The following is a 144,179-nucleotide window of genomic DNA, read 5'->3' as shown; positions in this document are numbered from 1 at the left end:
AATCAAATCTAGTTGACAGCAACATTAAGATGATTATGTATGTTGATGCTGTTTACTTTTAGATTCATGAAATGAGCATTTTTGACAATTCTAGTACTCAATGATGTGCTACTTCTAGATATATGGAAAAGTAAACATTCTGTAGGTTGTTATAGAGCTATATATACTATGATGATTAATAGATTTTTACATGCTGTACACCACTTGTCTTAGATTTGAAAGCATAAATTATCATTCATTTACAAATTCTTTTTCAGTCAACTGCTTTATATTCTTTTATATTATATATATATTCCTAGTATCAAGCCTAAACTTTGATACTTGTGCATAGTTGATTCGGCGGGTAAATAGCGGAAGTTCTGATGATGGAGTCACTTCTTTGCATGCCAGTCCTGTTTATTCCCTGGAGCTTAAGCCTTATATGGAGGAACCAACATTACTCATAGCATGTTCAAATTTTGGATCTCTTGATCTTTGCCCAGACAGACATGTTATGGATGAGATGATCAGACATGAGTTTGTTCTCTCAAACAGAGATGCCATTGATGAATACTGGCAATTTTTGGAATATACTTATGCTGGGATTGATTTAAAAGATGCTTCACATGCATTCCCTGGATCTACTGTTCATGAGGTTTGCATACATTTTATTCTTGCACTTATATGACTGATGAATCTCAGGAATTTTTAAATGAGAAATGTTCATATAGACCCTCATCAATAGGGAAATAGAAATCTTCTATATGTTTTTCCCTTTTATCCTTGACTTTATGATTTCCTTGCTTTAGTTTACATCCCAGATATGGAAGTTAATTGTTAATAATTGTTTTACAGATTTTTGGTTACAGTTCATGGGCCTCAGTTCGAAGAATGACTGTTGGTCAGAAGGCAGCAGTACTGAAACTTCTAGCCAAGGTCAAATTCAATGAAAAACTTCCTTACAAAAAATGTAAGGAGATTTCAAAGAACCTAAATCTCCCCATGGAGCAGGTTAGTTGATGTCTTACTTTCCATTGCTCAATGGTTTTTATTAATTTGATAAAACTAATCTTCATTTTTATTGAGAAAAAAAAAGAAAAAAACACTTCCCTGTTTTATTGTTTGAAGAATTTCTCCCTTGAAATTGTTGCAGGTGCTTCGTGTGTATTATTCTAAGCTCCGGCGTCGTCAAAGAGCTAAAAAATTAAATGCACAGGGGCAGAATGCCAACCCCTGATCATTAGTTCCTTTTCTCGAAAAAGGAAAAGATCTGCAAAAGGTAGAGCTTTGAAGCATAGAAAAGTTGACAATGAAACTGAACCATTTTCTCAGCAAAACCTTCCTAGATCAGCCGGCAGTGATGAAGATTTCATAGGAGAAGAAAATTCTACATTAGCCTCTCCTCGAGAGCATGAAAGTCAGTTGCAAGAACAGCAAGAAGAAGATCATTCAAAGGATTCTGAAAGGCCTGGAGCAAATATTGACAAGTATCATTCCCCTAATAATGATTCGGCATTTTCCAAGTTGAAGTCGGCACATCAAAGAAGTTTTAAGTGGACAAAAAACGCTGATAGGTAAGGAAAATGAATTAATTAATGCCAGTTCCATGTTTCCAATGAAGTTTCTGTAAAATATTCTAGGAGCCTGATTGCATTTTGCCCCTTCACTCAAATAATGAGAAAATTAGTCTCTGTACATTAGATCAAAGAGCAAGCTAGCCCTTTCTGTAAAAAAATTCATCAATTTCTACTGTTAAAAACTAGCGTGATTAACAGAATAACCAAACAGTTACATGTGGCGCGTCAAGTGTATTTCATGCAAACATATATGGACCAGTTAATAACGGTAAAAATGGATGGAAATTTTAATAGGACTGATTTGCTCTTTGATCTAATGTATGGGGACTAATTTGTCCATTTTTTGAGTAGAGGGGGCAAAATGCAATCCAACTCCTAATAAAGGGCCTCCATGGTATAACGGAATTTTCTTTTGGATGAAGTTTGCATTTAATTATTGCATGCGAATAATAAGTGTATCTACCTTAGCTGAAAAATGTTTTACTAATTTAAAAAATGGAAAAATAGTAGCCTTTTTTGCCTTTTGAAATTTTCTTTCCACTTTGTATATTTACTAATTGCTTCATTTTTGCATGAATATTTGTCTTTCTTTAAGGCAATTGGTGATCCAATATGTAAAACAAACTGTGGGGCTTGGAGCAAAACTATATGATGAAGACAGGGTCTCATTTGGTAACCTTCCCACACATCTAGGAGCTTGTAGAAGAAGAATGCGTTTCCTGAAGCAGAATAAAAGATTCAGGGAATCTTTAAACAGCCTTTGTAATATGCTTAGCAAACAACCTGAGGGTACAGCAATGGAAAAAATTAAATTTGCTTTGGAAGAAGTTCTTCAGAGCAGGCAGGAGCCTATAGAGGAGGCCACAAAAACTGCACCAAAAACTGCAAATGTTTGTGGCTCTCAATTTCCGCCACACACAGGAAGTAGCGCTGCTAGATTTTCTAGGTGGCTTGATGAACATGAAAAAGATTTTATGAGAGGAGGGCTTGATCTCACAGTAGATTTACATTGTGGAGGAACTTTTCATTTGTTTGCCTTAGTTTCTTCGGGTGAACTGTTCATTTTTCCTTCTGTTCCAGTTGAAGGTGTTGGAGAAGCTGAATTTATCAAAGGTTTATCCACTCCTTTTGTTGATGACTCCTTTGATAATCGCCGTGAAAAGGGTTTTCCAGGTATCAAGTTATTTGTGCATCGAGCACCAACGCCGAGAGCTGTTTCTCTTGGATCATCATTCAAGAACGGGGAACATTTTGGTAATAAAAATCATCTAGGAAATAATTCTGGAATTCTTGAAGTTGAAAGCGATTCATCACATTCTGAAACTATTAAGGAAAACCTCAATTTCGAACACACAGTTCCTACACTCAAGGATTCTTGCAAGTCACCTTCGGAACTGATGGTCGATCATGCTGCACATCTGAAAATGCTTAAGAAGATCATTAGTAAAGTTCTTCGTATTGTCTTGCAAAATCCAGGAATACGGGAGGTACACAATCTTTTATCTTATATTATGTATGTTTGCATTGGGAAAATCAGGTATATAGCCAGTTAAGCGATTGTTTTATACATGTTAACATACCTTTCGCTTTCTGTTTTAATGAGTGTGAAATGGAAAATTGAAGTGACTGATAAATGATAACTTATTTTTGGTTGGTATCTAAAGGCAAGTTAGATAGGTTTGGACATTTGTTACCTAAACTCGGAGGTGAGTGTCAAATAAGTGTACTTATCTGTCATAAGTAGGTCAATATTTTTCCTTTTTTTATAATATCTTTGAAAAATCATACTGTTAAGTTTAGTTCCCATGCAAAGGTGGCCATGCACGATATGCAAAGGTGGTCATGCTCGAAGAAATAGCAGCAAGCAGTGGTGCCATGGTGTGCAGCAACTGAAGTTTGAAGCTGCCAATCCACTTGCTGTTTTTTAGTTCTATTTTGACTGTTTTGTAATCTAGTTCATGTTGAACTAAGTAGGTAAATGTTTTGATATTGATTGACTGAAAAGTCAGCAATGCAAGTTGTACAAGCTAATCTTGTAAGTTTCAATGCAAATTAGTGGAGTTAGGTAGTTGATTAGGTGATTACTTGTTTGTTTTACTTGTTGACTGAAATATGTAATGGCTTAATGCCTTGTTGGTGTGTTAATGAAAAATATCAGCTCATTTTTCATTCAATCTTCTTCTCTCTTTTCTGTTATTCACTAGCTAGTTTCATTTTCTGTTTTTGCTTCTGAGTTTGTTTCTTCACCAAGGCTCGAGGCTTGCTATTCAAGCAAGATACAAAACAGCCTGTTATTGTCGCTTTGTTCCAACAATTGGTATCTAGAGCCGTTGTCTTAGTGGACCTGTTGCTTCAAACTAAGGAACCTGATGGCTTCTTCAGGATTTTCACCAGCAGCCCCACCAGTCTTCAATGGAGAAAGCTTTCACATATGGCTGGTAAAGATGAAGACTTACCTGCAGGCCTTTGATCTGTGGGAAGTTGTTAACACAGATGCTGAGCCAGCACCACTGAGGGCTAATCCCACAGTAGCTCAGATCAGACAACATGCTAATGAGAGGACCAAAAGGCACAAAGCCATGTCCTGCATTCAGAACTGTGTATCAGATGTCATCTTTACCAGAATTATGGCCTGTGAGACTCCAAAACAGGCCTGTGACAAGCTTAAGGAGGAGTTTCAAGGCACTGAGAGAACAAGGCAACATCAGCTGTTGAATTTGAGAAGGGATTTCGAGAATTTGAAGATGAAGGAAGAAGAAACAGTGAAGCAGTATTCAGATAGAATTATGGCAGTGGTTAACAGTATAAGGCTCCTAGGTGAGCACTTTGATGAGGCAAGAATTGTGGAGAAAGTCCTCTCCACTTTGCCTGAGAAATATGAAGCAAAGATATCCTCCCTAGAGGACTCAAGAGACCTTGCTAGCATTTCTTTGACTGAGTTAATCAACACCTTCTATGCTCAGGAACAAAGGAGAGCTAGCAGAGCTGAAGATCACCAAGAAGGTGCATTTCAGGCCAAGGCCAGAGAAGCCTCGAGCACCAATGCTCAAAGAGGCAAAAAGCCTTGGAAAAGCAGGCCTAAGCCTGATGCTGCAAGGAGCAATGACCAGCCCTGCAGATATTGTAAGAAGCTAGGCCATCCAAAAGACAGATGTTGGTTCAGGCCAGAAGCAGTATGCCAGCACTGCAAGAAGAAGGGCCATGTTGAAAGGGTCTGTAAAAACAGGAGTAAGCCAAGGCAGAATCAATTTCAGCAGTCAAAGGTTGAAGCTCGAGTAGCTGAGGACAGTAGTGACCAAGAAGAACAGGTCTTTGCTGTTTCCTGCTTAGCTGCTGAGAAGAAATGCTCAAAAGGCTGGTTGTTGGACAGTGGTTGCACTAACCACATGTCACCAGATGCCTCCTTGTTTAAAACCTTGGATAGAAGTTATAAAACCAAGGTCAAGGTTGGAAATGGTCAGTTTATAAGGGCTGAAGGAAGAGGAGAAGTGCTGATATGTACTCCCACAGGCAACAAGATCATTCCAAATGTGCTGTTGGTGCCAGAGATTGATAGAAACCTTCTCAGCATAGCTCAACTACTCGAGAAAGGTTATTCTGTTGTGTTCAAGGACAAACAATGCCACATTACTGATCCAAGTGGATCAAGCCTTATGACAGTCACAATGACTGATAAATGCTTTGAGATTCACTGGGCAAATGACTCAAACTCAGCATACACAGCCTCTGTTGATGACTCCAAGCTTTGGCATCAAAGGCTTGGACATGCCAACTTCAGATCAATGGCTCGAATGGCCAAAGAGGGCTTGGCAGAGAACTTCACCAGCTCAGTGGAGCATGATGATGTGTGTGAAGTTTTCCAGATGGGGAAACAGGCAAGACTGCCATTTCCTACAAATTCAGCTTGGAGAGCTACTGAAAGACTGCAGCTGGTGCACTCTGATGTATGTGGTCCGATGAGGACTGAATCACTCAGCAAAAACAGGTATTTCATCCTCTTCATTAATGATTTTACAAGGTTTTGCTGGATTTTCTTCTTAAAACACAAGTCTGAGGTAGCTCAAGTGTTTGTGAAGTTTAAAACTGCTGTAGAGACAGAAACAGGTTGCAAGCTGAAATCGATAAGGTCAGACAATGGCACTGAGTACACTTCAGCTCAGTTTCAAGCCATTTGCAATGATGCTGGTATCAAACACCAGCTTACAAATGTCTACACACCTCAGCAGAATGGGGTATCAGAAAGAAAGAACAGAAGCTTGATGGATATGGCCAGGTGCCTGCTGTTTGAGAAGAAACTGCCCAAGACCATGTGGGCTGAGGCAGTAAACACTGCTGTCTACCTTCAAAATAGGCTTCCTACTAAAGCTCTTGCATCCAAAACACCTTTCGAGGCTTGGTCTGGTTTCAAGCCTTCCTTGGCACATCTGAAGGTGTTTGATTGCCTGTGTTATGCACAAATACCAGCAGCAAAGAGAGACAAGCTCTCTAAAAGGGCTAAAACAGGTGTTCTAGTAGGCTACAGCTCAGTCAAGAAGGGCTACAGGGTTCTGGATCCCTTGACAAACAAAGTCCAGGTGAGCAGAGATGTCATCTTTGATGAAAAAGCCTGCTGGAATTGGGAGAAAAATGAGCCAGAAGCAGTTTCAGAAGACCTAATGCCTAATCATGTTGAACTTGAGCAGCTAGGACCTGAAATGGATGTTGATGATGTACCTGTGAGAGGCACAAGGCCCCTAGATGATATTTATGAAAGGGCACAGGTTGCAATAGCAGAACCTAGCAGTTTTGAAGAGGCTGAGGCAGATGAAGGCTGGAAACTAGCTATGGTCAATGAAATCAACATGATTGAGAAGAACCAGACATGGGAGCTAGTTGATAAACCTGCTGGAAAGAAGACCATTAGAGTAAAATGGGTCTATCGAGTAAAACAGAATGCAGATGGTAGTCTGAACAAGCTAAAAGCCAGGCTTGTTGTCAAAGGATTTAGCCAAAAGTATGGTCTGGACTACCTGGAGACATTTGCACCAGTAGCCAGGCTTGACACAGTTAGAATGATAGTTGCCTTGGCTGCTCAACATCAGTGGACCATTCATCAGCTTGATGTTAAGTCTGCATTTCTCAATGGTTTCTTGGAAGAAGAGATCTACATCGAGCAGCCTCAAGGATTTGTGATCACTGGCAAAGAACACATGGTGTACAGACTGAAAAAGGCTTTATATGGCCTGAAACAGGCTCCTCGAGCCTGGTATGCTCGAATTGACTCTTACTTGCTCAGTTTGGAATTTGAGAGAAGTCCCAGTGAACCAACACTGTATGTGAAGAAGAACCAAGCTGAAACTCAGCTTATCCTGTCACTCTATGTTGATGATTTATTGGTAACTGGAGGAGATAGAAGAATGCTGGAAGATTTCAAAAGAAAAATGATGGAAATGTTTGAAATGTCTGATTTAGGCAGAATGAACTACTTCCTTGGAATGGAAGTGAAGCAAACAGAAAAGGGAATCTTTCTTAGTCAGAGTTATTTTACTATGAAGATCCTGGATAAGTTCTCTATGAAGAACTGCAAGCCAACAAGCACACCAATGGCTGTTGGAGTGAAGCTTTCGAGGCAAGGGAGTGGTGAACCAATTTGCGAGACTATGTACAAGAGTCTCATTGGTAGTCTATTGTATTTGACTGCAACAAGACCCGATATCATGTTTGCTGTTAGTGTGCTATCGAGATACATGAATTGCTGCAATGATCAGCACTTTCAAGCAGCTAAAAGAGTGCTAAGATACATCAAAGGCACCATTGATCATGGTGTATTGTTCAAAAGGGCTGAAAACATGAAGCTGATAGGCTATGTTGATAGTGACTGGGCTGGATCGAGTGATGACATGAGGAGCACATCCGGATATGCATTTAGTCTTGGCTCAGGCATGTTTTGCTGGAGTTCTAAGAAACAAAGTCAGGTGGCACAATCAACAGCAGAAGCTGAATATGTTGCTGCTGCATCTGCTGTGAATCAAGCCATATGGCTTAGAAAAATCTTGGCTGATTTAAACCAAAACCAAAAGGAGGCAATAGAGATTTATTGTGACAACAAATCTACTGTTGCAATTGCAAAAAATCCCATTTTTCATGGCAGAACCAAACACTTCAATATTAAGTTGCATGTTATAAGGGAGATGGAACAAGCTCATGAAATCGAGCTGATTCATTGCAATTCAGAAGTGCAAATTGCTGATATCTTCACAAAAGCACTCAATGTGTCTAAATTTGTTAAATTCAAAAGGGAATTAGGTGTTACTAGTATGGAAACTAAGGAGGAGTGTTAAGTTTAGTTCCCATGCAAAGGTGGCCATGCACGATATGCAAAGGTGGTCATGCTCGAAGAAATAGCAGCAAACAGTGGTGCCATGGTGTGCAGCAACTGAAGTTTGAAGCTGCCAATCCACTTGCTATTTTTTAGTTCTATTTTGACTGTTTTGTAATCTAGTTCATGTTGAACTAAGTAGGTAAATGTTTTGATATTGATTGACTGAAAAGTCAGCAATGCAAGTTGTACAAGCTAATCTTGTAAGTTTCAATGCAAATTAGTGGAGTTAGGTAGTTGATTAGGTGATTACTTGTTTGTTTTACTTGTTGACTGAAATATGTAATGGCTTAATGCCTTGTTGGTGTGTTAATGAAAAATATCAGCTCATTTTTCATTCAATCTTCTTCTCTCTTTTCTGTTATTCACTAGCTAGTTTCATTTTCTGTTTTTGCTTCTGAGTTTGTTTCTTCACCAAGGCTCGAGGCTTGCTATTCAAGCAAGATACAAAACAGCCTGTTATTGTCTCTTTGTTCCAACACATACTCTCGTACTCATGTCCAAATATGAATGGTCTGGGTAACATAGGTTCGAACACTTCATGTCCATCTGGAGAGTTTGGTAGTGAACAGAATTTCTCATTATTTCTCTTCTCGTTGTTCATGCAGGATGATATTATTCATAAAATGGACTTGCCAATGTCAAACTCCCAAGTAAGGTGCTATTCAATTTATAATCAAGAGATCCATTAACCTCTTCTTATTTTGTTTTATTTAACTAAGGCCATAAATATATAATAAGTTTATACAAATCTGTAGCTCATAATTCTTGTTTCTATAGATGCGAACGTATAATGTTATGAGTATTTAGACACGAGTGTTGGACAAGTATTTTCAAGGTTTCTATGTATTTAGAGAGTCGGTCCTAGATCATATTCCATATTTGTTAATAGCAAATAGAAAATCATAGATATTTATTCTCTCCTTTTTTTTTGCATTGATTGGTTGAGGCTTTAATTTTTCCCATTACTAAATTTTCAAGCTAAAAATTTATGTGATTTAGATTCGAGTTTGAGTGTTAGATACAAGAATGTATCTGAGATGGAAATATGTAATTTTTTCTAAATTTTTCTATGTATTTAAAGGATCTTTTGAAACTCATTTCGACACTCTTATATAGGTATCTATTTGATATTGTTATGGTGTACCCCCTTTAGACCCGCTATCCAGCTGCCCGGTTGGGTCGGTTGGGTCCCGACCCGTGACTTGCGTAGTTCGCATCCTGGTTTGCACGTGGGGTGTTCGCATCTCCTCACTAGTTCGCACTACCATGTAGGTGTACCCACATCCAGAAAACACATGTTAATTCTAGAATAGGGTATGTATTGGTATGCATGGGGATCTACCTACGAAATTATATCCATAAACAATAACCGTATCATATAAATAGAAAAATAAACCCCATTTGAAGGACACAGACACAACAACACTCAACAGAAACAATATAGTTAAAAATCATAATTATGCTTGCTTTTTCTTGTAATAACCTCCTACTCCTAAGTTTATATAACTAATGCATTTACCTTTTATGTTTCTTAAACAGAAACAGCACTGCAAGAAACTCTTAAAGTTGATGGTTCGGAATAAATGCCTTATTGTGAAGAAAAAACTTCAAACTAAATCTACCGGAGTTCCAGCATTTTTAGGAACACTAATCGGAGGCAACTTAACAAAATCCGAACTAACATACTGTGAGCATTTCTTCGCCAACCCTAAGAGTATATTTTTGTTGTAAGAAAGCTCTTCAGTATATTGCAGTGCTGAATAACATTATTTGGTATTCAGTCTAGTCTATGTCGTCGTCTGCTGAACTTGTTCATTGATATGATATGTATATGAGATGGTAGGTTAAGCTTTTTAATATTCGACTATGTGTTTGGATATAAATATTTTAGGGAATTAAAGTCTATTATTCGGATTAGATTGTAAGTTAGTGTTCGATCGAATTGAGTGAAAAAATTTCGAGTTAGTCGAGTTGACGAGTCTTATTTTATTATCTAACTCGATTTTAAATTTTTAGTGTGTTCATCATTAATTAACTTATTTAGATCCCTAAATTATTATTTTAGATTTTTTTTAAAAAATTTCTTATAAAATTTTAAAAAGTATAAATTTTGGAACTTTTATAAGTATTTTTAAATTTAAAAATTATTTTGAATTTTTAAAAATTATTTTATTTTTGTTGAGAGAGAGAGATCAATGGGGTATTTACATTAATATGTTATTTAAATTATTCGAGTTGTAAAATTCAACTCGATTAGAACTCGAAACTCAAATTATTTATTCAAATTAAATTTTCTTTTAATCGAATCGAGTTTTGCTCACCCCTATATTTAATATAATATTTTTTTCTTACAATATGTAAAATACAAATTAGAGATAAACGTTTTAAAAGAAAATAAGGTTTTGGTTGCATAATTTACAACCGTAAAATGGAAAATCATTTATCACCATGAATGAAGAGGTTGATTAATGTTTCAATTTGTCAGCTGGATTAAGCATTTAGTGTTGTGGTATTGTCAAGATTTAACCTTCTGAAAGTGGGAAGTTCTAGGATTAGTTTTTCTAAGTTTCAATTACACAAAGTATTATTTAATTATATAAATTATTAAAACATTTGTAATATTTTGTGTAATTACACAATTACCTAAAATATTATCTAATTCTTTAAGACATTATCCAATTACATAAATTATTTTCATTTTTGTAATTTTTGTGTAATACTAATTTCACGACATTATGCACTCACACAAATTATTACAACTTTTGTAAAGTTTGTTTGATCACATAATTACATAAATTATTTCAATATTAGTAATATTTTATTTACTTACACCAAACATGATCTAATTATACAAATTATTGCAAATCTTTTAGTGTTTTGTGTAATTATTTATCCGAAAAAAGTGTAAATCACACAAAACATTATCAAATTAACTAAATTATTATAAAATTCATAACATTTATATAATTACACGAATATTATCTTATCGCACAAATTATTATAAATCTTGTACTATTTTATATGACTCTTATTACACAAAATATTAACACTTTTGTAATATTTATATGTAACATCGAAGATTGAAGTCTATTCTAAATGACTTTCCTTATAATTTTCTTTTAAAAAATTTCCATACGATATGAATCATTATTTAAACCCTAAGCACAAGCTGAGATGACAACACCCTTTATATTTGTTTGATTTTAGAGGAAAAAAGTAAATGTGAAAACACAGATATATCACTCGTTAAAATGGTAATAAATATAAAGTAAAATTTAAACTATTAACATCCATCATAATCATTAAAAAAAATTAAATTAGATATAAAAGCATATTAAAAATCATGGAAAATATTTAAAGTCATTGAAAACCTTTAGTCTTGTAAGGTTTTAGCAGACGTGTAATTAAAATTCATTGAAAATATTTAAATGCGGTTGCCTCTGTAGAAAAGTAGATTTCGGATGGGGTCGCCCACCTCGTACGGGGCCGGCAAATGACGGGAGTTTGACTGTGCCACAACCGCCTACCATCCACCTCAATCTGTTGAAACCCCAACTTCTCTAACTTCATTTAATGTGCATCCTCTTCATAACCTCAATCTGTTGACACCCCATCTCCTTTAACTTCATTTTTCTTTGACTTTTCCACTTTACCTAACTTTATTTTTAACACAATTCACTTTGCATCCACATCTCATTCAGTTTCCTTCGTTTCATCTTTCATTCACCAGAATCATTGGCAATTTCTGCTCAGTCCAAATTGGTTTAGAGAATTTCATCATTCGTGGCTTGGATTCCATTGCTGGCCATGCTAATTACGTGTGCAAGCTTAGTGATGGACATTTTAAAAGAAAATAAAGTTTTGGTTGCATAATTCACAACCGTAAAATGGAAAATCATTTATCATTATGAATGAAGAAGTTGATTCGTTTCAATTTGTCAGATGGATTAAGGGTTTAGTGTTGTGGTATTGTCAAGATTTAACCTTTAGAAAGTGAGGAGTTGTAGTCTAGGATTAGTTTTTCTAAGTTTCAATTACACAAATTATTATTTAATTGTATAAATTGAATTCATGTTGGGTTAATTTGTGTAGAATGAATTTAAATTTTAAAATAAACAATGTGTTCTTGGCAGCAGCTAGTTCAGGACTCCATTTGCTAGCCTCGTGGATAATTTTATTACCCTTGTGAGTAAGGTCACGTCCCTCATTACGAGCTTGTGCACATGCTTTTAAAGCTACTCGATTAGTTATGGCACCCGGTGCATTTTCTCAAGAGTGTTCTAAAGTTCCTCCACCGAATTGTAGTATGGAATCATCTCCAAAGATCTCGGTCAAAGCAGGTATATGCCAAACGCAAATTCCCTCGAAACTACGAGTAGAACACCTGACATAGAACATCGGCCATGAACAAGTCTTCTCATAAATGGTCCAACAACTTTATTTATATTAAAATAACCTTACCATTAGCTTTTCAAGTTTATCACATACAGCTTCCATTGATGGTACATAATCATTTACAAGCATACCCTCTTTGTTGTTTGTGAATGGTCCCTTCATTTTTGGTGGCCTCAAATTTCTCATTCTTTAGATTTCAATGAGTTGCCAATGGTCCCTTAATATTTGGTAACCTCAAATTTCTCTTATTGAGATCTCAATGAGAGATCCCAAATTTTCCTTCAATAATTCCAAATACTTTGCTAAGTTGGCTTTAAGTTGCATTGCTATACAAATTAGATCAGATCATGGCACGGCTTGAAGGTCTACCTAAAAAATGTGAGGGTTTAGGCAAAAATATAGGCTCAAAAATGGGCTCTTTTTTGGCCGGGCTCAACCCAAATTTGCAACAAAAAAACTTGATGGTGTTTCCACTGTTTTGGTGTTGTTTTGTCACTATTTTATTGTCATTTCGCAAGTATATTATTACTATTTTGATGTTAATGTTTGGATATTATACAACTCTTGTTAAAAAAAAGAAAGGAAACAAAAGAACTATTCAAGGGTCGGGTTATCAGCCCATGTCCAAAAGTGCCCAAAGACTCGCTTGAAATTTAAGATAGTTTAAGCAAATATATTATGCTCATTTAAAATATGGATCAAGTTCGGGCTTGAAAATTCAAGGCCCGAGCTTGACCCCACTTGTTTTAAATTTTGTAATATATTATAGTATGTTATGTTATTTTTATATATTATGTAATTTATAACATAAAAAATTTAAATCTATAGTAATATATATTACTATAATATAAACATGAAAAAAATGTTAAGTATTTCATATATAAAATTTTAAAAAACGAGCCGATTGAGTCTTCGCTCGGTTCGCATTGATATTGTTTCCAATGCAGGATGAGGTGGGTTTAAGTGTGCTGAATCGTGTTAATTCTCCTATTTGAGGGTCAGGATGGATTATGTTTAATTCTAAACATTATATGAACTTAGAAAATTTTCAGATACTTTCATAATTAAATTATATATAGATCGGGATTTAAAACCATTAATCAAGAATGGAGAAATGTCGGCAGTAGGATAGATGGCTAGAAATTGCAATTCGTGGGTCTATAAATTGATCAAGTCTCCCTTCGTCCCCTTCACAACGTTGTTCTTCCGGCACTGGTTTACACTATTTAAGGTAATCAATAGTCTAGTCTTTCTCTTTTATCTTTCAAGCATTGAGTAGAAGTAGAAGTTTATGCATGTTTTCTCATCCCATTCATTTGAAGGTGTGAGTGAGAACTACTCATTTTTTTGACATTTATATAGAGATGGAGATCAGTATAAAGGAGTCTACAATTGTTCGTCCAGCTGAAGAACACACTCCCAAAGGAAGTATATGGAACTCCAATTTAGATATACCGCTTTCAGGATACCACGTCTATACTGTATACTTTTATGAGCCAAATGGTTGTTCTGATTTCTTCGATACTGGAAGGGTTAAAGAGGGTTTGAGCAAGGTTCTTGTCCCATTTTACCCTATTGCAGGAAGGTTGGGGTATGATGAAAATGGAAGACTTGAGATAATATGCAAAGATGAAGGAGTTCTATTCGTTGAAGCTGAAACTAGTTCAGTGTTGGAAGATTTGATTGGTAATGGTGATTTTACTCACAACTTTCACCTAGTTCCTAAAGTCGACTATTCCGGTGGAATATCCTCTTATCCACTTCTTGTGGTGCAGGTAATCCCCAAGGAACCCTTAATATAACATTTCACATATGAATTTAGCAGTTGATATTTATTATGTATAATTTAGCAGGTAACTAAGTTCAAATGCGGTGGTGTTTGTCTGGGAGTTGGGTTTCAACATACTTTAGGAGATGCCACATTGGCTATTCATTTCATCAATAGTTGGGTCGACACCGCCCGAGGCGTCTCGCCTGCCATTGCACCATTCATCGATCGAACTCTTCTTCGTGCTCGAGTCCCACCAACGCCTAAATTCCACCATCTTGAATATGAGCCTTCTCCTCCATTGAAGGCTGCTGAATCTGATCTTAAGCCATCCACTGTCTCCACATTTAAGCTTACAGTTGATCAATTGAATGCCCTGAAAGCCAAAGCTGCTGCAAACAGTAGTGGTACAAAGTATAGTAGTTACAACATCTTGGCTGCACATATATGGCGCTGCGTAAGTAAAGCAAGGGGTTCTCAGATGACCAACCTACCAAGATGTACTTTCTGTTAACATTATGATTAATGGCAGACAATTTTAATGGAAAACAATCCAAGTGGTGCAAGTTTAGCACCCTAAAGTTGACTTTGAAAAAGTGGCATGGGATAATTTTTTTTTGGTCCTTGAGATAATGGGTTATTTATTGTTTGGTCCTTAAACCTCAACTATAAATAGGCCTTCTCATTTCTCATTTCAATTCATCCCAACCAATCTTTCTCTCTTAGTTTTCTCTCTTCTCCCATTTGAGAATTCTTAAGGAATTCTATTTGTTTGTAATATTTTGGAGATAGTAAAGTTATCATCTGGTTTTAGTAGCCCGAAGACGTAGGTATAATTTACCGAACCTCGTTAAAACTCTTGTGTTCTTTTTGTCCTATTTTTCTTTCAATATTTGAGGGTATAATAGTAGTATTTAATTGTGCTATTAAATTACGTTAGAAGGAATATTCTGACTAAGGAAAGACTTGGTATTTAAGAGATCCTTGTGATCCACCTCTCTTCCCTGGGAATTGAACTTTGTGTGATTTTTTAGTACAATAATTTACATGCTTCCGACCCTATTGGAACAACAAGTGGTATCAAGAGCCGAAGGTTAATCGTAGTATGCTCTGTGGTTGCAGTTTAAACTGATCTTCCACATCAGAAAAGATTTCCTTAGGTATATTGAAAGATTATGGAGAAAACGGTCGGTGTAGGAGCTTCAACATCGTCCATGTGGACAAGACCGACAATTGCAAATGCAAGATTGGCCGTGGAGATCTTTGATGGCACGGGCCATTTTGGTATGTGGCAAAGTGAGGTTCTAGATGCCCTTTTTCAGCAGGGTCTAGACATTGCCATTGATGAAGAGAAACCAGATGATGTACAGGAGAAAGATTGGAAGGTGATCAATCGGTTGGCATGTGGCACAATTCGATCATGCCTTTCTCGAGAGCAGAGGTATGCTTTTTCAAAGGAGACTTCTGCAAATAAGTTGTGGGTGGCACTTGAAGAAAAATTTTTGAAGAAAAACAGTCAAAATAAGCTCCACTTGAAGAAAAGACTGTTTCGCTTCACATACGTCCCAAGTACCACAATGAATGATCACATCACCAAATTTAATCAGTTAGTCACTGATTTGCTGAATATGGATGAGACATTCAAAGATGAATATTTAGCTTTGATGCTGTTGGGGTCACTTCCTGAGGAGTTTGAGTTCCTAGAAACTACTCTACTTCATGGTAGGAGTGATATATCTCTGAGCGAAGTCTGTGCGGCCTTATACAGTTATGAACAGAGAAAGAAGGACAAACAGAAAAACTCAATCAGAGGTACAGAAGCTTTAGTAGTCCGAGGTCGTTCATACACTCGGAAGAAAACTCAAAAGGGGAGATCAAAGTCAAAGTCCAGACTCGAGAAAGATGAATGTGCTTTTTGTCATGAGAAAGGCCACTGGAAGAAAAATTGTCCAAAGCTGAAGAATAAGGGAAAAGCTGCTGTAGATGCTTGTGTTGCTAAGCATGATACTAGTGACTCTGAACTATCACTGATTGCATCATCATCGTCGTTCCATTCAGATGAGTGGATATTGGATTCGGGTTGTACCTATCATATGTCCCCTAACCGGGAGTGGTTCTCTGATTTAGTAGAACTAAATGAAGGAGTTGTTTATATGGGCAATGACAATGCCTGTAAAACTGTTGGGATAGGTTCAATCCAATTAAAGAATAAAGATGGATCAACCAGAGTTCTGACTGATGTTCGGTACGTGCCCAGTTTGAAGAAAAATCTCATCTCATTGGGAGCCTTGGAATCCAATGGTTCAGTTGTTACTATGAGAGATGGGGTTTTGAAAGTGACATCTGGCGCACTTGTGATATTGAAGGGCATCAGGAAAAATAACTTGTATTACTACCAAGGTAGTACAGTTATTGCAGCAGTCGCTGCAGCTTCCGGCAACAAAGAATTGGACTCAATACAGTTATGGCATATGAAGTTGGGACATGCCAGCGAAAAATCCTTGCAAATTCTGGCAAAGCAAGGATTGTTGAAAGGTGCAAAGGCTTGCAAATTAAAATTTTGCGAGCATTGTGTTCTGGGAAAGCAAAAGAGAGTGAAATTCGGTACTGCTATCCATAATACAAAAGGTATTTTGGAATATGTTCACTCAGATGTGTGGGGGCCTTCCAAGACACCTTCATTGGGAGGAAAACACTACTTTGTTACTTTTGTTGATGACTTTTCCAAAAGAGTTTGGGTGTATACCATGAGAACTAAGGATGAAGTGCTTAGAGTTTTTCTTAAATGGAAAACTATGATTGAAAACTAGACTGGCAAGAAAATCAAGCGGCTTAGGACGGACAATGGAGGGGAATATAAAAGTGATCCGTTCTTCGATGTGTGCTAAGAGTATGGTATTGTTCGACACTTCACAGTTAGGGATACACCACAGCAAAATGGATTGGCAGAGCGTATGAATCGAACATTGCTGGAGAAAGTTCGATGTATGTTGTCCAATGCTGGGTTGGGCAAGCAATTTTGGGCTGAGGCTGTGACATACGCTGGCCATCTTGTTAATCGTTTGCCATCATCTGCATTAGAAAGAAAAACTCCTATGGAGGTATGGTCTGGAAAACCGGCTACAGATTATGATTCCTTACATGTGTTTGGAACCACTGCTTATTACCATGTGAAGGAGTCAAAGTTAGATTCGAGGGCAAAGAAAGCTCTCTTTATGGGAATCACTTCTAGAGTGAAGGGATTTCGTCTTTGGTGCTTAAGCACAAAGAAAATGATATGTAGCAGAGATGTTACCTTTGATGAATCTGCCACATTGAAAAAGGTAGCAGATAAAGATATTCAGACGAGCAATACTCCACAGCAGGTGGAGTGTACTCCAAAACAGGTGGAGTTTGAGCAGATGGGGATTTGCCCAGTTAATAAGTCTAATTCTCCAGCCACAATGGAGGAATTAGAGGTTGAAGAGGTTCTGACCCAAGAACCACTAAGTACACCAGAACCAGTTGCAGTTGCAAGGCCACAGAGAGAAATTCGTAAACCTGCTCGATTTACTGATATGGTGGCCTACGCCTTTCCCGTTGTTGATGATATTCCTATCACTTATCAAGAAGCAATGCAAAGTTTAGAAAGTGATAAATGGAAAAGCGCCATGGATGAAGAAATGCAGTCTCTCCGGAAGAACAATACTTGGGAGTTGGCGCAATTACCGAAAGGTAAAAGGGCAATTGGATGCAAGTGGGTATTCGCAAAGAAAGATGGATCTCCTAGCAAGAAGGATATTCGCTACAAGGCAAGATTGGTAGCTAAAGGCTACGCTCAGAAGGAGGGAATTGACTACAATGATGTATTTTCCCCTGTTGTGAAGCATTCCTCCATTAGAATTTTGTTGGCCTTGGTAGCACAGTTGAATTTGGAGCTAGCTCAACTTGATGTTAAGACGGCTTTCTTGCATGGTGAGTTAGAAGAGGAGATCTATATGACTCAGCCCGAAGGATACACAGATGCTGGTGGTAGAAATTGGGTTTGTAAGCTGAACAAATCGCTATATGGATTGAAGCAGTCCCCGAGGCAGTGGTACAAGCGATTTGATAGCTTTATGAGAAGGCAGAAGTACACAAGAAGCAAATATGACAATTGTGTGTATTTGCAGAAGCTCCATGACGGATCTTTCATTTATCTCTCTTGTATGTTGATGATATATTAATCGCTTCGAAGAGCCAAAAAGAGATAGATAAGCTGAAGGCTCAGTTGAATCAAGAGTTCGAGATGAAAGATCTAGGTGAGGCCAAGAAGATTCTCGGCATGGAGATAAGTAGAGATAGACAGAGAGGCAAGCTTTGTTTGAATCAGAAGCAATATCTGAAAAAGGTATTACAATGTTTTGGTGTAAATGAAAACACAAAACATGTAAGTACCCCACTTGCTTCTCATTTGAAACTTAGTGCTCAATTATCTCCGAAAACTGAAGAAGAAAGAGAATATATGGCAAAAGTCCCATATGCTAATGCAGTTGAGAGTTTGATGTATGCGATGGTGTATACGCGGCCTGACATTTCATAAGTTGTTGGAGTTGTGAGCAGGTATATGCATGATCCTGGAAAAGGACATTGGCAAGCTGTGAAATGGATTCTACGGTATCTTCGAAAAACTGTAGATGTTGGTTTAATTTTTGAACAGGATGAAGCACTTGGCCAGTTTGTAGTTAGATATGTTGATTCCGACTTTGCTGGTGATTTAGATAAGCGTCGTTCAACTACGGGGTATCTGTTTACTCTTGCGAAAGCCCCAGTGAGTTGGAAGTCTACCTTACAGTCTACAGTAGCTGTGTCTACTACAGAGGCAGAATATATGGCAGTTACAGAAGCTGTTAAGGAGGCTATTTGGCTTAATGGATTGTTGAAAGACTTAGGAGTTGTTCAAAGTCACATAAGTTTATATTGTGACAGTCAGAGCGCTATTCATTTAGCGAAAAATCAAGTCTATCATTCAAGATGTGATTATCCTAATCAAATCTTCAAGGTGCAGATTGTTAACATTATGATTAATGGCAGACAATTTTAATGGAAAACAATCTAAGTGGTGCAAGTTTAGCACCCTAAAGTTGACTTTGAAAAAGTGGCATGGGATAATTTTTTTTTGTCCTTGAGATAATGGACTATTTATTGTTTGGTCCTTAAACCTCAACTATAAATAGGCCTTCTCATTTCTCATTTCAATTCATCCCAACCAATCTTTCTCTCTTAGTTTTCTCTCTTCTCCCATTTGAGAATTCTTAAGGAATTCTATTTGTTTGTAATATTTTGGAGATAGTAAAGTTATCATCTGGTTTTAGTAGCCCGAGGACGTAGGTATAATTTACCGAACCTCGTTAAAACTCTTGTGTTCTTTTTGTCCTATTTTTCTTTCAATATTTGAGGGTATAATAGTAGTATTTAATTGTGCTATTAAATTACGTTAGAAGGAATATTCTGACTAAGGAAAGACTTGGTATTTAAGAGATCCTTGTGATCCACCTCTCTTCCCTGGGAATTGAACTTTGTGTGATTTTTTAGTACAATAATTTACACTCTTCTGACCCTATTGGAACAACACTTTCCAGTTGACGCTCGATCTAAATTGAATCCTCCTCTTCCACCAGGCTATTTCGGTAATGCTATCTTTATAAATGCACTCGTTACTCAAGCTGGTGATCTCAACACTGAATCCTTTCTTGATACTATTAAGAGGATCCATGAAGGGTTAAAGAAGATTAATGATGAATATTTGAGGTCAGCTCTTGATTACATTGAAACAGTGTCTGATTTAAGCACTTTGGTTAGAGGGCCGCACACTTGCCGATGCCCAAACCTCCTTGTAAACTCTTGGTTGTGGTTGCCTATATATGAAGCAGATTTTGGATGGGATCGCCCCATTCATACGGGGCCAGCAGATGTCAATCATGAAGGCAAGGTTTTACTACTGCCAAACCCCATTAATGATGGGAGCTTGTTAGTGGCAACTCACTTGGGGATTTCTCACATGTCATGTTTTGAGAAACTCCTTTATGAGTTTTAACAAAGAACGTTTACGCATAGAGCACGGTTGTAATAAATGAAAAATGATCCCATGGTGATGGAGAACCCGTCCATGTAGTTAAAAAATAAAGGCATAATGTCAAATTTAATCCTTAATGTTTATATCTTTTGTTAATTTGATCCCTATTCTTTTATTTATATTTGGGTATTAATTTTAAAAAAAGAGTCTATGTGTGTTTTTTAAGTGAAAATGTTAGTTAAAATATTAACTTTTTAATGAAGTTGGAGATAAGGGCGAACTCATAAATTTTTTTGGGAGGGGGCCAGAATTAAATTGTATATTTCTATGATAGTAAGAATGCAATTTTACTATTTTAATAGACAATATCTTTATAAATTTTAAAGGATTATATCAATTTTTTATCATTTTGGGAGGCCAAAGTGCATTTTGCCATTTTAATAGCCTATATCTTTATAAATTTTAAAGAATTAAATTAAATTTTTATCATTTTGGGGGTCAAAGTGTAATTTTACTATTATTAATTTAAAATTATATAAATTATAAAGAGATCTAAATGAAAAAAAATTCATTTTAAGGGGGCCAGGCCCCTGCTATCCCCCTAGTTTTGCCACTGGTTGGTGTGACAATCCATGTAATAGTTCATGTTTACTTTATTTTGACATAGTACTATTTATCTTATAAACTACATCAACAAATAATTTAAAAATTATAAAAATATTCACAAAAATCTACTTCAATGAAACTACAGGAGCCGTTAACAGAAAAAAAAATTAAGGGATAATGGAATGAATGGCCTCTATACTTTAGAGTTTGTTCCAATGTGGTACCTCTACTTATAAAATATCAAGTTTGGTACCTGAATTTTAATTCCATTTATAAAAAGTGGTATTTAGCCCTAACACTGTTATTTTTTTTTGCTAACATCGCATGTTGACCAATTAAATTGTGCCATGTGGCACATTATTAAGTTTTGACTAAGAGTTTAGTAGACCTGATCATGGGTCAGATTACTCACCCAAGCTTGAAGGCTTGTTCGAAAAGTGAGAGAGTTTGAGCAAAATAATAGATCCGGAAAATGAATTTGGGCAAAAATTAAAGCTCATTTACTAAATTTTGTAGGTGGTTTGATGAATATGAAAAATATTTTATGAGAGGGGGACATGATCTCACAGTAGATTTACATTGTGGATGAACTTTTCATTTGTTTGCCTTAGCTTATTCAAGTAAGCTGTTGATTTCTTGTTCCAGTTGAAGGTGTGGAGAAGCTGGATTTATCGAAGGCATATCCACTCATTTTGTTGATGACTCCTTTGATAATCATTGTGAAAAAAGTTTTCAAGATATCAAGTTATCTATGCATCAAGCACCAATCTCGAGAGATGTTTCTCTGGGATCATCATTCAAAAATGGAGAGAATTCTAAAACTCTTGAAGTTGACCATTCATCACATTCTCTAAACCTAAATTTCAAGTATATTGTTCCTCTACTTTGAATTTAAAAAATTACATAAACTCAACTTAAATGCTATGGTTGAGTCTTGAGAAATTACATAAACTTGTTTTAAACTCAAATTTTGAATTTAAAAAAGCATGTGTTTCGACAATATTAATTTTGGTAAGTCTCTTACAAGTTTTTAAGAAAATGCTCGTTAAAATTATTTATTTCACAAAAATCACTTAATTGATTGCTTAATCTTTGCAACGGGGATTTCGGAGTTTTAGTTTTGAAAACCAAGATTCTAATTTGATAAATCATGTGCTTTTGTAGTTTAATGATAAAAATACCAAAATCTGACGTAAATAAACCAAACCGTAAAGTAAAGTCCAAAAACAGATTTACAATTCCAAAATTTCAAAATTAAATTAAAACATAAATCGTCTTATTTTATTAACCAGGAAATTAATCCGAGCTTTCACGCGCCGCCCAATCCTAAGTTTGTGGATTACCTGAGAAGTCAGAAAAATTGGGTGAGCTTACAAAGCTCAATGTGTAACTCAGCTCATACAAACAAAATAGATAGCAAAATCACACAGGAGCCAGAAATTGTACAGAATATACATCATGACATACTATGCGATGGAACATCACAAGACATCCGATCCTTGTAAACTAAATTATCACAAACCAACCCCTAATATGGGCATTCAATAACTTACCCTTTGAAGAGAAGACTGCCGATACTCAACTCAATAGCGGAAAATGCGCTGCTTGATTCTCACCTAAATAGAATCATACATTAGGAATGATTAGGCGTCCATTGTTACAACAAACCGAAAAATAACATTCTCAAAAAGTGAGCGGATAACACACATCACCGAAATGAGTTATGATTACAAATCCTATTCCCACTTACAACTTACGGGCCAACAATGAACTCCAGAAATGGACGTTAGCACAACCCATTTCAACAGCAGATAAGAAGGAAGAAAAATAAGAATAAAAAGGAAGAAGAAAGAATGAATAAGAGAATAGCAGAAAATAATGCACAAGATTCAAACAAAGGAAATCTAGGTAAGCTAAAGCTTTACCACTAAACCAACAAGCTCATTCATGCCAAAAATTACCCAAAATTTAAAGATATGTTAGATGTTCAAAGTCAAGAGTTGGAATAAAAACAACAAAATTTAAAGAGAAGAGATTTGAGCGCAGGACCTTAGGAACATAAACAAAACACTTATCCATTAAACTCAAATCAATTTACTTGACACGATTTAACAATTCAAAAATAAAAATTTTGGGTGTTACAACTCTCTCTTTCTTCAAAAAATTTTGTCCTCGAAATTTACCTAACTCAAACAGATGCAGATATTGTTGTCGAACCGAGTCCTCTGGCTCCCAAGTGGTGTGGTTAATACCTTGATTCCACCACTAAACCTTAACCAAAAGAATGTTCTTCCTTCTCAAGAACTTCTCAATCCAGAATCTGCACTAGTTCCTCTTCAAAAGTCAAATCTGGCCTCACCTCAATCTCATCAACTAGAACAATATGAGATGGATCAGACTAATATCATCCTAGCATAGAGGTATGAAACACATCGTGTATGCAGTCTAACTCCAAAGGCAACTCCAACTAATAGGCAACTTGACCCACTTGTCTTTAAATTCTATAAGACCTAATAAACTTAGGGCTTAACTTGCCTTTAGCCCAAATTTGAGGACCTCTTCCACAGAGATACCTTAAGGAAAACCTGAGGCCCATGGGCAGGTCTATTCTTGGGTTGCCTTTGTCTTTTTTTTTTTAACATTTTAGTTAGTATTTCTGTTAAAAAGATCATTTAAACTCTTTTTCAAAATATTAATGGCTAAATTTGATTCTTTTTAAAAGGTTGAAAGCCAAATTTAGCTCAAGAAAAGAATAAGTTTCAAATTGACAAAAGATGCAAATATTAATAACTAAAATTTACATTATGCCTAAAAAGAATTAAATATACTAACAACCCCTCCAACCCTTAGTTAGACCCAAGCTTAGTTGTGTTAATCAAAAATTGAAATAAGATTTGTAAATATAAGGCATAATACTTTCTTCCACCCTCCAACTTAAAAAAAAAATCATTTTAACCCTCCATTTATTTTTTTAAACGTTTTTAGCCCTAATTCTTACGGTTTTTTTTGTCAAATCACCCTAAAATGAATAGAAAAATTAATATTTTTAAACTTTACTAGCATTGCATACACGTGGCTGACACATCTGTTGGAATATTTTCAAATATTTATGGTGTTCCAATAACTATAAATGAAAGGTTGCAATTAATCAAAAGTTATATATTTTGGTTGTTGATCAAAAGTTACATCACTTGATTTTTAACAAAGATTTACAATTATTCAAGCAATATTACTTGAATAGTTATGTTTATTGAAGAGATATTAATTGAATAATTATATCTCTTTTAAAGATGTGATTATTTGAAAAAAGACGCATATTGAAAGTTATGTTTCTGTGAAGAGACATGATAATTCCTATAAATAGAGATGAAATTTATTTTGAAAACATACAAAAAAGTTCTCAGAAGTTCTTATGATCATCCCTCCATCTTCTACTATTCTTAGATTGTTCTATAAAGGATTATTGTAGAAATTCTCTATAGAAATTGATTTTCTTGTTATACTCTGCTCAATGCTTAGTGGGCTATTTTCGTCAGTGCAAAACTCAAATAGTTACCAAGATTCATTGTATCCTCGAGGTTCATTTGCTTGAAACTTATTTGCACACTGAATATAGGTGGGGACGAATAGAACCTTAAAGATAATGACTTCATATACACCTTGGCGTCTTGTCATATTGCATTTTCCCAAGAGTGTTCTAAAATTCCTCCACCGAATTGTAGTATAGAATCATCTCCAAGGATCTCGGTCAAAGCAAGTATATGCCAAACGTGAATACCTTCGAAGCTACGAGTAGAACACCTGGCATAGAACATCAGCCATGAGCAAGCCTTCTCATAAATGGTCCAACAACTTTATTTATATTAAAATAACCTTACCATTAGCTTTTCAAGTTTATCACGTTCAGCTTCCATTGATGATACATAATCATTTACAAGCATATCCTCTTTGTTGTATATGAATAGTCCCTTCATATTTGGTGGCCTCAAATTTCTCGTTCTTTAGATTTCAATGAGTTGCTAATGGTCCCTTAATATTTGGTAACCTCAAATTTCTCTTATTGAGAAATTTTCATTCAATAATTCCAAATACTTTGCTAAGTTGGCTTTAAGTTGCATTGCCATACAAATTAGACTTGATCATGGCCCGGGTTGATGATCTACTAAAAAAATGTGAAGGTTTGGGCAAAAATATAGACTCAAAAAATGAGCTCCTTTTGTGCCCGGACTTAACCCAAAATTGCAACAAAAAAACTTGCTAGTGTTTCCATTGTTTTGGTGTTGTTTTGTCACTGTTTTACTGACATTTCGCTAGTATATTGTTACTATTTTGTTGTTAATGTTTGGACATTATACAACTCTTGTTCTATTGTTAATTTTGCTATTATTTTAGAGGCATTTACTTGCTAAGTTGCACATATCTTAATATTATTTAAACATTTATTTTAATGTTTTTAGTATATTTGATGTATAATATTTTTAAATTTTTTTATATAAAAATAATAATATAAAAATTTCAATATAGACCAGTCGGATCGGGCTTGAATTTTAGCATTTTTATCCTAACCGAGTTTATGTAAAATTTTAAACCCATTTTTCGAACCAAATCTAAAAAGTAGACCTAAAATTATGTTCAAGCCATAATCACCTCTAACACAAACACACAATATAATAATAATAATAATAATAATAATAATTTCTAAAATATTTATTTCTTTCAATTATTAAAAAAAAGTTAATATAAAATTATATGTTTATTATGATTACGGAAATAAATTTATAATGAAAAATCATGCGACATTAACCTACTAAAATCATGTTTTCTACCTTCATAATGTAAATTGCATTTTTCATTTTGTTATTTAAAATATTATAGACATGTTCATGGGTCGTATTACTTATCCAGATTAAAAATTTTAGCTGAAATTTTTAAGGATTTAAGTAAAACATAATATAATTTAAACATCAAACAATATAATTGAATCAAATAAGCATCAAACAAGACAAGAAAACAATATCAAACAAAAACACCCATAAAACACACAGAATGAAAGGAAACAAAAGATGTATACTTGAAACTATGCCCAAGATTAGGATGTTTAATTGGGGTGTGGGACTAGAGGTTGTCATGGGCCGGGCCTAGAAAAAATTTCGGCCCGGCCCAAAATATGGGCTTAGAATTTTACCCAGGCCCGGCCCGAGAAAAATTCATAAGTCCGGGCCCAGCCCGGCCAGGCCCGTTTTTTAAATAAATACCAAAAAAATATTTTAAAAATTAAAACAAAAATTAAAAAAGTATTTTAAAAATATTTTAAAATTAAAAAAATTAAAAAAGTATTTTAAAAAAAATTTAAAAATAGTTTAAAATTAAAAAATTTATTTTAAAAATAAAAAATAAAAAATAAAAATATTTATTATTCGGGCCGGGTCGGGCCCGGGCCAAAAAAGTGGTGCCCGAGGCCGGCCCATTTTTTAATTGGGCCTCATTTTTTTGCCCAAGCACATATTTCGGGCCTATATTTTTACCCAAACCCTCCCATATTTCGGGTGGGCTGTCAAGCCGGGCCGGGCCGCCCGACCCATGAGCACCTCTATGTGGGACACCCTTTATATTTATTTGATTTTAGAAGAAAAAATTAATCTATTAACATCCATCATAATCATTAAAAAAATTAATTAAAAATCATCGAAAATATTTAAAGTCGTTGAAAACCTTTAGGGCTAGTTTAGAAAAGTGCGGTTTAAAATTTGAGTGTTTAGCATTGCTGTCCAAAAGTGCTTTTGAGAAATAAAATGTTCATTTTAGACATGTTATTATCAAGTAACAAATATGCATTTAAATAATATTTAAATTAGTTATTATTATTTTTTAGTAAGAATATAAAAAAATTATTATAACTTGTTTAATATTTTAATATATGAAATATAAATTTTAAATATTTTTAAGCAATAAATATTAATTATTTATAAAATTTAATTAGAATATATAAAATATATTTTAAATATTTAAATATAACTATTAAATATTTGTAATTTGTATTTTAATTTTTTTATTTTTAATTAATCATTTTAACACATTTGTAATTAAGCACCAATAAAAAAAAGGAAAATACTATGTTATTAGAGGGGTAAAAAGTAATTAAGTATCAAAAGTACTTTTGAGAGAGAAAAAGTTAAAATTTTTAGCTTCTCTTTTTCAGGAGTGCTTTTAAAAAATACTTTTAAAACACTAAAAATTTCAACAAAAAACCGTTTATTTTGCATAATTTTTCTTTTAAAAGTAATTTTAAAGCCAAAAGTAATTTTTTTTAACAATGAATAACATGCGCTTAGTCATGTAAGGTTTTAGCAGACGTAATTAAAATTCATTGAAAATATTTAAATGCGGTTGCCTCTGTAGAAAAGTAGACATTGGATGGGGTCGCCTACCTCGTACGGGGCAGCAAATGATGGGAGTTTAACTGTGCCACAGCTGCCTACCACCTCAATCTGTTGAAACCCCATCTTCTCTAACTTCATTTTAACTTTATTTTCTTTGACTTTTCCACTTTACCTAACTTTATTTTTAACACAAGTCACTTTGCATCCACATCTCATTCAGTTTCCTTCCTTTCATCTTTCATTCACCAGAATCATGGGCAATTTCTGCTCAGTCCAAATTGGTTTAGAGAATTTCATCCTTCGTGGCTCGGATTCCATTGCTGGCCATGCTAATTACGTGTGCAAGCTTAGTGATGAACATTTTAAAACAAAATAAAGTTTTGGTTGCATAATTCACAACCGTAAAATGGAAAATCATTTATCACTATGAATGAAGAAGTTGATTCGTTTCAATTTGTCAGATGGATTAAGGGTTTAGTGTTGTGGTATTGTCAAGATTTAACCTTTAGAAAGTGAGGAGTTGTAGTCTAGGGTTAGTTTTTCTAAGTTTCAATTACACACATTATTATTTAATTGTATAAATTGAATTCATGTTGGGTTAATTTGTATAGAATGAATTTAAATTTTAAAATAAACAATGTGTTCTTGGCAGCAGTTAGTTCAGGACTCCATTTGTTGGCCTCGTGGATAATTTTATTATTCTTGCGAGTAAGGTCACATCCCTCATTACAAGCTTGTACACATGCTTCTAAAGCTACTCGATTAATTATGACACCTGATGCATTTTCTCAAGAGTGTTCTAAAGTTCTTCTACCGAATTGTAATATAAAATCATCTCCAAAGATGTCGACCAAAGCAGGTATATGCCAAACGTGAATACCCTCGAAACTACGAGTAGAACACCTCGCATAGAACATCAGCCATGAAAAAGTCTTCTCATAAATGGTCTAACAACTTTATTTATATTAAAATAACCTTACCATTAGCTTTTCAAGTTTATCACATGCAGCTGTCTTTGATGGTACATAATCATTTACAACCATGTCCTCTTTGTTGTTCGTGAATGGTCCCTTCATATTTGGTGGCCTCAAAATTTTCATTCTTTAGATTTCAATGAGTTGCCAATGGTCCCTTGGTATACAAACTAGACCTGATTATGGTTCGACTTGAAGGTTTACCCAAAAAATGTGAGGGTTTGAGTAAAAATATAGGCTTAAAAAATAGACTCTTTTTTTGCCCGAACTCAACCCAAATTTGCAACAAAAAAAAAACTTGCTAGTGTTCCCACTGCTGTGGTGTTGTTTTGTCATTGTTTTATTGTCATTTCGTTAGTATATTGTTATTATTTTGTTGTTAATGTTTGGATATTATATAACTCTTATTTTATTATTAATTTTGCTACTATTTTAGAGACATTTACTTGTTAAGTTGCACCTATCTTAATATTATTCAAACATTTATTTTAATATTTTTAGTATATTTGATATATAATATTTTTTAAATTTTTTATATAAAAATTTTAATACAGACCAGTCGGGTCGAGCTTGAATTTTAATATTTTTATCCGAGTTGAGTTTATGTAAAATTTTAGGCCCATTTTCGAACCAAACCTAAAAAAATAGACCTAAAATTATGTTCAGACCATAATCACTTCTAACACAAACACACAATATAATAATAATAATAATAATAATAATAACAATAATATCTAAAATTTCTAAAATATTTATATTTTCAATTATTAAAAAAAGTTAATATAAAAATTATATGTTTATTATGATTACGGAAATAAATTTATAATGTAAAATCATGCGACATTATCCTACTAAAATCATACTTCATTTTATTATTTAAAATATTATAGACGTGTTTATAGGTCGAATTACTCATCTAGATTGAAAGATTTGTCTGAAATTCTTAAGGATTTAGGTAAAATATAATATAATGTAAACATGAAACAATATGAGGGGTAGAGGATGAGACCGTGATCCATGCGATGAAGGACTGTCCAACATCTCGGGCGCTGTTCTTTCCATCGGAGGGTATGGACTATGGAGCGATTGTACGGGACGACCATGGATTTGTTTTCGGAGGTAGGGGGGACTTTACTGATGCAAGGGTTTCGGTGCAGGAAGTAGAGTGCCTGGCGTTTGAAAAAAAGTATCCAGCTGGCGTGACAGCTGAAAAATAAAGGGGATGTGATATTTGAAACTGATCATTCGACCTACAATGGTACGGATCTCACCATTATTGGTGCGCGCATTTTAAATGTGCCACTTTGATTTGGACCAAACGGTCATGTAATAAAGTATAATGAGGTAAAAACTTGTTTCTTTGATATGGATTTCCCAGTGGATATCCATAATGCTGTAACTAGTGATGTTACTTAAAAAATTGAGGTGACCCTGGTTGGTTTTATGTTAAAAAAGAAGCAAAAGATCTATTCAAGGGTCGATTCAAGGGTCGAGTTATCAGTCCATGTTTAAAAGTGTCTAAAGACTCGCTTGAAATTTAAGATAGTTTAAGCAAATATATTATGCCCATTTAAAAATGGGTCAGGTTCGGGCTTAAAAATTTAAAGCTCGAGCTTGACCCCACTTGTTTTAAAATTTGTAATATATTATAGTATGTTATGTTATTTTTACATATTATGTAATTTATAACATAAAAAAATTTAAACTTATAGTAATATATATTACTATAATATAAACATGAAAAATGTTAAGTAGTTCATATATAAAACTTTAATAAACACCAAAAAATTATTTTAAAAATAAAAAATAAAAAAAGTATATTAACATAAAAAAATAAAAATAAAATATATTTATTAAATTTGGGCCGGGCCCGGGCTAAAAAAGTTGTGCCCGAGGCCCGACCCGTTTTCTAAACGGGCCTCTTTTTTTGCTCAAACCCATATTTCGGACTTATATTTTTATCCGAACCATTCTATATTTTAGACGGGTCATCGGGCTGGGCTGGGCCCATGGACACCTCTAGTCGGCAGTAGTATAGATGGCTAGAAATTGCAGTTTGTGGGTCTATAAATTGATCAGGTCTCCCTTCGTCCCCTTCATACAAACATTGTTCTTCCGGCACTGGTTTACACTATTTAAGGTAATCAATATTCTAGTCTCTCTCTTTTATCTTTCAAGCATTGAGTAGAAGTAGAAGTTTATGCATATTTTCTCATCCTATTCATTTGAAGATGTGAGCGAGAAGTGAGAACTACTCATTTTTTTGACATTTATATAGAGATGGAGATCAGTATAAAGGAGTCTACCATGGTTCGTCCAGCTGAAGAACACACTCCCAAAGGAAGTATATGGAACTCCAATTTAGATCTACTGGTTTCAAGATACCACGTCTCTACTGTATACTTTTATAAGCCAAATGGTTGTTCTGATTTCTTCGATACTGGAAGGGTTAAAGAGGGTTTGAGCAAGGTTCTTGTCCCATTTTACCCTATTGCAGGAAGGTTGGGGTATGATGAAAATGGAAGACTTGAGATAATATGCAACGATGAAGGAGTTCCATTCGTTGAAGCTGAAACTAGTTCAGTGTTGGAAGATTTGGTTGGTAATGGTGATTTTACTCACAACTCTCACCTAGTTCCTAAAGTTGACTATTCTGGAGGAATATCCTCTTATCCACTCCTTGTAGTGCAGGTAAACCCAATTATTATACATTAAGGGTGGGTTTGGATCAGCGATTATGTGTGGTACGGTACGTTTAGCTTACTTTTTGTCTTATGCTACAGTATCACTACAGTATCTAATCTCACCGCCACCGCTGTTTTTACACTAACCACGGGTAAACGCACCGCTCATCCAAACTCACTCTAATATTTCCTACCTGAATTTGACACAATTTTTCTATTTTTGGTACTTAAACACATTTTTCAAGTTGGTAGTTAATCTATTTTGAGGTCTAATTTGCACAAGAGTATTAATGGGTCGGGCCAAGTTAGGCTTAAGCAGGATATTAACATGCTTTATGTTTATTTAATCTCGGCTCAGCCTGAAATCTGGGTCTAAAATTTTGTCAAAATTCGTCTATATTTGTAAAAGATTAACCCAAAGCACATTTTATGTTCGTCCATATTATTTTTTAATTTTTAAAAAATATTTATATTATATTATTTTAATATTTAATAATTTTATACATTTTTTGTTTATTGAAAATTTTTATATAGTGATCTTAACAATTTTTTTTAATGTTTACATTAGAGTAATATTATATATTTAGTATAAGTTTATTTTTTTAATGTATTATAAATTACATAATATATAAAAATAACACAATATAGAATATCTCAAAAAAGAAAAAACAACATATTAGTTTATAAAATACGGATTTATAACATTTGGTACTTTAATTTAACACTTTCTTTCTAATTTGGTACCTAATTTTTTTGGTCTAATTTGGTACCTAAACTTTACAATTTTTCCTAATTTAGTACCTAAACTTGACACTTTTTCTTAAGTTGATACTTAATCTTTTTTGGTGTTCAATTTAGCACCTGAACTTAACTCTATTTGCTAATTTAGTACCTATCTTTTTTTTTGTTCGATTTGGTACTTGAACTTGTCAAGCGTTTTACAAACTATACTCAAATATACCAACAATGTTATTTTTTACGAGGTAGAAAAAATAATCAGACGGACATGTGACAGATGATATGATATATATATTATTTTATATGTTTAATTACTTTTAGTTTATTTATTTATTTATTTTATTAATTGAAAATAATGATTTTCCTCAAATATTGACAATATTTTGTTAGCATAAAAAAAACACCTTTAGTGTTTTGCGTAATTTGCATAGCATTTAATAAATTTAGGTATCAAATTGAATCTAAGCAAAAGCTTAGGTATCAAATTGGAAAAAAAATATGCCGAGTTCAAGTACCAAATTGGGCCAAACAAATTTTAGGTATCAAATTGGAAAAAATGTTAGGTTTAGGTACCCAATGTTATATTAAGTCAAATAATAATAATGGTTGATATTTATTATGTATGATTTAGCAGGTAACTAAGTTCAAATGCGGTGGTGTTTGTTTGGGACTTGGGTTTCAACATACTTTAGGAGATGGCACATCGGCTATTCATTTCATCAATAGTTGGGCTGACACCGCCCGAGGCGTCTCGCCTGCCATTGCACCATTCATCGATCGAACTCTTCTTCGTGCTCGAGTCCGACCAATGCCTAAATTCCACCATATTGAATATGAGCCTTCTCCTCCATTGAAGGCTGTTGAATCTGATCTTAAGCCATCCACTGTCTCCACTTTTAAGCTTACAGTTGATCAATTGAATGCCCTGAAAGCCAAAGCTGCTGCAAACAGTAGTGGTACAAAGTATAGTAGTTACAACATCTTGGCTGCACATATATGGCGCTGCGTAAGTAAAGCAATGGGTCTCTCAGACGACCAACCTACCAAGATGTACTTTCCAGTTGACGCTCGATCTAAATTGAATCCTCCTCTCCCACCAGGCTACTTCGGTAATGTTATCTTTATAAATGCACTCATTACTCAAGCTGGTGATCTCAACACTGAATCCTTTCTTGATACTATTAAGAGGATCCATGAAGGGTTAAAGCAGATAAGCGATGAATATTTGAGGTCAGCTCTTGATTACATTGAAACTGTGTCTGATTCAAGCACTTTGGTTAGAGGATCGCACACTTTCCGATGCCCAAACCTCATTGTAAACACTTGGATGCGATTGCCTATCTATGAAGCAGATTTCGGATGGGGTCGCCCCATTCATACGGGGCCAGCAGATGTCGTTCATGAAGGCATAGTTTATTTACTGCCAACTCCCATTAATGATGGGAGCTTGTTACTAGTAGCTCGCTTGGAGATTTCTCACATGTCATGTTTTGAGAAGCTCCTTTATGAGTTTTAGTAACCATGAGCTGTAATAGTTTTGAAAAACTCCTTTATGAGTTTTAATAATTATGTCACTGCTTATGCATAGAGCACGGTTGTGTTGAAAATGGCAACCATGCTGCTGTTATGTTATTGTTAATAAAGTGCATGCGGCTATGATGATTTTGTTGAGTTCATACAGCTTGGATGCATGCTGCAGCAATTGTGCATGTTGTAGCAACATATTTTCTGTTTTAGTTGCAATGTAATTTAGTTTGGTTGAAAACGAAGTGTTTAGGTGATGATTAAGCTAATAAGTCAGCTTATTCATATGTACAAGCAATGTTTTACTAGTCCCAATGCTGATTAGTGGGATTAGTTGAATATTTGGTGATGTATTTTGATTATAAATGTATTGTTTTCACATTGAATAAGTAAGCATATCAGTTGTATAAAGCAGATTGCTTCCTTACTGCACATTTGTGAGCAAGAAAATTGTTGAATGCCTCATTGCTGCACGTTTGTGAGCAAGTAAATTGTTCTTTGTTTCTTCTTGCTTTGTTCAATGTGCAATTTTACCATTTTAATAAATTTTAAAAAGATTAATGGTGTGTTTAACATTGCTTTTAAGAAACACTTTTGGGACAAAAAATACTTTTGAGATAAAAATATTGCTAAACAATATATTTTTGAACTTTTCAAAAGTGCTTTTAGGACAAAAAAAATCTTTGAAAAATCACTTTTTTGGCAAAAAAAAAATAGAAGCAGAAAATTTTAAATTTTGCTTAAAAGTATTTTTTGGCCAAAAGTGCTTAAAATTAATACTAAACTGACCCTAAATCAAAATTTTATCATTTTAGGGGTGAAAGTACAATTTTACCATCATTAATTTAAAATTGTATAAATTATAAAGAGATCTAAATGAAAAATTTTCCATTTTAGTGGGGTTGGGGCCCTTGCTAGTCCATGACTTAACCACTAGTTGGCGTGGCAATCCGTGTAATAGTTCATATTTACTTCATCTTGACATAGCTACATCAAAAAATAATTTAAAAATTATAAAAATATTCACAAAAGTCTACTCCAATGAAACTACTAGGAGGCGTTAACTGAAAAAAGAAATTAAGTTTTGATTAAGAGTTTAGTAGACTTGATCATGCATCAGAATATTCATCTAAGTTTAAAAGCTTGTTCGAAAAGTGAGAGAATTTGAGCAATGCAATAGATCCGAAAGATGAGTTTGAGTAAAAATTAAGCCCATTTACTAAATTTTGTAGGTGGTTTGATTAATATGAAAAATATTTTATGAGAGGGGGACATGATCTCACAGTAGATTGATATTGTGGATGAAATTTTCTTTTGTTTGCCTTAGTTTATTCAGGTGAGCTGTTGATTTCTCCTTGTTCCAGTTGAAGGTGTGGAGAAGTGGGATTTATCGAAGGCATATCCACTCATTTTGTTGACGACTCCTTTGATAATCATTGTGCAAAAAGTTTTCAAGATATCAAGTTATCTGTGCATCAAGCACCAATCTCGAGAGATGCTTCTCTGGGATCATCATTCAAAAATGGAGAGAATTCTAAAACTCTTGAACGAGGATTCATCACATTCTCAAACTATGAAAACCTAAATTTCAGGTATACTGTTCACTTAAGGATTCTTGCAAGTCACCTTTGGAATTGATGTTCGATCATGGTGCTCATGAACTGAGTCGGGTTGAATCTAAATAATGTATCTAAACTAATTTTTCAAATTCGGGCCTGATTCAATTTAAAAAATGGACGTACTTTTTTTATCTAAACCTAGTCTACTTATATTTAACTTTTTTAGATTAATTTTCATTTAATATTTTTAAAAAATATATAATATATTAAATACACTAAAAAATTACAGTAATTTTTTTAACATATAAAAAATACATTAAAAATATTTATATTAAAAACACTATTAAAAATATAAAAAATATTTATATTTTTACACTTGAATCTGCTTTCTGTATCTTTACTATTCATAGCCAAAGCTCTAATGGTTGAAACCCCATCTTCTTTAACTTGATTTGATGTGCATCCTCTTCATGACTGTGCCACAATCGCCTTCCACCTCAATCTGTCTTCGTCTTTAACTTTATTTTTCTTTGACTTTTCCACTTTACCTGACTTTATTTTTAACTCATTCACAAACAATTCACTTTGCATCCACATCTCATTCAGTTTCCTTTGTTTCATCTTTCATTCACCAAAATCATGGGCAATTGCTGCTTAGTCCAAATTGGTTTAGAGAATTTCATCATTCGTGGCTTGGATTCCATTGCTGGCCACGTTAATTATATATGCAAGCTTAAACAAACTCTTCCAACTTTATCTGCTGCTCTTCAAGAACTGACGGCACAAAGGAACGACCGGCAAAGCCAGGTTGATCTTGCAGAACGACAACTGAAGCCCTTTGAGCAAGTTCAGCTATGGCTTTCAAAAGCAGAAACTATGATAACAGAGGCGGAAAAGTTGATTGAAGATGGCCTTCAACAAATGAATAACTTGTGTCTCGGCGGCTGTGGTCTAGCTAGAAGTTTGGTAAAAAAGTGGCCGAAATGCTTCAAGAAATAAGCGATCATAAGAGTACAGGAGTTTTTGAGAAAGTAGCAGAGAATCAGCCCGCAGCTTCAGTGGTAGTTAGACCTGTAGAGCAGCCGGTTGCTCTAGAATCCACAATCCAAAAGGTATGGAGCTGCATCGCGGACAAAGATGTGGGGATCATTGGCCTCTATGGCTTGGGGGGCGTTGGCATGACAACTCTCTTGACCAAACTCAACAACAAGTTCAGTGTTGTGCGGAAGCGTGTGAAAGAGTAAAATTATTGTACTGAAAAATCACACTAAGTTCAATTCCCAGGAAAGAGAGGTGGATCGCGAGGATCGCTTACATACCAGATCTTTCCTAGCCAGAATATCCCTCTATCGTAATTTAATAGCACAATAAATCACTACAATGACACTTGCAAAATATGCAGAACAAAAAATAAAGAACACTAGAATTTTAACGAGGTTCAGCAAATTTTGCCTACGTCCTCGGGCACTACCAAATATATTTCACTCCAAAAATACAAGTGAAAGTTTACAAATAGGGAGAGAGAACAATTGCCTTAAGTAGAGAATGGCAAGTGTGGGATAAAGAAAGTAAGAGATGGTTAGGCCTATTTATAGTTGAGGTTTAAGGATCAACTTGCAATGTCCCTATACAATTAGGGACCAAAATTGCAATTATCCCATGCCAACTTTTAACCCAACTTGCCAACCAATCTTACTTTCTACTTTCGGTGCCTTTCGGTGCCAACTTTCTGCCACTATTCATCTTTGGAAAGTCAAAGATTGTAGGTATCCAATAATCTCCACCTTGAAGATTTGATTAGGATAATCTTATCTTCACACAATTCTTTCTGCCTTTGACAACAATACTTGATAGTGCCTTCTTCAACTGTTAAACTTGCAGGATATTGATCAAGTTCAAACAATGTTCGAACTTGGTTGTTGTTACCACCTTGGTCATCATATCTGCGGGATTATCTGCAGTCTTGATCTTCTGAAGACAAATTTTCCCCTCTTCAATAATTTCCCGCACAAAATGGAATCGTACGTCGATATGTTTTGTACGTGCATGATAGACTTGATTCTTTGCTAAATGAATAGCACTTTGACTATCACAATACACGTTAATATGCTCCTGAACCAACCCCAAGGTTTTAGCCATACCTTGTAACCAAATAGCCTCCTTTACAGCCTCTGTTACAGCCATGTATTCGGTTTCTGTGGTTGACAATACAACTGTAGACTGTAGTGTAGACTTCCAACTTATTGGTCCTCCAGCAAGTGTAAACACATAACCGGTGGTTGATCTTCGCTTGTCCAAATCACCGGCATAGTCAGAATCAACGTACCCAATAACACCTTTACCAAGTGTATTATCCTGCTTGAACAGTAATCCAACATCCACGGTCTTCTGAATATACCGTAGAATCCATTTCACAGCTTGCCAATGTCCTTTTCCAGGATTATGCATATACCTGCTCACTATACTAACTGCGTGTGAAATGTCGGGTCTTGTACACACCATTGCATACATCAAGCTACCCACTGCATTAGAATACGGAACTTGCAACATGTATTCTCGTTCCGTATTCGTCGAAGGAGATAGTTGTGCAGAAAGCTTGAAATGAGAAGCCAACGGGGTACTTACAGGTTTGGTCTGCTCGTTCATGCCAAACTGCTGTAGTACTTTCTTCAAATACTGCTTCTGAGACAAGCTAACTCTGCCATGAGCTCTATCTCTACATATTTCCATGCCAAGAATCTTCTTAGCTTCACCTAGATCTTTCATCTCAAACTCGAGATTGAGTTGAGTCTTCAATCTCTCAATCTCAACTTTGCTCTTAGATGCTATCAGCATATCATCAACATATAAGAGCAAGTATATGAAAGTTCCTTCTTGTAGCTTCTGAAAATATACGCAATGATCAAATTTACTTCTTGTGTACCTTTGCCCTTTCATGAACTGATCAAATCGCTTGTACCACTGCCTCGGAGATTGTTTCAATCCATAAAGCGACTTTGTCAGTTTGCAAACCCAATTTTCTTTATCAGCGACATTGAATCCATCAGGCTGAGTCATATAGATTTCCTCTTCCAAATCACCGTGTAAAAATGCTGTCTTCACATCAAGCTGAACTAGTTCAAGATCGTATTGCGCAACCAAGGCTAGCAAAATTCGAATAGACGAATGCTTCACAACTGGAGAAAACACTTCATTGTAGTCTATTCCTTCTTTCTGAGCGTAACCCTTTGCTACCAATCTAGCCTTGTATCGAATTTCATTTTTACCAGGAAATCCTTCCTTCTTTGCATATACCCATTTGCATCCAATTGCCTTCTTTCCTTTGGGCAGTCTTACCAACTCCCAAGTTCTATTTTTATGAAGAGACTGCATTTCTTCATTCATTGCTTGCTTCCACTTTACACCATCAAGGTTACTTATTACTTCTGTGTAAGTAGAAGGAACATCATCATCTGTAATTGGAAGTGCATAGGCCGCCATATCATCAAAGCGAGCAGGTTTACGAATCTCTCTTCTTGGCCTCCTATATGCAATTGAATCTTGTTGCTGTAGAAGTTCTTGGGTCGAAACTTCTTCATCATTTGTTCTTTCAATATTAGCTGGATCATCATTAACCTTTTCAAACTCCACCTGCTGCAAAGTACTACTGGTTTTGTCATCCTTTTGTGAATCCTCGTTCTTCATCATGGTTGATTCATCAAAAGTTACATCTCTACTGAAAACAATCTTCTTTGTATCAGGACACCAGAGACGGTATCCTTTTACACCACCAGTTATACCCATGAATAATGCTTTCTTTGCTCTTGGGTCTAACTTAGATTCTTTTACATGATAATATGCAGTGGAACCAAAAACATGTAAAGAATCATAATCAGTAGCAGGTTTACCAGTCCACATCTCCATAGGAGTTTTTCCATTTATTGCAGCTGATGGCAATCGGTTAATTAGATGGCACGCATATGTAACTGCCTCAGCCCAAAATTCCTTGCCCAATCCAGCATTGGACAACATACATCGAACTTTCTCCAGTATAGTCCGATTCATGCGTTCTGCCACCCCATTCTGCTGTGGTGTATCTCGAACAGTGAAGTGTCGCACAATGCCCTCATCTTGGCATACTTGTAGAAATGGATCGTTTTTGTACTCAGTACCATTATCTGATCGAAGTCGTTTGACCTTTCGACCAGTCTGAGTCTCCACCATCTTCTTCCATTTCAGAAATGCATCCAAAACTTCACTTTTTCTTTTCATTAGATACACCCATACTTTTCTTGAATAATCATCAAGAAAAGTGACAAAATAGTGCATACCTCCCAAAGAAGCCACTTTGGTAGGTCCCCACACATCACTGTGAACATAGTCCAGAATTCCTTTCGTATTGTGAATTGCTGAACCAAAATTTTCCCTCGTCTACTTGCCCAGAACACAATGTTCACAGAATTCCAATTTGCAAGAATTTGCACCTTTCAACAAGCCTTGCTTCGCCAAAGTCTGCAAAGCTTTTTCACCAGCATGTCCCAATCGCCTATGCCATAACCTGGTAGCCTCTGAATCTGCATCTTTCGCAGAAGCTGTTGATGTTGATCCAATAACTGTACTTCCATTTAAATAGTACAAGTTATTTCTTCTAGTGCCTTTCATCACCGTCAATACCCCAGCTACTACCTTTAGTAATCCATCTCTCAAAGTGATTGTGAGCCCTTTAGATTCTAGGGCCCCTAATGAGATGAGATTTTTCTTCAAGCTAGGTACGTAGCGAACATCGGTCAAGACTTGGATTGAGCCGTCGTGATTCTTCAATTGGACTGTACCCACTCCCATTGTCTTACAAGCACTATCATTGCCCATAAGAACAATTCCACCTTCTAGCTCTTTAAGACTAGAAAACCAGTCCTTATTAGGACACATATGGTAAGTACATCCTGAATCCAAAATCCACTCATCCGTTTGACATGCCATTGCCATGCCAACCAAGCTAAAGTCTGACTCCTCATCATGCTCCGCTACACATGCATTAGAAATAGCCTTGCCCTTTTGTAGCTTAGGACAATTCTTTTTCCAATGCCCTTTCTCACGACAAAAGGCACATTCATCTTTGGCGGGTCTCCCTTTGGACTTACCCCTTCTACCAGGTTTGCTGCTGTGTGAACGACCTCTTACTGTTAAGACTTCTGCAGTTGTATCTCTGTGATCTCTTTTATCTTTCTTTTGAGTCTCAGATCTATACAACGCACTACAGACTGCATCAAATGTGATTGAATCTTTCCCATGAAGCAATGTGGTGGTAAGATGATCATATTCATCAGGAAGGGAATTCAACAACAATAATGCCTTGTCTTCATCTTCAAATTTCTCATCCAAATTTAGCAAGTCTGCTAAAATTTTATTGAATGAGTTCACATGGTCATTCATCGACATACCGGGTGCATACGTGAACCGAAAAAGTTTCTTTTTCATATAAAGCCTATTTTCAAGACTTTTCGTTAGAAACTTTTCTTCCAATGTATCCCACAGCTTCTTCGCTGATGTCTCCCTCATGACGGAGTACTTCTGCTCTTTGGCCAAACATAGGCGGATTGTACCACACGCCTGTCTATTGATCTTGGCCCACTCCTTGTCATCTATCTTGTCAGGTTTTTCTTCAAGGGCTATATCCAGCTCTTGCTGACATAAGACATCCAGGATCTCACACTGCCACATACCAAAATTATTGGTACCGTCAAATTTCTCTACTTCAAATTTTGCATTTGTCACAGTAGTCCTTGCTGATGACGATGCTGCTGCCATTTTTCTCCTCAATCCCAACTACTGTATACGTGAACAGTACCGTATACGTGAATAGTACCGTATACGTGAATAGTGCCGTAAACGGTCGTATTCCCCAAGTACGAACCTAGCTCTGGTACCAATTGTTGCGCGGAAGCGTGTGAAAGAGTAAAATTACTGTACTGAAAAATCACACTAAGTTCAATTCCCAGGAAAGAGAGGTGGATCACGAGGATCGCTTACATACCAGATCTTTCCTAGCCAGAATATCCCTCTATCGTAATTTAATAGCACAATAAATCACTACAATGACACTTGCAAAATATGCAGAACAAAAAATAAAGAACACTAGAATTTTAACGAGGTTCAGCAAATTTTGCCTACGTCCTCGGGCACTACCAAATATATTTCACTCCAAAAATACAAGTGAAAGTTTACAAATAGGGAGAGAGAACAATTGCCTTAAGTAGAGAATGGCAAGTGTGGGATAAAGAAAGTAAGAGATGGTTAGGCCTATTTATAGTTGAGGTTTAAGGATCAACTTGCAATGTCCCTATACAATTAGGGACCAAAATTGCAATTATCCCATGCCAACTTTTAACCCAACTTGCCAACCAATCTTACTTTCTACTTTCGGTGCCTTTCGGTGCCAACTTTCTGCCACTATTCATCTTTGAAAAGTCAAAGATTGTAGGTATCCAATATTCAGCACCACATCGAATGTTTTTGAAGTTGTTATCTGGGCGTTGGTGTCTAAAGATACCGATGTTGGAAAGATTCAAGATAGGATTGGAGGAAATTTTGGGTTTTCAGATGACTCATGGAAGAATAAAAGTGTTGATCAGAAAGCTCCAGATATCTATGGGGTGTTGCGCAACAAGAGATTTATTGTATTATTGGATGATTTATGGGAGAGGGTGGATTTGAACCAAGTTGGGATACCAAAACCAAGCCAAGAAAATGGTTCCAAACTTATTTTTACTACTCGGTCTTTGGAGGTATGTGGTGAAATGGAAGCTCAAAAGAAAATCAAAGTGAAGTGCCTGGAAACGGAAAAGGCTTGGGAATTGTTCCGAGACAAGGTTGGAGATGAAACTCTCAACAACCATCCAGATATTCCAAATCTAGCTAAACAAGTAGCTAAAAGGTGCGGTGGACTGCCTCTTGCACTAATTACAATCGGTCATGCCATGGTTTGCAAGAAAACAATTGGGGAATGGAAATATGCAATTGAGGTGTTGAAGCGATGTGCATTGCCAAAATTAGAAAATAAGGAATTCCTGTTTTTAAAATTCAGTATGAAATGTTGCCTCCTATATTGTTGTTTGCATCCCGAAGATTATTGTATTCCCAAAAGGAGATTAATGGAGTATTGGTTTTGTGAAGGGCTATTGAACGAATTTGATAGAATTAGTGAAGCTCAAATGCCAGGAGACAACATCATCTGCTCTCTTGTTAGTGCTTGTTTATTGGAAAATGATGGTGAAATGGATGGAGAAGATTGTGTGAAGATGCATGATGTGATCCGTGATATAACTTTATGGATTACAGGCAAGTTCGAAGCAACAGAGAATAATTTTTTTGTAACAGCAGGGGCTCAATTATTTCAAGAACCAGATGTTAAGGCATGGGAAAATGTAAAAAGAATGTCTGTGATGGAAAATAAGATTGAAGTTCTCAACAAAACACCTAAATGCCCTAGCCTTTGAACCTTGTTTTTTAGTCGTAAAAGATTTACAATTCCAAAAGTTTAAAATTAAATTAAAACATAAATCGTCTCATTTTATTAACCAGGAAATTAATCCGAGCTCTTGTGCGCCGTCCAATCCTAAGTTTGTTGATTACCTGAGAAGTCAGAAAAATTGGATGGGCTTACAAAGCTCAATGTGTAACTCAACCTATACAAACAAAATATATAGCAAAATCACATAGAAGCTAGAAATCGTACAGAATACACATCAGGACATACTATGCGATGCAACATAATAATCAGATCAGATACGGATGGTATGGGATATCATGCGATGCAACCCTTAATACATAACAGATACAGATCCTACCCCCATCCGCTACGTACTATCACCATCCATCCCAACACACCATATAGGGTAATAAATACACATCCAACCCCACACACCAATAAGTGAGCATATGTCACTTTACAAAAATGTGCAGTCAAAGATGTCAAAATAATACGGTAACCCACCAAAATCAGATATGGGTGGTCAAGCCACCAAAAATGCAGTCAAAGTTCCAGAACAGATATATGTGGTAAAACCACCAGATAAGGCAGATCATTAAACTGTCAACACTTTTTCCTCACATAATTATCTCGCCCTAATGCACTGCAGTAATAGCATAACCAGATATTCAGATGCACACAGATCAAACATGCTTACATATCGGAAACATGCTAATGGCATACTCAGAATTTTTAGACCAGATACAAAACTACTACAATTAACATGCTTTCAGAAAATACTCATACAAAGGCATAACCACAGATTCATATACTAAAAATATGAATATCACTTAGAAAACCATATAGTATTGCTACACTCAAAACACACTTCGAAACACGACTCTAACTAAACTTTACAGAAAATGGGCCCATACGAGATGGCACACGGTCGTGTGGCATCGACAGTGTGGTTTTTGGCTTTATATCATTCACAGAATTTTCAAGATTGAGGTACACACCTAACTGTTTTTCGACGCCAACACAACAACAACAAATCTAGTACCTAGAACGACACCCAACTTACGGATTAGTGATAAAAACGAGAACCGACCCTTGCTTTCTAAAGCATTCAGCCCAAAAATCACAAGACATCTGATCCTTGTAAACTAAATTATCACAAACCAACATCTAATATGGGCATTCGATAACTTACCTTTTGAAGAGAAGACTGTCGATACTCAACCCCATAGCGGAAAATGCGCTGCTTGATTCTCACCTAAACAGAATCATACATTAGGAATGATTAGGCGTCCATTGTTACGACAAACCGAAAAATAACATACTCAAAAAATGAGTGGATAACACATATCACTGAAAAGAGTTATGACTGCAAATCCTATTCCCCCTTACCACTTACGGGCCAACAGTGAACTCCGAAAATGGACATTAGCACAACCCATTTCAACAACAGAGAAGAAGGAAGAAAAATAAGAATAAAACAGAAGAAGAAAGAATGAACAAGGGAATAGCAAAAAAGAATGCACAAGATTCAAACATATGACCTCTAGGTAAGCTAAAACCTTACCACTACACCAACAAGCTCACTCATGCCAACAATTACCCAAAATTTAAAGATATGTTAGATGTTCTAAGTCAAGAGTTGGAATAAGAATAACAAAAATTAAAGAGAAGAGATTTAAACACAGGACCTTAGGAACATAAACAAAACACTTATCCATTGAACTCAAATCAATTTACTTGACACGATTTAACAATTCAAAAACAAAAATTTTGGGCGCTACAACTCTACTTTCCTTCAAAAAATTTTGGCCTCGAAATTTACCTAATTCAAATAGATGCGGATATTGTTGTCGAACCGAGTCCTCTAGCTCCTAAGTGGTGTGCTTAATACCTTGATTCCACCATAGAACCTTAACCAAAAGAATGTTCTTCCTTCTCAAGACTTTAACTTCTCAATCCAGAATCTGCACTAGTTTCTCTTCAAAAGTCAAATCCGGCCTCACCTCAATCTCCTCAACTAGAATAATATGAGATGGACCAGACTGATACCATCTTAGCATAGAGGAGTGAAACACATCGTATATACGGTCTAACTGCAAAGGCAACTCCAACTAATAGGCAACTGGCCCCACTTGCCTCAAAATTCGATAAGACCCAATAAACTTAGGGCTCAACTTGCCCTTAGCCCAAATTTGAGGACCTCTTCCACAGAGATACTTAAGGAAAACCTGAGGCCCATGGATAGGTCTATTCTTGGGTTGCCTTTGTCTTTTTTTTTTTAGTTAGTATTTCTGTTAAAAAGATCATTCCAACTTTTTATTAAAATATTAATGGTTAAATTTGATTTTTTTTAAAAGGTTGAAGTTCAAATTTAGCTCAAGAAAAGAATAAATTTCAAATTGACAAAAGATGCAAATATTAAGAACCAAAATTTACATTATGCCTAAAAAGAATTAAATACACTAACAACCCCTCCAACCCTTAGACCCAAGCTTAGTTGTCTTAATCAAAAGCATCTAAAATTGAAATAAGATTTGTAAATATAAGGCATAATACTTTTTTTCCACCCTCCAACTTAAAAAAAAAATTATTTTAACCCTCCATTTAATTTTTTAAAAATCTTTTTTAGCCCTTATTCTTACATTTGTTTTTTTGTCAAATCACCCTAAAATGAATGAAAAAGTTAATATTTTTAAACTTTACTAACATTGCATACACGTGGCTGACACATCTGTTGGAACATTTTCAAATATTTATAGTGTTCTAATAACTATAAATGAAAGGTCGCAATTAATCAAAAGTTATATCTTTTGGTTATTGATCAAGAGTTATATCACTTGATTTTTGACAAAGATTTACAATTATTCAAGCAATATTACTTGAATAGTTATGTTTATTTAAGAGATATTAATTGAATAATTATATCTCTTTTAAAGATGTGATTATTCAAAAAAAGACACATATTGAAAGTTATGTTTCTGTGAAGATATATGAGAATTTCTATAAATAGGGATGAGATTTATTTGGAAAACATACCAAAAAATTCTCAAAAATTCTTTATATCATCCCTCCATCTTCTACTATTTTTAGATTGTTCTATAAAGAATTATTGTAGAAATTCTTTACAGAAATTGATTTTCTTATTATACTCTGCTCAGTGCTTAGTGGACTATTTTCGTCAGTGCAAAACTCAAATAGTTACCAAGATTCATTGTATGCTCGAGGTTCATTTGCTTGAAACTTATTTGCACACCGAATATAGGTGGGGACGAATAGAACATTAAAATAATGACTTCATATACACCTTGGCGTCTTGTCATATTGCGTCATTTTTCTATTTGAGATTTTCCACATTGAAGTTTAGTTTTAACAATCAACATTTAATTAATTTTTTAAAATTAAAAAATTAAAAAATATAAAAACTATTTTTAAAAATTAAAAATCATTAAAATTATTATAAAATTTATAAAATATTTTTTATTTTAAAAAATTAATTAAATGTTGATGTGTCATCTATGTGACAATTCACATGTATGCCACGTTAGTAAAGTTAACAAATGTTAATTTCTTCACCCATTTTAGGGTGATTTTTAAAATGAGGTGGAGGGTAAAATTATTAATATATTTTAAATTTTCCCATTAATGAAATTGTAGCTTCAAACATAAAAGTAATTCAATGAAAATTAGAAAAAAGAATTTTATTATCAAATAAATTTATTCAAGTAAAATTTGTGAAAACAAAATTAGAATTTTCACTTAAAAATGTGATAAATATTACTAAAAATATTTATTTTAATGTTTCAAAAGATTGTTCACATTTATGGTTATATTTTATATCAATTGATATAAGGTAAGCACATACGTCACCTTAACAGACCAATTAACCTAACCATAATAGACTCTGTGAATCTGCTTGCTTTATCTTTACTATTCATAATCAAAGCTCTAATGGTTGAAACCCCATCTTCTTTAGCTTTATTTCATGTGCATCCTCTTCATAACTGTTCACTTTGCATCCACATCTCATTCAGTTTCCTTTGTTTCATCTTTCATTCACCAGAATCATGGGCAATTTCTGCTCAATCCAAATTGGTTTAGAGAATTTCATCCTTCGTGGCTTGGATTCCATTGCTGGACATGCTAATTACGTGTGCAAGCTTCAACAAACCCTTCCAACTTTATCTGCTGCTCTTCAAGAACTGAGGGCACAAAGGAACGACCTGCTACGGCAGGTTGATCTTGCAGAACAACGACTATTGAAGCCATTTGAGCAAGTACAGCTATGGCTTTCAAAAACAGAAACTATGACAACAGAGGCGGAAAAGTTGATTGCAGATGGCCCTCAAGAAATGAATAACTTGTGTCCCGGCGGCTGTGCTTCCATGAATTATTTGTCTAGCGACAAGTTTGGTAAAAAGGTGGCCGAAATGCTTCAAGAAATAAGTGATCATAAGAGTAAAGGAGTTTTTGAGAAAGTAGCGGAGAATCAGCCCGCAGCTTCAGTGGTAGTTAGACCTGTAGAGCAGCCAGTTGCTCTAGAATCCACAATCCAAAAGGTATGGAGCTGCATCGTGGACAAAGATGTGGGGATCATTGGCCTCTATGGCTTGGGGGGCGTTGGCAAGACAACTCTCTTGACCAAACTCAACAACAAGTTCAGCACCACACCGAATGATTTTGAAGTTGTTATCTGGGCATTGGTGTCTAAAGAGTCCGATGTTGGAAAGATTCAAGATAGGATTGGTGGAAATCTTGGGTTTTCAGATGACTCATGGAAGAATAAAAGTGTTGACCGGAAAACTACAGATATCTATGGGGTGTTGGGCGACAAGAAATTTGTTGTATTATTGGCTGATTTATGGGAGAGGGTGGATTTGAACTAAGTTGGGATACCAAAACCAAGCCAAGAGAATGGTTCCAAACTTATTTTTACTACTAGGTCTTTGGAGGTATGTGGTGAAATGGAAGCTCAAAAGAAAATCAAAGTGGAGTGCCTGGAAACGGAAAAGGCTTGGGAATTGTTTCGATCCAAGGTTGGAGATGAAACTCTCAACAGCCATCCAGATATTCTAAATCTAGCTAAACAAGTAGCTGAAAGGTGCGGTGGACTGCCTCTTGCACTAATTACAATCGGTCGTGCCATGGCTTGCAAGAAAACACTTGGGGAATGGAAATATGCAATTGAGATGTTGAAGCGATGTGCATTGCCAAAATTAGAAAATGAGGTATTTCCGCTTTTAAAATTCAGTTATGATAATTTGCCTAATGCCACAATGAAATGTTGCCTCCTATATTGTTGTTTGCATCCCGAAGGTTATTGTATTCCCAAAAGGAGATTAGTAGAGTATTGGTTTTGTGAAGGGATACTGAACGAATTTGATAGAATTAGTGAAGCTCAAATGCAAGGAGACAACATCATCTGCTCTCTTATCAGTGCTTGTTTATTGGAAAATGATGGTGAAATAGATGGAGAAGATTGTGTGAAGATGCATGATGTGATCCGTGACATGACTTTATGGATTACACGCGAGTTCGAAGCAACAGAGAATAATTTTTTTGTAAAAGCAGGGGCTCAATTGTTTCAAGAACCAGATGTTAAGGCATGGGAAAATGTAAAAAGAATGTCTGTGATGGAAAATAAGATTGAAGTTCTCAACAAAACACCCAAATGCCCTAGCCTTCGAACCTTGTTTCTTAGCCAAAATAAATTGAAAGTGATCAGCGATGGTTTCTTCCAATTTATACCTCATTTAACTGTTTTGGATTTGTCAAGAAATGGAGGATTACGAGCATTGCCTAAGGGAATTTCAGAATTGATTTCACTGGAATGTCTTGATCTATCTTATACTAGCATATCAGAGTTGCCAATAGAGTTGAAATCGTTGACAAAGCTAAAAATGTTGGACTTGAGTTATACGGAGAATCTCAGAAAAATCCCACAACATTTAATATCTAGTTTTCTCAAGTTGCAAATATTCAGAATGTGGTGGCGGCTAAATAGAGATTATCATGGGGGTAATGAAAAGCTTATAGAGGAGTTGCAAGGTTTGAAATGCTTGAATATACTAAGGATACCGATACACAACATGTTTTGTCTAGAAAGATTACTGAGCTTTAACTTATTTCGATGTTGGACCCAAGCACTACAACTTAGAGGTTTTAGAGGACTAGAAGTGTTTAATGTTCTATGCTTAGAAAATTTAGAGCGTCTAGAGACACTAGAGTTCTCCTATTTTGAAAGCATGGAGGAGATAAAAATGGAAAAGCTATATACCTGGGTTTCTTCCAGTATTAACCATACTTCATGCTTTCACACATTGAGCAGAGTATCAACAATGGGATGTAAAAAATTGAGAGATGTAACTTGGTTGATTCTTGCTCCAAATTTAAGAGTTCTTTTTATATATTTTTGTCCAAAAATGGAAGAAATATTGAGTGAGGAAAAACTTGGTGAAGTTGCATGTGTGGATGGAATCCCATACCTTAAACCATTTCCGAAGCTTGAAACACTTTACTTAAGTTGTTTACCGAAATTGAAGAGCATATACTGGGATGCCCTACCCTTCCCATGTCTGAAACTTATTCATATAGGTGGCTGCCGAGAACTAAAGAAGCTTCCTCTCAACTCAAACAGTGCAAAAGGGAATCCACTTAGCATTGAGGGAAGCAAAGATTGGTGGGCAAGAGTAGAATGGAAAAACGAAGCCACTCGAGCTGCTTTTCTCCCTTCTTTTAAGCTTTTGTACTAAAAATTACAAGGTGGTTCATTGTTGTCTGATGTTTGAATTTTGGGAAAATAACACTACCTAATTAGCTGCTTTTTTCTGTTTTGGTATCAATATTGCATTAGTCGTAAAAGATGATGAAATATTTTCATTCCAGTCTAAATTATGATGAAAGGCTAATTGAATCAGTTCACACAGTTTTAAGATTTGAATGTTTTTCATTCTTTCAATTACCAAATTTCATCTTAAATTGAAATCTTGAATCATATATACAAAAATATATATCTTTTAAGTTTTTGTTGTCGCCTCAAATCTGGTATAATTTGAAATTTAAATTCAATTTTTGTTCAAACTCGTAAGCATTTATGAATAGTTAATCCAAATTATTTTAGGCACATATGTATATATTTTTCATTTTTTCACAAGAATGGAACTCTTCTTCGTGCTCGAGTCCCACCAACGCCTAAATTCCACCATCTTGAATGTGAGCCTTCTCCACCATTGAAGGCTAAGGTTTTCCCCTCAGTTTTAAGCTCTGAATCTGATCTTAAGCCATCGAATTTATCCACATTTAAGCTTACGATTGATCAATTAAATGCCCTGAAAGCCAAAGCTGCTGCAAACAGTAGTGGTACAAACTATAGTAGTTACAACATCTTGTCTGCACATATATGAAGCTGCGAAAGTAAAGCAAGGGGTCTCTCATACAATCAACTGGTGGTTACTAAATTAATTATAATTACGATAAAGGTAAATGCACCTATCGAACAATAGTATAGCTATGGTTAGTAGGGAATATCGTATCTACGAGGACTAAAAGTACCAGTAATTACTGGTTTTCTATTATTTAGCCGACAAATTGGAGTGACTGTTTTTAATCTAAAATTACTAGACTAATCTAACTAAGAACGTAACAGAGAATGAAATAAGAAAATAATCGAGGATAACCAATGAGATAGACAATACCCAGGAAAAAATCCACCTAGACTTCACCTATTATTATGAATTTAAATTAAACGATTTATTCACTTGTGTCTTGATCCGTAGAAATCCCTAAATTATGTTAATATCTCTTTTGAGAGTAAGAATAACTGACTCTAGGTTGATTAATTGAAATCTCTTTCTAATTAAAACCCCTATTGTAGAGGTGACCAAAACTCGATTCGACTCGAAAAAATCGAAAAAAAATTCGAATTTCGAGTTAAACGAATCGAGTTATTCGAATCAACTCGAATTTTTTTTCGAATTTCGAGTTCGAATCGAGTTGAGTTTTCGAATTCGAATAATTCGAATATCAAACTATAATATTTTACATTTTTACCCAAAACTCCCAAACTTTTTTACTTTTCCCTCAAAACTTTTACTCCTTCCCACTTTCCCCCCAAAACTTTTACTCTCCTCCCCTCCCAACCCCCCAATCTACCCAAAATTCATTTCCCACTAAAATTTTACTCTTCCATTTACTTTATCTCAAAATTTTACTCCTAAAAACCCTCGAAACCTTTTATTTTCCCCCAAAATTTTTACTCCCTCCCACTTTTCCCCTAAAACTTTTATTCTCTTTCCATCCCACCTCCCATCTACCCCAAACCCTCCCCCTTCCAATTTTTTTTAATATTTTCCTTCCAAAATTTTACTCCCCCTATTTACTTTCCCTTAAACTTTTATTCCCCAAAACTTTTTATTTTCCCCCTAAAATTTTACTTCTCACCCTTTACTCTCAAATAAAAAATCAAAATTATCCAAAAAAAATCACTAAATATAGTAATAATTTTATTTATATATACTATTTATATTATTAAATTAAATTTCACATTTTATATTATTTATATTATTGAATTGTTTAGTCATAATGAATATTTATATTACAATTGAATTCTTAATTATGCCATAAAATATTCGTGTTAAAATTTTATATTGGTATCAATTTCACATTTTATTTTTAAAATAAATTTTATTAAAAAATCATATTTTTATATTTAATATATTTTTTAATTCCAAAATACATAGTGACAAGAATCTGAAGATAATTAAAACAACTAAGCAAACAAATAAGCTAACCAGTATATAAAAAATTAATAAATAAATTATGAGGTGATGAAAGTTAATAAAAAATTTGATTAAGGTGGACAAATTTTATTACGATGGGTGACAATGGTTACAAGGACCCAAAAATATTTTTTAAAATTTAACTCGAACAAATATATTCGATTCGATTTGATTCGATTCGAATTTCATCTCACTCGACTCAATTCGAGAAAACTTCAAATAAAGTTAGGATGATAAAATGAGATTCGAAAACTCGATTAACTCGAAAATTTTCGATTCGATTCGATTCGATCGAATGTTCACCCCTACCCTATTGTTACATTAACTCAATCTATGGATTTCCCTATTAGATTTGACAGTAATCTGGTAGATTTATATCGTCCTATTTCTAGGATTGCATGCAACTCCACTCAATTATACTAGATCTACTCTTAAACAGAGACTTTTGCTCCACTAAAATAAGCACATTAAACTTGAATTAATATCTCAAAAATATTAAAACAAGAAATAATCATACAGAATTGAGAACAAGAATCAAGTATTGATCGCATAAATCAAAAATCAAATAATAAGATTTATTATAGGTTTCATCTTCCCTAGTTATCTAGGGAATTTTGTTCATAATCCTAAATGAAAATCTCTCGAAGTCAAAATAACCACAAGATATAAAGAAACTCAATAAAACTTCGAAAGAAATTAAATGGAGATCTTGATCTTAAGGGAGATCCGTTTCCGAGTTGATTCCGATGGCGTTTTTCGAGTGCTTTCTTCGATTTTCTCTGAGTGCTCCCTTAGGTCTTCTTCTAATTGATATTTAAAGACTTTAGAATTCTCAGAAAGCCTAAAAATTAGGTTTTTCCGCATATTTGGGAAGAAAGGTGCGATATCGACACGGGCTGGCACATGGGTGTGTGGCTAGCCTGTGTGGCTCACACGGGCATGTGGTCAGGCCGTGTGGATCCTAGAAACAACTCTATTTGTCCGATTTTGGCTCATTTTTCCCTCCTTTCGCTCCCAAATGCTCTCCTAAGTATAGAAACATGGATTTAAAGGATTAGGACATCAAATTCACTAATTTACATAACTAATCATCCAAAAATGCATTAAGAATGAGATTAAAATATATTACTTTTACAGCTTATCACCAACCTACCAAGATGTACTTTCCAATTGACGTTGGATCTAAATTGAATCCTTTTCTCCCAGTAGGCTACTTCGATAATGTTATCCTATAAATGCACTCATTACTCAAGCTAGTGATCTCAACACTGAATCCTTTCTTGATACTATTAAGAGGGTCCATAAAGGGTTAAAGCAGATTAATGATAAATATTTGAGGTCAACCCTTGATGTCTAATTTAAGCACTTTGGTTAGAGGACCACACACTTTTCGATGCCCAAACCTCGTTGTAAACACTTGGTTGCGGTTGCTTATATATGAAGGGTAGGTTTGGATGGGTGATTGGGTGCGATGTAGTGCGTTTAGCTTACTTTTTGTTTCACGCTACAGTATCGCTACAGTATCTAATCTCACCGCCACCGCTATTTTTACACTAACAGCAGGTAAATGCACCGCCCATCCAAACCCACCCGAAGCAAATTTCTGATGGGGTCGCCCCATTCATTTATACATGGATCATGAAGGGACATTTGGATAATTATTTCCTTATCATGAAGGGGCATTTGGATAATTATTTCCTTAGTCCCAACCAAAATATAACATCCAAAATCGTCCCAACTTTGAACAACACTCAAACAATAAGATTTGGGGTGCCAACATATATTTTACCATTTATTCCATAATTCAAATGTATGTCTTTCATGTAGATATTTTTGCATTTAATTGACTTATTGTATGAAAGTCGCACCGTAATTTCACTATTTTTCGTCCCTCTTAAATCATTATACAAGATAATGTTAACCTCCACAGTTGTACTCTATAGAATTAAAAAAAATACTAAATATCATTAAATATGTTAAATTGATTCAGTTGAATTCATGAACACTTTAGTGTAATAATTAAATAAATTAAAGTAAAACTTACATAATTCTTGCAATGTTGATGAGGAGGGCAAATTTATTGATGAATAATAATAGGTCATAATTACTTTATTAAATGATATATGTTCAAATCTTATATGTCTTGAATATTCATGTACTCACTATACACATACTATGATATGATAACTAGTTAAATATAACATAAAAATTAATCATGAAATAATTTTAATGAAAAAATTAATTACTTGTCAAGTCTTTATTCTAACACCATTATTTGTAGTATAAAAATTAACTCTCATCATGGTCATATTTAACCTTCTCATTTTTTCTATTTTTACCAAGACTTCCAACACTTCGTATAAAAGTGAAAAATAAAAGCTAAGTAAAAAACTATCATAAAAATTCAAGTAAAAAATAAAAAAATATCATAATAAATTTAAATCAAAATATATAATTCTATAAAAGTGAAGAATAAAAACAAACAAATAAATGAAAGTTTAATAATTTTTAAATTTTTAAAGGGTTTAATTGATTTTTTTTTAATTTGGTACTAAGGTTTTCTTGACCATTTAGCTTTATTAGTTTCAAAAATTTTTAATTTATTTCTAATAAAAGAGTAAGGGTCAAATTGAATAAACTTGTAAAGATTAAGAGTTAATTTTATTTTTATACCTTTTATATAAACACAAAAACACGTATTTAATAGTGAAATTTTAACTGTGTGACTGTTTTACGGGATTTTTACTAAAATATTACTAAAAAATAAAAAATACCAAAATATTACTAACTTTTTATTATTTACCAAAATAATACAAAAAAAATAGAACAGTGGAAAATCGAATGCCACGGGCGGCACCAAAGGTGCCTGTGGCAGAGGCGGCACCAAAGGTGCCTTTACCAGAGGCGGCACAGGACTAAAATGTAATGATCTAAAGTTTTAAGGACCTGATATGCAAATTTACCATTTTGAATTTTGAAAGTGAATTGGTGTCGCCTGTGGGTGTGGCGGCACTAAAGTTGAAAGTGACTAATTGCCTTCTAAGCCCTCCTTATTTATTATTTTCTTTTTATTCCCCTTCAACTCACTTTTTTATTTAATAAACAAGCCATCAACCTATTTTTGTAGTTAAATAAGCTCTTAATCTATGATTTTTACTCATAAAAACCCTTTATTTTATTATTAAAGTAAATATATTTTACCTGAAGTAAAACTATTTAAAAAAGTATAAACTAATTCGCATTTTATGTTTATTAAATAAAAAAATTTACTAAATTTGATGAGAATAAAATAGGTTTACTAAATGTTATGTTTAGTAAATTTACTAAATTTACTAAATTTTATGTTCATCAATTTCACATCGAAACCTTTTTGATCGACCTTTTTTATTTTAAAAGAAATTAAAATGGAGTCGCCACCAATCCTTTTTATGAGGTGTGATCGGATCACCTCGTAATTTGATATTTTTAATAAAAAGTTTGATTTACTAATACAACAATTTTTGGTCTACAAAATTCATTAAATGGGTTCAGGAGTTGGTTATACACGAGAAAGGATTAGCACCCTCGTGACATCAAAAATTGGTACTTAGTTGATTACTTGACGTCTTTAGTGTCGAAAATAAAAAAATTTGAAGAGAATTTAAAATACGATCCCTTATTAAGACATTACTTAACTAAATTAATTTTCACGAAAAGGGCTTATTTCAAGTTAATCGAGAAGAAAGGATCATGTCCCGTAAGTTAAGACACAATGCCTTAGATCCTCAAGAACAAGAATGAACGTCATTTGATCATCACTTAAATCTCATTTTTTTATTTTAAAGTAAATATTTGATTATCTCGGCTTTAGAAGGAAGTCATATTTCGTAAGTTAAGAATACGACTTTTCTAATTCCAAAATAATGAACATAACCTTTGTAATACCCAATTTTAGCCCGGCCCAAATAAATAAAAGTGTCCAGTCCATTTAAAAACCTAATTTACGAGGCCCAATTACATTAGCCCAAATACCTTTGGCCCAATACACTAGGCCCAAACCCTAGCCCAACTACAATGTAGCCCTTAACAGCACATGTGAAAAAAAAAACCCTAGCCTCCCTTGCATCAACAGCGCCGCAGACTTTGGGCCACTTCGTCCGTGTGTGCTAGCAGTTATCGCCTCTACGCACGATATGCACGCCTTCCTTCCAGTATGCACCTACAACGAACCACAGGATAACAAGCAGGAGATAGGATTTGTATTTATATTATTATGAGTTTTCGGTATGGGGGGTCGATGGTAAACTGTTTTAGGAAAGACTAAAAAAAGTGTAAAAGGAAAAATTTTTGTATTGAAAATTAAAAGGAATACAACAGAGAAAAGAGATTTTTTTGAAGGTGATAAATTTTGGTTCTCTTTTTCCTTTTTTTTTTACTGTTTTCATTTCATTTTGTTTTTCTTCGATTTCTTAAAACGAATAAACAAAAAGGGTAAGGTGAAGGGGACTTACCATTGCGAAGCATTGACGCCCTCTTTTCCTCTGTCGGAGACGGAGTTGAATGGGCGAAGGTCTCGAAGATGAAGCGATCGCGGATGGGAACGGCGTTCTCCCTTCTTCTGCAGATTTGAACAAAAAGCCTTTAGATTTAGGTTTTAATTTGGTTTTAAAATGTTTGCAAATAAAAGGGTTCTGTCTAATGGCCCAGTGATCTGCGAGCTTTTGCCCTTAATGGGCCATTTGTGCAATTAGTCCTCCGTTCTTTGAGGGGTGCTTAGTCAGTGTTTTTTTAATTTTGGCCATGTGTTTTAATATTGTTTCAATTTAATCCATGTTGTTGCGCAGCGTTTGGGCGTTTTGGACAAATTACCCTTTCGATCCTTCCCTTGTTGTGCGCATTTTAATTTGGTCCCTTTTTGAGTTTTCTGTCTTTAAAATTTGGCTTTAAAATTTCGTTTGTTTTCAATTTAATCATTAATGTGTTGTTTTAGCTTTTAGTTTTTTTTATATTAATTTATATTATTAATTATTCTTATATCGTATATTATTATCATACCTACATATATACACACATATGTATGTTAATATATATATGTATTTATTTTAAACGTTTTTAAATACATATATATTATATACATATTTTATTATCTTGCTTTCATAGTTTTTCTTTTTACATAAATATATACGTATATACATTTATATTTTATTATATTTTCTTTATTAATCCTAAATAATCGAGAATTTTCTTTTTCAAAACGGATCAATGGACTAATAAAACTTTCACAAGGGAAGTTTTGCATATTACTCTATGAGTTTCTAAATAATATAATGACCTGAAACAGGACTATTGTTTAGAACGCACCAAGTTTAAAGGTTGAAATATCTGGGAAGGAAAGGTCTAAATTGAGACTATCCCTTCAGATTTTGTTGTCATAACATTGATTAAACAAAGTGACAAGATGTCGTGTTGGTGACAATGCGTCAATGAACAAGCAAGCAATGATCACCTTGCAATAAGAAGAGCCTCCCTTGTATCAGCAGCGCCGCAGACATTGGGCCACTTCGTGCGTGTATGCTAGCAGTTATCGCCTCTACGCACGATATGCACGTCTTTCTTCCAGTATGCACCTACAACGAACCACAGGATAACAAGCAGGAGATAGGATTTGTATTTATATTATTATGAGTTTTCGGTATGGGGGGTCGATGGTAAACTGTTTTAGGAAAGACTAAAAAAAAGTGTAAAAGGAAAAATTTTTGTATTGAAAATTAAAAGGAATACAAGAGAGAAAAGAGATTTTTTTGAAGGTGATAAATTTTGGTTCTCTTTTTCCTCTGTTTTTTTACTGTTTTCATTTCATTTTGTTTTTCTTCGATTTCTTAAAATGAATAAACAAAAAGGGTAAGGTGAAGGGGACTTACCATTGCGAAGCATTGACGCCCTCCTTCCTCTGTCCGAGACGGAGTTGAATGGGCGAAGGTCTCGAAGATGAAGCATAAATATATTGTATATATTTATATATACATAAATATATTTATATTTATATAATTTACAAATATATTGTATTTATATTTTTTCGTAAATGCATGCATGTATTTTATAAATATTTTCTTATTGTTTTATTTTCATGACTTTTGTATTCATATATATGCGCACCAACATTTTATAATACTTATGCATTTTTTATTTCATATTCATACACATACTTGCAAAATTCACTTATATATCATATTTATATATACATATTTTGTAAACATGTATACATATAATTTAAATTAAAATATTTGTTTCATATTACGTCAACATTTTTTAACATATCTTTTAGAAATATATATTTTGATTTCGTCAAAACTTTAAAATCATTTTCTTTTGATTCAAAGGCTTTTAAAATAAAAGTGATATTCAATATTCGGGATTTTCGAGAAACCGAGCCATAACGTATTGGGTTCCGATTTCCTTTATTAATCCTAAATAATCGAGAATTTTCTTTTTCAAAACGGATAAATAAAAAATTATTTTTGGGAATTCAACATGTTATGTCCTAACACATTGGGTATGACATATTGTTTTCTCGAGATGAAGATTTTCCCTAAAATAAAAGAGATATTCAAAGTTTGGGGATTTTGAGAAATTGTACCCTAACGTCTTGGGTTTTGATTTCTTCGTTTGACTTAAACATTTGATTATTCTTTTTAGATTTCATCATTGAAGTTTTTTTTAAAAATCTTTTTAACCATCGACACTAAGACATTAAATAATCAATTTGGTACCGATTTTTGGGCGTTACGAGGGTGTTAACCCTTCCTCGTACGTAACTGACTCCCGAACTCGTTTTCTCAAATTTCGTAGACCAGAATAATTTTTAAGGTGGGCCGATCACACCTCAATAAAGGATCGGTGGCGACTCCAATTTTTATTTTTTAAAGTCGATAACTAAATTTTTATTTTCAAAAAAATGGTTTCGACAACCTTGATTTGAAAATTTTTCCTTTTTTGTACGTCGTGCAAAGACGAATGTAATACTTAAAGTAATGTGTATTTAGCCTATTCGACCAAAGTATAGAAACGGGTAAATGTATTTGAACATGATTCGTGACATGATTGTAGCCATAATAAAATCAAATTGAAGTATATAAAAAATAGAATGATGGTTTACGAAAAATAAAAATGTCGTGCTAGTAAATGACAATGCAACATCAATTTGTAGTAATAATGGCATGATAATAATACGCATGATAAAATATGAAAGTATAATAATATTATTATTAATATTAATAACAAGAACAATAAATGTGCAAGTAAAAGACGTAAATAATCTAATTTTGAAAGTATAAAAAAGGGTAATACATAAATAAATAAATAAATAAATGAAATAATAAAGATAATAAAGGCAAAATAAAAAAATAAAAAAGCGCACAATAAAAAGGAAATACAAAAACAAATTATTTTTAAATATTTAAAAAAGTAAAGGAAATAATAAATAAATAAATAAAATAATACATAAAAATAATATAAAAAATCTAGACAGGTTTGAAATTAAATAAATAAGGATTAAATCAAGATTGAAAAGAAACTAAGAGTCTAAATTATGATAAAATAAGTGCATAAATGTAAGAAGGACTAAATCGAAACTTAAGTAGAATTTTAGGGGAAAATTAGGATAAAAATAAAAATAAAGAACTAAACTGTAACACTCGAAAAAGAGGAGTGACCAAATGGGAAAATACCCCTTTTTTATGTGCATCGTTTCTCAAAAAGACCAAAATAAAAGAACTTAAAATTAAACGGTATAAATTAAAAAAAAAAATAGGACTACACTGAAACAGGCTATAAAAGCGGAAGAACCAAATGCGCAAATAGGCCCCCTCAAAAAACACGTGGATCCTAGGATCGGCTCGGGTTGGACTTCGGGTTGACCATGAAACATCGTTTTGGGCATCTGAGGTCACTCCCAAAACGGCGTCGGTTTGAAGGCCTATAAAAACCAAAAAATTTTAGAAAAAAAATTCATTTCCTCTCTACCTTAAAAAAATCATCTCTTCTTTCCCTTTTCTCTGAAATAACCCCTAGGTCCGGCAAAGGGAGCCGCCGTGCTCTGCTGTGACTGCCGCCGGTCGCGGCGACGGCTCCGCCGTCCACGGTGGCCGAAAAAGTATAAAAAACCCCTTTTTGGTCATTTCGACTCCCTGAGCTCGAACCTGGGATCAAATTTTCCAAAAACCCACCAAATCGTCAAAAATCTCGAAGAAACCTTTTGGTTTTTTAGTTTAAAAATTTCCTCGTCAGAACCACCTATCATCGGAGGTGGTGACCTCGTCTACCCACAATGGTAGAGCCCAAAGCGCCCAGTGAGTCTTCCAGACCCTTCCCTTTTTATTTTATGTTATATATATAAAAAGACTTGAAAAATGAATAAATAAATAAATAAAATAAAAATAAATCACCTTCGGATTTTGCTATTCAATTGATTTTATTACTTTGATTGCTTTTTTTTATTTCTTTTTAAAAAAACGCCTCCTACAAATTTGTTCAATGGCTTTCATAGCCATTACATATAATTTTTATATATTTTTTACTGTTTTTGTCATTGTTTCTTGCGTGTTCTTTGCTGTTCTTCGCAGGTGACGGTTGAGGAGCGGTTGATGGTGGCAGAGGCTAGGAGTGACGGCGGCACTAGGGTTTTTTTTTTCTTTTTTTCTGAAAATAGTTTAAGTTGTTGGGTCATTGGGCAATTAGAGTTTTTTTTGTTAATTTCGGCCGTTTGAGCTTGATGTAATTTGGGTATGACATTTTATAAATGGACTGAATTGTTTATTAGACTTTTATTTATTAGGTTTTGTTTATTAGAATGAATTTAAATTTTAAAATAAACAATGTGTTCTTGGCAGCAGCTAGTTCAGGACTCCATTTGCTAGCCTCGTGGATAATTTTATTACCCTTGTGAGTAACGTCACGTCCCTCATTACGAGCTTGTACACATGCTTTTAAAGCTACTCGATTAGCTATGGCACCTGGTGCATTTTCTCAAGAGTGTTCTAAAGTTCCTCCACCGAATTGTAGTATATAGAATCATCTCCAAAGATCTCGGTCAAAGCAAGTATATGCCAAACGTAAATACCCTCGAAGCTACGAGTAGAACACTTGGCATAGAACATCAGCCATAAACAAGCCTTCTCATAAATGGTCCAACAACTTTATTTATATTAAAATAACCTTACAATTAGCTTTTCAAGTTTATCACATACAGCTTCCATTGATGGTACATAATCATTTACAAGCATATCCTCTTTGTTGTTTGTAAATGGTCCCTTCATTTTTTGTGGCCTCAATTTTCTCATTCTTTAGATTTCAATGAGTTGCCAATGGTCCCTTAATATTTGCTAACCTCAAGTTTCTCTTATTGATATCTCAATGAGAGATCCCAAATTTTCCTTCAATAATTCCAAATACTTTGCTAAGTTGGCTTTAAGTTGCATTGCTATACAAATTAGATCTGATCATGGCCCAGCTTGAAGGTCTACCTAAAAAATGTGAGGGTTTAGGCAAAAATATAGGCCTAAAAAATGAGCTCTTTTTTGGCCGGGCTCAACCCAAATTTACAACAAAAAAACTTGATGGTGTTTCCACTGTTTTGGTGTTGTTTTGTCACTATTTTACTGTCATTTCGCAAGTATATTATTACTATTTTGTTGTTAATGTTTGGATATGATACAACTCTTGTTAAAAAAAAGAAAGGAAACAAAAGAACTATTCAAGGGTCGGGTTATCAGCCCATGTCCAAAATTGCCCAAAGACTCGCTTGAAATTTAAGATAGTTTAAGCAAATATATTATGCTCATTTAAAATATGGGTCAGGTTCGGGCTTGAAAATTCAAGGCCCGAGCTTGACCCCACTTGTTTTAAATTTTGTAATATATTATAGTATGTTATGTTATTTTTACATATTATGTAATTTATAACATAAAAAATTTAAATCTATAGTAATATATATTGCTATAATTTAAACATGAAAAAAATGTTAAGTATTTCATATATAAAATTTTAATAAATGAGCCAATTGAATCTTCGCTCAATTTGCATTGGCATTGTTGCCAATGCAGGATGACGTGAGTTTAAGTGTGCTGAATCGTGTTAATCCTCCTATTTGAGGGTCAGGACGGATTATGTTTAATTCTAAACACTATATGAACTTAGAAAATTTTCAGATACTTTCACAATTAAATTATATATAGATCGGAATTTAAAACCATTAATCTAGAATGGAGAAATATCGGCAGTAGTATAGATGGCTAGAAATTGCAATTCGTGGGTCTATAAATTGATCACGTCTCCCTTCGTCCCCTTCACAACGTTGTTCTTCCAGCTCTGGTTTACACTATTTAAGGTAATCAATATTCTAGTCTTTCTCTTTCATCTTTCAAGCATTGAGTAGAAGTAGAAGTTTATGCATGTTTTCTCATCCCATTTATTTGAAGATGTGAGTGAGAACTACTCATTTTTTTGACATTTATATAGAGATGGAGATCAGTATAAAGGAGTCTACCACTGTTCGTCCAGCTGAAGAACACACTCCCAAAGGAAGCATATGGAACTCCAATTTAGATCTATTGATTTCAAGATACCACGTCTCTACTGTATACTTTTATAAGCCAAATGGTTGTTCTGATTTCTTCGATACTGGAAGGGTTAAAGAGGGTTTGAGCAAGGTTCTTGTCCCATTTTACCCTATTGCAGGAAGGTTGGGGTATGATGAAAATGGAAGACTTGAGATAATATGCAACGATGAAGGAGTTCTATTCGTTGAAGCTGAAACTAGTTCAGTGTTGGAAGATTTGATTGGTAATGGTAATTTTACTCACAACTCTCACCTAGTTCCTAAAGTCGACTATTCTGGTGGAATATCCTCTTATCCACTTCTTGTGGTGCAGGTAATCCCCAAGAAACCCTTAATATAACATTTCGCATCTGAATTTAGCAGTTGATATTTATTATGTATAATTTAGCAGGTAACTAAGTTCAAATGCGGTGGTGTTTGTCTGGGAGTTGGGCTTCAACATACTTTAGGAGATGGCACATCGGCTATTCATTTCATCAATAGTTGGTCTGACACCGTCCGAGGCGTCTCGCCTGCCATTGCACCATTCATTGATCGAACTCTTCTTCGTGGTCGAGTACCACAAACGCCTAAATTCCACCATCTTGAATATGAGCCTTCTCCTCTACTGAAGGCTGCTGAATCTGATCTTAAGCCATCCATTGTCTCCACATTTAAGCTTACAGTTGATCAATTGAATGCTCTGAAAGCCAAAGCTGCTGCAAACAGTAGTGGTACAAAGTATAGTAGTTACAACATCTTGGCTGCACATATATGGCGCTGCGTAAGTAAAGCAAGGGGTCTCTCAGATGACCAACCTACCAAGATGTACTTTCCAGTTGATGCTCGATCTAAATTGAATCCTCCTCTCCCACCAGGCTACTTCGGTAATGCTATCTTTATAAATACACTCGTTACTCAAGCTGGTGATCTCAACACTGAATCCTTTCTTGATACTATTAAGAGGATCCATGAAGGGTTAAAGAAGATTAATGATGAATATTTGAGGTCAGCTCTTGATTACATTGAAACAGTGTCTGATTTAAGCACTTTGGTTAGAGGGCCGTACACTTTCCGATGCCCAAACCTCGCTGTAAACTCTTGGTTGTGGTTGCCTATGTATGAAGCAGATTTTGGATAGGGTCGCTGTTGTTCCAATAGGGTCGGAAGCGTGTAAATTATTGTACTAAAAATCACACAAAGTTCAATTCCCAGGAAAGAGAGGTGGATCACATGGATCTCTTAAATACCAAGTCTTTCCTTAGACAGAATATCCCTTCTATAGTAATTTAATAACACAATTAAATACTACTATTATACCCTCAAATATTGAAAGAAAAATAGGACAAGAAAGAACACAAGAGTTTTAACGAGGTTCGGTAAATTATACCTACGTCCTCGGGCACTAACACCAGATGATAACTTTACTATCTTCAAAGTATTACAAACAAATAGAATTCCTTAAGAATTCTCAAATGGGAGAAGAGAGAAAACTAAGAGAGAAAGATTGGTTGGGATAGTGTAAATGAGAAATGGTTAGGCCTATTTATAGTTGAGGTTCAGGGACTAACTTGCAAATGGCCTAAAAAATTAGGGACCAAAATTGCAATTATCCCATTCAACTTTAAACAGCTTGCCTACCATTTTTTTCTTTCGGTGCCACTTGCACCTCCAATTTTTTTGACTTTTCAACACCCCTTTTAATTTGTCTTTTCAACAATCTCCACCTTGAAGATTTGATTAGGATAATCACATCTTCACATACTTCCTTCAACTCCCCAAATTCGATAAAGCTATCTTTTGTAGTGCCTCCAAATGCGCTCTCGAGCGCCATACACCTAAAGGTGTTCAAATTCTCAAGATGTTAATCAAGTTCAAACAATGATTAAACTTGATTGTTGTTACCACCTTGGTCATCATATCTGCGGGATTATCTGCTGTCGGAATCTTCTGAAGTAGAATTTTTCCTTTTTCAAAGACTTCCCACACAAAGTGATATCTTACGTCGATATGCTTGGTTCTTGAATGATAGACTTGATTTTTCGCTAAATGAATAGCGCTCTGACTGTCACAATATAAACTTATGTGACTTTGAACAACTCCTAAGTCTTTCAACAATCCATTAAGCCAAATAGCCTCCTTAACAGCTTCTGTAACTGCCATATATTCTACCTCTGTAGTAGACACAGCTACTGTAGACTGTAAGGTAGACTTCCAACTCACTCGGGCTTTCGCAAGAGTAAACAGATACCCCGTAGTTGAACGACGTTTATCTAAATCACCAGCAAAGTCGGAATCAACATATCCAACTACAAACTGACCAAGTGCTTCATCCTGTTCAAAAATTAAACCAACATCTACGGTTTTTCGAAGATACCGTAGAATCCATTTCACAGCTTGCCAATGTCCTTTTCCAGGATCATGCATATACCTGCTCACAATTCCAACAGCTTGTGAAATGTCAGGCCTCGTACACACCATCGCATACATCAAACTCCCAACTGCATTAGCATATGGGACTTTTTCCATATATTCTCTTTCTTCTTCAGTTTTCGGAGATAATTGAGCATTAAGTTTCAAATGAGAAGCAAGTGGGGTACTTACATGTTTTGTGTTTTCATTTACACCAAAACATTGTAATACCTTTTTCAGATATTGCTTCTGATTCAAACAAAGCTTGCCTCTCTGTCTATCTCTACTTATCTCCATGCCGAGAATCTTCTTGGCCTTACCTAGATCTTTCATCTCGAACTCTTGATTCAACTGAGCCTTCAGCTTATCTATCTCATTTTGGCTCTTCGAAGTGATTAACATATCATCAACATACAAGAGTAGATAAATGAAAGATCCGTCATGCAGCTTCTACAAATATACACAATTGTCATATTTGCTTCTTGTGTACTTCTGCCTTCTCATAAAGCTATCAAATCGCTTGTACCACTGCCTCGGGGATTGCTTCAATCCATATAGTGATTTGTTCAGCTTACAAACCCAATTTCTACCACCAGCATCTGTGTATCCTTCGGGCTGAGTCATATAGATCTCCTCTTCTAACTCACCATGCAAGAAAGCCGTCTTAACATCAAGTTGAGCTAGCTCTAAATTCAACTGTGCTACCAAGGCCAACAAAATTCTAATGGAGGAATGTTTCACAACAGGGGAAAATACATCATTGTAGTCAATTCCCTCCTTCTGAGCGTAGCCTTTAGCTACCAATCTTGCCTTGTAGCGAATATCCTTCTTGCTAGGAGATCCATCTTTCTTTGCGAATACCCACTTGCATCCGATTGCCCTTTTACCTTTCGGTAATTGCGCCAACTCCCAAGTATTGTTCTTCCGGAGAGACTGCATTTCTTCATCCATGGCGCTTTTCCATTTATCACTTTCTAAGCTTTGCATTGCTTCTTGATAAGTGATAGGAATATCATCAACAACGGGAAGGGCGTAGGCCACCATATCAGTAAATCGAGCAGGTTTACGAATTTCTCTCCGTGGCCTTGCAACTGCAACTGGTTCTGGTGTACTTAGTGGTTCTTGGGTCAGAACCTCTTCAACCTCTAATTCCTCCATTGTGGCTGGAGAATTAGACTTATTAACTGGGCAAATCCCCATCTGCTCAAACTCCACCTGTTTTGGAGTACACTCCACCTGCTGTGGAGTATTGCTCGTCTGAATATCTTTATCTGCTACCTTTTTCAATGTGGCAGATTCATCAAAGGTAACATCTCTGCTACAGATCATTTTCTTTGTGCTTAAGCACCAAAGTCGAAATCCCTTCACTCCAGAAGTGATTCCCATAAAGAGAGCTTTCTTTGCCCTCGGATCTAACTTTGACCCCTTCACATGGTAATATGCAGTGGATCCAAACACATGTAAGGAATCATAATCTGTAGCCGGTTTTCCAGACCGTACCTCCATAGGAGTTTTTCTTTCTAATACAGATGATGGCAAACGATTAACAAGATGGCCAGCGTATGTCACAGCCTCTGCCCAAAATTGCTTGCCCAATCCAGCATTGGACAACATACATCGAACTTTCTCCAGCAATGTTCGATTCATACGCTCTGCAAATCCATTTTGCTGTGGTGTATCCCTAACTGTGAAGTGTCGAACAATACCATACTCTTGGCACACATCGAAGAATGGATCACTTTTATATTCCCCTCCATTGTCCGTCCTAAGCCGCTTGATTTTCTTGCCAGTCTGGTTTTCGATCATAGTTTTCCATTTAAGAAAAACTCTAAGCACTTCATCCTTAGTTCTCATGGTATACACCCAAACTCTTCTGGAAAAGTCATCAACAAAAGTAACAAAGTAGTGTTTTCCTCCCAATGAAGGTGTCTTGGAAGGCCCCCACACATCTGAGTGAACATATTCCAAAATACCTTTTGTATTATGGATAGCAGTACCGAATTTCACTCTCTTTTGCTTTCCCAGAACACAATGCTCGCAAAATTTTAATTTGCAAGCCTTTGTACCTTTCAACAATCCTTGCTTTGCCAGAATTTGCAAGGATTTTTCGCTGGCATGTCCCAACTTCATATGCCACAACTGTATTGAGTCCAATTCTTTGTTGCCGGAAGCTGCAGCGACTGCTCCAATAACTGTACTACCTTGGTAGTAATACAAGTTATTTTTCCTGATGCCCTTCAATATCACAAGTGCGCCAGATGTCACTTTCAAAATCCCATCTCTCATAGTAACAACTGAACCATTGGATTCCAAAGCTCCCAATGAGATGAGATTTTTCTTCAAACTGGGCACGTACCGAACATCAGTCAGAACTCTGGTTGATCCATCTTGATTCTTTAATTGGATTGAACCTATCCTAACAGTTTTACAGGCATTGTCATTGCCCATATAAACAACTCCTTCATTTAGTTCTATTAAATCAGAGAACCACTCCCGGTTAGGGGACATATGAAAGGTACAACCCGAATCCAATATCCACTCATCTGAATGGAACGACGATGATGATGCAACCAGTGATAGTTCAGAGTCACTAGTATCATGCTTTGCAACACAAGCATCTACAGCAGCTTTTCCCTTATTCTTCAGCTTTGGACAATTTTTCTTCTAGTGGCCTTTCTCATGACAAAAAGCACATTCATCTTTCCCGAGTCTGGACTTTGACTTTGATCTCCCCTTTTGAGTTTTCTTCCGAGTGTATGAACGACCTCGGACTACTAAAGCTTCTGTATCTCTGATTGAGTTTTTCTGTTTGTCCTTCTTTCTCTGTTCATAACTGTATAAGGCCGCACAGACTTCGCTCAGAGATATATCACTCCTGCCATGAAGTAGAGTAGTTTCTAGGAACTCAAACTCCTCAGGAAGTGACCCCAACAGCATCAAAGCCAAATCTTCATCTTTGAATGTCTCATCCATATTCAGCAAATCAGTGACTAACTGATTAAATTTGGTGATGTGATCATTCATTGTGGTACTTGGGACGTATTTGAAGCGAAACAGTCTTTTCTTCAAGTGGAGCTTATTTTGACTGTTTTTCTTCAAAAATTTTTCTTCAAGTGCCACCCACAACTTATTTGCAGAAGTCTCCTTTGAAAAAGCATACCTCTGCTCTCGAGAAAGGCATGATTGAATTGTGCCACATGCCAACCGATTGATCGCCTTCCAATCTTTCTCCTGTACATCATCTGGTTTCTCTTCATCAATGGTAATGTCTAGACCCTGCTGAAAAAGGGCATCTAGAACCTCACTTTGCCACATACCAAAATGGCCCGTGCCATCAAAGATCTCCACGGCCAATCTTGCATTTGCAATTGTCGGTCTTGTCCACATCGACGATGTTGAAGCTCCTACACCGACCGTTTTCTCCATAATCTTTCAATATACCTAAGGAAATCTTTTCTGATGTGGAAGATCAGTTTAAACTGCAACCACAGAGCATACTACGATTAACCTTCGGCTCTTAATACCACTTGTTGTTCCAATAAGGTCGGAAGCGTGTAAATTATTGTACTAAAAAATCACACAAAGTTCAATTCCCAGGAAAGAGAGGTGGATCACATGGATCTCTTAAATACCAAGTCTTTCCTTAGACAGAATATCCCTTCTATAGTAATTTAATAGCACAATTAAATACTACTATTATACCCTCAAATATTGAAAGAAAAATAGGACAAGAAAGAACACAAGAGTTTTAACGAGGTTCGGTAAATTATACCTACGTCCTCGGGCACTAACACCAGATGATAACTTTACTATCTTCAAAGTATTACAAACAAATAGAATTCCTTAAGAATTCTCAAATGGGAGAAGAGAGAAAACTAAGAGAGAAAGATTGGTTGGGATAGTGTAAATGAGAAATGGTTAGGCCTATTTATAGTTGAGGTTCAGGGACTAACTTGCAAATGGCCTAAAAATTAGGGACCAAAATTGCAATTATCCCATTCAACTTTAAACAACTTGCCTACCATTTTTTCTTTCGGTGCCACTTGCACCTCCCATTTTTTTGACTTTTCAACACCCCTTTTAATTTGTCTTTTCAACAGTCGCCCCATTCATACGGGGCCAGCAGATGTCAGTCATGAAGGCAAGGTTTTAATACTACCAACTCTCATTAATGATGGGAGCTTGTTAGTGGCAACTCGCTTGGGGATTTCTCACATGTCTTGTTTTGAGAAACTCCTTTATGAGTTTTAACAAAGAACGTTTACGCATAGGGCACGGTTGTAATAAATGAGAAATGATCCCATGGTGATGGAGACGGGTTCCATGTAGTTAAAAAATAAAGGGATAATGTCAAATTTAATCCTTAATATTTATATCTTTTGTTAATTTGATTCTTATTCTTTTATTTATATTTGGGTATTAATTTTAAAAAAAAAGTCAATGTGTGTTTTTCAAATGAAAATGTTAGTTAAAATATTAACTTTTTAATGAAGTTGGAGATAAGGGCGAACTCATAAATTTTTTTGGGAGGGGGCCAGAAATAAATTGTATATTTCTATATGATAGTAAAAATATAATTTTACTATTTTAATAGACTATATCTTTATAAATTTTATAGAATTATATCAAATTTTATCATTTTGGGAGGCCAAAATATAATTTTACCACTTTAATAGCCTATATCTTTATAAATTTTAAAGAATTAAATCAAATTTTTATCATTTTTTGCGGGGTCAAAGTGTAATTTTACTATTACAAATTTAAAATTGTATAAATTATAAAGAGATCTAAATAATAATAAAAATTCCTTTTTAAGGGGGCCAGGCCCCTGCCAGCCCCCTGGTTTTGCCATTGGTTGGTGTGACAATCCGTGTAATAGTTCAACTTTATTTTGACATAATACTATTTATCTTATAAGCTACGTCAACAAATAATTTAAAAATTATAAAAATATTCACAAAAATCTACTCCAATGAAACTATCAGGAGGCGTTAACAGAAAAAAAAAGGGATAATGGAATGAATGACCCCTGTACTTTAGAGTTTGTTCCAATGTGGTACCTCTACTTATAAAATATCAAATTTGGTACCTGAATTTTAATTCCATTTATAAAAAGTGGTATTTAGCCCTAACACTGTTAATCTTTTTTTGCTAACATCGCATGCTGACCAATTAAATTGTGCCTTGTGGCACATTATTAAGTTTTGACTAAGAGTTTAGTAGACCTGATCATGGGTCAGATTACTCACCCAAGCTTGAAGGCTTGTTCGAAAAGTGTTGAGCAAAATAATAGATCCGAAAAATGAGTTTGGACAAAAATTAAAGCTCATTTACTAAATTTTGTAGGTGGTTTGATGAATATGAAAAATATTTTATGAGAGGGGGACATGACCTCACAGTAGATTTACATTGTGGATGAACTTTTCATTTGTTTGCCTTAGCTTATTCAAGTCAGCTGTTGATTTCTCATTCCAGTTGAAGGTGTGGAGAAGCTGGATTTATCGAAGGCATATCCACTGATCATTTTGTTGATGACTCCTTTGATAATCATTGTGAAAAAAGTTTTCAAGGTATCAAGTTATCTATGCATCAAGCACCAATCTCGAGAGATGTTTCTCTGGGACCATCATTCAAAAATGGAGAGAATTCTAAAACTCTTGCACTTAGACCATTCATCACATTCTGTAAACCTAAATTTCAAGTATATTGTTCCTCTACTTTGAATTTAAAAAATTACATAAACTCGACTTAAGCGCTATGGTTGAGTCTTGAGAAATTACATAAACTCGAATTAAACCCAAATTTTGAATTTAAAAAACATGTGTTTCGGAAATATTAATTTTGGCAAATCTCTTACAAGTTTTTAAGAAAATGCTCGTTAAAATTATTTATTTCACAAAAATCACTTAATTGATTGCTTAATCTTTGCAGCGGAGATTCCGGAGTTTGAGTTTTGAAAACCAAGATTCTAATTTGATAAATCATGTACTTTTGTAGTTTAATGATAAAAACACCAAAATCTGACGTAAATAAACCAAACCGTAAAGTAAAGTCCAAAAACAAATTTACAATTCCAAAAGTTCAAAATTAAATTAAAACATAAATAGTCTTATTTTATTAACCAGGAAATTAATCTGAACTCTTGCGCGCCGCCCAATCCTAAGTTTGTTGATTACCTGAGAAGTCAGAAAAATGGGTTGGGCTTACAAAGCTCAATGTGTAACTTAGCCCATGCAAACAGAATAGATAGCAAAATTACACAGAAACCAAAAATCGTACAGAATACACACCATGACATACTATGCGATGCAACATGATAATCAGATCAGATACAAATGGTATGGGATATCATGCGATGCAACCCTTAATACATAACAGATACATATCCTACCCCCATCCGCTACATACCATCTCCATCCATCCCAACACACCATATATGGTAATAAATACCCATCCAACCCCACACACTAATAAGTGAGCATATGTCACTATACAAAAATGTGCAGTCAAAGATGTCAGAAATAATACAGTAACCCGCCAAAATCAGATATGGGTGGTCAAGCCACCAAAAATGCAGTTTAAGTGCCATAACAGATGTATATAGTAAAAACACCAAATAAGGCAGATCATTAAACTGTCAACACTTTTTCCGTCACATAATTATCTCACCCTAATACACGTGTACTAATTAGCATAACCAGATATTCAGATGCATATAGATCAAACATGCTTACATATCAGAAACATGCTAATGATATACTCAGAATTTTCAGAACAGATACAAAATTACTACAATTAACATGCTTTCAGAAAATACTCATACAAAGACATAACCACATATTCATATACTAAAAACATGAATATCACTTAGAAAACCCTATAGTATGCACTCAAAACACACTTCGAAACACGACCCTAACTAAATTTTACAGAAAATAGGCCCACACGAGCTGGCACATGGTCGTGCGGCGTTGACAGTTGGTTTTTGGCTTTATGTCATTCACATATTTTTCAAGATTGAGGTACACACCTAATTGTTTTTAGACGCCAACACAACAACAGCAAATCTAGTACCTAGAATGACACCCAACTTACGGATTAGTGATAAAAACGAGAATCGACCCTTGCTTTCTAAAGCATTCAGCCTAAAAATCACAAGACATCCAGTCCTTGTAAACTAAATTATCACAAACCAACCCCTAATATGAGCATTTGATAACTTACCCTTTGAAGAGAAGACTGTCGATACTCAACCCGATAGCGGAAAATGCGCGACTTGATTCTCACCTAACAGAATCATACATTAGGAATGATTAGGCGTCCATTGTTACGACAAACCGAAAAATAACATTCTCAAAAAGTGAGCGGATAACACATATCACTGAAAGGAGTTATGATTACAAATCCTATTCCCTCTTACCACTTACGAGCAAACAATGAACTCTAGAAATGGACGTTAGCACAACCCATTTCAACAGTAGAGAAAAAGGAAGAAAAATAAGAATAAAACGGAAGAAGAAAGAATAAACAAGGGAATAGCATAAAAGAATGCACAAGATTCAAACATAAGACCTCTAGGTAAGCTAAAGCCTTACCACTAAACCAAGAAGCTCCTTCATGCCAACAATTACCCAAAATTTAAAGATTTGTTAGATGTTCTAAGTCAAGAGTTGGAATAAAAATAACAAAAATTAAAGAGAAGAGATTTGAACACAGGACCTTAGGAACATAAACAAAACAGTTATCCATTGAACTCAAATCAATTCACTTGACATGATTTAACAATTCAAAAACAAAAATTTTGGGTGTTACAACTCTCCCTTCCTTCAAAAAATTTTGGCCTCAAAATTTACCTAACTCAAACAGATGCGGATATTGTTGTCGAACCGAGTCCTTTGGCTCGTAAGTGGTGTGCTTAATACCTTGATTCCACCACAGAACCTTAACCAAAAGAATGTTATTCCTTCTCAAGACTTTAACTTCTCAATCCAGAATCTGCACTGGTTCCTCTTCAAAAGTCAAATCCAGCTGCACCTCAATCTCATCAACTAAAACAATATGAGATGGATCAGACTGATACCGTCTTAACATAGAGGCGTGAAACACATCGTGTATGCGGTCTAACTTCAAAGACAACTCCAACTAATAGGCAACTGGCCCCCACTTGTCTCAAAATCCAATAAGACCCAATAAACTTAAGGCTCAACTTGCCCTTAGCCCAAATTTGAGGACCTCTTCCACAGAGATACTTAAGGAAAACCTGAGGCCCATGGACAGGTCTATTCTTGGGTTGCCTTTGTCTTCTTTTTTTTTTAACATTTTAGTTAGTATTTCTATTAAAAAGATCATTTCAACTCCTTATTAAAATATTAATAGTTAAATTTGATTTCTTCTTCTGTTCCAATTGAAGGTGTTGGAGAAGCTAAATTTATCAAAGGCATATCCACTTCTTTTCTTGATGAGTCCTTTGATAATCGTTGTGAAAAAGGTTTTCCAGGTATGAAGTTATCTGTGCATCCGTGACATGGATTTATGGATTACACGTGAGTTCGAAGCAACTGGGAATAGTTTTTTTTTTTTTTGTAAAAGCAGGAAGAACCAAATATTAAGGCATGGAAAAGTGTAAAATGAATGTCAGTGATGGAAAATAAGATTGAAGTTCTCAACGAAACACCCAAAAGCCCTAATCTTCGAACATTGTTTCTTTACAAAAATTGGTTGGAAGTGACCAGTGATGGTTTCTTCTAATTTATACCTCAACTAATTGTTTTGGATTTGTCAGGAAACTTGGGATTACGAGCGCTGCCTACGGGAATTTCGAAATTGATTTCGCTAGAATGTCTTGATCTATCATTGACTGCTATATCAGAGTTGCCAATAGAGTTGAAATCGCTGACAAAACTAAAAGCGTTGGACTTGAGGTGTATGAACAATCTCATTAAAATCCCACAACATTTGATCTCTAGTTTTTCCAGGTTGCAAGTACTCAGAATGTGGTTACCGACAAATAGAGATTATCAATATTTTGAATGGGGGTAATGAAAAGCTTATAGATGAATTGAAAGGTTTCCAACATTTGAATGTACTATGGGTACAGATAAAAAGCATGTTTTCTCTAGAAAGATTCCTGAGCTTTAACTTGTTTCGATGTTTGACCCTAGCACTACTCCTTATTGATTTTAGAGAACCAAAAGTATTTGATGTTTTATGTCTAGAAAATCTGGAGCGTCTAGAGACACTGCAATTCTTTGATTAATGTGAAAATATGGAGGAGATGAAAATGGAAAAGCTGCATACCTGGGTTTCTTCAGGTACTAATTATACTTCAAACTTTCATACATTGAGCGAAGTTCAAATTATTAAGTGTGAGAAATTGAGAGATGCGGCTTGATATATTTGGGTGTGACAAAATGGAAGAAATATTGAATGAGGGAAAATTTAGTGAAGTTGCAAGTGTAATTGAAATTCCATACCTTAAACCATTTTGAAGCTTGAAACACTTGAGTTAGAGTTTCTACCGGAATTGAAGAGCAGATATTAGGATGCCCTACCCTTCCCATGTCTGAAACTTATTCATATAGATGACTCTGAAGAACTAAAGAAGCTTCCTCTCAACTCAGACAGTGCAAAAGGGAATCTGCTCACCATTGAGGGAAGCGAAGATTGGTGGGCTAGAGTCGAAAGGGAAAGTGAAGCCACTCGAGATGCTTTTCTCCCTTCTTTCAAGTCTATTAAATATTAGACAATCCTAAAAATTGCAAAGTGGTTCATTGTTGTGTGATGTTTGAATATTGAGAAAAAAAAAATTTACTTGTAGTTTGCAATATCTGTATTAAAAAATTTTTCCAATTAATGAAATTGTAGCTTCAAACATAAGTAATTTGAATGAAAATTAGAATTTCTATTATTATCAAATAAATTTGTCAAAACCTTTTTGATCGACTTTTTTTATTTTAAAAGGAACTAAAATGAAGTCGCCACCAATCCTTTTTATGAGGTATGATCGAATCACCTCGTAATTTGATCGTTTTAATAAAAAGTTTGATTTACTAAAACAACGATTTTTGGTCTACAAAATTCATGAAATGAGTTCGGGAGTCGGTTACACACGAGAAAAGATTAGCACCCTCGTGATGCCCAAAATTGGTACCTAGTTGATTACTTGATGCCTTTAGTGTCGAAAATTAAAAATTTGGAGAGAATTTAAAATACAATCCCTTATTAAGACATTACTTAACTAAATTAATTTTCACAAAAATGGCTTATTTCAAGTTAATCGAGAAGAAAGGATTATGTCTCATAAGTTAAGACACAATGCCTTAGATCCTTGAGAACAAGAATGAACGTCATCTGATCATCACTTAAATCTTGTTTTTTTTTTTATTTTAAAGTAAATATTCGACTATCTTGGTTTTAGAAGGAAGTCATATTCCATAAGTTAAGAATACGACTTTTTTAATTCCAAAATAATGAACATAACCTTGATTTGAAAAATTTTTCTTTTTTGTGCCACGTGCAAAGACGAATGTAATACTTAAAGTAATATGTATTTAGCTTATTCGGCCAGAGTATAAAAACGGGTAAATGTATTTGAACACGGTTCGTGACATGATTCTTGCGTGTTCTTTGCTGTTCTTTGTAGGTGGTGGTTGAGGAGCAGTTGATGGTGGCAGAGGCTAGGAGCGACGGCGGCACTAGGGGTTTTTTTTTTCTTTTTTTCTGAAAATAGTTTAAGTTGTTAGGCCATTAGAGTTTTTTTGTTAATTTGGGCCGTTTGAGCTTGATGTAATTTGGGTATGACATTTTATAAATGAACTGAATTGTTTATTAGACTTTTATTTATTAGGTTTTGTTTATTATATTATTTTTATTTAGTGGACTGGGCAGAATTTACTTGTTACAAAATTCATTCAAGTAATAATTGTGACAACAAAATTGAAATTTTCACTTAAAAATCCGATAAATCTTACTAAAAATATTGATATAATTAATAATGAAAGAAAGAGGATGGTATCTTAATGGTTCAAAAGATGGTTCACATTTATGGTTATATTTTATATTAATTGATATAAGGTAAGCACATACGTTACCATAACAGACCAATTAACCCAAACTATAATAGACTCTCTGAATCTGCTTGCTTTATCTTCACTATTCATAATCAAAGCTCTAATGGTTGAAACCTCATCTTCTTTAGCTTTATTTCATGTGCATCCTCTTCATAACTGTGCCACAATCGCCTTCCACCTCAATCTGTTCAAACCCCGTCTTCTTTGACTTTTCCACGTTACCTAACTTTATTTTTGACTCATTCACAAACAATTCACTTTGCATCCACATCTCATTCAGTTTCCTTCACCAGAATCATGGGCAATTAATGCTGCTCAGTCCAAATTGGTTTAGAGAATTTCATCCTTCGTGGCTTAGATTCCATTGCTGGACATGCTAATTACGTGTGCAAGCTTCAGCAAACCCTTCCAACTTTATCTGCTGCTCTTCAAGAACTGAAGGCACAAGGAACGACCTGCTAAGGCAGGTTGATCTTGCAGAACAACGACTATTGAAGCCATTTGAGCAAGTACAGCTATGGCTTTCAAAAGCAGAAACTATGATAACAGAGGCGGAAGAGTTGATTGCAGATGGCCCTCGACAAATGAATAACTTGTGTCTCGGCGGCTGTGCTTCCATGAATTACTTGTCTAGCTACAAGTTTGGTAAAAAGGTGGCCGAAATGCTTCAAGAAATAAGTGATCATAAGAGTAAAGGAGTTTTTGAGAAAGTAGCGGAGAATCAGCCCGCAGCTTCAGTGGTAGTTAGACCTGTAGAGCAGCCAGTTGCTCTAGATTAATCCACAATCCAAAAGGTATGGAGCTGCATCGTGGATAAAGATGCGGGGATCATTGGCCTCTATGGCTTGGGGGGCGTTGGCAAGACAACTCTCTTGACCAGGGATTCAAATAACGGAACGTTTTTAGAATAACGGCCGTTATATAGCGGTAGCGCCGCCGACCGAAACCGCTATTGCTGAAAATAACGGAGGGAAGCGGATTCACACCGATAACGGTGGATAGCGGCCGCAATTTAACGGATAACGGACAATTGCGGCAATAACGGGCCGCTATTCCCGTTATTTTCCGTTTCCGTAAATTAAAAAAAAAATCAAGTTGAGAAGAAAGACTGAATAATTGTACTTCATAATAAAACAAAAGACAAGGGAATATATTCCCTCCCAACCTGCAATCAAAACAAAGTAAAGTAAAAGACTGAATCTGAAAGTCGATTAAAAAATTCAAAACTCACTCACAAACTCACATTTCACAGATTCACAAGCAAAGGCAAAATATATTTCTTCATTCTCCATATTTCGGCAAGGCAAAAAACACAGCCACAGGGCACAGGCAGCAAGCAAAGCAATAGATCAAGTAAGTAGAGAAAACTAACCGTCTAACCAGTAAAGTACTTGCATGTCTTGAATCTGCAACATAGAGTGATTTTTTGATATTTTTATCCCTAGATCTATATTCTACACAAAAAAAGGGGGGGTTAAAATGTTTTCGGCGATTTCCGACCACCGTGCACGGCGGCGCCGTCGCCGGTGATCGGCGGCTGCCACGGTGGCCGATGGCCGGATTCTGGGCAACGGCAGAGAAGAAAATAATTGAGAGAAAAAGGCAAAAGCAAGTTTTTGAAGAATGGCAGAAATGAATATTCTGAAAATTTTTTCATTTAAATAGGCCTTCAAAACGACGCCGTTTTGGGCAGGCCACTCTGGCACCAAAACGACGCCGTTTCGGCCTAACCCGCGCACTTACCCGACCCGTTTCCTAGGATCCGCGTGTTTTTAACAGAAGGGTTAATTGCGCTTTTAGCCCTTCCTATTTTTTATTATTTACAATCAAGCTTATTTCTTTTTTAATTTTGTCCTATAATTTATTTCGTATTTCAATTTGGTCCACCTTGAAGCTGTGCGTTTTGAAGGATGGGGATTATTTCCCATTTGATCCATTTTTGTTATTTGTGCATTCAATTTGGTCCTTTTTCTTTTTATTTATTTCGGATTTGCCGCAAATTTATGTTTTAAGTTCGATTTAGTCCCTTTTTGTTATTTTTGCTATTTTATTATTAAATTAATTAATTTAATATTACTATTACTATTATTATTTTTCCTTTTTTATTTTATTATTTATTTACTTGTTATTATTACCATATTATTAAAATTTAATTAGTTTTGCATTATTATTTCAATTATATTTCTTTTCATATTTATTTACCTAAATATTTTAAATACATTTATTTTATTATATCATTTTATTTATCTATATAGTATATCCTTTCATATAATTTTTAATTTTAAGATTTTTATTATTGTTATTATTATTATTAATACCATCATCATCATCATCATCATGATTATTATTATTATTATTATTATTATTATTATTATTTATTACCAGTATTATTATTATTAAATTTTTTTACACAATATTTATTTATTTCTATAATATTAGGTCTTTACTTTAGCTTTAAATTTTGTTTACTTTTTTGGTATTATATTGTTGATAATATAACTATATAAGTAATGAGTTGCTTATATTTCTAAATATAATTTTATGTTTCTTATATAAATAAAAATAAAGCATGCCACCACGTGAAGAGTTCCCGACTAAAGGATTGGAGGGTGCACCAAGTAATGATATAGGTTGGCACTTTGGAACTCTAGTGCCAAATGCGAGAGGAAGTATCGTATGTAAACTTTGTGGTAAAGTTGTGAAAGGAGGAATAACACGACTGAAAGAGCACATTGCTCATAAAACCGGCAATGTTGCACCATGCCCTAATGTTACTGGTATGTGATACTTTATTATTATTATTAAATGTTATTGTAAATTTATCAATAAAGATTATATATAATTGATAATAATATAAAGTGTGAATTATTTTTATTTTATTAACAGGTGTCATTAGAGAAAGTATGATGAATGTACTAAAAGAAAGCAACACAAAGAAAATAGACAAAAAGAGGAGAAAAGATGAATTCTTATCTCAATTAATAGAAGAGGAGGATGAGCATGAGGGATTCATTGATGAGGTTTCTGCTATAAGGCAAGCAACTCGAGAAAGTATCCAATCACAACACGAGTGGCATAGAAGGGAAGAATTCAGACGAAGTACTGGTGGTTGGGATAACATTTATGAAGAAGAGCGATCTTCTCATGGATCAGCTAGAGAACATAATAGAGAAAGAACAAGTAAATCTATTCTAGGTGAGTCTGAGTTTACCTTAAGGGGAGCTATACCTGAATTGGTTAGAAGCAAAAGTTCAAAGCAACCAAAGGTCAATGACTCTTTTTTAAAGAGTTTTCGAAGGAAGATAGGTGAAGCGGTATCTAAATTTATAATATATGAAAGACTTCCTTTTCAATTAGCAAGCTCTCCATGGTTGTATAACTTAATTCAAGTGGCAACAGAAGTTGGACAAGGTGTAAAGCTCCCAACACCTTATGAGGTTTCAGATGTGTATTTGGAGTCAGAGTATCAACGAGTTCATGATTGGGTAAATGTACTAAAGACTCATTGGAAAGAATTGGGTGCAACTCTAATGTGTGATGGTTGGACCAACAGTTTGAATCAAATGCACATCATTAATTTCCTTGTTTATTGCAGTAAAGGAACCATTTTTTGGAAATCGGTAGATGTCTCAAGTGTCCGTAGTAGAGATGCTGAATTCTACTACCGTTTGTTAGATTCAGTTGTAGAAGAAATTGGAGAAAATTACATTGTCCAAATAGTGACTGATAATGAGGCAGCAATGAAAGCTGCTGGAAAAAAGTTAATGTTGAAAAGACAACATCTATATTGGACCTCATGTGCAGCTCACTGTTTAGATTTATGCCTTGAAGATATTGGGAAAAAGCCCAGTGTAGCAAAAGTGTTAGATGAGGCAAAGAAAGTGACTTGCTTTATATACAATCACATTTGGACTGTTGATTTGATGAAGAAGTATACACAAGGGAAACAAATACTTCGACCCGCTCTTACTCGATTTGCAACTCATTTCATTCAACTTGAAGAGATAACAAGACAAAAGCAAGGTTTGAGAGAAATGTTTAATTCAAAGGTCAGTATTTTATAATTAGTTAATATAATTACTTAAATATAGTAACCTTTAGTGATTTTATTAGTTCCAAATAATTTAAATTATATTATTTTAAAATTTTTCTTATGAATATATAGGAATTTAAAGAATCAAAATGGGGAAAGCAAAAGTCAGGGCCTGCTTATGAAGCCAAAAAAATTGTTTTGGGAAAAGATTTTTGGAAAAAAGCCAATGACCTCATAAAAGTTTATGAGCCCTTAGTAAGAGTATTGAGACTTGTGGATAGCGATGAAAAACCAACGATGGGCTTTATTTATGAGGCTGTTGATAGGGCTAAACGAGCAATTCAACAAAATTGTCGATATTTCACAGAGTATGAAAAGATTATTGACAATAGATGGAATTTTATGCATTCCGACTTGCATTCAGCTGGTAAGATAAAATATTTCATATAATTAAGAACTATTTTTATATTTTATTATTTTAAGCTTTAGATTATTATTATTTGATGATATTCTTATAAATTATACTTAGGTTATTTTCTCAACCCTCAATTTCAATTTGGGGTGGAGCATTCTGAGAATGTATTAATAGAAACATTAGAAGGTACACGATCAGTAATTGAAAGATTAGAACCTTCTATGGATACTCAAGTCAGAATGGTTAATCAGGTTAGATTCAACTACTATTATTTGTAACTTAGTTAAATAATTTGAAATAGAATTTTTATTTTTATTTTTACTCTATCTTTTATTTATGCAGTTGTTATTATTTAGAGATAAACATGAGACATTCGGTACTCCACAAGCACAAAGAGCTTGGAAGCAAATGAATCCGGGTAAACAGTTAATTGAATTATTTAATTTAATTTATATTATTTAATTATATTGTACATTTTAAAGTTATTTTGAAATTTAAATAATATTATGCAGCTGAGTGGTGGATGATATATGGCACATGTGTTCCCGAATTACAAAAATTAGCAATTAAAGTGCTTAGTCAAACAACTTCAGCATCAAATTGCGAACGAAATTGGAGCACATTTAGTTATATTCACACCAAGGCAAGAAATAGGTTAAAGTATAAAAAACTTGAAAAACTAGTGTTTACCTATTATAATATGAGGCTTAAGATGAGGCATCAACAAAGAATGAGCACTGATGATATAAATGCTAGTTTTAATCCTATCAGCCTTGATTATATCTTTGAAGATGTTGATCCACTATCAGAATGGCTTCATGAGAAAGAGAATCCATTGTTAGATGGTGAAAATGCCGGTGTGTTGCCTGTGGATACCTCTGATGATGAAATGGATGTTGATCAATCGCAACAACAAATTTTGTCTCATTCAAGTTCTAGTTCAACTCCAAGTCAGAGTGGCGATGGACCCGATGGTGGTGGTTTAAGTCCAATTGATGAGGATGACGGATATAGTGGTGATAGAGGTGAAATTAGGTCTTCTAGTCAGTATGGAGGAGAATATGGGGGTGGTACCACTGGTGGACATTTTCGTGACAGATCAGAGTTTGATGGAAATATGTTTCCTGAACCTAGGAGAGATAGAAGTGAACCTAGAGCTCCATCAAAGGGAAAAGGCAAGAAGCATACTTCTATAGGCTCTTCATCTGGTAGTGGTAGGAGATCGAGTTCTAGTAACCTTGGGTATAGTGATTCATCTACTAGCACTCAAGGTTTTTATCCACCAGAACAACCTTCACATGGTTATCCACAACCATATGGTTATTATCCACCATTTCCTAATTATGGTGTGCCATACCAGCCTCAAATGTATCCTCCTCCACCAATGTATCACCCACCTCCACCTTTCATGTATCCTCCTCCTCAAATATATCCTCCATATCAATTGAATGAAAACCAAGGTGAAAATGTTGCTTTTTTTGGATATATTTTTGGACAAAGGCCAAGAGAATCAAGTCAAGAACGCTCCCAAAGTGAAGGTGAAGGATTTGATCTTCCTCGTCATTCCACTAATTGGTGAAAACTAAATCGTGCCACTATCATTATTTGTAAGGTATGTTTTTTTTAAAGAAATCCTTTGTTATTGTTCTTAATTTTGATGATATTAAAACATTTAAAATAATATATATCTTTAGATAAATGAATGAAGTATATTTTATGAAAAGATAATGAAGAATCGAAGCATGTTAAATTATATATGAAAGTAGAATGAGATGAGAATAAGTGGTAGGAAATAGGAATAATTAATGAGAATCTATTCATTAATTTATCTATTCCTTTTTTCCTTTTGCAGCGTATTTATATCTTCACTATCTTCAAAGCTGTCAAGAAATATTGAAGACATCTCTCATGTATGAATTCTCAATTCTTTTATTTATAAAAACTTTCAAACTTATTAAATATGATAAATGTTTAATATTTCTTTTTTTTTTACTTTGTTATTAGTTAATATAACATTCTTAGAAAATTCGTAAATAAATATAAGAATAATTAATGATTATAAAAGTTGTGTTCTCATGTCATATTAATAAAGGTTCATAAGTGTTAGAAAACACTCTAAAAATCATTAAAAGTGACTTTTTATAATTATAATTATAATTACTATGTTTTACAGTAAGTTGTGCGAATTTGAAAAAAATTCACGACCGCGATACCCGCAGTGACCGCAATAGCGTCCGTTATGTCCGCGACCGCGACAAACGCGACGCGACTGAAAACGCGACCGCGACCGCAATTTAAATCCCTGCTCTTGACCAAACTCAACAGCAAGTTCAGCACCACACCGAATGATTTTGAAGTTGTTATCTGGGCGTTGGTGTCTAAAGATTCCGGTGTTGGAAAGATTCAAGATAGGATTGGTGGAAATCTTGGGTTTTCAGATGACTCACGGAAGAATAAAAGTGTTGACCAGAAAGCTCCAGATATCTATGGGGTGTTGACCAGAAAGCTCCAAATCCATTTGAAAGATAATTTAATTAAAAATAAAGAACATGTAGGGGCGTACACTTCCAAACTCAAAACTCAACCAACAAGAAATAAACAAAGCTTTCGTTGACATCAAAGTATGATCATAATATTTAAATAAATTGATTATTATTTATGCTTTCAAAATTTTCCGTACAAAACAAAATACATTTATTTTTTTTATGAAAATTAAAATATTAATAGCTTAGATTCTCGTCTCCATGTGCTTTTGGATTAATTAACACTCTAAAATCATAGGTCAAAAAAATTAAAAGCTGGTGAGATGGTAGGGGTATTTCCTATCTTAATTAGTAGTTGAGGATTCAATCCTCGATCTGGATATGGAGCAGTTTTAAAACTCGCGACCAGCATCTACCCTTTAATAGGTTTACAGAATGCGAATGATTAATTACTGGATTTGCTCAAGTAAATACTTTGAGAAATAAAAAAAAATCAAAATCTAATATTAATCTTAATAATGACTTTGAAAGTGAGAAGATATATAATTAAATTATGTTTTTGGTTTATTCGTACAGCCTTTAATAATATTATAAGTGATCATATGAATCAAATAATGTAAAAAGTCAAAAGACTAGACCCATGAAAGGTGAAGGCTAGACTACAGAATGCGGAGGATTAGTTATTGGGCTTGTTCTGATAGATACATTGAGAAATAAAAAAAGATATATATATTTTGTTAATAAAATTAATATTTTTATAATTTTGTAAATGAAATCTTTTGTTTAAGGTTCAATTGTAAATGAAAAAAGAATTTATCCTTTATTTTAGTTTTTTTGATGTAGAGAATAAATTGAATCGACAATGAGGTGTGTTATACCGGTATCTCATCTCGTCTCTTAATGATTTGGTTGAGAGTTTGGTTCTCGCTGACGAGAATGAAACATATTTCGTAGTCAATCATTTACCTCATTTGAAAAACTAAAACAACATAGATAAAGCTAGAATTTTTTTTAAAAAAAAAGAGCTAAAATTGAAACATAAATTTTTATAGGGACCAAAATATAATTTTATTATCTTATAACCTCACAAATTTAAAAGAAATTTATTCTATGATTTTACCATTTTTAAGTCAAGACCTCTACCTACTCTTGATGTCACCTATTAGAAAATTAAGTGTTACTTTGATTAATGTTTTCAACCTGTTAGATCCGATTTGATTTAAAAAAAAACCTATTGAAATAAAAAAACGTACGGAGGTTGGGTTTAGGTGAATAAGCAACATCAAGAAATTTCCCTACAATTTTTTGGCCAATCTCATTGGCTATTGCTTTCTCTTCTCAGCATTAGTTTGTCACTAACAGTTAGAACTTAGAACCCCAGTCTAACATCCAGAGGCTGGCTGCTGTTTTATAAAGACATGTAGGGAAACTCTTGTTCTTGGGTTGCCTTTGTTATTCTTCATTTTTTTGGCCGTTGTCCCTCAATAAAAACCCTGTTTTTTTTCCCCAAATCTTTGTCTATAAACAAACTGCATGTTTTGAATCATTTGTTATATATATATATATGCATGTAATGCACATATGTATATGTATATGTATATGTATATATATATGAATAAGATTTTCTCCCTTCTTTCAAGCCTTTTGTGCTAGAAATTGCAAAGTGGTTAATTCTTTTGTGATGTTTGAATTTTGAGAAAATAATTTGAAATATAAAATTCAAATTTTGTTGAATTTGTGAATGTTAAATCTAAATTATTTTAGGCATATATGTATATATATATTTTTTAAATTATATCACTTTTAATTTATAAATATTTAATAATTCTATATGTTTTTTATTAAAATTTTAAATATAGGTAACTTAACATATATTTTAATGGTTATTATTAAATATTTAATTTTATGTGATATAAACTACAAAATATATAAAAATAAAATATTTATATCATTATCAAGTAATGAATGCTGGAACCCCGTTCGGCCTATATTTTAAATAGATCAATTTTCAGATTTTCTCCTTTTGACTAAACCCTCTCATGTTTTAAATGGGCTTTTAAGTTTAAACTACTTTTGTATATTACATATATAAAATATTAATCCTAAAATTATTTAAAATAAATTGAACAAAGAAATAATTAAATTAAGAATTGTTTAATAGTTACATAAAATAAATAAATGATATAGTTGTAGGAGTTGGATCATCCATCTACTTCAATATAGAGTTGTCCATAGTTTGAGCCGAGCCCTAATAAAATTTTAGGTCTAGATCGACCCAATAAATAAATCTAAATTTTTGTTAGACCCGACCCAGATTATAGACATTAACCAGAGTTTGGATGTGGCCAAAAAAGTGAACATTCTTATAGGCTTACACATCATGTATTATAATATTAATATAATTATTGGATATCACATCTTAAAATATATAATACTTCATTTAATTTTGAAATAAATATAAATATTTTCTTTATATTTGAGAAACAAATTTTATTTAAAATTCATTTTAATTGTTTTTTTAAAAATTATTTATAATTTAAATTTCTTTTAAATTTTTTATTAAAATAAAAATATACTTGTTACAATAATTAAGTTTCACATATTATTTTTTAAATTACTCTCATCATTATAATTTGGATTTATTACTTTTCGCTTATTGTTTTCTGAATATCTTTTTTCAATTATTGTTTTCAATTTTCTAGTTATATTATTTTTAAATCCTTTTAAGTTTTTCAAAAGTAATATTGTAACACCCCTAACCCACATCCTTTGCCGGAACAGGGTTACAGGATGTTACCAGAGTTTACAGAATAATTGCACATAGTTCCACTATTTACGATCATGTTCATATCAAGCTGTTTACTCGAGTCATAGTCTCTAAATTATTTATATCATGAGCTACGGAACTCCAAATTAAGATCCGCTTGATTTTTCCAAAACTAGACTCATATATCTTCTTATCATAAAATTTTCAGTATTTTTTGTTTAGCCAATAGGTACAGTTAATTCTTCAAATTTGTCCATGTTCTGTTGTCTGACAGTTCCGACCCTTCTTCACTAAAAATTAATTATCTCTTAGTGCGGAATTTAGATGGTGTTCCAGTTTGTTTCTATTGAAAATAGACTCATTAATAACTTTAATCATATAAATTCTAACCCATAATTATTTTTCTACGATTTTTAATGATTTTCCAAAGTCAAAAAAGGGGATTCCAAAATCACTCTGACCCGTCTCATAAAAATTCAAGTATCTCACAATATGAAATTCTCTTTCTTACACTGTTTCTTCTATGTAAAACTAGACTCAATAAAATTTTATTTAATATTTTATTCAACCTCTAATTTGATTTCCAAAATAAATTTTCAAAATCAGACTACTGCTGCTGTTCAAAACTATTTTAGTGAAAAATATTGATAACTAAGTTCATAACACCTTCACTTCCTTTCAATTAAACCCTATACATCACCTAGGTACATGCCCCATTATCAAAACAAATGTACATCACTAAAATTTCTCTAAGGTTGTGATTGCTCTGGATGTTGGACCGGACACTGGCTTTCTACTAACCTGTGCACGGAAACAACCGTACGCTGAGTATAGATATACTCAGTGGTATTACCATAATTCAAATTTATAACATTAATCGATAAATTATATACATTCAATTTATGCCTACAATTATTCATTAATTATCTCATACTTTAAATCAACTTGATCATTAATAACAATAAGCAATATTTCACTATCTCAATTTCTTTAGATTTTTCACATCTCGTTCCAATAGTTCATTTCAATTCATATACAGTTCATTCTATTTATCACTATATTCAATATCAATTCTATTGCAATTTGTACTCACTAATATCATATAACAAAAATTTACTCTTAATCAAATCATGAACTTTGGGTTCATATCTTCAAATCTCATATCTCGATTTCCAATTCACATATCAATTCACAATTTCACTTTCTCATTTCTTTTCATAGCTCAATCAATCACACTTATTCAAATTTTCTTATTTCAATTATTTACCCCTATTAACGAACCCGGACATTGACGGATACACGAATTCCAAAAACATCAAAACTAAGAGAAAATGGACTAAATTGACTTACCAATTTAAGCTTGACACTCAAAAACCCTATTTTTCCTTTTTCTTTTCTTTTTCCCTTTCTTTCCTTCTTTTCGTGAGCTTTTCTGTTCTTTTTCTATCTTTATTTCATTGTTTCTTTTATTTTCATTTCTATCTTTTGTTTAATTAATAATAATATAAATAAGTATGTATATATATTAATTACAAATGTATACATATATTTATTACACATGTATTTATAATTACCACACATTTGTCACTTTTTATGGTTTAGTTATTAGTTTAGCCCTTTCACCTTTCTCTATTCTATAATTAACTTTCACACTTAATTCAATTTAGTCCTAATACTCAATTAACTTTAATTCAACTAAATTCACTTAACTAAAATCAAATTGGTCATATACCTAATTCTATAAATATTTTTAATAATTATTTTAAGAGTCCGTTTTACCAAAACGGAGACCGAATAATTCACTTTCCAATGCCGACACTTTTTAGGTCGTTACAATTCTCCCCCCTAAAAAATTTCGTCCTCGAAATTTCTCACCTGATACAAGTTATTTAGTCAAATCTTTTCTTCTACCTTTTTAATCGAAGTCCATAAAATTCAATGATAACTCATATCGTTTCCGGACTCCTATTAGAACTCTTTTTAGAACTTGATACTATGCTTCATACAATACCATCAGTTTGAGGATGAAATGCAGTGTTATAATACAACCTCATACCTAAAATTTACTGTAGTTTCCTCAGAATCACAATATAATTTCAAATCTCCATTCACATCAATGAAGACTGGCTCTCTGCGTAAACTAACAATATCAGAAATGCATAACTCACTAGTCTATCAAAAGAGAAATTTGTACGTATTGAGATAAAATGCACAGACTTCTTCAAACAATCAACAATTGTTCAGATAACACCTATCTTCTACAATGATAAGAATAATCCTGATATAAAATCCATCGAAATTTTATTTCATTTCTACTCAAATAACAACACATAATATAACAGTCCCTAAGACACTTGATGATCAATTTTAACCTATTGATGGATCAGAATTTGAATACAAAGTCAGAAATATTGTGTTTTATACCCATTCACCAGTAGAACTGTCTTAGATTATTGTATATCTTAATACTCCCTAAATGAACAGACAATTAACGTTGTGAGCTATGTGTAACAATTTTTGTATTATCTTTGAATTTCTCGGTATACGAACTCTATCTCAAAACAACCAATAATCATCAGTTCCAATCTGAAATTCTAAGTCAGAAATCAATTTACATTATACCCTCTTTAACCTGTCTTGAAATTTCTTAACAGTTTCCTTTGTTTCTTGAAATAATTTCGGCCCAGCCATTTTTCTTTCATTCAATTCTATCCAACACATAGATGTCCGACATCTTCGACCATATAATGCTTCATATAGAGCCATCTGAATACTTGACTAAAAACTATTATCATATACAAATTCAGCTAAAGGGAAATAATGTTCCTAACCTGTTTCGAAATAAATTACACAAGCTTAACCATGTCTTCTAAAATTTGAATCACTCTCTCTCAGATTATCCATCTATCTACGGATGAAAAGCTGTACTGAAATTGAGCCAATTTCCCAATGATTCCTGCAACTATCTCCAAAATCTTGAAGTGAACTACAAATCTCAATCAGAAATTACTGATACTAGAATACCATGAAATCTTACAATTTCCCGAATGTACACCTCAGCAACCAATCAATTCTGACCATTATAAAATGAGCTGGTTTTGTAAGCCAATCAATTATCACTCATATATCATTCTTATAATTTATTTCAAAATCAGGAAGTGAACAATAAATTGTGGATCTATATCAAACATATCGAAGACTGACACTTCATATAGCTTGACAATTTCAGGAACTTATATCTTATTTCCGTTCCAGTATTATCACTAGCTTTAATAATTCTATAAGTATCAGTATCGGATATTCAGCTTTAATCTACTGATATATTAAATATTTAAACATAATTTAAGAAACATCACATTTCATTCTGGTTTCCCAATATATTTTTTCAATTTATCATATTTCCCGAATGAGAGATATATTACCATTATAAGTTCCATATAAAATTTTTAGTGCAGGCTTTGAAATTATTCAGTACACCAGTTCTATCTTGAAATAGCAGACAATCATCATATTCAAATCTGATATCCTGAATTAGTAATTATTTCACTCTGTACCCGTTTAACTTACAATTCATTATCACCTTTTTGGCTTCACAGATCTATTGTAGAAATATTAGCTTAGCTTTAAGTTCAACTAAAATTAATCTTTCATCAGACAATAACAATTGAATAGTTATTACTCATAAAGCAAAGAAAGATCTCCCTACTCAAAACATCTACAACTATATTTACTTTTCCTGAATGATAATCAATTATCAAATCAGAATCCTTCAATAATTCAAACCATCTACTCTGTTTCAGATTCAAATCTTTCTATACCATCAGATGTTTTTAAATTTATGGTTCGTACATATATGATATTTTCACCATAGATACTGTTACCAAATTCCCAGTGCAAACATGATAATTGCCAATTCAATATCATATATCAGGTATTTTTTTTTTCTGCAGCTTTACCTGACTGTAAGTATAGACCATTACTTTGCCTTTCTTCATCAAAATACAGTCGATTCCATTTAATGATTTACCACTGTAATAATAAATTTCTTACCCGATTCAAACTGCACCAGAACGGATGCTAAGCTTTAAATTATTCCGAGGCCACTCTCATCAGATAGGTTAAAGCTATAGTACTATAACAGATATGACGTTTCAACAATATAAATGGATCAATACTTCAACTTCAATAATATTTTTCAAATAGAAGAGAAAAATCGAGGATGACTCCAATATCAACCAGTGCAATAATACAATTTCTATAATCTATGATCATACCATCAAATTCCCATGATCAAGTCAAAATTTATAACAGTAATAAGTATAATTACCACTGACCAACGGATATCTCTTCCAGTCAGACCATAAAATAACAAGAAAACCAAGACAACAAAATTCAACTTGCAAAGCTATACTGAATTTCCAAGAAGATAATCCATGGTACATAATAAAAATATTGATGATATCCCAAAGAAAGTCCAGAAGAGTAATATTGTACATTCACACTATAACAATCATAATAGAGACAGTGTAACTTGCACATTTATTATTCAGAGCTTCAACCAACAGAGGTAGACAATAATATCATAGGAATCTTATCATCAAGTCTTCTATCACTTATAATAGCTTGGGAGAACCAAAGAAAAGATAAAACAATACCACTCATAAATTAGTCAAACTTTAAATCATTTCTATCTATTACCATATTTTGCCAACCTTTCCATATAATGATTATAGCATTCAAACATGAACAGTTACATATATCTCTAAGAATAACAACACATATAGAATGCCCATATAAAATATTTAGAAAAGATTGTTGTAATATACCCGATTATAACAACTATATTCAAATATTTTTGCAATTTCATCAGTAATCTACTAACATATATAGTCATCAACAATCCCATATCATCCAATTCACTCACGAAGCTTATTCGGAAGAAATTTTCAGTTAACTCATTCTGTAGATACCATATCTGAATAAATCGATTTCTCATAAATAACTTCTTTCTTTAATAGTAGCATTGTGTATCCCAAATAGTTTTTTAAAAAAACTTTGATATCTCTATTCAAATTTCATCTTTATTACTAACTCATTCTCAGTTTTAACTGTTTTATTTATCATTCCATCACTGAACTCTTCAGTTCCACACCTCTGAACTAAATCAATATAAATCTTATGAATTTCATTATAAATAACTGTACCAATAAGGGGGTGGAGATCGTAAAGCCTCACAATTTAACTTCATGTTTATACTCATTTAACATAACATTTATAATTTCTTATGTACTACAAAACATTTATCCATACCTTTTCGAATTTATATATTATCATAAGTAACATTTTATTTAGATACTTGAGTATCACTTTTAAAATTAACGAAATTAATTCGATTGGAAAACATCTCTTTCTCTAACACTTCCCTTTTCTACACTAGAGGTAACTAACTCTATTTCATTAAATTCATAAAATTCACCATTTCCAGTGTACATTTCTAAATCAGTATCATCAATATGTTCATCTGGCATTTTAATTATAAACAAAAACAAACATATATAAGCATCCAAATCCCGACTCAGTTTCAACTCTGTAACACCCTTTACCCGTATTCGACATCAAAATAGGGTACGAGGCATTATCGGAGTTTACTAATTAATTTTCAGACATTTCATTTTTATCTAGCATTCATATTTATAATCAATCAAAATCAATACATTAATGAGCTAACGTCAACCAATTTAACTTATAAATGCCATTATAACCAGAATCAAATCATCCAAAATTACTGATAGAACCAATGGATACTGTGATATATCTCCAACAAGCTTCCAACTCAATTTAGCTTCCGATAATGAGCTAAATGCATCAAATAATTATACATATTACCAATAATAATTCAATTCCAATAATAATACACACGCACATATATATAATTTTCATTACCAAATAGCATTCACTTCAATTAAAATTATTATAGAATATAGCTCATTCGAGCTTACTAGACTAAATTGCAGAAATACCAAAATTCAAGGATATTTTGGAAATTTTCTATTTTTCTCAAATTTTCATCCAATCTTGGTCTAAATTAATATTTCATTCAATTTACTAATTTAAATAATAAAACGATTCATTTCATGCAATTTGGTCACTTTTTGACATTTTTACAAATTTACCCTTAAAGTTTTACTTTTATTCAATTTAGTCCCTGAGTCTAAAACGTGCAAGTTATCCATGCTAATTGAATATTCGTATATATATTTTCCTCCTCCTCCTCTCCATTCCACATCCTTAATTTATATAACATGCTTATAAGTAACATTATCTATGATTTCACAATTTACTTGTAAATTTATTCAAAGCTGTCCATTTGACTCATATCCACTAAATTATTTTTATCTTGAGCTACGGAACTCAAAATTAGGATCCGCTAATTTTACCTGAAACTAGACTCACATACCTTCTTACCATAAAATTTTCAGAATTTTTGGTTCAGGCAATAAGTACAGTTTTTTCTTTAAAGTCACCTTTGTTCTGCTGTCTGACAATTCCGACCCTTCTTCACTAAAAATTAATTATCTCTTTGTTCAGAATCCGGATGATGTCCCCATTTGTTTCTCTTAAAAATAGACTCATTAAGTATTTTAAAAATATAAATTATAACCCATAACTATTTTTGTACAATTTTTAATGATTTTTCCAAGTCAGAACAGGGGAACCCGAATTCATTCTGACCTTATCTCACAAAATTTATTAGATCTCATAATTTAAAATTCCATTACTTACACCGTTTCTTTTATGAGAAACTAGACTCAATAAAATTTAATTCCATATTTTATTCATACTCTAATTCGATTTTCATAATTTATGGTGATTTTTCAAAGTGAGCCTACTGTTTCTGTCCAAAACCATTTTAGTGCAAGATGTTTATTACCATGTTTATAACACCCTTATTTTCTTTCTCTACACTATTTCTCATCACTTTCTCTTATTTTCTCTTCACTAACATATCAAGAACATTGGACCATATATATAAAAACTTTACATTAACATCATTTCCATGCTTTTTCAATAATATCAAACTTAAAAATATATTAAAATCTTGATGTACTTACCTTGTCATATTGATTTCAATCTTTAACTTGATTTTCTCTCTCCTCCAGCTTCTATTTCTTGAATCTAACTTGATATTCTAGCTCCCCATAGTCTCCTTGTTATCTTTCTCTCTTGATGGATATGGAAATTCTTTTGATTTCTAGATAAAAATGATGAATTTTTGGTGGAAGGACTAAATTATAAAAAAAATAAAACTTTCTTTCTTCTCTTCTCTTCTAACGTGAATTGCATGGAAAAGATGGTGGGTTGGTTCCTTCTCATCTTTCTTTCCACCTATATATATACTAAATATTAAAATAATAAAATAATAACATGTCATTTAAAAATCAAATTAAAATATTAATAAACTAATATTTATTTATTTAATTAATCTAAAATATCTCCAACATCATCATTATCTTCTAGATTTCTCTCTCTTCTAATGGACCATTTTGCCCTTCATGATCTTTTAAATTCCATCTTGAGTCATCACTTAATTTGGTAAAATTGTGATTTAGTCCCTCAAACTTCTTCACCTTTTTCAATTTGGTCCTAATCCATCCATTTTTCTTAGTTTCTAGATCATTCCACCCTTAAAATATTTACACCATTGGTCCTTCAACTTTTCATATTTACACTTTAACCCCTTGATTTTTGAGTATTTACTCTTGGGCAACAAAACTTTTCTCACTTTTACGATTTAATCCTTTCTTGAACTAATATGTCATAATATACGTCCCAATGTTGACATAACTCTAAAATTTCCCCTTTTTGATGCTTTATTTTTTTATTTTATTATATCAAAGATAATATCTTACTGTAAAGATTTTCGGGGTATTACAAACTCGACAGTGGCATATACCTCTAGACTCAATTTTCGAGCTCGATATAGTCCAAGAATCAGCTAAACCTGATAGCTCTGATACAAATAATTATATAATACCCCTAACCCACATCCTTTGCCGGAATAGGGTTACAGGATGTTACCGGAGTTTACAGAATAATTGCACATAGTTCCACTATTTACTCATGTTCATATCAAGCTGTTTACTCGACACATAGTCACTAAATCATTTATATCTTGCGCTACGGAACCCCAAATTAAGATCTGCTTGCTTTTTCCAAACTATATTCACATATCTTTTTATCATAAAATTTTAAGAATTTTTGGTTTAGCTAATAAGTACAGTTAATTCTTCAAAGTCATCCCTATTCTGTTGTCTGACAGTTCTGACCCTTCTTCACTAAAAATTAATTATCTCTTAGTACAGAATTTGGATAATGTTCAAGTTTATTTATATTGAAAATAGACTCATAAAGAATTTTAATCATATAAATTTTAACCCATAATTATTTTTATATAATTTTTAATAATTTTCCAAAGTCTAAACAGGGGATTCCAAAATCACTTTGACCCGTCTCATAAAAATTCAAATATCTCACAATATGATATTCTCTTGCTTGCACCGTTTCTTCTATTAAAATTAGACTCAATAAGATTTAATTTCATGTTTTATTTAACTTCTAATTCGATTTCCACAATTTTTGGTGAATTTTTAAAGTCGGACTACTGCTGCTGTCCAAAACTATTTTAGTGAAAAATGTTGATAACTAAGTTTATAACACCTTCACTTCTTTTCAATTAAACCCTATACATCAACAAGGTACATGCCACATTATCAAAACAAAGTACATCACTAAAATTTCTCTGAGGTTGGGATTACTCTGGATGCTGGACCAGACATTGGCTTTCTACTAACTTGTGCACGAAAACAACCGTACGCTAAGTATGGATATACTCAGCAGTATTACCATAATTCAAATTTATAACATTAATCGATAAATTATATACATTCAATTTATGCCTACAATTATTCATTAATTATCTCATACTTTAAATCAACTTGATCATTAATAACAATAAGCAATATTTCACTATCTCAATTTCATTGGATTTTTCACATCTCTTTCCAATAGTTCATTTCAATTCATATACAGTTCATTCTATTTATCACTGTATTCAATATCAATTCTATTGCAATTTGTACTCACTAATATCACATAACAAAAATTTACTCTTAATCAAATCATGAACTTTGGGTTCATATCTTTAAATCTCATATCTCGATTTTCAATTCCCAATTTCACTTTCTCATTCCTTTCCATAGCTCAATCAATCACACTTATTCAAATTTTCTCAATTCAATTATTTACCCCTATTAACAAACCCGCGCCTTGGTGGATACACGGATTCCAAAAACATCAAAACTAAGAGAAATGGACTAAATTGACTTACTAATTTAAGCTTGAAGCTCAAAAACCTTATTTTTCCTTTTTCTTTTCTTTTTCCCTTTCTTTCCTTCCTTTTCTTGAGCTTCTCTGATCTTTTTCTATCTTTATTTCATTGTTTCTTTTGTTTAATTAATAATAATATAAATAAGTATGTATATATATTAATTACAAATGTATACATATATTTATTACACATGTATTTATAATTACCACACACTTGTCACTTTTATGGTTTAATTGTTAGTTTAATCCTTTCACCTTTCTCTATTCTACAACTAACTTTCACACTTAATTCAATTTTAGTCCTAACACTCAATTAACTTTAATTCAACTAAATTCATTTAACTAAAATCCAATTGGTCATATAACTAATTCTATAAATATTTTTAATAATTATTTTACGAGTCCGTTTTAACAAAACGGAGACTCGGTAATTCACTTTCCAATGCCTGCACTTTTTAGATCGTTACAAATATGGTCAATATCGAGTACATGAGCAGCGATTTCAAACCCAAAGATTAATCGCACTCTGCCAATTTTACATGAGGTAAATTTAGTTTTTTAGGGTGATAGTAAAAAAGTTGACAGATAAATCACCCTTGCTATCACTTTACAACACTCATACATGAGATTTTCACATCAAACGGCTCCTTGTTCAATTCTTTTAAAGTCATTGAATATTTTTCCTCGTTTGAGAGTATCCTTCCTTCTTCCACTCGAAATAATTAAATATATTTTAATTATTAAATACAATAAGCCTATGTATCGCATAAGATAGTATATATCTTTATTATTATTTGAATTACAAAAATATTTAAGCTTTTCATTAACTCATTGATTGAGTTAATGTAATGAGTTAATGTTATTTGACTCAAGATATTAAATTCGGTTAAATTGTTTATTATTATTGAATAATATATATATAAAAATTAAATTTGTTATGTAAATCTAATATAATTAATGAACATATTTTTTCACGATTTAATATATATATAAATCAAGATATAATGTTATATTTAACCCTCAATATTTATATTTTTTGTCAATTTGCCCCTTATTCTTTTTTTGAGCGAAAATTGACTCTCAACTTTTAAAACAAAAAGTCAATTTGACCATCAACCTTTCAAAAAGAATTAAATTATTTTTTAATAGAAATACTAACTAAAATGTTAAATTTTTAAACGTAGTAACTTGAATGGCAATCCACATGTACTTGATACTAATTTTTTAGAAAATTTATGAACTTCTTATAATTTTTTAAATTTCAAATAGTTTTGTTTTTATATTTTTAAAATTATTTGTTAACATGACATATAAAATAAATATTGTCATGTCAACATAAATGTACATGTAGACTGTCATGCGGGTTGTCGCACCAATATTGTTAAAAAAATAATGTTTTAGCCAGTATTTTTATTTTAAAAAAGCAATTTAACTCTTTTTTGAAAGATCGATAGTCAAATTTAGTTAAAAAAAAAGAATAAGGTCCAAACTGACAATAAATGTAAAAGTTAATTGTGACTTTGATTGAAACAGTAAATTTAAAAGACGACTCGGGTTCATATATACGAAAAATATTAAAATATATGTTTACTAACAAATTGAAAATGCATTAAAAAATCTTTATATTTAAATAACACTAATATAGTTGCAATAAAATAAGAGTTATACAATATTCAAACAAAAATAATAAAATAATAGCAAAATGGCAGCAAAACAACAACATAATAGTAATAGGAAAAAAATTTAGGCTTATTCGAGTCGGGCCGGGGTCAAAAAAGTTCCTACTCAAGGCCTAACTCATTTAGAAAACGAATCTTATTTTTGTCCAAACTAATTTTTTAAGCTTATATTTTTGCTTAAATACTCCCACTTTTCGAGTGGACTTTCAAGCTTGGACGAATGGCTTAACCCATAATTAAGTCTAGTCATAAGTAGGTCGGAATTTTTCCTTTTTTTTTTCTTTATAATATTTTTGAAAAATATATTCTCATACTTATGTTCAAATATGTCTTGAACACTCATGTTGAACACGAAATGAAGAACATGTAGGGGCACATACTTCCAAACTCAAAACTCAACCACTATATTTTATGAATGATATGATGATACTAAGGGCAGTTCTTTATTACTTTTGTGAAGTGCTTTTGAGAAATTTGTGTGTTTGACATTGCTGTTAAAAAGTGCTTTTGAAGAATAAAATGTCTATTTTAGAAATGAGATTATAAAGTAACAAATATGTATTTAAATAATGTTCAAATTAATTAATATTATGATATTTTAGCAAAAATATAAAAAAATAATTTATTATAACTTATTGTTAATATTTTAATATATAATATTAATTTTAAAAATTTCTAAGTAATTAATATTAATTATTTATAAAAATTAATTAGAATATATAAACTATATTTAAATATTTAAATATAAAAATTAAATATTGTAATTAGATATTGACACGATTATATTATTATAAAAAGTATTTTTTATTTTTAATTAATGCTTTTAACACATTTAAATAAATTGATTATTATTTATGCTTTCAAAATTTTCCGTACAAAACAAAATACATTTATTTTTTTATGAAAATTAAAATATTAATAGCTTAGGTTCTCATCTCCATGTGCTTTTGGATTAATTTACACTCTAAAATTATAGGTAAAAAAAATTAAAATTCAATTACGAGAGTTAAGTGAGGTGGTAGGGGTATCTCCTATCTTAATCAGTAGTTAAGGGTTCAATCCTCGATCTGGATATGTAGCAGCTTTAAAACTCGTTATCAACATCTACTCTTTAATGAGTCTACAGAATACGAAAAATTAAAAAAATCAAAATCTAATATTAATCTTAATAGTGACTTTGGCAGTGATAAGATATATAATTGAATTATGTTTTTGGTTTATTCTTACAGCCTTTAATATTATTATAAGTGATCATATGAATCACAATAATGTAAAAAGACAAAGACTAGACACATAAAAGGTGAAGGCTAGACTACATTCAGAAAAAGAAAAAGAAAAAGAAAAGATATATATATTTTGTTAATAAAATTAATATTTTTATAATTTTGTAAATGAAATATTTTGTTTAAGGTTCAATTGTAAATGAAAAAAGAATTTATCCTTTATTTTAGTTTTTTTAATGTAGAGAATAAATTGAGTCGATAATGAGGTGTGTTATACCGATATCTCATCTCATCTATTAATTATTTGGTCGAGAGTTTGATTCTCGCTCATGAGAATGAAACATATTTCGTATTCAATCGTTTACCTCATTTGAAAATCTAAAACAACATAAATAAAGCTAGAATTTTTTTTAAAAAAAGAGCCAAAATTGAAACATAAATTTTTATAGGGATCAAAATATAATTTTATTATCTTATAACCTCACAAATTTAAAAGAAATTTATTCTATGATTTTACCGTTTTTAAGTCAAGACCTCTACCTACTCTTGATGTCACCTATTAGAAAATTAAGTGTTACTTTGATTAATGTTTTCAACCTGTTAGATCCGATTTGATTTAAAAAAAAAACCCTATTGAAATAAAAAAACGTACGGAGGTTGGGTTTCGTTGAATAAGCAGCATCAAGAAATTTCCCTACAATTTTTTGGCCAATCTCATTGGCTATTGCTTTCTCTTCTCAGCATTAGTTTGTCACTAACAGTTTGAACTTAGAACCCCAGTCTAACATCTAGAGACTGGCTGCTGTTTTATAAAGACATATAGGGAAACTCTTGTTCTTGGGTTGCCTTTGTTTTCTTCATTTTTTTTTTTTTGCCGTTGTTCCTCAATATATTATTATTGTTATTTGGTTTCTGGTAAAAACCCTGTTTTTTTTTTTCCAAATCTTTGTCTATGAACCAATCTGCATGTTTTGAATCATTTGTTATATATATATATATGCATATCAGGCATATATGTATATGTATAAGTTTTTATGTTTATAATGTAGTTTATCATATGAGGGGTGGATGGGTTATGAAAGTGAAACCAAACATGTCAGGCTCAAATGTTATGCTTGGTTGACAGGAAAATAACGATGAAAGTAAAATCAAAGTTTTCTTCTGAAAAATCTTGCCCTGTTTTTGTCTTTTTCCAAGTCAAAGTTTGTGTGTGTTGAATTGTTAGAATTTCATAATAAAAAATACGACTCTTCAATATAATAAAAATCAAACTGGTTCATATTTTCTATTTCAGTTTCCAAATCTTTTCCACCAGAAATGGAAAACTTGAGAGCCCCTTTTAAGGGTATTGCAAATGATGTTAAAGGAAGAGCATGTTGCTATAAACAAGATTGGATTATTGGTCTTCGTTCAGGACTGGGGTATAATAAATCTCTATGTATTTGATAAAATGTCTAACATGAAAGTAAATTTTGGTATATATTCAAATATTTACTCTCTTTTTTTGCAGGATATTAGCCCCAACTACCTATATCTTCTTTGCTTCTGCTCTCCCCGTTATCGCCTTCGGCGAGCAACTGAGCCGAGATACAGGTTTTTCACTGTTCCATTCATGAAACAGTATTCAATAGTGAAGTTAAAAGGTTATGTTTAACATGGATTTGGCTGTAGATGGGACCCTAAGCACTGTTGAAACGTTGGCATCGACTGCCCTTTGCGGTATTCTACACTCGATATTCGGTGGCCAACCACTTTTGATTCTTGGAGTTGCAGAGCCGACTGTTATTATGTATACATATTTGTATAACTTTGCAAAAGGAAGAGATGACTTGGGGCAGGAACTATACTTGGCTTGGGCCGGATGGTAAATTGAGTCTCCGGTTTAGCGTAAGTTTTGGGAAGTCCTTGATCTTCTAAGTTGATAAATGTTTTGCAGGGTTTGTGTTTCGACTGCTCTCTTGTTGTTTCTGCTCGCAGTATTCAATGCTTGCACGGTAATTAATCGTTTCACAAGGATTGCAGGTGAGCTTTTCGGCATGTTGATCAGTGTTCTGTTTATTCAAGAGGCTATCAAGGTAAAATCTGATCAAAAGAAAATAAATCATCTACTATATAAAGTTCTAAACACCTACTGATGATTCGATTGCAGGGAGTTGTGAGTGAATTTCGAGTTCCCGAACATCAAGATGCAAAGTTAGGGAAGTATCAATTTCAATGGCTTTACACAAATGGTTTGCTGGGAATCATATTCTCACTTGGCCTTCTATATACCGCCTTGAAAAGTCGAAGGGCGAGGTCATGGTGGTATGGCACAGGTTTGTCAAGCAAACAATATTCAGAGCATTTGACTATTTTCAGATTTAGTATACGAAATAAGCTCCCGTAAATGTTTGCTGAATGTTGTACAGGGTGGTTTAGAAGCTTCATTGCAGATTATGGGGTACCTTTAATGGTTGTAGTGTGGACAGCGATGTCATTTGGTGTACCAAGCAAAGTTCCATCTGGGGTTCCAAGAAGGCTTTTTAGTCCTCTGGCATGGGAATCTGCATCATTACAACATTGGACCGTAATTAAGGTAACCGGACTCAGTTATCGTTTATGTCTTGCAAGAAAAGGCTACAAGTTTCAAGGTTGACAATGTTATAAATAATCAAATTGCAGGATATGGGAAGGATTCCTCCATTGTACATATTTGCTGCATTTATTCCAGCTGTCATGATTGCGGGACTATACTTTTTTGACCACAGTGTTGCATCGCAACTGGCACAACAAAAGGAATTCAATCTCAAGAATCCGTCTGCATATCATTATGACATCTTCCTGCTCGGATTCATGGTAAACCTTATGCTTGAACGGTACCACCACCCGAAGTATAAACAATCTTATCGTATACTTACGTTTTACCGCTGGAACATGCTTGCAGACTTTACTTTGCGGACTAATTGGCCTCCCTCCATCGAATGGAGTCCTACCGCAGTCTCCTATGCATACTAAGAGCCTTGCAGTTCTCAAAGGGCAGGTGGATACATACATTCTAAAGCAAAGTTTCCTATCAAACATAATTGACCTGGTTACATGCATAATTTTTCATGTATGAAATGCAGATCATACGACGAAAAATGGTGGAGACTGCAAAAGAAAGCGTAAAGCAGAAAGCTAGTAACTCCGAAATATACGGCAAGATGCAAGCGGTCTTCATCGAATTGGACAAGAGTCCAGAAGTAAGTGATCCTTTATCTTGAAACATTGCAAATGGCATTTAGTCCACAGCTCGTTGTTTTGCTTCAACCCCGAATTGCCAGTCCGTATTCTCCGAATACATACAGATAAGTCTTAGACAATGCCTGCATCTGACCTTAACTATTCCAATTACAGACTGCGGTTGCTAAAGAGTTAGAAGACTTGAGGAAGGTGGTTATGAAAGGTGAAAATGAAGGAGAAATCAAAAAGGAAACATTTGATCCCGAAAAGCATATCGATGCCTACTTGCCGGTTCGAGTTAACGAACAGAGAGTGAGCAATCTTTTGCAGTCACTCCTAGTTGCTGCATCAGTATTTGCTATGCCTGCAATCAAGTTGATACCTACATCGGTTCTTTGGGGATATTTCGCATACATGGCCATCGATAGTCTTCCCGGGAATCAGTTCTGGGAAAGGATGTTACTTCTCTTCATCGCACCTAGCCGGCGATACAAGTATGCAGCATTCTCTTTGCTTCTAGTTCCTTGATTGTTCACAATTGTTGGAACACTGGCAGCAGCAAATCAAACAAATGAAAACACCAAGAGCATAAGCTCTTCAAACAGCAAGCAGAAACAGAACAGAAAACTCAAAAGCAAAAATGTGAAAATGAATGGAATGCTACATCTTTTCATTTCATTTGAAAATATAAGAGTTACAAAGTTAGAATGTCAGTTACCTAAACTTGTAACTGCTCCCACCTGTTTTGGCAAGTTGCCAACTAAAGTAATACAAAAGAAAGCTGAACAATTTTTAGCTATTACATCCATCAATTCAAATCTTAACAACTCTAAAAGTCTAGTTACATTTAGCTTGGATGGCATTACAAAATGAACAAAAGTAAACAAAATAATTAAGCTGCTTCTGGTCCCGCTTGAATGCTGGTCTGCTGCAGCTGCTGGTCTGCATCATGGCCTTCTGTTGCATTGCAGTCCATTCTCAACACTCCTCCTTGGACTGTAGGCAACAAACACCAACCAATTCTCTAAGAATTTCAAACCTCATAGCACCTAGAGGCTTTGTTAAAATGTCAGCCAATTGATCTTGTGAACTACAATATGCAAGACTCACATCCTTTGATTGTACTGCCTCTCGAACAAAATAAAATTTGAGCTTAAAGTGCTTTGTTTTGCCATGAAAAACAGCATTCTTGGAGATAGCTATTGCTGATTGATTATCAACCATAATCTCAGTAGGCTCAAATTGTTCCTCATTTAAATCACACAACAATTTTCTAAGCCAAATAGCTTGGCTTACTGCTCCAGCTGCTGCTATGTACTCTGCCTCAGCAGTTGATTGAGCAACTGTTTGCTGCTTTTTAGAGCTCCAACAGAAAGCTCCTGAACCAAGAGAAAAGAGGTAGCCTGAGGTACTCCTCATATCATCAATCGAACCTCCCCAGTCACTGTCTGAGTAACCAGATAACTTCAGCTGACCTCCTGTCTTGAACATCACTCCAAACTTCAAGGATCCTTTCACATACCTGAGGATTCTCTTTGCAGCCTTTAAATGTGATGTGTTGCAGCTATGCATAAAACGAGATAGCAAACTGACCGAATGCATAAGATCAGGTCTAGTTGCTGTCAAGTATAGCAAACATCCAATTAGACTTCTATACTCTCTTTCATCCACCTTTTCTTCATCTCCATAGCTGCTCAACTTCTGTCCCATGACTAGAGGTGTACTCACTGGCTTGCAGTTTTCCATATGGAACTTAGTGAGAATTTTCAAGGCAAATGCATGCTGGCTGATAAAAATGCCTTGATCAGACTGGTCTACTTCCATACCAAGGAAGTAAGTCATGATTCCCAAGTCTGTCATGTCAAACATGTTTTGCATATTCTTTTTGAACTCCTGAATCAAATCGACCCTGCTTCCAGTCACTAGTAAATCATCCACATATATTGAGACAATCAGCAAAGTCTCATCTTTAGACTTCTTTATAAACAAAGTTGGCTCACTCAAACTTTTCTCGAAATTGAGCCTAAACAGGTAAGCATCTATCCTGTCATACCAGGCTCGAGGAGCCTGTTTTAGTCCATAGAGTGCCTTTTTCAGCTTGTAAACCTTGTCCTCCTTTCCTTGGACTTTAAATCCATCAGGCTGTTCAACATAAATTTCCTCTTTAAGAAAGCCATTCAGGAAAGCTGACTTGACATCAAGCTGATGGACCTTCCACTGTTTCTGTGCAGCGAAAGCAAATAGAAGCTTTATGGTATCCAGCCTTGCCACTGGAGCAAATGTCTCCTCAAAATCAATGCCAAACTGTTGATTGTACCCTTTCACCACAAGCCTTGCCTTGTGCTTGTTCAGAGAGCCATCTGCATTGAATTTGGTCCTGAAAACCCACTTGACACCTATGACCTTCTTCTGATCAGGTCTGTCTACCAGATCCCAAGTATCATTCTTATGGATCATGTCGATTTCAGCCTCCATAGCCTTCTTCCAGCTTTTGCTTCTAGCAGCTTCTTCATAGCTTGAAGGCTCAACAATGGCCATATTGCATCTTTGGTAGATGTCAGCAATAGACCTGGTCCCTCTCACAGGAGCATCGTCTACATTGGCATTACTGACTTCGTTTTCTGCCAACTCCAAATTGCTGCCAATCTGCTCTTCTTCAAACTGACTTGTATTAGAGCCATCTAGACTCCAAAACCTTCCTTCATCGAATTTGACATCCCTGCTTACCAAAATCTTCTTGGTTGAAGGATCAAATATTCTGTAGCCCTTCTTGCAGCTACTGTAACCAACAAATATACCTGGAACTGACCTCTTCTCGAGCTTGGTTCTTCTTTCTACAGGGACAAGTACAAAACACTTGCTGCCAAACACTTTTAAATGGGAAACAGTAGGTTTAAGATCATACCATACTTCAAAAGGAGTTTTATCATTCACAGCATGTGTTGGCAGCCTATTGAGCAGGTATACTGAGGTGTTGACACCTTCAGCCCAAAAAATGCTTGGAAGCTTGCTTTGAAACAACATGCACCTGGTCATGTTCATCACTGTTCTGTTCTTCCTCTCACACACTCCATTTTGCTGAGGAGTGTACACTGTGGTCAGCTGATGATGAATCCCAGCCTGCTCACATAGCTTCTGAAATCTTTCAGACAAGTATTCAGAACCATTGTCTGTCCTCAAGGCCTTAATCCTGCAGCCTGTTTGATTTTCTGCCAATGCCTTGAACTTTCTAAAAACTTCAAACACTTCTGACTTCTGTTTCATGAAATAAACCCAGCAAAATCTGGTTAGATCATCAATAAACAGTATAAAATACTTACTGCCATTCAGTGAAGGGGTCTTCATTGGTCCACAGACATCTGAGTGCACCAACTCAAGTCTCTTTCGAGCCCTCCATGCTTGGTTAGCTGAAAAGGGCAACCTGGCTTGTTTGCCAAGCTGACACACTTCACAAACGCCTTCACTTGCACTAACCTTCACCATGTCTTCTGTCATGTTCATTTTGTGCAGCAAATCAAGTGATTTGAGGCTAACATGGCCAAACCTCTTGTGCCAAAGATCAGTATTGTCAACTGAGCTTGTATATGCACTTTTCTCAAGCTGACTCACTTCCAGCATAAAACATTTGTCTCCCATAGGTGCTGAGACAATCTCCCTACCATGAGCATCACTTATAACACAAGAATCATTCTTGAAAACTAGTGAAAAGCCTTTCTTGACTAGCTGGCCTACACTTAGTAAATTTTGGTCTATTTCTGGCACATAGAGCACATCAGAAATGATTTTGTTACCTGAACCAGTGTGAATGACCACATCACCTCTACCTTTTGCTTCAATCAAGTTCCCATTGCCTATCCTGACCTTCGAGACATAGCTCCTGTCAAGGTTCTTGAAAAGGCTCTCATCTGCAGCCATGTGGTGTGAGCAACCACTATCTACAAGCCAACTGCTCATGCTTTTAGCTGCATAACATGAAGCTGTAAATACATGCTCCTCCTGAGCTTGTACATCCTCGGCAGACTTGGCTTGTACTGGTTGTGCTTGTACCTTCTCATGACTTCTACAAATTTTCTCATGATGACCATACTTCATACAGCTTTTGCACTGTATATCTGGTCTGGTCCAGCAAAATTTTTCCAGGTGATTGGTCTTCTTGCAGTGAATGCATGGTGGAAACCTCCTTCTACCGGCATCTTTCTTTGATCTTTCCTTCTTTTCAAACCAAGGCTTCTTAGCTTTCTGGCTTGAGCTGGAGCCTTCTCTGACCTTTGCTTGAAAAGCACCTTCAAGATTCTCCTCCTGCCTGCTTGCTCTTCTCTGTTCAAGTGCATAGAGTGAGTTAACCAACTCAGACAAAGAAATGGTTGTGAGATCTCTCGAGTCCTCCAATGAGGAGATTTTTGACTCAAACCTTTCAGGTAAGGTGGTAATAACCTTCTCAACAACCCTACTATCACTGAAATCTTCTCCAAGGAGTCTAATATTGTTGACAGTAGCCATAATCCTATCAGAATATTGCTTGATAGTTTCTGACTCCTTCATCTTCAAATTTTCAAACTCCCTTCTAAGGTTGATGACTTGTTGCTGCCTGGTCTTGTCTGATCCCATAAATTCCTCTTTTAGCCTGTCCCATGCCTGCTTGGGAGAGTCACAGGCCATGATACGAGTGAAAATAACATCTGATATTCCATTCTGCAAACAGGCCATAGCCTTGTGTTTCTTGGCTCGTTCCTCACCATGTTGCCTGATCTGAGCAATGGTAGGATTTGCTCTTAATGGTGCTGGCTCGACATCACTCTCAACTGCACTCCAGAGGTCAAGTGCTTGAAGATATGTCTTCATTTTGACAACCCAAATGTGGTAGTTGTCTCCAGCAAAAACTGGTGGTGGAGGAGGAGCAAAACTCATGCTGCCAAGACTGACTTTGAAAAAAACAGAAAACTAAAACATAAACAACAGAGGTCCTCAAAGATAGGAGGCTCTGATTACCATTTGTTGGAACACTGGCAGCAGCAAATCAAACAAATGAAAACACCAAGAGCATAAGCTCTTCAAACAGCAAGCAGAAACAGAACAGAAAACTCAAAAGCAAAAATGTGAAAATGAATGGAATGCTACATCTTTTCATTTCATTTGAAAATATAAGAGTTACAAAGTTAGAATGTCAGTTACCTAAACTTGTAACTGCTCCCACCTGTTTTGGCAAGTTGCCAACTAAAGTAATACAAAAGAAAGCTGAACAATTTTTAGCTATTACATCCATCAATTCAAATCTTAACAACTCTAAAAGTCTAGTTACATTTAGCTTGGATGGCATTACAAAATGAACAAAAGTAAACAAAATAATTAAGCTGCTTCTGGTCCCGCTTGAATGCTGGTCTGCTGCAGCTGCTGGTCTGCATCATGGCCTTCTGTTGCATTGCAGTCCATTCTCAACAACAATAAACAAATTACTAGGCAATGATGCTAATTCCTCTTCTGCATCAATGATCCAAATTTGCAGGGTGTTGGAACATGTTCATGCTTCATTCGTGGAGTCGGTACCGTACCGATTTATCGCGATGTTTACGCTCTTCCAGTTCGTATATCTCCTCATGTGCTTTGGTGTAACATGGATTCCTATAGCTGGAATCTTGTTTCCATTGCCCTTCTTCCTTCTCATCATCATAAGGCAATACATTCTCCCAAAGCTCATTCTCCCAAGTTATCTCTGTGAACTCGATGCAGCCGAATACGAGGAACTTACTGGTTCCGTTCCAAGAACATCCCTCAGCTTCTCTTCAAGGGTATTTGCTATTGGTCATTTTCTATTTGTGGAGACATAAAAAACTAACAAAAACAGCTAAAAATGTTGAGTTTTTTTTGTTAGGAAATGGATATATCTTGTCCTGAGAATGAGGCTGATGCAGTTGAAAGGTTTGATGCTGAGTTATTAGATGAGTTGACAACAAGTAGAGGAGAGATAAAGCTCCGAAATGTTAGCTTCGGTGAGGAGCGGAAGGGCCAGGTAGGATGCTCCGGTTTTCCATACCCGTGTATGGCATTCATGTTGACATATAAGTACAATTATATGAATTTCAAAAATATTCCAAATACATGAAAAACTCGAAAAAAAATCTAACCATTAGTGCGTCATATGCATATTTTGGATTGACATAGCTTTTTCATGCATGATAATCTTTTCATTATATGACTCTTTAACTTTTCATTTTTTTTTAAATTACCTATATTTGACATTCGTGTTTGACACAGGGATATGATCTTGAAGTATTCTTTACATGCATGAATCAACTTAGAAAAATCTAACTATACCCGTATATGAATAACATAACTAGCTTTTTCATGCATGATTATCTTGTTAATGAATTTTGTATAACATTATTTTTTATATTTGTATTTTGCAGGTTTTCTCAAAGGAAATTGTTGAGGAAGAATGAGATTGAGAGATCAAAGTTGAAAAACATGAACATCATATAGGCTTCTCAGATGTTTTCCCTTCTTTCTTTTTATTTCCTCCATGGTTGAATCTGAAAAATTCCACTTTACCTCCAGATGTGTAAAATGCAAATCTATTTCCATGCAAACCACAAAACCATGCATGTAATATGTTTTGTTTCCACGTTGAACACGTAAATCTATTTCGTTGTTTTTTTAGTTGGAAAAAAAAACCATGGTTGTACTTGTTCGAACTAGTAGAAAAGCATCAGAGTGATTGACTTGTGAACAGGTAAATATCATATTAAATTGTTTTTTATTTATATATTTTTTAATAATTTATTTAATTGAATTATACAAATCTATCAACCCGACAAATAAATAACTTGACTGATTAAACCATTAATCCAATACTAAAAACCTTAACTTAATAACACTAAAAACAAAATCAATTGGGGAATGATCATTTTCGATATAAATTCTGTCCATAACAGTCAGCTGCTAATTAAATAATAATTTTATCGACAAAACTTAAATCCACCAAAAATTTCGTCACTAAAAAGCATTTTACTTGTAGTACTAGCTACAAAAGAACCTGTAGAGGCTAATATTATACATGCAAACACGATTCATTCCGAGGCCAGAGAGATTTTCGATCGACAATGATGTCGTTTAAAAAAATAATTGAGAACAAAAGATCTTGTAATAATAAATTTTCGTCACTATATAAAAAGGCAAAAAAGAGTCCCCTAGCATAAGCCATGCAAACCTCTCAAACCTTGTATCTATTTGATGATGACATTTGAGGTAGGGTATGGAGAAAGATATACTTGGTTTGTTTTAAGGTTTTCAACTTGGGATTTTCGAAGTTGATTCTTACATTAATTTGCCATAAAATTATTCGATATTTTTTAAATTCAGAAATACATTTTGTTCTATACGTATTTAAATTTTAAAAGATCAATTACAAATTTGCTAAATATGTATCGTCAGTATAGGTTTATACCGACATACTCTCATTTATAATGAAGGAACCTAAGAGATACTTTCACCAATATTTAAAATATATATTTAAAATTTTAAAAGTTTAGGGAAGAAAGGTATTTTTTTTTTGAAAATGTTTAGATGGGAGGGACTGAATTTGATATTAATCCATTTAATTAAAGGGGCCAAAATCTTTGCCTTCACCTTAACTACACCTTGAGTTAATCCAAATAATTAATACGGTTAATTATATAATTAAAATGCTAACATTGATTTTTTTTTCCCAATCATGTTGACATGAAATAAAATATTTTCTTTAAAATAATATATTTTTTAATTCTTTTTATTCAACTCCAAATAAATTAAATCCCAATTAATTTGAATCCAAATAACACAAATATATAAAATTTCCCATTCCAGCAGGCTATGCTCCAAAACAATTGACACTGTAAATTAAGATTAAACAAAAAATTAAGTAAAATTTCAATGTCTTTCATTTATTTTTGATTAATTGGATATTTAAAAAAATTATATTTAAATAAATCATTTTAGAAGGGTTTTTGTCAAATGTTCACGAGCTGAAGCCAATGCTTGACTTATTGTCTGCAATATTATCAAAAAAAAAACATTAGCTATATAATTAGTGAAGGATTTTGGCATTAAATTATGGAGTCTAATTAAAATTTTCAAAAAGTTTAAGGGCATCATAAGAAATTTTAAAAAGTTTGGGTCTTAGCTAACTGCCCCTAAACAGGGGCAAGTATAGATAGTAGCCTTGACCCCTCCCTAAATTTTTAAAAATTTATAAATTAATATAATGGTAAAATTATCTTTTGACTCCTAAATTTTTTTTTCCTTTTGTGTCCGTACCTAAACACTAAAATTATTTTATTCGAATTTTTATACGAGAATCGAATATGGGTATATCTCTAACAAGAGTATGTTAAAATTTTTCATATATTTAAAGAATTTTTTGAGAAAAAAAAAATCGAAACAATGTTACCTGTTCGGATAATGTTGCTGAAGCATCCATGTTTTGGATTGCCACCTTTCCTGCAATAGCATTTGCATCTGTTTCAAGTATCTCCTGGTTCCACAGCAAAAGCGGGGGGGAGTACATTATTTTCTTCATTTTATGCCAAAAAAAAAAACTCTTCTCATTCAGATCTTCAATGAAAAAGAAATTGTTTGTAAAAGACAAAGAAGAGTTGTAGATATCGAAATTCGAACTCTGAACACACAAGAAAATTATTGTAAACCTTTATACAAGTTGGCATGGACGATATCTTAAGTTACTGCATACTTTTATAAGGTAGATACTCAAGGGAAAAGTCAGAAATTCGGTTTTAGAGGTAAAATGAAAATTTAAAAGTATAGGGATGAAAGTAAAATTTTATTTAAATAAGGCTTAAATCGAATATTTTATAAATAAAAAGGAGGCTAAGGCCCTTTGTATATACTATCTTTTCTTTCTCCCAAAGGGATCATGGTTTTGAATAGGAGAAGAATTATCGATGTCAGGATTCAAATCCCAAACTCATAAGATAACTAGGTTAAATATTTGATTCAAATTTGTATCATATGCATACCCATAAGTATGTTTAAGGGCGAAGTTAGAATATTATATAAGGGCCAAAAACGAATAATAAATTTTAGGAATCAATGTATAAATTTATCACTATATTAATTAGTAATTGCATAAATTTTATCATGTTAGGGCTAAAGCCATTGCCTGCCCCTTTTGTCTTCGCCTCTGAGTATGATATTTTTTAACATAATATAGAAAAACACGAGTTAATGAAGAAAGGTATGTAAATGCGTACCCTTGATCCACAACTTCATCAATGCATAAGAAGATGACATCTAAGTTCTCAAGTGCTTCCCTTTTATCAATTGTGTTCCTACATTGGGGAAACAATTGAAGTTAAGCATGCATGCAGGCATGCATACATACATACATAAAAACCAAATAAATGAACCTCAAACGAAGAGCAATGGCATCAAATAGTCCCTGAAGCACAGTGGCAAGAAGAAGTTCATTTTCATCATCACCTCCAGTTATGAAGAAATGTAGGTCTTGGACGAACTTATAGATTACAATGTTGCTATCAAAGATTGTGATCTCAGCTGCATTCTTATTCGGGCTCGGATGTTAGTTCGGAGTACGAGTATATAATACTCTAAATACATGAAAAAACTTTGAAAAGAAAATTAGCATGCTCGAGTTATATATATATATATACATACACAATACTAACACCCGAATCTGTGTAATATGATTACCTTCAGTACGAGCATTTGATTTGAGTGTTCTACCAAAGAGAGATTTTTCAAAGGCTAACTTAGCACTATTTGTTGGCCATTCATCTGAGTAATACTTTACTGCTACACGTTTCCCTTCTGAATCCAGAATTAAAATGTTCTTCACTGCTGGGCATGAATTCTATAAAATTAAATCAAATAAGCATTACATACGATTATATATATATATAACTCGATTCATTCGATAGGTCGAGAGCTACAAGTGATTGAGTTAAGGGAGAAAAGGTTGTAGAGAGTCAGGGAAGATTTTCTTTTTATATACAATGAAGGTTCAAATTCATACATTCACACACTAATACTACCACACAGGTGAACCTATGGATCGAACTCTGGTGTCAGGCATGGATGAACTCACTTCAAACAATAGCTTGAGTTCAAGTTTGGAAGAAGTTTAAACAAGAGAGAGACATGATAGTAGATATCCCTCTCTAGTGGTTTGGGAGAGTATTTAAGAGAACACTTGTAAGTCATGCGTCCTCTTTCAATTGGTGAGCTTATCATTCACCGTGGATCTTTTGTTAGGTTAGTTATGTGACTTGATATGCGATTGCAATTTATCAAAGTGGTAGAATTTAACATGCCTTAAGCTTATGTTTGACGGGTTTTGTCACAATTGTTGGGGTCTAATGAATGTATGTTAGACAAGAAGCATATGTAACAATATATTGACATCACGATTTTCTCAGATTCACCATTCGATTTACTTAAAAGTAAGTTAAATATAAACCCAAGGTTTTGTCTATTCGATTCATACAATTATTTTAAGTTTAAAGATTCAAACCTTATCATTTATATAACTCAAAATCTATGCTGGTTTGAGATTTTTTTTAAAAAAATATCCATATCCAATTTCTATAAATATAAAAAAAGCATCCTCGTATTTGACACTCGTGTTCTAACTACGAGTACTCAATAAGGAAAAGCACAACCAAAAGGGAAATTAAAAAGGAAAAACTGAATGCACTAATAAAGAAACCTGAGTTATTGATAAACTTACCCCAGATAAACAGAAGCCAGACATGTTTGGATGGTGAGAAAATTGCAACTATTTGGGGTTTCAGTTTTCCTTTTAGTTAATTTGAAGGGAAAATTAGGCATTTCAATATAAAAATAAATATAAATAAATAAAACGATGACTAAAATAGAGTTGCATGTTTATCTGAAATTTTGGTCAAAGTTTTTAGCTATAACGAAGGAGAATAAATAAAAGAATAATTCAACTTTTTAAAAATATATATATAATATTAAGTCTTCCATTTCATTTCATTTTTTAATCTTACAAATTTCTATGTTTTAAAAAACCTAACATGTTCCTTTCAATGAAAAAAAACCCTAACATGTTTTTTTTTTTCAGAAAGGAAACCTAACATGTTAGTTATTGAGACAAAACATACCAGATAGTAATATATATCTATAACTGGTTATAAAACATTTTTTTATTTTTTATTTTTTTATTTTTTATTTTTTTTAGGGTTCAGAATGGGCAAAGAAAGTTTTGATATTGGATCTTCCATTGATGATGATCCATATGAATATGAACATGTTCAAATTGTTCCATTTTTAGCTTATTATGTCATGGAATTGATCACTACTGGTGCTTCAACCACTGTTTCTAAAACTACTGTTGCACCATTAGAGAGAATCAAGATACTTATGCAGGTAAATTTTTAAAAAAATATTTGATATTTGTATGTTATTTCATAGATTACATGTTTCGATTCGCTAGTATTCATGTTTATGTCGAGGTTTACCCATTTTTTTGGATTAAATATTGGTATATCGTTGTATGTTTCTTAAACTCAGAGTAAGTGTTTGTGTTTATGTTTACTCATGTTTCGATTCACCCCATATTTATCATGGTGTAATTGACTCTTATTTATGTTACCTGGACTTGGAGTAAGTGTTGGTGTTACTCATTCGTATTTATGTCAAGATTTAATTGATTCTTACCTATGTTACCTAAACTCGAAGTAAGTGTTGGTGTTCAGTTTCACCAATATTCGTGTTTATGTCATTAGTTTACTCATCTATGTAGATTGAATGAAAATATTGTTTTCATGATGTAATTAGATTCTTGTCTAAATTGCATGATACTCGTGTTTATTTCAAGGTTTAGTGGTAATCTATCCATGATAGAATGACATATAATTGTCATGATCACGTGGTTGATATTTATTTATGTTACTCGAGTTTGGAGTGATTGTTAAAGTTTACCATCTATCTAGATTAAATGATATACTGTTGTTATGGTTTAGTTTATTTTTATCTATGTTACCTGAATTTGAAATGCGTACGGATTACGGTGTTCAATTATATTTCATAAATATTTTAGGGAAAATGAAGAGGTTTGAGTAATATAGATTCTAATAATTTGATTATTATAAGAAGTTATGCAAAGCCTAGTGTTGAGTGTTTCTGTGTATCCTTTAGGTGAGTGGAACTGTATTTATATGATATGATTATTGTTTATGGAGGTGACATCATAGGTAGGTTCCACGCATGTTGCACGTACCCTACTCTAGACTTAACACGCGTTTATACGATGAGGATTCATTTATGAAATAATGTGCAAACCCACATCGGGAGCTCAACATGCGAGCTCGATTTGCGAGTTCAATTTGCGAACCGTACTGTAGGATCTTACCAGGGCCCATTCGGGTTGTGGGTCAATAATAATAAGTATCATAACAACTATTTTATTATTGATTGGAACTGATAGACAAGGGCAGAAGGGTTTCATTCAATTGGGATGTATGGATCAATGAAGAAGCTAATGAAGAATGAAGGTCTTAGGGGGCTATACAAGTAAGTTCACCAATGAATCTTTATTAATCATACATACATACATACATACATAGGTATGTTCATGATACACATCTTTTTATTTGCAGAGCAAATGGTGTTAGTATCATCCGAACGTTACCTCATTCGATATTCCAGTACGTGACATACGAACAATATCAAAATTTCCTACAATATAAATGGCGTGTCGAAAGAGGGCCATTGTTGGACATCTTAGCCAGCTCCGCAGCCAGTGCAACAGCATTTCTATGCACTTATCCCTTGGATTTGGCTCGAACCAAGTACGCATATCAGGTATTTACTTCACTGAACGGAGGCTCATTGCTCTAAATATAAATCAACCTCTCAATCAACATCCCTGATTCTCTAGTTCTCCATTTTAAGGTGGTGGATCGACATCAAAGTAGCGGTGACTATCGAAAATGTATCCATTCAGGTCATACCGCACAACGAGGGGTAACAAACGTCCTCAAGACCATCTATAATCAAGGTGGAATGCTCGGATTCTATCGAGGTGTAGGTAAGTTATTAAAATTTGAAACATGTTTGAACAAAATACCTTATTGAAAACTTGAATCAATAAGTCATTTTGAGTTTTAAAGATTAGGTCCAACACTAGGGGGAATCCTTCCTTACAATGTGATAAAGTTTTATGGTTATGAGGAGCTTAAAAGATGGGTTCCCAAAGAAAATCAAAGCTCCGTTGCATTGAATCTTTCATGTGGAGCATTGGCTGCCTTAATTGGACAAACTGTAATGTACCCATTGGATGTTGTTAGGAGACAAATGCAGGTAAATTTTCGCGTTGGATCTTTGTTGTTGGTTAGACCTATTCAAGGGTCACGTTACTTGTTCGATCCCAAAGTTTTGTTGATATTTGAAAGAATTTAGATAAAATATTAAATTTAAAAAATGATATTGGGTAAAAATATTGAACTCATTTAAAATATAAGCTAAACTTCGACATTTTAACTTTTAAAGCTTAACTTGACCCTATTTATTTTCATATTTTGTAATATATTATTTTATTTTTTATAGGCTAATTAAATATTCAGATTAGAGTCCAACTTTTTAAAAGTTGCTTAGATCAAGATCAAACCTTTTAAAATTGTCATATAAGGATTTAATTTTTACAAAAGTGCTAAAATAAGGGTTTTTCATGCACTTTGACCTAGTTTATAGTAAAAAATAAGTAATTGCTGATATGTTAAGAATAAAAACACATAACAGTTGAATTTACATATTGTTTGAAAAGAAATGTAAATAATAAAAAATTAGTTTATGACATTTGAGAAGCCTTTATTTAAACACTTCAAAAACATTTGGTCGTTATTCAAGCACTTTCAAAAGATTTTGGTCCTTGTTTGACTACTTTGAAATATTTAACACTAATAAGAGCAACCCCGATTTGAACATTTAGTCTTTTATATATTATATAAGTTACCATACAAAAATTAAATATGCAACTATAACATGTCAAGTGTGCCTTAACATGCTTGAATTAGTAATTTACAATTGTGAACGGATTTGAGCAATATTGAAAGCTTTTGACTGCCATAGGCCAAGCAAAATCACACCCGACCAGTAACCACCTCTGTTGCTAATGTCTTTGTTGCTGTCCAGTGAAGGTTGGTATAGTATCAACCTCGATCACCCATAATCAAGCAAAATCTTGGATGATAAACTGGACACACATGTTTGAACTAGCTTCATCTTCGAACTTTAAATTCAAAAAGCTGTTTTATTTTACAGGTAGACATTCTGAACCAGAATGGTATGAGGTACAAAAACTCCATTGAAGCCTTTAAATCCATCACCCATAATCAAGGATGGAGACAATTGTATGCAGGTTTATGCATTAATTATATAAAGGTAATTTCAATATATTAATGACCCCTTTGTTAAGTTCTTTGATATCATAATCTTAAGGGTTATTTTTTAAACTCTGTTGCAGGTTGTACCATCAATAGCCATTGGTCTAACAGCTTTCGATGTCATTGACCGACAGCTACATTTTCCGCGCTAGCAGTTTTCGATCCATGATGTCAAACCCGGATCTTGTAAATATCATCTTTTAAAGACAGCTGCATGAACCGTAAAGGTTACTATGAATGATGAAAATTTCAAAACTCGACGGCTTCTTAAATGTTACCTTTTAAAGGCGATTCATGAACTAGTTAGGTTAAACTCCCAATGTGAACTCGATCATGTCACAAGTTTATCCTCAAAAGGCATCCAAATCGAACTCATACCCATGTCCAAAACAGATATCAGACATGATTAGTAACATAGGGTGGGAAAATACACAATGGAAATGGAAAGTTTCTAATAAAATATCAAAATCTATACATTATTATAAGTTTTACAATGATGGAATATTATTCAATGCTCATCATAAAACTTCATCCAAGGTTATTTGTCTCTCCCTAACAAAATCTTCGGACATCTTGGATTGGACTCGAACCAAGTGTTTATGAAGCAAAAAGACAATCTAAAAGTCAACATACATCCATCGAAAGAAAGAAACGATCGAACGAAATCTACTTCATCATAAATAACGAACGAGAACCGTTTTTCATAACTTTCTGCATAGCAATTACTTCTTGCAAGTTTTATGTATCAAAAAGAAATCTAAAAGTGAACATAAATCTATCTGAAGAAAGAAAAAAATTCCTCCAAAGAGTGTCATTAGGATAGGCAGAGCCTACTGAATTAAGCAAAAAAGGTGATACGAAATTTGCTTAGTTGTACCCTATTTAAGGCAGCTTCCGGATTTTGATTCTGATGAACGCATCACTGAAAATCCAGATTCTAAGCGGTAATTCTTGAACGACCCTTTGCTATTCTTCGAGCAATGACTCTTCTACCGCCCTTCGTTGCCTTGCTGTACAAGCACGAAATAGTAATTATACAAATCTAAACACTAGAATGAAATTAGAAAACAAAACCAAAAAAAATGGCATTTTTTAACTAGCTTAACCAACAATGAACCTAGTCTTAACTCTTAAATAAAGCTAATGATCAAGCCAATTCAGGTTTTCCAAATCATACTATAGTTCAACCAATACTGTAATTTGCGTTAATAAGAGGAAATGTTACTGAGTAACTATCCATGATTCAGGTTTTATGAACCAAACTATAAGTAAACGAAATCATCAACTACTATACCTATACTGTAATTTGAGTTAATAGGAGAAAAGTTACCAAGCAAAATAACCATGATTCAGGTTTTACGAACCAAACTATAGTTCAAATGAAATCATCAACTTCTATACCAATGCTATAAATTTCGACATGCCAAAATTTAGTAATTCATGTATCCATGATTCAGGTTTTACGAATCAAACTACAGTTCAAACCAAATCACCAACTACTAAACCAATACTGTAATTTGCGTAATAGGAGGAATAGTTACCGAGAAAAATATCCATGATTGAGGTTTTACGAACCAAACTATAGTTCAAATGAAATCATCAACTACTACACCAATACTATGAATTTCAACATGCCAAAATTTAATGATTCGTGTATCCATGATTCAGGTTTTACGAATCAAACTACAGTTGAAACCAAATCATCTACTATTAAACCAATATTGTAGTTTGCCTTAATAGGAGGAAAAGTTACCAAGCAAAATATCCATGATCGAGGTTTTACGAACCAAACTATAGTTCAAATGAAATCATCAACTACTATACCAATACTATGAATTTCGGAATGCCAAAATTTAATAATTCGTGTATACATTGTTCAGCTTTTACGAATCAAACTATAGTTCAAATGAAATCATCAACTACTATATAGATACTACGAATTTTGACATGCCAAAAAAGTTAATGATCCGCGTTAAAAGAGGAAGCGAAACATTACCGGGCAAAAAATCCATGATTTCTCTTGCGCCTGATGGTACTAGGCTGATATGTTCTTTTGGGGAATAATAGCATTGGCTCACTTGATGAATCTCCTAAACAACAATAAGAAATGCATACAGCAACACAAGGGAAAAAAACCACAAAAAAGGAATCAAAATTAATCAGTTAACAAATTATCAAAAAAAAAACATGACATTCAAAATTTAATGGAATTTTCAAGAAAACCTTGATGTAGATGTTCCATTCTAAAACAATTAATTGAAATAACAACTTCTTGAATCCAACATCAACTAAAAAATCAGCTTAATACCAAAAAAAAGAAGTAAAATTTTATAAAGAAAAATTAAAACCCATTGTTGAAATCAATCAAACAAAGAGATAAGTGAGTACCGTCGGGAAGGAAGAAACGGAGAGAAGGGAGACCAAATGGATAAAGAAACCCCGTAGAGGAGACTTCAGAGAGAGAATCGACGTCGTTTCGAGGCAAATGGGGAATTTCAATTTTTGGCTTCGAGAGAGATGGGAACAGCTGAGGAGTGATTTGAATGCCTTGATTCAAGACTCGATTGTTAGAAATCGGGTTCGGGTTGAGAGCTTGTTTCACTAACACTCGATTCATCAGCATAGCTCCGTTTCTAATTAGGGATTTAGTCGCCATTTTTCTTTTTTCTCTGTTGAAGAACGGGTTTTTTTTTGCTAAAACCCTAGTTACTAAAGACTGAATGGAAAAAGAAGAAGGCGAGTTTGTTAATGGGCCAACCCGTTAACGCTCAAAAAAATTCAAGCCCGAGTTCGATACACCTAGCCCAGCTCAAAAGACTCATTTTATTTTTTAAAAAGTATTTTTAATTTAAATTTAATTTTAAATATAATAATATTTTATATTATATTTTAAAAAAATGAAATGGGTTAGGTCAAGTTAAAAGAATCGAGGTTGAAAATATAAATCCAAAGGTTCATGAATACGATGAGTTAAATATTTGTATTTTCGTTAAACTCCGCTTATAATATTATGCATAAATTGTGAATTATATTACTTAAAAAAATAATTAATAGATCTCACGTTTGTATTTTAATTTTAATTTTTGAAAAGTATAGAGATTAATGAGACTAAATTTATAAATTTATGCATAGTATAAGACCAATAGCAGAATTTAACCAAATAGATTTTACTACCATTTGGGTCAGGACTGAAATTGACTAAATTAAAATATTAAGACTAAATTCACAATTTATGCATTATATAAGGACTAAAAATAGAATTTAGTACTTATATTTTTTTTCTTTTGAAACTTAATACGAAAATTTCTTGAATTTATTTTGATTTCGTAAGTGAAAGTTCAATTAATAACATCATCAAATCATTTTCGTTAAATAAATTTGTGATATATTTTTAAAAAATTGCCCATGTGAGCAATATTACATTACGTGAAAGATCGAATACACAAATAAAAATATGAATTCTTTTGACTTTGAAGCAAATAAAAATAATGATTACTGGTTTTTAAAAAATTAAAAAATCCAAAAAAAAAATCTTGATTTAATCAGTTCAATCGTCAATTCTGTCGATCTTTAATCAATTCAACCAGTTTTTTTGTTGATTCAATTGATTAGTACCAATTTAGCCAATTCGAAACCACTTTCTAGACTAGTCACCTAATTAATTCCCAATCCAATTAATCTAACCAACCAATCCGATTCGATCCAGTTCAAACAATTGATAATCATCAATAAAAATCTATCATAAAATTTAAGCTTAGTATATTAAATGCATTTCATTTTCTTTGGGGTGCCAAAAAATCTATGGAAAATAAAAAAACATATCAATAAGTAATCAACCATATAGGTAAAAATTCAGAAGAAATAATAATAATAATAATAATAATAATTTAAAGGAAGCACAAAGGTCATGTAATTTCAGACCAGACTATTTTCCTTGTATCAAAAGCTAATAACAAAATAAAACCAGCCCAACTTGTATACAAAAATGAATACGATTCAGATTTCAGCTTTGGTCCCTCAAAGTCTATTCCTCCGCCCCGCCACTAAGCACGCCGGAGATCCAACTCGATGCAGCCGTTTGAATGTCTGACTCGAGTTGCAGAGAAACCGACACGGGCGTCACTGCAATCTAACCATATTGTAAATACATATATTAAGTTCATGAAAATGCATCATTCCATTCTAGTAAACGTAAGATAGAAGCCCCTGTATTAGAAGTTAGATTGCATTTTGCTCCCTTCACTTAAAATATGAGCAAATTAATTATTGTACGTTATACCAGATAGTTACATGTGATGTATCTCATTCCGAAATACAGGAACCAATTTTTAATATTTGCTCTTGAATTTAACTGTAAGGACTAATTTTGCTCTTTTTTTAGTACAGGAAGCAAAGATGCAATTTGACTCCTAATACAAAGGCCTCTATGATACTTTTACCTCCAATTCTTGCAAGGATTGATTTACACTAAATTTTTCGTGGGGAAAATTTACGAATGAGGCTTTTAACTTACGAATCCATTGCCGAGTGCCTTGAAATCCAACTCGTCGTCTGTAGCTTCCCTCTCTTTATCCAAAAACTGCAAATATATATGTTTACTCGTCACGTCTAGTTATTCATTACCAAAAAACGCGTTCATGGATACGGAAAAGGATCAATGAACGAGCAACGAGAAAAGTAGAATAAACATGGTCTAATTATGGTTTTAGTCCCTCTACTTTTATAATGTTATTAGTTGATCCAAATTGATAACATTAATTCGTGCAGTTAAAAGTGATGAAGTGAATATTTTTACTGTTATTCGAGTACACATTCAAGGTCACATGAAAATCCAATCCCGACTAAATTCAACCATAATAAATTTATATATCAGCTAAATGTTTAAAGTTGTTGTCACTTTAATGATAGTAACTTATGATGTTATAAAATTAGAGGGATCAAATCCAAATTCTAGGATAGTAGTGGGACTAAAACCATTCGTAGACCTATTAACAAAATCAGGATATGCAACCTTGTATGAGATAACCGGTTTTTTGTTTTTTAAGAGATTTCAAGGAAGACATTCTGGTTCTAGAAAATGTTCGAACATCTTACAAAAGCCGGAAAATACAAAAAGCATTACCCTTCTCGGCTTTAAAACTACAAGTGAAAACTTATAGATTTCTTAGTTGGAACTTAACATACCTCCAGTCGAAAGTACTTTTTTGCTTTGTTATCGGATTTAGCAGCCCCAACGGACTCTACCTCCTCATTTTTCCTTGGTGTGGTTCCACGCCGAGCAGCACCCTACGGAAAACATACATGCATTATAGAGTGTGAATAGTTGAAAAGATTTACAAGATCAATATAAAGAAAACGTGAAAAAGTGGGGTCGACTACGGGGAAGTAAACAAAGCGATTCCTTTCAATAAGAATAAAAAGTAAAAACTTACAGCAGCAGATGCATCTCGACCAAGTTGTGCAAGTTGGAGTCCAAGGCTTTGTTGGTTACCCATGAAATGTGGAGCTGAAGGATTCCGATTAGCCGGAACAGCTTGCCAACACGGTGTAGATCTCCACATACTTTGCTTGGTCAGTTTAAAACCCTGTTGCATATGAATAAGCCAGAATATATAAACAAAAGGACCATAAAAAATCGCATACCAACAAGAAAGAAATGTAGAAGTACGTATTGGCGTGTAATAACAGTGGATTTAAAACTTCAAGCATTCTAGGAGGATTTTGTAGCATCGCCTACACGTAAAAGTGTAATTGGACACAGCATATATCATGTTTGGATCTTGGACTGTCCAAATGTGCTTTTTCTATAGAACATGCAGCTATGTTGAGGAAGCCCAGTACCAGGGTGATATAAAGCTTTCCCATGTTTGATGAAGCTCCCTTTCCAAAGTCAGATTTGATTTTCAAAAACAAATTCAGCCAATCAAGAAAGCTTCAAATCAATGTTTTTTAAACCGAATCAGTAGTCGAACCGGTCAAGTCACCAATCCGACTAAAAAGTTATTAAAAATTCAAAAAAATTTAAAAAACCTGGTTCAACCTGTCTATACCGGTTCCTGGTCTAAATGGTTCAAAGCCACTAACTGATACCCTGGCCAGTTCCCAATCCAACCAGTCTGACCTGCCGGTCTGGTCCAATTCAAACAACATTGCTTCTAATTCATCGATGAGGACCATGACCTGAAAGTCTGAAATTTCCTTGTATAATAACATTTCCTTGTATAATAACCACACTTTCTCGTCAATTAGAAACAAAGATTTGAGGACGGTATGCCAAGGAAGCAATTGTTCCCAGATATTCATCATTAGATTATTACGAAAACTTAAAGACAAAAACTGCTATTATACACATTTTAAACACGATAAACATACAAATATCATATTCTATCTATGTATAAAATAAGAAATCCGAACCTTATTTGCCTTCGGAGAAGTAGGAATTTCTATACTTAGAAAGCAACTTTTAGGGAAAACACCCTTTTCAATATCTCTGAGGGCTGCATTTATCAAAGGTAAAGAAACTGCAACCGCATCCTTAAAATCACTTTCTTGGCTTTCTTCCCTCTTCCTGCAGTCCGTTACCCAACATTAAAACTAACACTCAATTATGAAAGAAGTGAAACGAAAACAGTCAAAACTAAATCCGCATAAACAGGTTCGTAAGTCACCAGTTCAATGATATTGACAAAGATGGTACACCACTAATTAATGCTTCCCTAGCTCCGGCAATGACACCAGAGTGAAACCTGGAATATTACACGTTACAAATTACTTGGCAAACAAACAAAAGATTATTGATGGTAAACTAATTGGATAAAACAAAGAGAACATGTGTGTAAAGCCCTGTGGAGCTCTATTACGGGAGGGTGGTAGTCTCGCCGGTTAAAATCAAAGCGAAATTCAATTAGTATTTATCATGCAAGCGTTTTCAAAGACTTACATGTGATGACCACAGCTTGATCCTCGGTTAATTCCGCTAATTACCTGGAAATTACATCAAACATAGAAGTTGATAAATGCTTTGAAAACAAAACTATTTTCCAATTCATCGATAACAGGACGAGAACCTAACCAGCAGAGGCTTTGTCCATGAGAACAGTGCCCCGGATAATGCTAAGGAGACACAATCTACGGTAGTCCCTGAAAGCAGATAACTGAAACTTAAAGCCAATTTTCATCTATAACCATCATCAAAATCAATTACTATCAAAGTTAATTCGAAGTCTCAAATCAATATCGATTTTAACAAGCTTCGTATCAATCATTTTCGAAAAAAGGGTACCGGAAACAGTCCGGAAAATTCATTGGTAAAGCCGAATTTCATCATATAAATAGTGGTTCTAAGACACTAAATTTGGCTTATCACAATGACATAGTTTCACATTTGTATTAATGAAAGCTAACATGCTTAAAATGTATCAAAAAATCGAATAACATAAATCCGAAACACGATCAAACCTGTGACTTCGTATGCGGTGGCACCTTCGATTTCGGCCTGAGTAACTGTAATTGTTTCTCGGACAGTCAAGGAATGACCTGAAGCCGATTTGTCCCTGTAGCAATCCATTCATAAACTTATAAATCAGAGCAAATTATCAAACACAGTATAGCTAATTTAATTAGAAAATTCAATAATCTTAAACAACATATCCAAATTAATGATTTAAAAAAAAACAAACCAAAGGAGCAGAATATAGCCAATGAAAAAAAAATTAAAATATATCAAATATTGGAGATGACCCAACGAGAAAATGCAGAAATTCCGAGGAAACAAACAAGAGATAAGAAAAACAGAGAAAATCAGTAATCATAAACAAATAAATCAGAGTAAATTATCAAATGCAATGTAGCCAATTTAATTAGAAAATTCAGTAATCTTAAACAACATATCCAAATTAATGATTTAAAAAAAAACAAAGGAGCAGAATAAGCCAATGAAAAAAAACATAAAATATATCAAATATTGGAGATGACCCAACGAGAAAATGCAGAAATTCCAAGGAAACAAACAAGAGATAAGAAAAAACAGAGAAAATCAGTAATAATAAACAAGTAAATCAGAGTGAATTATCAAATGCAGTGTAGCCAATTTAATTAGAAAATCAATCATCTTAAACAAAATATCAAAATTAATGATTAAACAAAACAAAGGAGTAGAAGAGAACTCATTATGAACGAAAAACAAAACATAAAAGCTATCAAAAATTGGAGATGACCCAGACGAGGAAATGCAGAAATTCCGAGAAAACAAACAAGAGATAAGAAAAATCAGAGAAAATCTCAAGTGACCCACGAATGAGGTGCGCAGACATTGACATTGTAGAGTCCCAAACCAACCAAAGCTTGAACGAGATAAACAAGGCCAAGTGAATCAACCCCTTCACCATTAGTAACCAAAACGACAGGCTTAGAGCTGTCGTTTTCATTACCAGCAGTTGAAGAAGAAGAAGTAGATGTTTCAGTTGAATCATCATCCTTTTGTTGTTTTTGTTCATTTTTGTTTGCTCCTTTTTTGCTAAGAACGTCTTGAAGATTGTTAACTAAACCAGGAGGAAACATGTTCTTCTTCATAGTCGTCATCTTTAGCAGTTCTTAATTAAAAAATGATTGAATTAAGAGATTATATTAAATGGGAAAAAAATAAGAAAGATTTGAATAAAAAAAGTGGGGGGATGGATTAAATAAATACATGGATAAATAAATAAAGTGAAAGAGAAAAGAGAGAAAGATGGATAGAACGGGTCTCAAGGGTGACTGTGAGAAAGGCAGAGAAAAAGATGATTTTAAGACCAAGAAAATTAACAATTAAAGAAAGAACGTTAATACAAGAATATTCGAGATTTCTGGGTTCGAGTCTTAATTTATCTTAATTTCTGGGATTTTAATGTATTGTCAATATTTTTAGAATCGAATTGATCAAATTACTAGTTTATCAATTCAACCAGTTCTATTAAAAGTTATAATAAATCGGTTTAATCAGTCTGATATTATTCTTTAAACCGATATTAGATTCGGCTGCTCAATTCAATTCAAATATATGAAGCAGATTTGTTTAAGAATCAGACTTTTAGCTTAATCTCGAAGTTTTACCTAAAATATGAGGGGAATTAAATAAGAGCACAATACCTTTAAAAATGAGTTTAGGCAAAAAAAAACTCATTTAAAATATGTATGAGTTTGGACTTCAACATTTAAAGCCGATGTTATGTAATATATTTTTTAAATTATATTATATAAAATTAAATATTTATATATTTAAAATTCTAATAAATGAAAAAATATTTAATATTTAATATCTAATAAATTTGAATTAATAATTTATAAATATGATTTAATTTACCTAAAATATTAATCATATTTCAAGTCGAATCATATTTAAATAAATATAAAATATATTAATAAAAATTTAATTCGAATATGATTTGATTTGTAAACATCTTTAAAGAATGAACAGTGTTGTCGCTGTTACTTGACAACTAGACATTACCTTGAGAGTCCTAAAAAAAAGACATCAGGGTACTTTGTAATTATATTTGGGACCAAGGTTTTTTTTTTTTTAAATAACTTTACAGGAGGATTAAATTTTGTTATTAGTCCCTATACTTTAAGAAATTTATGGATTTAGTCTTTGTATTTTAATTTAATTAATTTTAGTTTTAAACTCTTTGGATTGGTCACTTTTAGTCCCTTTAGATTTTGAAGTTTTAGTCATGACTTAAATGATAACGGTTAAATTTGTTTGGTTAAATTCAATTACTAGTCATATACTATGCATACAATTGTAGATTTGGTTCATATTCTCCAATCGAATAATTGAATATCCCTATACATTTTGAATTTTAAAATTTCAATCTTAATGCAAATGACAGTTATTAACCATTAACTAGATGTTTAGTGAGTAATATGTGGAGATAATAAGTTGACATGGCATAATACATATGATAATATGTTTGGCACATCAGATTCTGGAAATAGCATAACTTTACTTAATTAATTTAATAGTTTTCGTTTGGTGAGGACTGAAATTTTAAATTTTGAAAAGTACAAGGATTAAAAATAATCAAATTAAAGTGAATGGATTAAATTCACAACTTCTACAAAATTTAACCCTACAAAAGTCTTTGAATTGTGATTTAAATTCTAAATTCATCTTTAAACTTCAATTTGTTTTTATTGTATTTCTAAAGTATCGATATCACGTTAATTAAGTGTTTTTATCAATCTCGACGTTAGTTTAAGTATTAAATGTCAACTTAAATTTGGCATAAAACATATCTAAAATACATCAATCAATTTATAAACACGTGTATCTATCGCATGAACAGTTTAAATTTGTCATGCCAAAAAAAGTAGTCCTCCTAAATTTCGATGACATTATCTGTTTATTTAACACATCTTATCGAAGTTGTCTATATAGTAGGTACACACATGTTTACAATTTGATCTGATATTCTAAAAATGTTCTAAACTAACTATTAAGCTAACAGAATGACTTGGTTGATAAAATGTTAATACTTTGAGGACTCAATTATAGTGTTTCAAACTCTAAGGACCAATTTAAAATCTAGCCCATAGTTTAAGGATGTTTGGTGGAATTAATCAAAAAATTGAGATCACTTTAAAAATATTTTTATAAATATTCAAAATTTTGATCCCATTTTGTCATGACACTAAAATTTATATAAGGTATTTAATTGTATAACGAGATGGATCCACCACGAAGGGTGCGGAGAGCCATTAGAGTAAGGGCGATCTTCAACTTCGACGGTGCAAAAAATTGTTAAGAGTAAGGGTAGTTTGACATTGTGGATGGTGTGGAAAGCCACTAAACTAGCGGTTTAAGAGAGTTTTGGAGTTAAGTTCTTGCATATTGTACACTATATGATTGACCTTTACATTACCCCGATGCTACCGGGATACTTATAAAAGGGAAGTGGTTGAGTGTAGGCCCCAACCACTCATTTCCCATTCCAAAAATGACATGGTAAGGGTGATGTATGTCAACTTAAAGTATTGTTGGAGTCAACCTGAAAGAATCAGGTGAGGCACCTGCTAAGATTAGAAGTGATGGATTGACAAATGTTGTTAGGAACGTTTTTCAATATGTTTTTTTACAGATTATGTGGGTCTACTTGGTTGTTACATGATGTTTTAGCGAAGCATGTTGCTTCCTCATGAGGATATGGGACTCGAGCTTTGTCACGTATAAGACTGTATTATTATCAATGACTTGACGAGGCAATATAAAGAAAGGATATAACATATTTATAAATAAATACATTGTAAAATTTCGAGTAAATCTAAAAAAATTTAGTATTTTATTTAAATAAATTTTATATATTTTATACACCTAAAAAATGTATTTTTTTTATCTTTAATTTCTACCTAAGTATATATTTTTTTCAAGGGAATGGTTAATTTATGATGAAGGATTTACTTAAATCTAAATTAAGGATCAGGGCTTATTTGAAATTTAATTAAATATTAAAGGTTTATTAGAATATGAAACAAAATTGCCTATTGATTCAAGTAAAATAATCAAGTCTAAAGCTTTTTTTTAGGTATAATGAAAAATTTAGTCTCTAATGTTTATTCTTTTTTATTATTTTAGCCTTATTTTTTTGTTACTTTAAAATTTAACCTTTAAATTGTAATACTTTATTTTTTGGGACAAAAAAATTGATTGAACTGCTAAAATTTTAACATCACTAACATGGCAGTTCATCTAGAAATCTATGTATATTTCATAAAAAAAATTAAAAGTTCAAAAAATTAAATAAAAAAACCATATTTACAATAAAGTACATGTGAATTATCATACAAGTTGACGCATTAGTACCGTTAAAATTTAACAATTTAGTCAAATTTGTCATAATAAAAAAATAAATTAACTAAAATTTGAAGGTTAAAAATCAAAGTGATAAAAATATGACCGGATTAATAAAATAAATAAACATTAAAGACTGAAATTATCATTATATATATTTATCACTTTAACCTAAATTAATTTATTTTTAATGTATCCATGAAATTTATAGAATCTGGAGGCACTTGAATGCAATCAGATAAATTGTTTTTTGTGTTCATAATTTAAGTAAGGAAGGTAACTAATTAGAATGGAGAAAAATGATGGCTAAAATTTTGGAATTATTTAACAATAATACCAGTTGTTCACTTTATAGTACTAAATGATGATTTGTATGTTTTAGAAACCAAGGCATTACCTCATGATTAACACTAGTGGTAATGGTTACAGGCTGTGGGACACTTAGAAGAAGGATGAATTTTTTGGTTTAATCGGTTTTAAAATTAATTTAAAATTAATTTTTTATAAATATTTAAATATAATTAAATTTTGAATAAATGCAAAAAAAAATTTATAAAATTAAAATTTTAAACTATTTTAAATATGTTTTTTATAACTCATTCAATTTTCCTTTGATTTTTCGAAATTGGTTCTCAATCCAACTAGTTTAATTAACTTGTTCAATTATGTGTTTCATCAATAGGGACAAATGGCGATCACTTTTTTAGAATTTGCCACTAATGTTGAATATTAAAATTTATTTTTAAAATATATATATTCAACTGTCATATTTCAATATTTGTATTTAATTGTGTCACTTACGGGTGTTAAGTATAAATATTTTTTTAAAAAAATAAAGAATTAAGGTATTATGGTAAACTTTTTCATATATATATTGTTATACCAATACCTCACAAGCTCGTCTCGTGTCTTTGAAATCTCACAAGTCAATGCCATTAATCAAGAAGAATTATCTTGTGAGCCCAAGGCCTCATGATCCCATATATTGGGACCATGTGCCTCACATGGATAGAGTATATATTTGCCACTCACACGCCACATATATCCTTTTCTTTAGATGACAACCCTTACCTACAACGACAAGGTATTAGTATAGGTCTATTAAATCCAAGAGGGTTCGAAATCAGTACACGAGCAACACATGACACATTGTGAATGTTCCCTTTAAAGCCTACGAACACCATGATAGAAGGCCAAGACATTTTCTCTCCTCTAATACTCTAAACTCACTCTTGTCCGTCTTGATCTAATCCTCTTTGAGTACCCATATTCTGGTCATTGATAAGTGTTCATAATTCATGTATTTTATGCCTTTATTGCTTTATTTTTTTTATTGATCTTCAAGTAAAATATCATGTCTTAATTTCATTTGCATATTTAATGTTACATTTGCATACATTAGCATTTTTATTTAGTTTTGCTTTGATTTTATATTAGTTAGTAATAAATAACTATTTTAGTATTTTTGTGACTTTAATTCAATGCATACAAGATTGGGGTGCAAGATCAAGGATTATTAAGCGCAAGACCAAGCAATTACAAAGAGGGCCAAAGAAGGACAAGTGGGCTGCGGCTTAAAAAACCTCGTGCCAAAGTAGCTTAGTATGTTGACACTCATGCCTCAACCCAAATGCATAGCCCCAGTGCGATGCCCCCTGTGCCCTAGTGTGACAACCCTATAAGCCCCAGTGTCGTGTTGCCAAGCCACAGCGCCAAGCTTGCATGACATGGAATTTCTTCGTCGTTTTGACTTCAAGTTCAAGGCTATTTTTGTTCTTGTTTAAGTATTAATGTAATAGTTGTTTTCAGTGAAAATCAGTACAGTGATTTCGAGACCACAAATTCGAGGTCAAAAAATTTATTTTAATATCGTTTTATGATTTACAACATGATAGTATTATTGTGTAAAAATTTCTTTAAGAAATTTTACCGTTTGCATGTTCAAATTGATAAAAATGACTAAATCGCATAAAGTGCAAAAGTTGTATTCTATTACCTAAAATTGTTAAATAGCTATAGAACTTTAAAGTGGAGGTCCTTATATGATAATTAAACCATTAAAGGTGATAGTGTATGTGCATGGCTTGGAAAATGTGAAATTTTTAAAGTTAAGTAAGGGTAATTTGGTAATTAGGTAATTAAAGATAAAATAAATAAAAGAAAAACCTAAAAGCTATCATCTTCTCCCATTTTCCTTGTGTTAGCAAAAATTCACCATTGGAGAAGAAAATTTTGGTCAAGCTATTCCCTTGCATGTAAGTGCAATTTTGTTTCGTTTTTAATAATTTTTATGTTTTTGAGATCGTTGTAGCTTAACCTAGCTAGCCCGGGGACTAATTTAAAAAACTATTAAATTGTTTGAGTTTTGCCATTGATGAATATGTTAGGGTTTTGAGGTTTAATGGTAGAAAAATAATGGTCGTTGCTAGATAAATAACTTTTGTTAAGTGATTTTTGATAAATTTGTCAATTAGGGGTTAAATTAAAAAATGTGAAATATTCATGGTAAAAGTGTTAAATTGTGAAATATATGGGCTGCTATAAGCATTTATAAAATTCGGCTAGGCTTAGGTAATGATGAAATTGCATGAATTTCATTTTACGAGCCTAGAGACTAAAGAAAACAAAAGTAAAGGGGAAAATGATAATTTTTCCAAAATATGATTTTTGGATTGAATTGAATAGAATGAGGTTTGAATTAGTTAAGTTTGATTATATAGATCAAGAAAAGCTACGTACGGTTTTAGATTGAGAAAAAGACAAAGTGTTGGACTAAACGATCGTTTTTCTCTGTACGAGTTTGAGGTAAGTTCGTATATTTAATTAGCATTAAATTATATTTGATTTAAATGCTTTTGTGTCATATTATTGGTATTGCAACTCTACGGTAATCTCCAACGAAGTTTTAGCGACTTACAGATCCCGATTGAACCTTAGGAATAAATAGGATACAAATGACATGTCATTAGGGATTACCGTGTTTTGGGTACTGGTTTTGTACGTCCTACCGATGGCTCAGTTTTCGGCATGTGTTGCGGTTACTTGACAGTTTGTGTGAACAGCACCGTGTAGCTACATCTTGACTGACAGCTTGTGTGAGCAGGCCCATTTATGGCTCGAGAGAGAGCATTGATATGAGATAGTAGTGGTTTCGGCCACGTGTTGGGACATAGTGCGCAAGATTTCTCACATATCTGATATTATTCTAAGTGGTTCAACGGGCACAATTCTGTTACGAGGTTATATGGGTTCGATATGAACTAGTATAGGTATGTACGTGAATTACGTGGAAATGGTGTATATATGACATATGAATACTTGGCTAACTTGATTGATGAATATGTATTAGACTTTTGGGTCAAATTGAGTTGTGTTATGTCTTGATTTACTTACCTAAATTGTGGTTGAATGGTAAGTTATATTTTTAGTTATACGAACTTACTAAGCTTAAATAATTACTATGTGTTATTTTTCGTGTTTTATAGTGGTTCAGAAGATCGTTCAAGTTGGAAGTTGTCGAAGATCTTATCACACTATCTATCGGCTATTTTGGTACTTATGGTTATATAATTTTGGTTATAATGACATGTATAGGTCATTTTGGCTAATGATAGCCCACATGTTTTGTTGTGTTTTAGCCTTTTGATTTGGCTTGTATTTTGGGTATATATTTTGTCATATGTAAATATGTAAATGGCCTTATATTATATGGTGTATGGTTGTCATGTGAATGTCTAGTTTATGAATTGGTATTTTGGGTACCAAATATTTAAGACTGATAAGTGTCATACATGTTAAGTTTGGCACAATTATGCATATATGTGTTTGACCATTTAGGTAAGTTTCGGATACTTAGTTGGCATGTTTATAAATGGTCAATTGAGGTACCTATGGGCATCATGGTTGTATGTGATTATATTGCATGTTTTAAGTTTGATTTTGGTTGGTTTGAATGTCTATTTATGACTTGGTCATATGCAAATTGTTGTGTTTAGGTTGGTACCAATTTGGGTGAGAAATATGGCTTGGAAAATAGCCTGTTTTCATCCACACGGGCAGAGACACGGGCGTGTGTCTCAGTCGTGTGTGACACATGGCTAGGTGACACAGTCGTGTGTCCCCTGTAACTTTTAAAGAACACAAGTCAGTAGCCTCACACGGCTTAGCACACGGGCGTGTAGCTTGGCCGAGTGACTCAAGTCAGTGAGTTACCCGGGTGTGGACATGGACTGGGACACGGTCGTGTGTCACTATTTCGAATGTCCACATGGCCTGAGACATAGGCGTGTCTCTTGACCGTGTGAGACACACAGCCTGGCCACACGGGCGTGTGTCCCTTGTACCTTTGAAAATTTTCTATATTTTCTAAAAAATTCTTTGAGTACTCGGTTTAGTCCCGACTTGTTTTTAATGTCTATTTTGGGCCTTGAGGACTCATATTAGGGACTACATGATTAAATTTGACTGGTTTCTAAAATGATTGTGATATGAAAATGAAATGTCTATTTATTTGATTGTAAGTCTGGTAATGCTCCGTAACCTTGTTCCGGCATCAGATACGAGTTAGGGGTGTTACAAATAAAGTCTAAATAAGTATTGTAGCCCTAATTTAGGTCAAATAGACTTTATAAATAAGATATTTTGAGAGGGTTAGATAACTTTTCATCCGTTGAATCTATGGCTTATTTCAAACTTATTGCTTTTGCGTTTTTTTCTAATTCTATGGATTTCTAAACTCTTTTTTATAGTCAAAGAAATTTCGAAGTTTGATCATACAAAATTCATGAGATCTTATTGTTCTTAATCTTTTATTTGGTTTTTAGTATTTTCATGCCTTTTGGTTTAAGTACAAATATTCAAGTTTGTTGGATTTATGACATGTATTCACTTGCTCAGAATTAATTAAAATTGTTAAATCTGTAATTGTTTAATCAACTCTAATATTTGTGGCGAGCATTATAGGTGGGTATGACGCATATATGCATTCTATGTTGTGTGGGCATGTGATCTAACTTAAATTAACCCTTTGTGCGTGCTTGTTGGTTAGAACTAGGTCTCTCTCAATCTCAATGCTACCTGTAAGTTAAATTTTAGACGTAAGTTTGAAGGTTGTTTATTAGTAAGAAAAATAATTTCAAATGAGTTACCCCTTATTTATTAAAATGGTAAGAAGAGATTGATTTTTAGGAGCAACATCGGTAAGTATAGATAGTTTATTAAAGAACATTGAAAATAAATCATCCTTATAACCCTTCATCCCTCGAGTGTACCATCATAAACCACCACAACTTCCTCTTTTTATCAACAAGTTTAAAATTAAAACTGCATATAAAATCTTGAACATAATGTTTTCAAATAAAATAATCAAAAGTATATTTTATTTAAATTAAATTATAACAAATTATAAATATTAATATAAAACTATTATTTTTAAACCGAAAAGTTTATTCAGATTTTGACATCTAATATGTTAAGGTAAAAGTATCATAGAGCCATTGTATTAGAAGTTAGATTACATTTTTCCCTTCTACTAAAAAATGAGTAAATTAGTCCCTATATGCTATATCAAAGTGTACACTGATCATTCTATTAAAAATTCCATTCATTTTACTCTTAAAAACTAGTATTGTACATCGACATGAGGTAAACATAGCATGCCATGTATGACTGTCTGGTTATTCCATCAACCACACTAGTTTTTAGCAATAAAAATTGATGAAAATTTTAACTGAAATGACCAATTGACTTTTTTATTTAACATATATATGGACTAATTTGCTTATTTTTTTAAGTAAAATGGGACAAAATGCAATCTAACTTCTAACATAGGGGCCTCCATAATACTTTTACCAATTTTTAAATGTCTAATTATAATCCAATTGGTCGGATTTATGAATACTCTGCTACTTCCATTTTATATTTTTTAGCCGCTAATTACACGATTGGTCACTATGCAAAACCGGAGGAAAATTACAGGCCCAAAGATTATTAGGATCCAAATTAAGTTTAATCGTTAATTAATGGTTAATTAGCCTAAAAAATAATAATACTATTACAGGAGGCGGGAGCAGTCAACTGTTAACCCACTTTTAAAGGAAAATGAAAAACAAAAATGGAAATTCAGAAAAATGGAAGATAAAGAGGAGCTTCAAATTGATCCATTAATATCGATCAAAATTCTCTCTAGATGTCTTTCATTGAAATCGATCGCTTCAGCTTTTGAGCTATCAATTTCAAACAAGATTCAATGGGTAAACTTATCTCATTTTTGTCATAATTTTTAGGTTTTTTTTTTTAAAATTTGAATGATCCGTTTCTTCATTTCATTAGTTTATTGATTTTTGTGGTTTCTAATGTAACGCAAAGGAGAGCATTAAAGCATGCAACGACGGTTTTAAGGAGGGGGAGGATCGAAAATTTTTTTAAGTGGAAAAATGAAAATTGGATTTGAATTTGAATTTTACATTTTACATTTTAAGAGCTATCGGAGATGAATTTAATGTTTATTGCATGTTTGGATGCTGAGAAAGCTAAGGAAATGAAAAGGAAAAGGAAAAAAAGGAAGAAGAAGAGAAACTCGGATCTTTTTGTTCACTGAATTTCTCTATCGTAATCAATGAATGTAATGTATAAGCATTCTTCCAATATCATTTCGTTGATAAACTGATATGGAGAAATTAGGTTTAAAGTTAACGTGGAATCGGGCAGTTAGTGCTGTTTGTTATGGAAGCTTTTTTCTTCTTCTTTGACTTACACTTGCTGTGAACGTTTCGTTTCTCAGCGACGAGTGTGGAGTGTTCTTCAACGCAACTTATTGATGGAGATGGCTCATTCAATGTTACTGGAATCGAACAGTTAATCAAGGAAGTCAAACTTAATGAATGTGGCCTGTCCTATGCTGTGGTTTCCATCATGGGACCACAGAGCAGCGGTATGATTTGATATCTTCATGACTTCCTGCTTTATACGTGTGCTTTTCTTTGTTCCTAAGGTGTACATTAACCCATTCGCACTAAGCACTAAGCAGCTTTATTTATCAGTTGTATATTGAACTAGGTTTGTGGAGTACAAATTTGAGTATATGATTAATTGGAAGTTCAGTCACAATAATTATTAACGATATTGTTGGATTACTTCTGTAGTTAGTTTTATATCTAGCTTTGTTGTATTAATCTTTTGATTCAATTACACACATGAGAGATTTTACCCTTTTGGTGTTTTTATAAATTTTTGGTAGCCATGTAAGTTATGTTAATGCCATTTAAAGTTTCATTTTGTTTTAAATAATCTTGACAGGTAAAAGCACACTGTTAAATCATTTGTTTCATACCAATTTCAGAGAAATGGATGCATTTAAGGGAAGGTAACTTATTTTTCTGTAATAATGACACATTGCATTTGCTTCAATTGGCTCAAACAACTAATGGGATATGCTTCCTGTTAGGTCTCAAACCACGAAAGGTATATGGATGGCAAAATGTAATGGTATAGAGCCTTGCACTGTAGTAATGGATTTGGAGGGTACTGATGGAAGAGAACGTGGGGAGGTGCTATTGCTAACTTGTGTTCTATTTATTAACATATAGCGCCCAAAAATTGAAACTACATTGTTTTATATACCAAAAAGTTCTTTTTGTTGACTCTGTTGTTTGCCTTCCTTTCCCCTTGCTTTGATGGTAGTTTTTTTCGAGTACATCCTCTAAATAATTCTTAGAAGTTTCCAATGACTTGGTGATGCTAATGATTTCATTGTTGTAAGAATAGTTATAATCTTGAATGGATTTTTTGTTTTACTGGAGAGCAAAATCAAATTAAAGGTCAGTCATTATTTAATTTTTTATTTTAAGCTTTTAATTATGAATGTACATACTTTTCTGTTATAAAAGTTGGACAAAACGTGGTATTTATTAAATATCAGATTGCCAGGGATATGGCTTAGTAGATTGTACGTGAAACTGAAGAACTGATCATGATCACATAATTACACTGGGGTTTTTAGTTAAAAGAGCCCTTACTGATTTTCGAATGTCTTAAAAGAGGTCTCACTGCCTTAATAACGTGAAATCTAGAGTGACGGATCAAGCTGAACCGAACCAATAGTTAGAATTCAGATCATAAAAGATGAAGAAGCGGATTATTCGTATCTAGTTTTGTTTGTTGAGCTTTATTTGATTTTCATTTGCTTTATGAAAAACTGTGAGAAAAAGAGATTTTTTTCATATGACTTATTTATTTGTTTATTGTTTTGCCTTATTCCAGGATGACACAGCATTTGAGAAACAAAGTGCACTTTTTGCACTGGCGGTTTCTGATATAGTACTCATAAACATGTAAGGTTTGACACCTACATGGTGCTTGATTCATTTAAGTTAATTTCCATCAGTAGTATGTGCAAGTGCAAGTGCAAGTAATATTCTTGAGAAACTTTCATTTAGGTGGTGTCATGATATTGGACGTGAGCAAGCTGCAAACAAGCCTCTTCTTAAGACTGTATTCCAGGTATTTTACGACCTTGCTTCCTTTCTAAGCGTTGCCCTGAATTTCAAGTGGTTCTTTTTCTTCTTTTTATAATTTTGTTGCAACGGGATGCAGGTCATGATGAGATTGTTTAGTCCCCGCAAAACAACATTGATGTTTGTCATCCGTGATAAAACAAGGGTGGGTACCTTTCTTCTATTATGGAGTATTTTGTGTTTTGAGAGCTATTTTTTTCCCATCTTTTCCCTTAAGGTTTCTTAGCATCTGAAATTTATATTGTCCTTATATCTCACTAAGGATTTCTAAATTCAAGCGAGTTTATAGTTACTCAAGCATTCCTTCTTTACAGACACCACTGGAAAATTTAGAACCTGTTCTGAGAGAAGACATTCAGAAGGTACGGATGTGGTGCTTATGCTTCCTTTCTTTTTTCATTAACTTCAATTATGCTTTCTTCTGACCGGTGTTTTCTGACATGCAGATATGGGACTCAGTTCCTAAGCCTGAAGCACATAAGGAAACTCCATTAAGTGAATTTTTCCATGTATGATACATTTGGTTGTTATTTCAAGCAGCATATTCTAAATGTTAACATCTCTTTGGCATCTTTTCTGATGAGTATTGTTTCCAATGGTTGATGCAATTGTTGATATTGGCCAGGTTGAGGTTGTTGCACTTTCTAGTTATGAAGAAAAGGAAGAGCTATTTAAAGAGCAGGTACACGGTCTGTGTTTAAGTCACCCATAAGGACATTCAGCATAGCATGCAAATGGGACTTTCACACTATTTTCTGTTTAGAACTTTGTTTAAATGGAAAGAAAGAAGTTTAACATCTAGATTTGTGGAGGTCACCTTACTGATTGTTTGATGACTTAATCTTTTTTCTCAGTCATCTTGTTGCATTTCTTTTTGCCTCTCTTATCTTGGTGGTAAGGTGCAGTTTACTTCTTCTGGAGATTGTTAAAATAAAAGATCTCTACTTAAAAAGTTTATAAATTTGTCTGTGATGGTGCTGAAACTTTTGATTAATTGGCTTGAAAATGGCAGTTTATCTGATTCTATTATTACTACTGAAGGTGTCTAATTTGAGACAACGGTTCTTCCACTCCATTGCGCCGGGGGGACTTGCTGGAGATAGGAGGGGAGTGGTACCTGCTTCAGGGTTCTCTTTTAGTGCACAAGAGATCTGGAAAGTCATTAAGGAGAATAAGGACCTTGACCTTCCAGCCCATAAAGTAACCTTTTGGACATTATTTTGACTGTAACTTTGTAAATCTTGTTGATTTTTCTGTTATCCATGTTTTATTTGCCTGTAGGTCATGGTGGCTACTGTACGTTGCGAAGAAATTGCCAATGAAAAGTACAGTTCTTTCACTGAATGTGAGGTATGTGGACATGTGATTTTGTCTCTATTCATAAATATATGCGTGCAGCCACTCACAGATCCACATTTGTTTGAGAGCTGGCTATTTTTTTAGAAACTGAAACCAAGCTATTACTTCATATAACAGAGTTGGTGTCAGTTAGAAGAAGCCTCAAGGTCTGATCTTGTTTCTGGCTTTGGGAAGAAGCTGAATTCACTTCTCCACACTTCTCTAACTAAGTAAGACTACTTTAATGAAATCTCGAGATAATTGTTTCAGTTTCAAGTTACAAATAGGCTAGCATCTATAAAGCATTTTGAAGAGCTACACTGACTTAGGCAAAGACCATTTGAACATTAAAGAAACTTTATAAGTAATTTATTCTATCAAAGTGACAGTATAGAACTCTGATACTAAAGGGTAAATAAGAATGGCATCATAACTGATTGGCAACTTCATGACTTGTAAGTCATGACGATGCTAATGGCATATTGCTTCAGTGAATGGGTGGATGAAAATTATCTAAAGGCATAGCTTGGCCAAAAAAGAGTCAGTTCCGATGATCAAATTCAAGCTTGTTGGCTTTTCTGTGATTATTATCTGTGGTTTTACAACTACATCAGTGACATTGATTTATTTGTTCTTTTTTATCTGATTTTAGGTATGATTCAGAAGCCACATTTTTTGATGAAGGAGTGAGATCCTTAAAGCGAAAACAGCTTGAAGAAAAACTGCTCCAAGTAATGGCACTCAATTCTATTCTTCTCCAATTTTTGTTGTTATTTAAATTGTGTCAGCTCATTTTCCTTTTTTCTTCTGATTTAGCTTGCACAACCAGCCCACCAAGCCATTCTAGGACATTTAAGGTCTGGAACTCTTGAAAAATTTAAGGAAGCATTTGAGAAGGCTTTGAATGGAGGGGAGAAGTTTTCTGTGGCTGCTCGTAACTGCACTGAATCTTACATGGCTCTGTTTGATGAGGGATATCAAGGTATGGTTGACCTTTATAAATCATTCTCATTACCATAAATCTAATTATAAAAGAAACTACAGAGCACAAGTTCAAGAGCTACAAAATGAACAAAAAAATATTAATTAAAAAGGCTTATCAGGCAGTAAAGAAGTCATAGAAGGATTAAGAGTAAACTCTTACTATGTGAAAAAGCTTCAAATCAGGGTTCACCTGTTAATAGGTGTGGTGCTAAAGTTGAGGCAGTGATGCCTTTTTTTCACTTGTTAAGGTAAAGTGACTTCTTTATGGAGTTTGACATCATTTTTCAGATGCTTTTGTTGAGCTAGCAAATTGGGATTCCTCTAAAGTCAGGGAAAAGCTACGTCGTGATATTGATGCACATGTTGCTTCTGTCCAAGCTGCTAAGCTTGCAGAGCTTACTTCATCATACGAGGTACGGAAACTTATCCGTTTGCCCTTGTGACCATTTATGTATTAAAGTGATGTGTCGTCATAATTATGAACAGTTTTACTATTGTAACCTAACAAAATTTTAAAGTGGGAGTTTTTGTATCATTCTGTAGTTGTTTGGGTTGGTTTGCCAGGAGGCAAGTTAAACTGAAGTTGATGCTATGGTGTTATGACCTTTTTTCTGAAAATTTCAAATTGTTTCATGTTAAAACAGTTAATCTGTTTAAACTTCATTTTGTTCATAATTTTTGAAAATTTCACATTTCGAATTGCTGCATACAAAGTAAATTACTTGGAAATAATTGAGCTAAATTAACTAAGGTATCATGTTAAGCAGTTGGGTTATTGGAACTTTAATATATGAGCATCCAATCTACCATCTAGGTCTGAATAAGAAAGGCCCGGAATTTCTTGTGTAATTCTTTTGAAGACCATGAATTATCAAAGTTGGCATTGATGTGATTGTTCTTATTTTGTTTGTGATATATGTGGTTTATAGTTGAGGACTTCGATAACATTTCAAGAATTTCTCGTGGTGACATCCAACAGTACATGTTTATGACTGGTTAAATCACCACTCGGAATCATTCTGATAAGTTATGGTGCTTTTGCAGGTAAGGGTGAAAGAGGCATTATATGGACCTGTTGAATCACTATTTGATGGAGCTAATAATGAGACCTGGCTCTCAATAAGGAACCTTCTCCGGTGTGAAACTGAATCAGCTGTCCGTGGACTGTCCAGTGGCCTCTCTGGTTTTGACCTGGATGAAAATGCCAGGGGCAAGATGATAACGACTCTAGAGGATTACGCCAAAGGAGTTATTGAAACAAAAGCTAGAGAAGAAGCTGGAAGGGTAGTGGTCCGTATGAAGGACAGGTAATAACACTTTATGTTTTGAGTTGAAGTAGTTGATTTGCTAGATAATGTGACATTACGGAAACTGACTGGAAATTTGCATAAAGGTTTTCAAATTTGTTTGCTTATGATGCTGATTCAATGCCACGGGTTTGGACTGGGAAAGAAGATATTCGATTCATAACTAAAACAGCTCGTGTTGAAGTATGTTTATGTATTATGAGTTATTGGATTTTAAGAACAATGCTACATTCTCTTCTCTGCTAAACTTTCTTATTATCTGTTACCAGTGCTTGAAACTACTATCCGTTATGGCTGCAATCCGGTTGGATGATACTGCTGATAATATCGAGAAAATACTATTTACTGCCTTGTTGGATCCGAGCAGTAGTGCTGCTGCGATTAAGAGCAATAAAGCAGGTGATCCACTGGCCTCCAGCACTTGGGATCAGGTAAAGTCTTGTTCTTTCTGAGGACCTTCATGAAATTTAGTTGTGTACAAACTGCTTGGTCATTGCATACTGTTTATTTAAATATGAAAAATTGCAGTTTTACATGTTTGTCTGAGTGAATATTACTGTAAATACCAAATTTATAATGCTAAAGCAATTCATGGTCTTTACAATTTCAGTCTTTCTCTCTCACGCCGTATTGTCATTTATTTGAACAGTCTGTCTTTTCTATCAATGTGTTAATCGTCATTGGTACAGATCCCTCCCGCCAAGACAATGATCACACCTGTCCAGTGCAAGACGCTGTGGCGGCAATTTATGACTGAGACCGAGTACAGTGTCACTCAGGCCATTTCTGCTCAGGCATGAATTTTATAATTCTACATTAAAGATTTCGTTTTAATCCTTCCAAATATAATATTGATCTGATTTATCAGTGCATGATGAGAACTAAAATGTTAGACATCAAATTTAATTCTAATGCTGCATTGGTAATAATCAATATCTTAAGAAGTGCTAAAATAATCCCAGTACTCATATCTGGATATATGTCAAGTTCTACGTTACTTGAACCTAAGTGTGAGTCAGGGATACAGGTTTGTATCTGATATGGGATATTGTCAACTTTTTCTAAGTCTTTCAATGTATGTTATTACATACGTGAGACACGAGTGTTGGGCATGGGCACTTCAAGGAAAATGATCAACTTGAATTTAAAATCGAATTTTGCTCTAGGTAGACTTGATATTGCCAGTACATCCATTTTTTTGTTCTCAGGTGATGCCTGATTTGTTTTCTTCTACTTTCAGGAAGCCAACAGGCGTAGCAACAACTGGTTGCCACCTCCATGGGCAATTGTTGCCTTGCTGATCTTGGGATTTAATGAATTTATGACTGTTCTAAGGTGAGTGCTGCACTCGTGGCTTTGAATATACTTTCGTCGCGGTCCGATAATATTATCCTTGTCTGTTGCTTGTGTTTACTCGCAAATATTCTTCATTGCAGAAATCCTTTATATCTGGGTCTCATCTTTGTGGGTTACCTAGTAATAAAGGCTGCATGGGTGCAGCTCGACATTCCAGGTCAATTCCGTTACGGCATTGTGAGTTTTTGACCTAGTATCTTTTCGTCCCCTATTTATTTCTAAACATGCTTATAATATATGTCAGCTAATAACTGTTAGTGACCGAAACAGTTAAAACTTTTCGGTTAATAAACTAGTTCTTCAATAGCATATTGCTCGGAAAGATTTGCTTCTTTCTGTTTTACCATCTTTTTAAAAGTATTCCGTTGGTCTCGATTTTGCAGCTCCTAAATGTTAATAGCATAAATGATGTATCAGAATCGAAATTTACTTGTTGGACTGCATTTTATAGTATGACCTTTTCAATGCTTGCAGCTTGCGGGGCTTCTGTCCATATCTACCAAATTAATTCCCACCATCATGAACATTCTCCGAAAATTATCCGAGCCAGCTCCCGTGGCCACCACCGGAGCTAACAACCCTCCAAGACACCTGACTGCAGCAACTAAAGCGCTCGAAAACGGAAGCACCAGGTCTTCAACTGCTTCATCAGGAAACAAGACTGAATACTCCGGCCACAACAAAGAACAATAATTTATTAGACTAGAAACACGTTGTTCCGAGTTCCGAATATGCCGGTTTTGCTCTCACTCTCATGGCGGGCCTTTTGTTACTATGATCTTTTACGATACATGAAAATATATGAAGTCTCCCGAGAATGTTGAGAGTTTTAACACATCTTGAAAATGGCATATAATTTTTTATGCATAGTGCCGCAGTACTGCTTTAGTGCCCTCATTAAATAGGTACTTCTGGTCTCTCCTAAGTCTAGTTTCAATGGCCAAGTTATATAAGGATTTATATATTTTTTTTCCTATGCTTAGTTTTTTTTACCCAATTTTTTATTTCATGATTCATTTTCAATTGTATGAAAATAGTATGAATACAGTAAAATAGTGTAATTAATACGATTAATTATTTAATATGATATGTTTTTAGTTCTTATAAATTAATATTATCTTATCTTATTTTGTGTTTAAATTGATACGTGTGTATATACATATGTAACGTATGCATCACATATATCGTTTGAAATTTAAGTGCTAAATATTAGTAGTATTAATATTAAAAAAAACTCATTAAACGTATTGAGGACTGATTCTTTTTGGAGAATTTTTGAAATATCGTTCGTCAGATAGTTAATCGTTCTCCCAACAATTAAAAGGTATAGTACCATGTTCCTCAAAAGGTGACTTATATGATATAGGTTAGGAGTTTGAATCCCATAAAGAGCGGGACACTCACGTTACTTACTTTGGTGAGTTGCCGTACTCCTATAAACAGGACCTTCAAAAGCTTCAATAAAACGGAAGTTGCGAACAAGTGTCTTCCCATTGTGTAGATTAAAGAGGTTCACAAATTGAGCATGATTCGATTTTTTTTCTCAATTATTGTTTCACTAGTAGGAAATATTTCAAAAATAAATTTATATTAATATTTTAAAATTATATTTAAATAAAAATGTTTTTAAATTGAAATACTTTTGACTAAGACTCTATCATTAGACTTAGAGATGACAAATTTTGAATCATCAAGTGAATTTATTGGTTCGTTGTGAAAGGAGCGGATTTGTGATTTTTTTTTTATATTGTGTATAAAACAGTTATGGTAATTGCTTATCCTATCTCAACCCGTTCTCCTATATGAAATTATTATTTCCCCCTTGTACATTTATAACTATAAAAAGGGTAAAAATATAAAAATATATTTCAAAAACTCGTATATTTTATGTTTAATTAAATATTTACTTACCTTTAAAAAAATTGAAAATGTTAGAAATAATTAACAAGAATATAATTGAAATGGGACGATGTAAAGCGGGGTTAAATGTATTTAACATTCAAAAGGATCATTATAGTTTTTAAAATTACACATCCATTATAAAGTGAAGCAAGTGATAGAGCAAAGCATGCCAACTCTGAAGAGTGGTAGTAGATTTGGCAACATCACCCTACTCCACTCCGCTCTATTGTTATCCCTAATTGGACTAGGCTAGTTTAGTATACATTTTACGCATTTGTTGCTTACTAATATTAATTATTATAAATTTCTCTAATAACTTACTTTTTATTACAATTTCTTTCATAAAAAATAGTGGTAAATGTACTTGAAAGGTCCCTCTATTATAGAAACTTAATCAATTTAGTCCCTCTAATATTACATGGATAAATTTAGTCTCTATACTATTAAAAGGAATTGAATAAGACCAAATCGAAATAGATTTAATATTTACTGTTTAAAAAATATCATTCACTAGTTGACAACGTTAATACATTTAAAGTTTTTATAGTTTTGTAAAATGAAATCTTTTTGTTTGAAATTGAACTGCAATTGAAAAAACAATTTCAAGATATTTTTTATACAATAAATGTTAACTATGTTGCAATTTGGACTTATTGGATTCATTTTAATAGTATAGGGACTAAATTGATCCATTTAATAATAGAAGGACCATTTTAATTCAATCCCTATAATACAGGGACCTTCCATGTACTTTAACCAAAAAAAGTATAACCCTCATTCTAAATTGATCCCCAAACTTCAAAATATTCCAATTACACCCCCTAACTAGTAATGTTATATCAATCATGTCCTTTTGTTATTAAAATCAATTTAGTCGTCTAATGACACAGCAAATTTTATGTAACTTTTTAAAATGAAAAATTCAAAGAAATAGCACGTAATCATATAAATTTTAAAAGTAAAATAAAACTGAAAAAAAAAAGTAAACGATTAAGCTTTTATAAAAGTTTTGAAAACCTCAAAACTAATATTTTTAAAACATTCATTTTTATAATATTCACTTTTCTTAAACTTTTAATTTAAATTTAAACTATGTCACCTAATATATAATATATCATTTAAATTAATGATTTTAATAACTGGAAGATCTATTGATATAACCTCTATAGTTTTGAGACGTAATTAGAATGATTTGAGATCTAGGGACCAATTTAGAATAAATGTCATAATTTGAGATATTTTGTGCAATTAACTAAATTAAGATGGAGATAACTTTTGGATTCGGGTAGAAAGTGGTTGTCAAATTTGTATTAAAAAATAATAATGGATACATTTAAAAATCACAATCACATGAATGTCTTAACAATAATTAGTATACAAATTAAAGCTAGGAGGCATTTATTGTTGTTTTAATTTTTTTTGGGTCTCCATAATCATTGGGTGAGGAATCAATTAGCTGTCAAATTGGGCAAAGATTTTGTAGGTTCCTTTCATTATATATATATAGAGGTGCTCATGCGCCTGGTGGCCCGCCCAAAATATAATAGAATTCAGGTAAAAATATAGGCTCAAAATACGATTTTAGGCAAAAAAAGAGGCCAATTTAGAAAACGGGCTGAGCCTCGGGCATCACTTTCTTGGCTCAGGTTTGGCCCGACCTGAATATAATAAATATATTTATTTTTTATTTATTATTTTAAAATATTTTTTCTGATTTTTTTATTTTTAAAATAATTTTTTGGTGTTTATTAAAAAATAGGTCGGGCCGGGCTGGGCTCATGCTTAGGATTTTTTCCCCGGGCCGGGCCTGGATAAAATTCTAGGCCCATATTTTAAGTCAGGCCGGGCCTGAACCTGGGACGCGGACCGATTTTTTCTGGACCCGGCCCATGAGCACCTCTATATACATTGAATCGAATCGATTTGATCGGTTTTAATTTTATTATTGATTCGATTTACTATTTAAAAATTATTTTAATATACTTAATTTTAATTTGAGGTCAGTTCGAATAAATAAATCAATTTATGAATAAATTAAAGTTAATTTTTACCCTAATTAATTATGGTTAAGGCATTATCAAATTTCTTGGACCGACCCCCTTAATAGAGAGAATATGTCAAAATTAAATAAGGTACCATGGAAAACATCCATGTTTGTTGAGAAAATATTATGACTATAAATTAAATATTTATTTAAATTCAATATTTAATATTTTTAAAAAAATCAATATTTAATGGAATACTTCACTCATATATAATTTTTAATTTCATTTTCAATTTCAAATTACTTCTTAAACAAAAACAATAATATTTGTGGTAGAGAAATATTTTGTATAATATATTCATATTCATATTATATAATATTTTATATTATATTGATATAATAATATGATTTATAACATTATTGATTCTATTTTCTTTTACATTTTCTGAGAGTTTAAAAATATAAATATTAATACGTGTTTGAATAAA

At 33.4% G+C, this 144,179-nt stretch overlaps 11 protein-coding genes, 2 long non-coding RNA genes and 2 pseudogenes across 21 annotated transcripts in view; 10 read left to right on the top strand and 5 right to left on the bottom strand.

Moving 5' to 3' along the window:
* The window catches only part of LOC107960304 (uncharacterized), a 7,010-nt gene extending 3,797 nt beyond the window's left edge, over positions 1–3,213 (top strand). Inside the window, exons 8-11 of the mRNA XM_041096236.1 lie at positions 332–634; positions 835–990; positions 1,133–1,553; positions 2,152–3,213. Of these exons, the coding sequence (XP_040952170.1) occupies positions 332–634; positions 835–990; positions 1,133–1,216 (543 nt within the window). The 3' untranslated portion in view covers positions 1,217–1,553; positions 2,152–3,213. The remainder of the gene's footprint in view (positions 1–331; positions 635–834; positions 991–1,132; positions 1,554–2,151) is intronic.
* A 10,463-nt stretch (positions 3,214–13,676) lies between these two features.
* LOC107961086 (shikimate O-hydroxycinnamoyltransferase-like) lies at positions 13,677–20,135 on the top strand (annotated as a pseudogene).
* A 9,999-nt stretch (positions 20,136–30,134) lies between these two features.
* LOC107960305 (shikimate O-hydroxycinnamoyltransferase) lies at positions 30,135–33,431 on the top strand. 6 transcript variants are annotated; one of them, XM_041096234.1, is made up of 4 exons: positions 30,135–30,214; positions 30,353–30,676; positions 30,766–30,818; positions 32,131–33,431. In XM_041096234.1, exons 2-4 carry the CDS (start codon positions 30,355–30,357, stop codon positions 33,010–33,012), a joined length of 1,257 nt encoding a protein of 418 aa, XP_040952168.1. In that variant the 5' UTR covers positions 30,135–30,214; positions 30,353–30,354; the 3' UTR covers positions 33,013–33,431. The 6 variants fall into 6 exon arrangements, with proteins under 6 accessions (XP_040952168.1, XP_040952167.1, XP_016752115.2 ...); XM_041096233.1 differs by having other exon boundaries at positions 30,353–30,682; XM_016896626.2 differs by lacking the exon at positions 30,766–30,818 and having other exon boundaries at positions 30,353–30,765.
* A 1,787-nt stretch (positions 33,432–35,218) lies between these two features.
* Positions 35,219–42,054, top strand: LOC107961087 (disease resistance protein SUMM2). The gene is made up of 3 exons (XM_016897325.2): positions 35,219–35,545; positions 35,590–35,789; positions 41,040–42,054. The coding sequence occupies exons 1-3, from the start codon at positions 35,219–35,221 to the stop codon at positions 42,052–42,054; spliced, it is 1,542 nt and encodes a 513-aa protein (XP_016752814.2).
* Positions 42,055–45,933: 3,879 nt separating this feature from the next.
* LOC107960307 (disease resistance protein SUMM2-like) lies at positions 45,934–48,866 on the top strand (annotated as a pseudogene).
* Positions 48,867–54,615: 5,749 nt separating this feature from the next.
* On the bottom strand, positions 54,616–55,851 carry LOC107960308 (uncharacterized). Its single transcript, XR_001701119.2, has 2 exons — positions 55,312–55,851; positions 54,616–55,019 (listed from the first exon to the last, which is right to left on the bottom strand). It is a non-coding gene; the product is annotated as an uncharacterized lncRNA (long non-coding RNA).
* A 5,466-nt stretch (positions 55,852–61,317) lies between these two features.
* Positions 61,318–68,057, top strand: LOC107961088 (shikimate O-hydroxycinnamoyltransferase-like). Its single transcript, XM_016897326.2, has 3 exons — positions 61,318–61,728; positions 61,807–62,533; positions 67,903–68,057. The coding sequence occupies exons 1-3, from the start codon at positions 61,318–61,320 to the stop codon at positions 68,055–68,057; spliced, it is 1,293 nt and encodes a 430-aa protein (XP_016752815.2).
* Positions 68,058–69,704: 1,647 nt separating this feature from the next.
* Positions 69,705–73,583, bottom strand: LOC107961533 (uncharacterized). The gene is made up of 3 exons (XR_001701318.2): positions 73,280–73,583; positions 71,031–71,093; positions 69,705–69,982 (listed from the first exon to the last, which is right to left on the bottom strand). It is a non-coding gene; the product is annotated as an uncharacterized lncRNA (long non-coding RNA).
* A 2,149-nt stretch (positions 73,584–75,732) lies between these two features.
* Positions 75,733–81,653, top strand: LOC107937254 (uncharacterized). 2 transcript variants are annotated; one of them, XR_005915174.1, is made up of 9 exons: positions 75,733–76,228; positions 77,444–77,652; positions 77,762–78,924; positions 79,041–79,335; positions 79,438–79,574; positions 79,666–79,741; positions 79,836–80,935; positions 81,176–81,233; positions 81,497–81,653. XR_005915174.1 is itself a non-coding variant. In XM_041096232.1 (8 exons), the coding sequence occupies exons 2-7, from the start codon at positions 77,445–77,447 to the stop codon at positions 80,900–80,902; spliced, it is 2,946 nt and encodes a 981-aa protein (XP_040952166.1). In that variant the 5' UTR covers positions 75,733–76,228; position 77,444; the 3' UTR covers positions 80,903–80,935; positions 81,176–81,304. The 2 variants fall into 2 exon arrangements, 1 of the variants encoding a protein (XP_040952166.1); XM_041096232.1 differs by lacking the exon at positions 81,497–81,653 and having other exon boundaries at positions 81,176–81,304.
* Positions 81,654–97,477: 15,824 nt separating this feature from the next.
* LOC107937250 (boron transporter 4) lies at positions 97,478–106,295 on the top strand. Its single transcript, XM_041096231.1, has 12 exons — positions 97,478–98,283; positions 98,373–98,455; positions 98,534–98,726; positions 98,799–98,937; positions 99,012–99,177; positions 99,271–99,437; positions 99,524–99,697; positions 99,786–99,881; positions 99,967–100,083; positions 100,238–100,557; positions 105,567–105,849; positions 105,933–106,295. The coding sequence occupies exons 1-12, from the start codon at positions 98,180–98,182 to the stop codon at positions 106,161–106,163; spliced, it is 2,073 nt and encodes a 690-aa protein (XP_040952165.1). The 5' UTR covers positions 97,478–98,179; the 3' UTR covers positions 106,164–106,295.
* Positions 106,296–107,956: 1,661 nt separating this feature from the next.
* LOC107937277 (coatomer subunit zeta-2) lies at positions 107,957–110,906 on the bottom strand. 2 transcript variants are annotated; one of them, XM_041096230.1, is made up of 6 exons: positions 110,802–110,906; positions 109,766–109,925; positions 109,462–109,609; positions 109,306–109,383; positions 108,486–108,569; positions 107,957–108,085 (listed from the first exon to the last, which is right to left on the bottom strand). In XM_041096230.1, the coding sequence occupies exons 1-6, from the start codon at positions 110,823–110,825 to the stop codon at positions 108,079–108,081; spliced, it is 501 nt and encodes a 166-aa protein (XP_040952164.1). In that variant the 5' UTR covers positions 110,826–110,906; the 3' UTR covers positions 107,957–108,078. The 2 variants fall into 2 exon arrangements, 1 of the variants encoding a protein (XP_040952164.1); XR_005915173.1 differs by having other exon boundaries at positions 108,070–108,085; positions 108,486–108,608.
* A 187-nt stretch (positions 110,907–111,093) lies between these two features.
* On the top strand, positions 111,094–114,965 carry LOC107937245 (mitochondrial carrier protein CoAc1). Its single transcript, XM_016870096.2, has 7 exons — positions 111,094–111,463; positions 112,524–112,609; positions 112,696–112,900; positions 112,991–113,126; positions 113,214–113,398; positions 114,359–114,478; positions 114,561–114,965. The coding sequence occupies exons 1-7, from the start codon at positions 111,284–111,286 to the stop codon at positions 114,630–114,632; spliced, it is 984 nt and encodes a 327-aa protein (XP_016725585.1). The 5' UTR covers positions 111,094–111,283; the 3' UTR covers positions 114,633–114,965.
* A 172-nt stretch (positions 114,966–115,137) lies between these two features.
* On the bottom strand, positions 115,138–117,233 carry LOC107937246 (uncharacterized). The gene is made up of 3 exons (XM_016870097.2): positions 116,869–117,233; positions 116,477–116,570; positions 115,138–115,490 (listed from the first exon to the last, which is right to left on the bottom strand). Exons 1-3 carry the CDS (start codon positions 117,134–117,136, stop codon positions 115,418–115,420), a joined length of 435 nt encoding a protein of 144 aa, XP_016725586.2. The 5' UTR covers positions 117,137–117,233; the 3' UTR covers positions 115,138–115,417.
* A 1,107-nt stretch (positions 117,234–118,340) lies between these two features.
* Positions 118,341–123,326, bottom strand: LOC107937248 (5'-nucleotidase SurE). Of its 2 annotated transcripts, none has more exons than XM_016870100.2 (10): positions 122,774–123,326; positions 121,939–122,033; positions 121,553–121,620; positions 121,421–121,464; positions 121,149–121,226; positions 120,895–121,048; positions 119,913–120,065; positions 119,665–119,766; positions 118,994–119,059; positions 118,341–118,609 (listed from the first exon to the last, which is right to left on the bottom strand). In XM_016870100.2, the coding sequence occupies exons 1-10, from the start codon at positions 123,058–123,060 to the stop codon at positions 118,505–118,507; spliced, it is 1,152 nt and encodes a 383-aa protein (XP_016725589.2). In that variant the 5' UTR covers positions 123,061–123,326; the 3' UTR covers positions 118,341–118,504. The 2 variants fall into 2 exon arrangements, with proteins under 2 accessions (XP_016725589.2, XP_016725590.2); XM_016870101.2 differs by having other exon boundaries at positions 118,341–118,602.
* Positions 123,327–132,377: 9,051 nt separating this feature from the next.
* LOC107937244 (protein ROOT HAIR DEFECTIVE 3) lies at positions 132,378–140,917 on the top strand. The gene is made up of 23 exons (XM_041096229.1): positions 132,378–132,558; positions 133,089–133,238; positions 133,604–133,670; positions 133,752–133,854; positions 134,567–134,637; positions 134,743–134,806; positions 134,900–134,965; positions 135,135–135,182; positions 135,267–135,329; positions 135,446–135,502; positions 135,862–136,020; positions 136,102–136,170; positions 136,297–136,388; positions 136,811–136,889; positions 136,975–137,140; positions 137,431–137,555; positions 138,187–138,449; positions 138,536–138,632; positions 138,719–138,880; positions 139,139–139,243; positions 139,690–139,784; positions 139,886–139,982; positions 140,280–140,917. The coding sequence occupies exons 1-23, from the start codon at positions 132,555–132,557 to the stop codon at positions 140,496–140,498; spliced, it is 2,421 nt and encodes an 806-aa protein (XP_040952163.1). The 5' UTR covers positions 132,378–132,554; the 3' UTR covers positions 140,499–140,917.
* The last annotated feature ends 3,262 nt before the right edge of the window (positions 140,918–144,179 follow it).

Source organism: Gossypium hirsutum, chromosome D06 (genome assembly GCF_007990345.1).
Source record: "Gossypium hirsutum isolate 1008001.06 chromosome D06, Gossypium_hirsutum_v2.1, whole genome shotgun sequence".
NCBI lineage: Eukaryota > Viridiplantae > Streptophyta > Magnoliopsida > Malvales > Malvaceae > Gossypium > Gossypium hirsutum.
Note: the sequence above shows the minus strand (reverse complement) of the source record. Positions and strands in the feature narration are given on the sequence as shown.

Bases quoted from the DNA above. Each gene is read 5' to 3' on its own strand.
- LOC107960305 (XM_016896624.2), top strand. From the start codon at position 30,355: ATGGAGATCAGTATAAAGGAGTCTACCATGGTTCGTCCAGCTGAAGAA. The intron at 30,766-32,127 runs GTAAACCCAATT...TGTATGATTTAG, and splicing joins ATCCACTCCTTGTAGTGCAG to CAGGTAACTAAGTTCAAATG.
- LOC107961087 (XM_016897325.2), top strand. From the start codon at position 35,219: ATGGGCAATTGCTGCTTAGTCCAAATTGGTTTAGAGAATTTCATCATT. The intron at 35,546-35,589 runs GTAAAAAAGTGG...AGCGATCATAAG, and splicing joins GTGGTCTAGCTAGAAGTTTG to AGTACAGGAGTTTTTGAGAA. The intron at 35,790-41,039 runs GTTCAGTGTTGT...CAAAGATTGTAG, and splicing joins TTGACCAAACTCAACAACAA to GTATCCAATATTCAGCACCA.
- LOC107961088 (XM_016897326.2), top strand. From the start codon at position 61,318: ATGGAGATCAGTATAAAGGAGTCTACCACTGTTCGTCCAGCTGAAGAA. The intron at 61,729-61,806 runs GTAATCCCCAAG...ATAATTTAGCAG, and splicing joins ATCCACTTCTTGTGGTGCAG to GTAACTAAGTTCAAATGCGG. The intron at 62,534-67,902 runs AGGGTCGCTGTT...TTTGTCTTTTCA, and splicing joins GTATGAAGCAGATTTTGGAT to ACAGTCGCCCCATTCATACG.
- LOC107937254 (XM_041096232.1), top strand. From the start codon at position 77,445: ATGCCACCACGTGAAGAGTTCCCGACTAAAGGATTGGAGGGTGCACCA. The intron at 78,925-79,040 runs GTCAGTATTTTA...ATGAATATATAG, and splicing joins GAGAAATGTTTAATTCAAAG to GAATTTAAAGAATCAAAATG. The intron at 79,575-79,665 runs GTTAGATTCAAC...TTATTTATGCAG, and splicing joins AAGTCAGAATGGTTAATCAG to TTGTTATTATTTAGAGATAA.
- LOC107937250 (XM_041096231.1), top strand. From the start codon at position 98,180: ATGGAAAACTTGAGAGCCCCTTTTAAGGGTATTGCAAATGATGTTAAA. The intron at 98,456-98,533 runs GTTTTTCACTGT...ATTTGGCTGTAG, and splicing joins GCAACTGAGCCGAGATACAG to ATGGGACCCTAAGCACTGTT. The intron at 105,850-105,932 runs GTATTTGCTATT...TTTTTTTGTTAG, and splicing joins CCCTCAGCTTCTCTTCAAGG to GAAATGGATATATCTTGTCC.
- LOC107937277 (XM_041096230.1), bottom strand. From the start codon at position 110,825: ATGTCTGGCTTCTGTTTATCTGGG. The intron at 109,384-109,461 runs GTTCATTTATTT...TCCCCAATGTAG, and splicing joins GCCATTGCTCTTCGTTTGAG to GAACACAATTGATAAAAGGG. The intron at 108,570-109,305 runs GTACGCATTTAC...CTGTGGAACCAG, and splicing joins GATGAAGTTGTGGATCAAGG to GAGATACTTGAAACAGATGC.
- LOC107937245 (XM_016870096.2), top strand. From the start codon at position 111,284: ATGGGCAAAGAAAGTTTTGATATTGGATCTTCCATTGATGATGATCCA. The intron at 113,399-114,358 runs GTAAATTTTCGC...TTTATTTTACAG, and splicing joins TTGTTAGGAGACAAATGCAG to GTAGACATTCTGAACCAGAA. The intron at 114,479-114,560 runs GTAATTTCAATA...ACTCTGTTGCAG, and splicing joins TATGCATTAATTATATAAAG to GTTGTACCATCAATAGCCAT.
- LOC107937246 (XM_016870097.2), bottom strand. From the start codon at position 117,136: ATGGCGACTAAATCCCTAATTAGAAACGGAGCTATGCTGATGAATCGA. The intron at 116,571-116,868 runs GTACTCACTTAT...ATTGTTGTTTAG, and splicing joins CCGTTTCTTCCTTCCCGACG to GAGATTCATCAAGTGAGCCA. The intron at 115,491-116,476 runs GTAATGTTTCGC...GTGCTTGTACAG, and splicing joins AATCATGGATTTTTTGCCCG to CAAGGCAACGAAGGGCGGTA.
- LOC107937248 (XM_016870100.2), bottom strand. From the start codon at position 123,060: ATGACGACTATGAAGAAGAACATGTTTCCTCCTGGTTTAGTTAACAAT. The intron at 121,049-121,148 runs GTGACTTACGAA...AACGGACTGCAG, and splicing joins TTGTCAATATCATTGAACTG to GAAGAGGGAAGAAAGCCAAG. The intron at 118,610-118,993 runs GTAAGTTAAAAG...CAATATGGTTAG, and splicing joins AGGCACTCGGCAATGGATTC to ATTGCAGTGACGCCCGTGTC.
- LOC107937244 (XM_041096229.1), top strand. The intron at 133,855-134,566 runs GTGCTATTGCTA...GCCTTATTCCAG, and splicing joins ATGGAAGAGAACGTGGGGAG to GATGACACAGCATTTGAGAA. The intron at 138,633-138,718 runs GTATGTTTATGT...ATCTGTTACCAG, and splicing joins CTAAAACAGCTCGTGTTGAA to TGCTTGAAACTACTATCCGT.